General features: G+C 40.3%; 1 protein-coding gene and 2 pseudogenes across 3 annotated transcripts; 2 read left to right on the top strand and 1 right to left on the bottom strand.

Annotated features, from left to right (window-relative positions):
- Window positions 1–65,922: 65,922 nt before the first annotated feature.
- Window positions 65,923–113,327, top strand: LOC309977264 (small nuclear ribonucleoprotein-associated protein B-like; annotated as a pseudogene). The gene is made up of 2 exons (XR_014327213.1): window positions 65,923–65,973; window positions 112,570–113,327. The product of XR_014327213.1 is annotated as a small nuclear ribonucleoprotein-associated protein B-like (transcript).
- Window positions 112,201–112,422, top strand: LOC309976495 (SNRPN upstream reading frame protein-like; annotated as a pseudogene). The gene has a single exon. The product of its transcript is annotated as an SNRPN upstream reading frame protein-like (transcript).
- A 4,114-nt stretch (window positions 113,328–117,441) lies between the features above and the next one.
- On the bottom strand, window positions 117,442–117,953 carry LOC309977188 (programmed cell death protein 5-like; the record flags this gene model as incomplete). Its single annotated transcript, XM_082863132.1, has 1 exon — window positions 117,442–117,953. The coding sequence occupies one exon, from the start codon at window positions 117,951–117,953 to the stop codon at window positions 117,606–117,608; it is 348 nt and encodes a 115-aa protein (XP_082719258.1). The 3' UTR covers window positions 117,442–117,605.
- Window positions 117,954–144,179: the final 26,226 nt, after the last annotated feature.

Below are 144,179 nucleotides of genomic sequence, written 5' to 3'. Positions count from 1 at the left end.
CTTAACCACTGTGCCACCAAGGAAGTCCCTTGAGTTAATTTTGTATATGGTGTAAGGTAAGGGTCAAATTCATTCTTTTGCATATGGTATCTAGTTTTCCCAACACCATTTGTTGAAAAGACTGTCCTTTACACATTGAATGGTCTCGGCATCCTTGTCAAAAATCATTTGGTCATATATGCAAGGGCTTAATCTGCGTTTATCAGATCTTTTGATGTTTCAGAATAAAACAGAAATTCAGAATTTCATGTGTAATAATATTTTAAGAATAAGAATGTAAATGGAAAAAAAAATTAAAGTACTGCAGAGTAAAGGAAACACATATGTGGGCCATTTTCCAGCCCATTGGGTACTAGCTTGTTGCTTTTGTTTTGAAGAGAATAGAAATGGATGGACACATGGAGACACACACATTTTAGCAAGTTTGTGCTCTGAAAAAAATGTTCTTTTTGCTGGGTTTATAATTAAGCAAATTTTTGTGGAGAAGTATTAGCATGGAAAATGGGGCATTTGGGTTCTTTAAAAGAGGGTCAGGATATAAAAGGGATTCTGAAGTCATTTCTCCTTTGCAAGAGTGGAGAACTTTTCTCATGGAACATTTCCATGTTCTCTCCATGGAAGTTGTTTCTCTGAGGCCACAAAGATGGAAAAGGGAGAAGAAGAAGGAAGCTAGCAAGTGTATGTGTATGCCAAGTGCTTTACAAATCTATTTCATTGTCTTACAAAAGTTCCCTTACAGATTGGCTTTTCTTTTTCCAGGTTGGGTTTTATTATTTCCATTAAAAAAAAAAAAGAAAACCCTTAACGTTAAGAGAAAGTGGGAAGCTTATTTTAGGACACAAATAAATGAATGGCCGAACCAGAATTTAGACACAGGTCAGCCATCCTCCACAATTTCACGATTAAGATAAGTTAGCTCCAAATGAGTCTTCCAGTGGCTGAGATGGGCAGCCAGGAGGCTGAGCAAAGGAGAAAAGATTGTGCTATCAAAAAAATTAACTATATTAAAAGTAAATAAAAAATAGGTGCAAATCAAGAGAAAACCTTCCTGGCTTTATAATGCATTGCTACCTTAATATATACCTGAAACCCATCAATTTATGCAGATATCCTCACCCTGTAATTACAGTTTTTTTCCCCTTTTAACTAAGTTCCTAAAATGTGGGCACTTAGTAAGTGATGACAATTATTATTCTGTATAATAATAAAGAAAAGTCTGAATAACCATAATTAGTAAAAGCAGCAGTTTTTCAAGTACCACCTTTTGAGAATCCAAAGTGAATTTCTTAATGCTTATATACAAAGCTTTTAAACCTGCAAATCTGTTCTTATGTCAATAAGCCACATGTGCTTCTTTGAGGATTCCAAAAGCAGTGGGTAGCACCCAGAATCACACAGCCCGAGCCGGAAAGGATCCTAGAAAGTCCCAATTCTCTGGTTTTACTTATGGTGAAACTAAGGTTAAATGTGTTTTTCAAGTCCAGAGCCAAGACTAGAAATGAGGTCTCGTCAATCTTAGTGCAACGCTTTCTCTGATACATCTTTCTTTTTATTAGATTTAGAGCTAATACTAGAGGCCCCAGAATTCATTAATGACAGAGAAAAGTGTCTGCAGACTGAATGAATCTTCTACATGTCTGTTTCTTCTTCCCAAAATATACGTAGATGTTACTGTGACTCTATAATGTTCCTTGAACCATTCAGCAACTTACTGAGCACTTATTTGAACAAAGACCATATGACAAAGCCCAAGCCCTCATGAAGTTTATATTCTGATGGAGTGAGAATGACAATAAATTGTTTAATAAGTACAGTTTTAGCATGATAGTTGGTGAAACATTCTGCAGAGAAAAATAAAACAGAGTGAGGACAGGAAGTGATGGCAAGTGGGGTTTGCTCTTTTGTACTGAAAGGTACAGGGGTAGGGCTCACTCCTCTGAGAGGGTAACTTTTGAGCAGAGACCTGCAGGAAGGGAGGGAATCAGCCATGGGGCAATTGGGGAGAGACCTCACAAGGATGTCACTGTGCCTGGAATGAAGTGAAAAGGGTGGGGGAGTTACAGAAGATGACATCAGAAAAGTAAATTGAGGCCAGATCACGCAGAGTCATGAAGCTCACTTTAATGTTTGACTTTTACTCTGAGTAGGGTAGAAAACCATTGGAAGGTTTTGAATAGAAGAGTAACATGAGCTGACTTGTATTCTGCTCCGATCTCTTTGGCTTCTGTGTGGAAATTCTGGGTGGAGTGTGGAAGCAGGGAGAATATTTCCGGAGTTACTGCGGAAATCCCTGAAGAGAGAAAGGTACTTGTGGTGGAGGAGCTAGTCATACGGGGACAGTTTCTGGTTATATTTTGAAGGTAGAAATGCAGAATGTGAACACAAAAGCGGATTAAGTATTACTTCAACTACTGAACGACAGGGAGGATGGAGGTCCCATTTTCTAAGAAGGGGAAGACTAGGGGAGAATGTTTGGGGAGGGAAGAACGTCAGTAAGAGGAGGAGCTTGGTTTTGAGCATGTTGAGTTTGAGGTTAATGAGATGTTCAAGCTGAGTGTTGGGTGGGCAATTGAAAATATGAGTCTGGATATCAGGGAAGCAGTGTAGGCTGGAAATATAAATTGATATCAATTTAAAGTGTTATTGAACTCATTGCAAATAGGTTGCAGGCAAGATACCCCTTTAATAAGTCAGTATGTATTTTCTAAGCACAAGGACATTTTCTTATATAACCACAGTACGACGATAAATCTTATTTTCTAATTTATACTATTAACTAATTTACAAATCTTATTCAAAACTTCACCAGTAGTCTCAATAATGCCCTTTATAGTGTGTACACACACACAGTCCAGGATCATCTTATCAGTATCAAGCATTGCACACACACACACACTGCATTGCATTATATATTGCAATATATAATTTATATATATATATATATATATATACATATATAAAATATACCTTTTCACAGTTCCACTTGGGGATTTTATATTAACCACTGGTGAATCTTGGTGAAAGTACACAGAACTTCTTTTTACTATACTTACATCTTTTCCATACCTTTGAAATTACCTCAAAATAAAAAGTTATAAAAATGTGTTACTGGATACATCTTTTTAATTGTTTTTTAAATTAATTCTGCATTTCCCTGACTGTCTTAGTCAGCTTGAGCTGCTATAACAAATACTATATACCATAATGGTATACTACCAAAATATCATAGTACTGGGTGGCTTAAAGAACAAAGGTTTCAGGTTGGAAAGTCCAAGATCAAGATGCCAGCAGATTTGATTCTTGGCGAGGGCTGTCTTCCAGGTTTGCAGATGGCTGCCTTCTTGCTATGTCCTCACATGGTGGAGACAGAGGAAAGGAGATCTTTGTCCCTTTTCCTCCTCTTATAAGGACATTAATCCCATAATGGGAGCCCCATCCTCATGACTTCATCTAAACCTAATTACCTCCCAAAGGTCCCACCTTCAAATACCATCACATTAGGAGTTAGGGCTTCAAAAGATGAATTTTGGTGGGGGACACAAATAAATATTCAGTCCATAATATTGACAAAAAGTTATCAAAGCGCTCTCTCTCTCTCTCTCTGTATAAATATATATATATAATATATATATATATATATACACACAGTATATATGTAATATATATGTACACATTATGTACACATACATATGTAGAGAGAACTATATATGTGTATATATATTACACACTATATTTAAATGGTCTATATTATATAGAGAGGATATATTCCAGGATATTATAATTGATATGGAAATATTAATTCTATAGAAAAAAACCCTCTTGCTCATTGTTGAAAATCTTGGTCTATTTTCAGCTTCCACCCCCAACCCTATCACCAAACAAGGGATTTTATCTTCCTTTTATAATATAGGCTTCATAATATCAGGGGTCTTGTCTATTTTGTTCCTTGTTTTATTCCTTTTACCTACAACAGTGTTCAGGTGTACAGTGTACAGTGTTCAGTAACTGGTAACATCTCAAAAATATGTTGAATGACTAACACAAAATGCAGATCCCTCATACATACATTTATTGCGTATGCTTTTTCCCCTAAATGTATCCATACACTTTAAAATACTGAAAAGCACTGTTCTAATGGGAAGAGATGGCTTATAGAATCACAAGACTCAGGGAAATTTTAACAGGTGTTTCCTAGAGTTTTTGTGAGATGCGTATGTGTTAATAACATAAGCTGAACACCAAGAATAGGGTTGGTAGATGGAAGGTGCCCAGCAGTGATCCCCAGTAGCTATATTTCTCCTGTCCACTACCTCTTTCTCCTTACAGAGTCTGCTTTTGGAATGTGTCTCTAAGATTAGAAAGTAAATGTTGAGCAGACAAATTTGGGAAATTGTTCAGTCTTTTAAAATCCCAACCACTTCCATGATCTATTGAAAACACAGTTGTATAAAATTGGTTACAGTCACCTTATTCTAGGGCCCTGGCATGGACTCAGGCCCTGTCCTTCACTTTGTCAAAATATGTCAGAAATCCTGTGGAGACTTTCCCTCCACAGGTCTTTCAATAACCAACAGTTGAAAGATGAGTCAAATAATTAAGACAGCTCTATTTGACATAACCAAGAAACATTGCTCTGGGAGCTAGGGAAAAGATAGTATAGCTGGCCTCTTATATAGCAAATCTACTGAATTATAAATGAATGAAAGAATGGTGCATGGAGAATTCAGAACTTAATACTAATGTCTACTCTATGCTAGACACTGTATGTCTAGAGGCTGTGTGCTGTGAGAAATGCAGTCGTGAAACGGGATGTTACAATCAAGCGGACAGAAAAGACAATGACTAAAAGTGAAAGTATGTGTAGGGGTAGAATGAATGATAGGAGGTTGAGAATGGATGGGAACAGCTGAGAGAAGGGGGAGGTTTCAGCAAGGAGCTGGCATATTAAGTGTGTCTAAAAGAATGAAGAGAATTTTGCAAGGAGAATTCCAGAAAAGCACAGCAATGAAGTCTGTGCGTAAAGCATTAAGGCTGTAGAGTCAGCAACCCTTAGTTCTAAATGGACTCTATCACTTTCTTAGCTCTCTGACCTGTAAGTCTCAGTTTCCATGTCTGTACAATGCAGAAGGGGGTGGTTGAGACCAGGCTTGTTGTAAAGTTTAAATGAGGTGACACACATAAGGGACTTCGCACAGGCTCAGACCCAGTGAGTGCTCCATAAGTATTAGCCACTGTTGTTATTGTAGTTATTATGATTATTTTCCCACTTTAACTAGATGTAAAGTTTTTTGTAATGGCACAAGTCCAGAGAATCCAGGCAGAACTTGCCATGGAGTGACAAGGAGCCCGGTGTGGATTTCAGTGTGAAGAGGTTAAATTCTACCTGTAGGGAAGTTATGGAGAAGGGAATGCCTTCTTATTGGGCACTCACTGTTCTAGATGCTAGGAGTTTTGGAGGGCACAGATGCAGTCCTGCCTTCTAGGCATTTGGCTTGATGAGGGTTAGGCAAAACCCACATCATTCTGAATGCAAGAAAGACTGTGATTAGATTCTATAAAAGGAGTGCAAATATGTCACAGAGAACAGAAGTAGGAATGATCAGTTTCACTTTAAAATACTAAAAGAAGGTGACATTAATATGCATCTTTAAAAAAGAGTGATTAAAAAAGTGAATCTAAAGCTGTTTCTGATTCTAGATTCTGGACGTGCTGTCACTTTCCTTGTTCCAACATCAGGGTGAATTGCTTAACCTCTGTAAGCCTTAGCTTTCTTATCTATTAAATAGAGATAATGTGGTACCTATTGCTTAGAACAATTGTGGGGTTTATGGAAGATAATCCATGTAAAGGAGCTTACCTGGCACAATGCCAAAGAACTGATTCAATGAATCACTTGTATGTGTTCTTACTATTTCAAGACTATTTTATAGGATACAGAGCACTTTGTTATAGATGATCTCATTTCATCCTCGTAACCTCCTTGTAACATTGGCAAGATAAACAACTATCATTCCCTTTTGATTGATGAAGAAACTGAAGATTGAAGAGATGGATATATCAAATCATATGCAACTGGTATGGGTCAGACTCAGGACTTAATCCCAGATCTAATGCCCTGAGTACATTTCCTTTTATTTCTGTCTTGAAATGAAAGGAAATCACCGTCAAGAAGATGTAATTGTTATATTGGCTTTAAAATTGTTGTTTCTTGGGCTTCCCTGGTGGCGCAGTGGTTGAAAGTTCGCCTACCGATGCAGAGGACACGGGTTCGTGCCCCAGTCCGGGAAGATCCCACATGCCGCAGAGCGGCTGGGCCCATGAGCCATGGCCGCTGAGCCTGCGCGTCCGGAGCCTGTGCTCCGCAACGGGAGAGGCCACAGCAGTGAGAGGCCCGCATACCGCAAAAACAAAAACCAAAAAACAAAAAATTGTTGTTTCTTGATAATTTCAGAGCTTCTTCTATTCAAATGAAATCTCATAAAACCCCTAACGTATACAACAGTAAACAGAGATGCTCTTTAAAAACTCAAGACTGTATGATTCTCTCCTTTCCTCTTCACTCAATGGCTCCGTGCAGCCCAACTTGGGAAAAAAATAAACAGGTCTGAAGGAAAGATCTGTATTTGGAGAACAGCTTAAGCAAGGTTGTTGGTCTGAGAGTCCATAGCCTTTCACAAGCTCTTGAGGAGTTTGATGCTTTACCTGCGGCTGGACCAGCTTTGGTGTCAGTGCCTGTGAAGCTCACTAACTGTGGGACCTGGGGCATGTTTCTTAAATTCCCTTTGCCTCAATTCCCTGATCCACAACATGCAGGTAATAATAGCTACCTTATGGGTTATTGTGAGAGGTAAATTTGATAGCAAGAAAAACATTAAAAATGTTCTTGACATATAGTAAGTGCTCAAAAATCATTTACTGCAAATGATTTCATCTTTCTGGGCTTCACTTTTCTCTTCTGCAGAATAAGAACAATAATTTACCAAGGGAGTTTTTGTCAGACTTACATGGTGTAACGTAAATAATGCAGATAAAATGCCTGGCACGTAACAGTAACTGGGGACTTCCCTGGTGGTCCAGTGGTTAAGACTCTGAGCTTCCACTGCAGGGGGTGCGGGTTCGATCCCTGGTCAGGGAACTAAGATCCCATATGCCGAAGCGTGGCCAAAACAAAACAAAAAACAACCCCCCCCCCCAAATAACAGTAACTAAATAGAAGTAATAATAAAATTCTCCTTGTGATTTCACTCTCTTTTCTGAATCCTAACATTCTGTGTAAAAGCAAGTCCTCTTTTGTGTTTCCAGTTTCTTCTTCTTTCCCCCGCCCTTGCTCACATATGAAGGACCTTGCCTCTTTCTGATGTCAGTCCCTGGACCCTTTTCATAGGAAAGACTCATGTCCTCCAATTAGACCAATACCGATTGACCTGGGCCCTTCGGCAATCCTGATGCCTTCCACATTAATTTGACATCTGCACTTCACCTTGAAAATATGCTAATTGCAGCAGGGATCTGAAGACTGCACGAAACACGGGTTTGCAAAAGTCTGTGGTGTGCTAGGAATAATTGCAAATTTAATTCCCTTTGAGAAGATGTACAAAAACCTGACCACTCCCATTAGCCCAGAGGAAATTAGAATCTCTGAAATCAAGTGAAATGAACCAAATTAAAGGACAAAATATTTCATTTTGAAGGAAAAAAAGCTCTACACGTCATTATTTAAAATCTCCCAGAAAAAACTTTGGTTCAGAAACAGTGTTTTTCAGCATTTCCATTAGGCAATTAATTTTCTTAGAATTAATATTCTGAAAAAATCTTGCTCAATTTTATTTTTCAGAGACAAGTTTAACTTTAAAAATATGTAAAAAAATGTAGGTAATAATTAATTGTGTTTTATTATCAAAGGAGCACTAATTTAAGCTAAACATGCAGTGCTATTGCATCAAATATAATCTTAAAATTTAAAAACAACTTTATTGAGGCATATTTTATGTATCATAAAATTCACCCACTTCAAGAGTGCAATTCAGTGATTTTTCAGTAACTTTAACTAGATGTAATTGCTATCACCTTAGATTGCTATCACCTTAGATCAGTTTTAGAACATTTTTACTCCCCCAACAAGATTCTTCATACCCATTTATTATTCAATAAATTTTTAAATTTTATTTATTTAATTTTGGCTGCATTGGGTCTTTGTTGCTGTGCTCGGGCTTTCTCTAGTTGCAGCGAGAGGGGCTGCTCTGTCGCAGTTTGCGGGCTTCTCATTGCGGTGGCTTCCCTTGTTGCGGAGCACGGGCTCTATGCCCGTGGGCTTCAGTAGTTGTGGCACGAGGGCTCAGTAGTTGTGGCTCACGGGCTCTAGAGCGCAGGCTCAGTAGCTCCGTGGCCTGTGGGATCTTCCTGGACCAGGGATTGAACCCACGTCCCCTGCATTGGCAGGCGGATTCTTAACCACTGCGCCACCAGGGAAGCCCCTTCATACCCATTTATAATTAATCCCCATTCATACTTCCAGCCCCTGACAACCACTAATTTACTTTCTGTCTCTGTAAATTTGCCATTTCTGGAGATTTTATATAAATGGAATTATGCAGTGTTTGGTCTCCAGTGTATGGCTTCTTTGACTTTGCATAACTTTTTTTTTTTTTTTTTTTTTTTGTGGTACCGGGCCTCTCACTGTTGTGGCCTCTCCCGTTGCGGAGCACAGGCTCCGGACGCGCAGGCTCAGCGGCCATGGCTCACGGGTCTAGTCGCTGCGCGGCATGTGGGATCTTCCCGGATCGGGGCACGAACCCGTGTCCCCCTGCATCGGCAGGCGGACTCTCAACCACTGCGCCAGCAGGGGAGCCCTCACATAGCGTTTTTGAGGTTCATTCATGCTGAAGCATGTGTCGGTAGTTTGTTCCTTTTTATTACTGAGTATTATTCCACTGTATAAACAGACCACGTTTTGCCTATTGTATGCCAGGTGGTGGACATGTAGGTGGCTTTCAGTTTTTGCCTTTTGTGATGTAATCTTATTTTTTTTCTCTTTTTCCCATTGGATAAAACTGACATATAACATTGTGCAAATTTAAGGTATACAGTGTGTTACTTTGATACATTTGTATATTGTAATACACAATATTTTGCTGTTGGAAAAGTATTTATCACATTACATACTTATAGCACAATATTATTGTCTATATTAAATATACTGTATGTTAGATCTCTATAGATATCATTTATTTCTATGAGAGAAATGTGTTAACAATTAGGTGCTCTGTTGGTCTTCTCTCCTGAGCTCAAACAACATGGGGAGTTTTGGAATGGAGCAGGAAGGCATTGCCCATTACTACCAATGGCTCCTGAGGCTTCTATCATCCTCTTTGTTTAGTTCTGTTTAATATTCTGTCTCAGAAGATGAGCAACACTTTCTGCATTTTTGGAGCCTAGTTTAGGTCCATTACTCAAGAACCACAGTTTATTTTAATGGGTAATGAAGAAGGGGGACTGCTAAATGTTCCATGATGTACATTGGAGAATTAAGCTTTCAGGGCAAATTCTCCACTCACACTTTGCTAAATTCTTTCTGTCAAAATTTCCTTCTCAGCCCAATTGAAGCAATATATCAAAAGTAAGCGGGTGGGGGCTTCCCTGGTGGCGCAGTGGTTAAGAATCCGCCTGCCAGTGCAGGGGACACAGGTTTGAGCCCTGGTCTGGGAAGATCCCACATGCCACGGAGCAACTAAGCCCGTGCGCCACAACTACTGAGCCTGCACTCTAGAGCCCATGTGCTACAACTGCTGAAGCGCGGGCGCCTGGATCCCGTGCTCCGCAAGAGGAGAAGCCACCGTAATGAGAAGCCTGTGCACGGCAACGAAGAGTAGCCCCCACTCGCCGCAACTAGAGAAAGCCCGCGCGCAGCAGCGAAGACCCAATGCAACCAAAAATAAATAAATGGAATAAAAAATTAAAAAAAGTAAGTGGTCGAGTGACTTCCAGCTTAAAATTATACATTTTGTCCATTCTCACCCACATTTTTAATGTAAATGTGAAGCCATCATGAAAAGTGTTAAGAGCTCAGCTGGTTGTGTTTTCATGGTTTATGCTCTGCTGAGACAGCATTATCCATCTTGCCCAGGATGGCTTCAGGATAGCATTTAGAACCTCCGATGGCTTCAGAGAATTCAGGCAACAAAGTTAGAGAGAGAGACACAGAGATAGAGCTAGAGAGAGAGAGACAGAGAGAGAGACGGGGGAGACAGAGATGTTACTGTCAAAGAAAATGGAAAATAGAAATGGACTCATCTCCAGATATTTTCAATTCACAGTCTGTATTTAGTAGAATCCATTCATTTCTGAGCAGCCAGCATTTACTAAGCACCTATTACATGCAGAATCTTGAATTATTAGCTGGAGATGCAAAGATAAAAATGTTCATCCTTTGATCACTAACAATATTTACTAACAATTTTGTGCAATGTACTGTAGGTTCTAGGCATTCAAAAGTGAAAGCCACCTCGGTGCCTGCTTTTGTGGAGCTAGCAGCCAAGTGGGAATAAAGATAAAAAAAGCAAAGACATACAAAAAATAATTGCATATAATGATAAGTACTGTGAAGAAATAAAGAAATCGGGGTATTGAGAGGGAGTATAATGAGAGGGTATTTTAGACTTCTGAGGAGGTGGCATTTAAGCTGAGACCTAAAGGAAAGGAGGAGATAGATCAGAGGAATGAGGGAAGGAGTGTTCCAGGCAGAGGCAAGAGCAAGGGCTCAGGGAGGGAAGGGAAAGAGCTTGGAAGACAGGCACGGCACTATGTCTAAACTATCTGTTTCTGAAAGCACTGTGAATAAAGTATACACAGGTACTATGTGGGCAAGAAGAAGCAGCTCAGAATGGTCCTTTGCATAGAGAAGTAGAAAAATGAGAGTTTAATGGCTGAATGGATGAATGAATAAATGACAGCATGGACAGATGAACAGATGCCTGTCTGACTGACAGACTGACAGAATGCATGAATGTGTAAATGGAAAGTAGCCCTTTTTGATAGGTGGGTAGAGGAGACGTTATTATACGAAATTTATGATCTAAGGACTGTGAGAGAAAGTGGGCATATAAGCAAATGGGAAGGAAGGGAGACAGGAGGCTGAGAGTACTTTCCAACCTCTCGGTTTTTTCCCCTTAGGGGCTAGCTCTGAGGGACTTCTTGCATTCTAATTTGAAGAACCCTTCCCTACACTATTTTAGGCATAAAACGAGACAACTCCACCTCTGTGACAGCTGCCTGGTGAGCAAAGGAAAATTAATTAACTGGCACGGATGGCCTACAGCTCAGATTTTCCACATAAATGGCGCATAAAACAGTTGTATCTTTTAAGATTGGATTCATCTTGAGAAAGCAGGGGAGGCAGGATATGTGAGCCCAGAGTAATTCAATGAAAACTATCTTTATCAACTAAATCATTTAAACCTGAATAGACATACACACACACACACACACACACACACACACACACACACACAGAAATTTATTGGTTAACTTCGAGAGACAGTAGACGCTTATCTCCAGTGCTGTCAGATTGCATAGCTCCGGGTTGCAGCATCCTCCTGTGTTACAGGCATTCCTGACAACTGTGTGCATTATGTGATAACGGTCGGGGGCCAAGACCGCTTAAACTATCAGTATTTAAATCACCTGTACCTCTCACAGCTGGCCAATTTCCAACTGGATAGATTCTCTGTACATCTAGGGAATAAACAAGGGCGGTCCTGGAAGCCTGAACTTCTTGGTTTCCCTCCAGAGTTATTTACTTTTGTTCCAGGAGGAAATGAATACATTCCATCAATGCAGGAAGCCCAGGGTGCAAATGTAATTTCCCACAGCAGTAGCAGTACCTCCAGAAAAAGACACTTAAGCTCCCCACTCATGGCCAGTGAAATCTTTTTTTCCTGATAGCATTAATAAAAATGACACATGGAACATTTGCTCAAGTGGCAAAGTGGGACTTTCCTGGCTCTAACTTTTGTTTAAGTCATTCTCCTATTATATTATATTCTTTCAGGTCAAAAGGGAATCAACCCACCTGGAGGCCACAGGGAGGCAGTTGCCATAACAGGCCACAGCCCCAAATGGCTTCAGTAAGTTCTCTGTAAGCAGAGAGCAATTGCTCATCACCAGGTACAGGCTTATGGGTGGACTGTGCTGATGCCCGGTCCTGACTGCAGACAAGCAATAGGGGTGGGAAGTAGGGTCAGAACGTGGAAATCAGCTTCTACTTCTTTGCATGTCTATTGACATCTAAACTTTTTTAGCTCCTGTCTTTCTCCCCAGTTTTATTGCCTCACCTCAGTGACTTCTGTTGGGTTTTCAAAACGTAGTAAGGCATCTCTTCCTGTGCAAAGCCATCTTGGGTCCTCTCCTCTCTGTCCTCAGAGCTGGGGTCCCTCTTCGTTCCATTTGGAGCACCTTGCATGTACCACAATCATGTCGTGTAAAAACTTCTATCAGTTGAAATTATTTTGTTAATCTCCCACCTAGGCTCCGTGATGCACAAAAATGGGGTCTGGTTTTGCTGGTTATTTCCCCCTTTATACCTATCCACATTGTAGGGACTCAGCGAATTAATGAACGTATAGAGACACCCAGAAATTCCTCCTCATCCTAGGAATTTTCACTACACGTAAACCGTTTTTCTCCACCCTCATTTCTAACTACTCCACACTGACTTTTCTTTTTGTGTGTGTGGCTGTGTTGGGTCTTCATTGCTGTGCACGGGCTTTCTCTAGTTGCAGCGAGTGGGGTCTACTCTTCGTTGCGGTGCGTGGGCTACTCATTGCGGTGGCTTCTTTTGTTGAGGAGCACAGGCTATAGGCACTTGGGCTTCAGTAGTTGTGGCGCGTGGGCTCAATAGTTGTGGCTCGTGGGCTCTAGAGCGTAGGCTCAGTAGTTGTGACACTTGGGCTTAGTTGCTCCGCGGCATGTGGGATCTTCCCGGACCAGGGATCGAACCTGTGTCCCCTGCATTGGCAGGCGGATTCTCAACCACTGCACTACCAGGGAAGTCCTACTCTACACTAATTGTAACTATGCATTTGGTATTTCTTCAACTGGGAAAATTTTTATTGTTTTTGCTATCAAGACTCCATGCTCCTTGCCTGGATTCCTGTAGCAGCCAGTGTGGTCTCTCAGGGATGTATGTTGTTGTTTCTCAATCTATCCTCTGAAAGCCTGCAGATTGATATCCCTAAAAGCCAATTCTTCCCTTGCTGTAAACAAAATCAAATCCAGACAAATAAAACTTTAGGTTTCTTTCTATTGTCTTAAAGAGACAATGGGTATTAGGTCAAGAATTTCAGTGCTACTTTAACTAGTTCCATAGCCTATTAAGCTTTGTGAGCCTTGGATGAGCAATTTAATTTGTCTGAGTCTGAGTTTGCCCATGTTAAAAAATGGGGATAATAATAGTAGCAGTTTTTCAGATCAAATGTGATAATGCATTAAATGGGTTAAGTAGAGTGCTTGGCTTTTAATAACAACTAATGTGTATCTCTGCATTTCATTGTTTATTCTTTCCTTCCTTTCCCTCTCCTTCTCATCTTACTCCTTTCCTACTTTTCCTTCTACTTTAGATTCATTCATTCATTTATTCTTTCTTTCAACAACAGCAGGTTAGAGGATGGGCGTATCAGAAAATTTTCTGTAATTTTCCAAAATTTTAAAACTTTTCCCCTTAGAAAATCAAACCTCAGGCAGGATCTAGTTTTGTGCTCTTAACTATTTTGGTACCTGTACTTATAAACACTGGTAGGATTACAGAATCAAAAAGGACAGCAGATCGTCCTCAGACATCAGAAACAGGACTCCTGGAAAGAAATCTATGGTCATGATCATCAGAGAAGATGCTCTGCTTTCAAAGGACCAAAGCCTTGGCATGATGATTTAGGAATATCAGCCTTGCCATTTCTGTCTTCATATTGTGAGTTCATTACCAAACTCAGTATGTGCCATTCCATGCAAATGATCTTGCTGCCAGGTTTTGGGGCTGCATAAGTTTCCATTGTTTTATGTAAAACTGTACATTTTACTCATTCCTTCTGTCATTTACTCATCAGACATATACCATGTACCTACTGCGTGCCTGGCACTAGGGGTTAAAGGCAAATGAGACACATTTGTCTCAAGGGGGACAAATGAGAGGGATGGGTGTAGTGTGGTGCGGAAGGTCGATGCTTTATACTTTTTCTTTGAGAGTGATATTTATGCACTTGTTCCTAGAAGTAGCTGTCTCCATACCAGCTGATTCCCTTGGCAAAAATAACACATTCAAATGCCAATGCAATGACCTATTCACAACTTAAAAATTAATAGGTATTAATTATCCTTTTGGTCTAACATGAATGAAAAGGTATTAAGGATTTTCTTTTCCTGATGTTCATGGCAATGTCCACTGACCTCACCCTGATTCTCTCTGCGTATGAACACGTTGCCAATTATGGTACTAACAGACCAGTTAGATAAATGGAGATGGAGCTCAGTCTCAAGGGGCAGAGAGATCTGAGTTCAAAACCAGCCCCAAACTGTGTGCAGTTGGACAAGCTGCTCAATCTATTATATAGAATATGTAGAATGGGTCCATATGAGGGAACTTTCAAGGCTGTGAAGAGTAAATGAGATAACGTAGCTAGGACACTCAGTCCAGGGTTACTGCATGGTCGTTACTCATTCATTGGACTCCCTCCTACTCTTCCTTTCTTACAACAAACTGCCCTGACAGCCATGGCAGGAGATTCACTTTAAATTGTTGTGACTTTTATCCTGGGGTACTGCTTCTGTCACTATTGGGGAAATAATTGAATGCTTTCACCTCTTACTAGGCCTTACTTCATGTTAGGGGTCTGAGCCCTGTAGACTCAGAAAAGTTATAAAGATAGAGCCAAGGCAAGACACAAGATAGCTTTCTCACTGTTACTGTCACACCAGCTCCACATGCGGAGGCCCTGCCTTTGAAGAGCTCAATGGAGGCTGCTTCATCAGACTGTTTCTATTTTCATCCCTGAGTGTACAGTGAATTAAATGTGTTGAACATCTCCTGGGGCACCTTTAGCCTGGTTGTGCAAAAACTGTTGAATCTTGACAGCCTGGACCTTCTTGATGATTTTTGAATTAAAACTATTTCCTCTTTCTATCTCTCTCTGTTGTTTTTCATCATTAAAAATGAAGCTCTGCATCTCTTGAAAAAAATGCAGTCTATTAAATTTGGAGTGTATTTCTGTGTGTGTGTGTGTGTGTGTGTGTGTGTGTGTTTGTATGATGCATATTTTGGATGAATGTTTGGGGTGTGGGGCTGATAGGTACAATTGGCCTGCCTTATCTGGTCTGGCACATGTGGCCATGTTTTGGATGTGTGAGTATAGGAGAGGGGTATGCAAGCGGCACGTGCGTTTGGTATGAATGTGTGGAGGGTGTGTGTGTATGAATGTAATATTGCGAGTGTCAGTATTCCTGAGGTATGCATTGTGTGCATTGGGTGGGTAAGTCTGCCATATGTATTTAGTTGTGATAGACATGTGGGGCTATGTGTGTGAATATATATGTGTGCCTGCACCCATCTTTTTATCTGTTAGTTTTGTATCTTTCAGCTGCATTGCTCAAAAGCTATAGAGTTATGGCTCAGAACAGTTCTCATAAATAAAAGCATTTGGCCTCCGTGGTTTAGCCGTATAGAAACTGGCAACACCCTCCCTGTCAGGGTGTCTATTGCCAGAGGCGAGGCTTTGGGGAGATACCCTACAACTACTTGGAGGCAAGTTAGGTGACTCACCTTCTTGGATTGCAACATCTCCGAGATCTTATTGTTCCATGCAAATCACAGCCCTAACTCTGCCTTTTGAGTTGATATTTTCACACCCTAAGAATAGAACCACCAGGATCCCACTTTAGCCTTTGTACTGACTCATAAACCCCAACTTTCATAATTCTCAAGGAGAATTAGAGAGTTGGCAGCAATCAGAGATCTTTTTTTTAAAGTCCAACCCAGTGTAAATATTTTATCAGGAATCATATGTCCTGTTAATTTGATCATCTGTTCTGCTCACACTACTTACCCATTTGTACTTGGCCCACACTGAATGCTTCATGCCTTAGGAGGGAATCAATGTGGGATGTTCCTATAAATCTCTCTAAGGAGGCCTTTCCCCACAGCATCCCCACTGTGCCCTTCAGTGACTGCAGTGTGTACCCCTGGAGACCCCTTTCCATAAACCTTCCCTGACCATCCCAGTGATGGGGGAGGAATCCCTTCTCTGTGAGTTCTTTGTTCTTTTACCCTAATCTTTGCACGTGTGGCACATAAACCCAAACTCATGATGGGCACAAGGTCTTCCTCACCAGACTGAGGTGCGTCCATCTTGCTTCCTAAACACTGTGCAGTCTCTGACTTAGAAGAGGAAATAATGGACTCAGAAAAGGAGGAAGAAAAGAAGGAAGGGAGGGAGGAAGAGAGGGAGGGAGGAAGGAAGGAAGGAAAGAAGGAAGGAAGGAAAGATTAAAAAAAAATAGCCATCAAAAATATGTTTTTTCAGTGCCAGTCACTCTTTTAAGTGCTTCATGTTATTACCTCACGTAATTCATTTATCAACCCTATTTAAGTAGGTTCTGTCATTTCACTTCAAGTTATAGATGAGGAAACAGTGACAAGCAAGGTCAAATGACTTGCCCAGCATCACTCACCTGACTAATGAGCTGGGCTACAAACCAGGCAGTCTGGCTCTAGATGCCAACCTTTAATCAGCCCACATGTTGCCTATTTGGGTTTTGTGCTCTGCCCAACAGTGTGTGTGTGTTGTTGCCTCTGTGACACCGGGAAGGGGCAGCTTCAGACTCAATCCATGTCTCTTGTCCAGATAGCCTTTTTCCCTTTTTATCTCCTTATGTTAGTAAAGGTATTTTTTTTTAAAAGGCAATTGTCATACATCAAATTCTATCTTGCTTAAGCTAAAAGGGAACTTGTTGGCTCATAAACAGCGATGTTCAAGTCTAGGATGGCTTTCATTCATGACAGAAGTAAGCAGAACTGCATAATGTCATCAGCAATCTGTTTTGTTTTTTTTTTTCTTCCATCATTAAGTTCTGCTTTCTTCTGTGGTAATTCATTTTCAGGTGGGCTCTGGGCACAGTAGAGCAAAGATGGTCAGTAGCAGCTAAGCTCTATGGATACATGATTGGAGTTTAGAAATTCCAGTGTAAAGTAGGAATACTTTTTTCCCTTGATGAATTTGACAAAAGTCCTACACGTGGTTCACATTGGTTAGGTTTGGTGCGTGCCCACCCTGAACCTATCACTGGTGGGGTTGATGCCGTGCTATGTTTGGCAGGGCCAACCTCATCTGTCCTCCACTAGAATGACAGGTAGGGGGAGTGCCTCGTAGACCACAGGGCATGAGGATGGGAAAGGATGGTCCCCACAGACACACGGGGCAAGCGTGAGTAGAAACAGATCCGTGACCGTGTCTCTTCTGACCTCTTTCCCTCTCTCATCTCTTTCCCTTAATCGGTAGAAGTGGGCATGAATCTGCAGTTATTCTGAAATAAGTAGGTCTGCAGTATTTCTAATAGTCTGGGGTCTGGGACACCATAGAGAAAAAAACCATGCTCTTCAGACCCAGAGTCCTCATCTAACTAGTCAATGGCTTTCTCATAATTAGAGTGGATCGTGCTGGTCCAAAGACCAACAGATTCAGTGACTTCTTTGCACTAGAAAAATGGCCTATTTGAATTTCAAATGAGGATCAACATTGTAACCCTGGATATAGTCAGAGGGACAAAAAAGTCTTTAGGACCATAGGAAAGGAGACTGCATTCATAATACAAGAGGATATGGTTTAGATTGTTTAAAAAAGGAATACGTTTTTGGTAACAGAAGCATGAAGGAGCATTTATATACCATCCTGTATTTCCAAGCAACTGGAGATCAGACAAAACTACATGAAATTATCATGTGGAAGCACCATTCTTTCCACTCAGACATTCTATACACGTACCTGAGGGACGGTTAGGGTTATTCAGATTTAACCATGCCGTTCTCTTGCTCAATGATCCCCCATTCCCTGCAAGATAAAGTTCAAAGTCTTAGACAAAAGAGCGAGGCTAAAACCTTTAGAGACTGTAAGTACTGAAAATATTATAGCATATATTTCATATGTAACAAAAGATGAAAACAATATTATGATTTTTCCCATGATCATTACTTGTGGATTTTGTTTGCGTTTGTAATAACAATTTTTCTTTCTCTCTTTCCTCTCCTGAGTGCTAAAGCATTTGCCAAGTCTCTCAGATTGTCATGTCTGTGCTTCTCACATTATAATGTGCATGTTAATTACATGAAATCTTGTTAAAATGCATATTATGATTCAGTAAATCTGGGGTGGGGCCTGGGATTTTTTTAATCTCCTTTACCTCCAGTCCCACAGCCTGGAAGATGCCTTTTTGATTTTAGATCTCCTGGTGGTTACTCCATAACTTTAAGTTATACACTTATAACTCCTTTCCTTTATTTATCAACTTAAGGCATTATCTTGTTACTCCCTTTTATGAAATATGAAACTTTTGTTCATCAATACCACCTCTTTACCCCACCCTTTTTTCCTTCCAGTGTTTGATAGTTTGATATTATTTTTAGTTTTACTATCATCAATATTTCCCTGTTTCATATTCCATCATCTCTAGTCAGTATTCGGCTCTCCTTTGTGTGTGATAAGAGTAACGGCACCCATTCCATTCCCTTTGTCTTTGCGTCTGCATTCCACCTTTCACCTTCTACCTTCTGTCACTTCTAATTTTACTCTTACTTTTTATTTCTAACATTTCCCAGATGATCGTGATGCTGCTCTTGCAGCAAAGAAATTGACCTTATCTTTCCAACTTCTTTTCTCATCATCCTCTACTACATGTCTACTCAATTTCTGGTGATCTTGAACAGATCAGACTCTTTCCTAGATTTTGCTCAGTTTCCTCCTCTGGCACCCACTTCCCACCTCGCCTGTCTAACTCTTGCTTTTACTGCAAAACTAAATCTCAACGTTTCCTGTAAACCTTTTAAAATTTTCCCTTGGCTCCCTGTTTTTGTTTCTCTATAATCTTAACTCTATCAGCCTCGTGGAATAGAAAAATCGGGTAGTATAACATGATAGCTGTCCTACAGGATTAAAAGGCTATCATATGGGTGGGAATTTTATAGACATGTAGATTTTTTAGGTGGGGAGGGGCAAAAGGAACAAACCTAAAGCCTTGAAATAACAGGTTTAGGTCCTAGCTCATTGTGAAGAAGGGCTCTTAAATATTCAGAGATATTCAATAATGGAAAGGGCTGCTTGTCCTGAGTAGTAATGAGCTTCCCATCTCTGGAGGTATTCAAGCAGAATCTGGTCAACTGATTATTGGGGGAACCTCCAAAGAGATTAGTCCACAGAAATACTCGTAAGGTTCTCAAATGTAGCACTGGAGTATATGACACTACCAGGCATGTCTACTAAAGCATCAATTTAACTTCACTGTTTTTGGAGAGTGAGAAAGGGAAGGGAGTCAAGAAACCTAACTGGTAAATAATCTGAAACATTTTTATAATATCCAAACAAACAGATTTATTATGAAACAAAATATAGAATTTTAATATATTTTTAAGATGAAACATGAGAATTCCTTGGCGATCCAGTGGTTAGGATTTGGCACATTCACTGCCAGTAGCAGTGCCAGGTTCACTGCCAGGTTCAACCCCTGGTCGGGGAACTATGATCCCGCAAACTGTGTGGTGTGCCACCCCCCCCCCAAAAAAACGATGAAAGAGAAAACTTCGATCAAATTTGAAATAAGCCTATTTCAAATTTGAAATAATTCCAATTATGACCCTATATATCTTAGATAATGCTTTCCTTCTGCAAAACTGTAGGCATGCTTTAGTTTACTAAAGCAACTGGGGAGAAATGGGAGGAACTGGATCAGTGGTTCCCAAACCTGGCTAATCATGAGGAAGACTTTCCCTAAATGTCTTGGACCTTACACCTGATCATCTCTAAGGGCTTAGGAATCTGTATTTTATAAAACATTTTCAGGTGAGTTTGGCGATTCACCAAACATGGGAATCAATGAACGACAGACTTCATTTGTTTTTCTAATGGCGTCTTAGTCAGGATAGTCAATAACCAGCTGCTGCGACACATAACCCCACAATCAAGGAGTTTAATAACACCCTAAGGGTTTATTTCTTACTCTCAATCCAGTGTGCGTCAGCAAGATCAGGAGAGACAAGAATCTCTGCTCCATTCAGTCAGGGACTCAAGCTCCCTCTAGTGGTTCTGTTAACTGAATCCTAGGCATTTGGCTAGGGAGCAAGGAAATGAGAGTCTGGATATCACATGGCAGATTTTAGCAGTGGTGTGCTGGAGTTGGCTTATACTGGGCTGTGAGAAGCAATTGCTAAAGTTGTAGGAATTTAGTGAGTTGTCTTTAAAATATGACCCTTATGAACAATTAAATTATATACACTTCAATTAACTAAATTATATTAAAAATAAAACACCATTTCCTAATTATACTACCACATTTATAAAATTCTCTTGAGGTTATTTACATCTACTGTATCTGTATGGTAGAAATACAACATAATACATTTTTTCCCCCAACTTCACATTATGTTAGTACCTTGAAATTAGACATGGTGGGAGTATTTATACCATGGAAATTGGCAAATGCTGCAAACCAAGACTCCCCTCTCACCCTCCTCAGTAGCTGGTTGTTAAATCTTTACTAGGACGTACTTATTTTAGGGGTCTATGCCTGGAAGTGGCATATATCACTTTAACACGTATTCCATTCACCAGAACTCAGACATATGGCTTCACCTAGACGTATGGGTCTAGTTTAGTTGACCCATCAAAGACCACAGATATTGGTAGGTATTTAGAGCCTTATCATGAAAGATAATTTAGCCATTGAAATGACTACTTTCTAGGACATTTCCATGAATAAATTATATAATATGTATATGTAATGTGTTTATGTATATAGTCACTTACAAAAATTCATGAATCCCCAGTTCAAAACTAGAATTGGGGGTATCTTGTGAAGAAAGGCCTATTTTGGTAATGCTAATAAGCTTTAATATGTGAATATTGTATTTCAGTTTATCATGTACGTTGCCACTCTAAAATTCTCCCATATCTCGAGACCTGCAATTTTATATTGACCTTGTAATTGTGCATCAGGGTATAGTATGTCAGTGAGAACACCTGCCTCAGATAAACATATTTAAACATCAGCCTTTTACTCTGATTGGTTTTGAAAGTTCAACTGATTAGATATAGATATTTAAAGCCATAATTCCTAAAAAAGAAGATATCAAAAATGAGTATACAGTTAATTCTCAAATAACGCATGCATCAAAATGCTAGGAATTCCCACGTTACACTAGAACTTCTGACCTGGGTCTCAGATAAATAGATATTTAATATTAAATATGGGATGCTTATGTTGTATTAATAATTTCCATTTTGAATTTGTATGTTATTATTATTTTTCCTAAGGAAACTATACATTTATTAAAAATTTTGTGTGCAGATTCTTGAATACATTGTCTTTTTTTTTTTTTTTAAACAAGATGTTGGGGGTAGGAGTTTATTAATTTATTAATTTATTTTTGCTGTGTTGGGTCTTTGTTTCTGTGCGAGGGCCTTCCCTAGTTGTGGCAAGCGGGGGGCCACTCTTCATCGCAGTGCGCGGGCCTCTCACTATCGCGGCCTCTCTTGTTGCGGAGCACAGGCTCCAGACATGCAGGCTCAGTAGTTGTGGCTCACGGGCCTAGTTGCTCCGCGGCATGTGGGATCCTCCCAGACTAGGGCTCGAAACCGTGTCCCCTGCATTAGCAGGCAGATTCTCAACCACTGTGCCACCAGGGAAGTCCCACATTGTCTTTTAAGGAAGCCAATTAAGTCATAGTGGGGTTCTTATTCTCTATAATTTCTTTATTTTTTATTTTGTTAATTTCTGCTCTTATTTCCCTCTATTCATTTCTTCTATGTTTATTCTGCTGTTTTTTTAAAATTCACATCTTTATTCAAATGCTTAGTTTATTAATTTTTCATCTTTTTTTTCTATTATGTCCATTTAAGGCTTTAATCTCCCTATAATTATTTACCCTAGAAATAACTCTTCACTCTTATTAATTAGTTAATTTTTAATAAAAATTATATATATTTAAAGTGTACAATGTGGTGTTTTGATATATATATACATTGTGAAACAGATCGCCTCACATAGTTATTTATTTTGAGATGAGAGTACTTAAAATCTACCCTCAGCAAATTTCAAGTATATTATGCAGTATTATTAACTATAGTCACCATACTCTACATTCATCTCTAGACTTATTCATTCTATATAACTGGTATTTTATACTCTTTGACCAACCTTTCCCCATTACCCTGATCCCTTAGCCTCTAGCAACCACCATTCTACTCTCTGCTTTGTATGAATTTGATTTTTTTAGATTTCACATATAAGTGAAATCATGCAGTAGTTTTCTTTCTATCTTTGGCTTATTTCACTTAGCATAATATCTTCCAGGTTCATCCATGTTGCTGAAAATGGCAGAATTTTCTTCTTTTTAAAAGCTGAATAATATTACATTGTATATATATACATATACATGTTTACATATACATGGGTAAAGTTAAATATATAGTCAAATACAGATAATGTAATACTGTAATGGTAGTATGTAAATTACTTTTAACTTTAATATAAAAGTTAAAAGGCAAAAATATTAAGAATAATTATAATCACAAAAGTTTTTAATGGATATAGAACATAAAAAAAGTAAACTCTGACTAAGAAGACCCACAGTGTAAAGGGGAAGTGGTTAAAGTGCAGAGTTTTTGAATGCAATTAAAGTCAAGTTGTTATCAACTTAAAATAGATGATTATACCTATAAGATATTTTGTGTAAGCCTTGCGGTAACCACAAAGAAAAAACCTACCAGAGATACTCAAAAGATAAAAAGAAAGGAATCCAAGAAATCATTACAAAAAATCATCAAATAACAAAGGAAGACAGCAAGAGAGGAAGAGGGGAACAAAACAACAGCAAAACAGACAGAAAACTGTTAACGAAATGGCAATAGTAAGTCATCATCTATCTACAATTTCTTTGAATGTGAATGCATTAAGGTCCCCAATCCAACGGCTTAGAGTGTCTGAATGGATTTTAAAATCCATAATTTCCAATGACCTACCTTAGAGTTCTCTCTTTGTTTTGGTTAAGTCTGCTTTGAAGCTCTCTGCTTGTTTTTTCATTTCAGACGTGTGTTTCTTAGCTCCACAATTTCTGTTTAATACTTTTTTATGATACCTATCTCTTTGTTGAACTTGTTTTGTTCAAGTATTATTTTCCTGATGTCATTGAGTTGTTTACCTGTGCTTTCTTGTAGCTCACTGATCTTTGAAAAAATTATGTTGAATTCTTTGGCAATATGCAGATCTCTATTTCTTTGGGGTTGGTTATGACGAGTTATTGTGTTTCTTTGGTGGTGTCATGTTTCCTTGGATTTTCACGTTCCTTGTAGTCTTGCGCTGTTGTCTTCACATGTGAAGAAGTAGTCATCTCTTCTAAACATTAAGGACTAGCCCAGGCAGGGAAAGACCTCCTCTCATTGGTGGGTGCAAGGATGTCAGCTGGGTGCGGTGAGTGATGACTCCATGTCTGGATCCATGTTGAGGGACGCACGAGGATGCCAGTTCTGGGGGTATGCAATGGTGCAGTCTCAGGGGAGCATGCGGGTTGGGGCTGGTGGGTGTGTGGATGCACACACAGCTGCAGCAGGCACTTGGTCCCATGGGTGCACCTTTGCAGCTGGGATAGGTGCCTGGTCCATCAGGCATATGGGTGCATGTGTGGTGGCACTAGTGGGTGCGAGGACCAGTGCATGGGCACATGCTTCATGGTGGGTGTCAGTTCCCAGGCATGAGGGCTGTGGCCTCATTGAGACTGGAATGGGGGGTGTAGCACTTCTGACTCCAAGTGGGGAAGGGTGCCTCTTGGCAGCTCCAGTTCCAGGGGGCACAGTGCCTCTGGCTCCAGGCAGGTCCAGCAGCTAGGGTCTGTGTGAAGACTGGGAGTGCTCTGTGGTAGTAGCTAGGGCTGCTGCGATCAACAGTGGCAAAGGCTACTGAGATACCCTGCTGTTCTTCCCCATGGGAGGAGCTGGTGGCCGACAGGATTCCTCATGGTGACATGCCAGCAAAGGTGATGGGCAACGCAGGCAGAATGTTTCTTGCTCCCTTGTATACTGCCATTCCCAGTCCTATGCTCCTCTGGGTCACTGCAGCTCCCTAATGACACTCCAGAGTTCTCCCAGAGCTGTCCTCATCCATGCATAGTTGACTTTATCACTGTTTTTGTGTGGGGATGAGGGCTGGGATCTCTTAGTCTGCTATCTTGCTGATGTCACTCTTAGTATATTATTTAGAAATGAAACTTTGCGTAATATTAAGTCGTATTTTGGTTGTACTAAATTGGAATTACATTATAAGACCCAAGAATCTCTCTCATTTTTTTTTTTTTTTGAGATTCCTGCAGAAGAAGTGAACATAATGAGTAATATAAAATGGAAACAAAGTGCACTGTTAGTTGGACCAGAGTTCAGTACTCCTCAGAGCAGCATTTGGGAAAGCAGGTTTGGAGCATATGTCTTTAGGCTTAAGGTTTAAATGAGACTGCCAGTTTCCCTGAATCCCAAATCTAGACTACAGGACCTTAATTACTCTGTGGATTGCTGCAATAATAAATTAATGATGAGGGAACCCTCAGGTTTCAGGCTCTTAGTCAATTTACCAACCCAGCCACACTGAGCAAGGAAATGAAAAATGAGAGTGGGCCTCACCCATACGAGTTAATACTTAAAAAAAAAGTTATTTATTTTGGCTGCACTGGGTCTTAGACGCGGCATGCGGGGTTCTCTAGTCACGGCTCATGGGCTTCTCTCTAGTTGTGGTGCGTGGGCTCTAGAGCTCATGGGCTCAGTTGTGGAGCGTGGGCTTAGTTGCTCCGTGGCATGTGGGATCTTATTTCCCTGACCAGGGATCGAACCGCATCCCTTGCATTGGAAGGCAGATTCTTAACCACTGGACCACCAGGGAAGTCCCCCCATGTGAGCTAATACTTAATGCAATAGTTATTCTGCCTATTGATAAACACAGACCAGTTTGTGTCCCAGATGTTGACAAAATACTTTAGCAGCCCTTTGTCCTTATGAAGCTGGGGGAGAGATGGGGAGAGTTTCACTAAACTACCAAACCATTATTTCAAAGAACAGGTCTCATCAAATACAGTAGCTGAAAATATGGAGCAAATGAAGATATCCCCTTCCCCCCCACTGTATTTATTAACTACAATGGAATTGTTTTCCACGTTAGTCATCATATCAATAAAAAAAATAAAAAGGATATATATGCCATATATAAATATTTTTCAATTGGAAACATGTATTTCATCCCTTGTGACAGCCATGAGATTGTCTTGCAAATTCCTAAGTGTAATTGACTTTTGAAATTCATAGCAGCTTTTGTGTTCAGAGGATGTTTCCCACCAGCTGCTGCCAGCTAATGAATGAGTGTGGCAGGGATAGTAAGGTGGGCTCATTCCAAGGAGACATGGGACTCTTCTAATGGTGACTTTGGCTTGAAGACTCCCTATTGGTCTTGTGAAAACTTCCTATGACTGCATCACAGTCCAGGATGGCTTGACCCAACCTCCGCTGCCTCACTCTTTTATTTGAGATCAGATTGCTTCCTGGTCTGATGGTTTTCCCAGCCTTTACAGCTCTCACATAGGTGTCTTTCCTGAGAGCATCCTTGAATGTTTACTCTTAGATTAACACAGCTGTCTAAAATGATGATCTATATGCAGAGTACCTTTAACCTAAGAGTTCAAGAAGGACTTGCAAAAAAGTGATTTTAATAACTTTATTAAAAAATACAGAATTTATGATGCCTTTAAGAAAGACTAATGAAAAATATCTAAATTTTCCTCATGCTTTTGCCCACATGCAGCAATGAAGACCCAACACAGCCAAAAATAAATAAATAAAATAAAAAATAATAAAAAGCCAATTCTTTTAAAAAATAAGTTCTATCAGGTATGATTGGTCTGTTGATTGATAGATCAATATCTATCTATCATCAATCATTAGTTTATTATTTTAAAGTTTTGGCTGATACAGTCTGGCAAATATGGTATCTTCAGTTGATTATCTTAATTTGTGATAAGATTTTCAAGACCAATGCAATAGAAAATCTGAATTACTCCAAGCAAGATGTCCATAGGATAATGGGGCTGTGCCTTGCTGTGGTAAACACACAGAGCGTGGTTCACGGTGAATGAGTGCTTGGCTAGGTGTATCTTTTTTACAGGTGGTCTCCATAAGCAGCTTGCCCAAGTTCTAATGAAGCTTGAGATTAACATGGCTCTGTTGGTTTAATTCCTGGTTTCTGCTGGAGTTCTAGTAACACTGGCTTATCAGTCTTAAACAGGGGACCAGTACATTTTTGGCAGCATTGCTTGTTGCTGGGAGTTCTGTCAGGAGAAAAATCAATAGCCATATAGTTATGCTTGTATTTTTCTTCTGCCTGGTATATTTATAGTGGTTAAGTAAAATTGATGTGTGTGTCTGTGTCTGTGTGGGTGTGTGCATACAGTGGTTCTTAGAGCAGATATTAAGTTGATGATGATAATGATAAATAGTCTCTGAATAGTATGTAAGAGCTCACAAATCATGTCCACATATACTGTGTATTTAAATCCTAATTGTAACTCTGAGAGGGAGATGTAATTATCCCTGTTTTACAAATGAAGGAACTGAGGATCAAAGAGGTTAAGAAACTCCTACAGTTAATAAGAGAACATAAACCAGGAGGTGTGACTATGTTTCCATACTCTTATCAATACACATTACTTCTCTTTTTTGATATAGCTTTGATTCTACTTACAAAATATATTAAACTAGACATTCTGTGGTTTTGGATGGCTGATAATTTTCATAAAGTTTGAAACTGGATTATTCTTTTTCTCTTGAGAGGAAAGAAGAAAAATATTTTTGAATGTTTATAATATGCTAGGCGATGTTTAGTTATTTTTACATATATAATCTCACTTGATCTTCAAAATAAGTTTATTTTTTTAAATTAATGTTTATTGGAGGATAGTTGCTTTACAATGTTATGTTAGTTTCTGCTGTATGGCAAAGTGAATCAGCTATATGTACACATTTATGCACATTTTTTGATTTCCTTCCCATTTAAGTCACCACAGAACATCAAGTAGAGTTCCCTGTGCTATACAGTAGGTTCTCATTAGTTTTCTATTTTATACATAGTAGTGTATGTATGTCAATCCCAATCTCCCAATTCATCCCACCCCCTCTTCCCCCCTTGGTATCCATACACTTGTTCTCTATGTCTGTGGCTCTATTTCTGCTTTGCAAATAAGTTCATCTGTATCATTTTTCTAGATTCTACATATAAGTGATATTATACAATATTTGTTTTTCTCTTTCTGACTTACTTCACTCTGTATGACAGTCTCTGGGTCCATCCACATCTCTGTGAATGGCACAATTTCATTCCTTTTTATGGCTGAGTAATATTCCATTGTATATATGTACCACAACTTCTTTATCCTTTCCTCTGTCGATGGACATTTAGGTTGCTTCCATGTCTTGGCTATTGTCAGTAGTGCTGCATTGAACATTGGGGTGCGTGTATCTTTTTGAATTATGGTTTCCTCTGGGTACGTGCCCAGGAGTGGGATTGCTGGGTCATATGGTATGACCTTTAGTTTTTTAAGGAACCTACATACTGTTCTCCATAGTGGCTGTATCAATTTACATTCCCACCAACAGTGTAAGAGGGTTCCCTTTTCTCCACATTCCCTCCAGCATTTATTATTTGTAGATTTTTTAATGATGGCCATTCTGACTGGTGTGAGGTGGTACGTCATTGTAGTTTTGATTTGCATTTCTCTAATAATTAGTGATGTTGAGCATCTGTTCATGTGTTTGTTGGCCATCTGTATGTCTTCTTTGGAGAAATGTCTATTTAGGTCTCTTGCCCATTTTTGGATTGCGTTGTTTGTTTTTTTGATATTGAGCTGCATGAGCTGTTTGTATAGTTTGGAGGGTAATCCCTTGTCAGTTGCTTCATTTGCAAATATTTTCTCCCATTCTGTGGGTTGTCGTTTCATATTGTTTATGGTTTCCTTTGCTGTGCAAAAGCTTTTAAGTTTAATTAGGTCATATATGACAAATCTACAGCAAACATCATTCTCAATGGTGAAAAACTGAAAGCATTTCCTCTAAGATCAGGAACAAGACAAGGATGTCCACTCTCACCACTACTATTCAACATAGTTTTGGAAGTCCTAGCCATGGCTATCAGAGAAGAAAAAGAAATAAAAGGAATCCAAATTGGAAAAGAAGGAGTAAACCTGTCACTGTTTGCAGATGACATGATACTATGCATAGAAAATCCTAAAGATGCCACCAGAAAACTATTAGAGCTAATCAATGAATTTGGTAAAGTTGCAGGATGAAAAATTAATACACAGAAATCTCTTGCATACTATACACTAACAATGAAAGATCAGAAAGAGAAATTAAGGAAACAATCCCATTTACCATTGCAACAAAAAGAATAAAATACCTGGGAATAAACCTACCTAAGGAGGCAAAAGACCTGTACACAGAAAACTATAAGATATACCATGATATATACCAGAGATATACCATGGAGATGGAGAGACATACCATGTTCTTGGATTGGAAGAATCAATCTTGTGAAAATGACTCTACTCCCCAAAGCAATCTACAGATTCAATGCAATCCTTATCAAATTACCAATGGAATTTTTCACAGAATTAGACAAAATTTTTTACAATTTGTGTGGAAACACAAAAGACCCCGAATAGCCAAAGCATTCTTGATAAAGCAGAATGGAGCTGGAGGAATCAGGCTCCCTGACTTCAGACTATATTACAAAGCTACAGTAATCAAGACAATATGGTACTGGCACAAAAACAGAAATATAGATCAATGGAACAGGATAGAAAGCCCAGAGATAAACCCACGCACTTATGGTGACCTAATCTATAACAAAGGAGGCAAGAATATACAATGGTGGAAAGACAGTCTCTTCAATAAGTGGTGCTGAGAAAACTGGACAGCTACATGTAAAAGCATGAAATTAGAACACTCCCTAACACCATACACAAAAATAAACTCTAAATGGATTAAAGACCAAAATGTAAGGCTGGACACTATAAAACTTATAGAGGAAAACATAGGCAGAACCCTCTTTGACATAAATTGCAGCAAGATCTTTTTTAACCCACTTCCTAGAGTAATGAAAATAAAACCAAAAATAAACCAATGGGACCTAATTAAACACAATATAGTTTAAGAACAAATTATTTCCACTTTTACAAAAACTAGGAGATTTTCTGGAATGGACTTCTCAATGTTTTCAGAGAATATTACAAGGAAAGAATAGACTATTGTGGAAACCACCTGTAAATTCTAATACAGACATTATTTCAATTATGTAATTTTATCCCCTCAGTCCCATGAGGTAGGCAGCACAGGTCATAATATTCCCAACATATTTTTATTCATTTATTTTTTAATGTTTATATTTATTTTATTCTTTTTAAATTGAGGTATAGTTGATTTACAATATTATATTAGTTTCAGGTGTACAATATAGTGATTCAATATTTTCATAGATTATGTTTCATTTAAAATTATTACAAAATAATGGCTATATTTCCCTGTGCTATGCAATATATCCTTGTTGCTTATCTATTTATACATAGTAGTTTGTACCTCTTAATCCCATACCCCTAGCTTGCCGCTCCCCTCTACCTTCTCCATGCTGGTATCCACTAGTTTGTTTTCTATATTTGTGAGTCTTTTTCTGCTTTTTTATATACATTTGTTTGTATTATTTTTTAGATTCCACATACAAGTGATAATATACAGTATTTGTCTTTCTCTGTCTGACTTATTTCACTAAGCATAATACTCTCTAGTTCCATCCATGTCATTGCAAATGGCAAAATTTTGTTCTTTTTATGGCTAATATTTCATTTTATAAACACACACACACACACAAACACACATACACACACACACCACATCTTCTTTATCCATTCATCTGTTGATGGACAGTTGGGTTGCTTCCATATCTTGGCTATTGTAAATTATACTGCTATGAACACTGGGGTGCATGTATCTTTTCAAATTAGTGTTTTCCTTTTCTTTGGATATATACCCAGTGGTGGAATTACTGGATCATATGGTAGTTCTATTTTAGTTTTTTGAGCAATCTTCATACTGTTTTCCATAGTGGCTGTACCAATTTACAATCTGACCAACAGTGTACCAGGTTTCCCTTTTCTCCACATCCTTGCCAACATTTGTTATTTGTAGACTTTTTGATGATAACCACTGAGGTGGTTAACTCATTGTGGTTTTGAGGTGATAACTCATTGTGGTTTTGATTTGCATATCTCTGATGATTAGCAGTGTTGAACATCTTTTCATATGCCTGTTGGCCATCTGTATGTTGTCTTCAGAAAAATGTCTATTCAGGTCTTCTGCCCATTTTAAAATTGGGTCTTTCTTTCTTTCTATTTCTCTCTTTTTTTCTTTCCTTCCTCCCTTCCTTCCTTCCTTCCTCCCTCCCTCCCTTCCTTCCTCCCTCCCTCCCTCCCTCCCTCCCTTCCTTCCTTCCTTCCTTCCTTCCTTCCTTCCTTCCTTCCTTCCTTCCTTCCTTCCATTCTTTCTGATACTGAGTTATATGAGCTGTTCATATATTTTGGATACTAACCACTTATAGGTCATATAGTTTGCAAGTAAATATTTTCTACCTAAATATTTAGGTATGTGGTCTTTTCTTTTTTTTTTCTTTTAAGGAAACTACAGACTTTATTTGGATTTCAGCAGTTTTTCCACTAAAGTTCTTTCTTTGTTCTAAGATCCAATCCATAATCCCACAATGCATTCAGTTTTCCTGTCTCCTTAGTCTTCCCAAACTTGTGACAGTTATTCATTCTGTTTTGTTTTTCATGTCTCTTTTTAAAATATTTTATTTTATTTTTCAACATCTTTATTGGAGTATAATTGCTTTACAATGTGTGTTAGTTGCTGCTATATAACAAAGTGAATCAGCTATATGTATACATATATCCCCATATCTCCTGTCTTGCGTCTCCCTCCCACCCTTCCTATCCCACCCCTTTAGGTGGAAACAAAGCACTGAGCTGATCTCCCTGTGTTATGTGGCTGCTTCCCACTAGCTATCTGTTTTACATTTGGTAGTGTATACATGTCCATGCCACTCTCTCACTTTGTCCCAGCTTACCTTGCCCGCTCTCTGTGTCCTCAAGTCCATTCTCTACAACTGCGTCTTTTTTCCTGTCCTGCCCCTAGTTTCTTCAGAACCATTTATTTTAGGTTCCATATATATGTGTTAGCATACAATACCTGTTTTTCTCTTTCTGACTTACTTCACTCTGTATGACAGACTCTACGTCCATCCACCTCACTGCGAATAACTCAGTTTTGTTTGTTTTTATGGCTGAGTTAATATTCCATTGTATATATGTACCACATCTTTATCCATTCATCTGTCGATGGACACTTAGGTTGCTTCCATGTCCTGGCTATTGTAAATGGAGCTGCAGTGAACATTGTGGTACATGACTCTTTTTGAATTATGGTTTTCTCAGGGTATATGCCCAGTAGTGAGATTGCTGGGTCATATGGTAGTTCTATTTTTAGCTTTTAACGGAACCTCCATACGGTTCTCCATAGTGGCTGTGTCAATTTACATTCCCACCAGCAGTGCAAGAGGGTTCCCTTTTCTCCGCACCCTCTCCAGCATTTATTGTTTGTAGATTTTTTGATGAAGGCCATTCTGACCGATGTGAGGTGATACCTCATTGTAGTTTTGATTTGCATTTCTCTAATGATTAGTGATGTTGAGCATCCTTTCATGTGTTTGTTGGCAATCTATATATCTTCTTTGGAGAAATGTTTATTTAGGTCTTCTGCCCAGTTTTGGATTGGGTTGTTTGTTTTTTTGATATTGAGCTGCATGAGCTGCTTGTATATTTTGGAGATTCATCCTTTGTCAGTTGCTTCATTTGCAAATATTTTCTCCCATTCTGAGGGTTTTCTTTTCATTTTGTTGATGGTTTCCTTTGCTGTGCAAAAGCTTTGAAGTTTCATTAGGTCCCATTTGCTTATTTTTGCTTTTGTTTCTTTTGCCTTGGGAGACAGATCCAAAAAAATATTGTCATGATTTAAGTCAAAGCCTGTCCCACCTATGTTCTCCTCTAGGAGTCTTATGGTTGCAGGTCTTACATTTAGGTCTTTAATCCATTTTGAGTCTATTTTTGTATATGGTGTGAGGGGACATCCCCAATTTTAGAGATGGGTAATTGGAATATTAAAGACGTAATATGCTACTCAGAGTTCTTGGTTGCAGGTGATGGAAAACAACTCTAACTTATGAAAAAATGATAACTTATTGGAAGGATATTGGGAAGCCCTGAATTCCACTAAGACTTGAAAAAAGAAGGGCTTCTCCAAAATATGAAGGGGGTTCAGTTCTCAAATTAGGAAATATTTACAATAGTGATAACTTGCCCGGGTCTCCCATTTAGAAAGGTAATTGATGCTCAAGTCTTCCTTTTATTTAATTTTTTTAAAACTCCAAATTCACATTTATCCATTTTCAAACTGGAAAGTTTTGTACCTTCCTTTCTCTTTTTAGGAGAACTCAAAATGTTAAGGTACTCATCGTCAATTGCCTATGAATACTCACAATATGTGAAAGTAGCTTTAAGTTTTGTGGTGAGTACAAAGAAAGAAAGCATACCTTTGCTGAGCCTCCTTCAAGCTTCCCCTGAGGACTGCTGTGCTGGGCTGGGAGGGGCAGCACTTGGACTGGTCTAAGCCTCTGAGTTGGTGGGAGCAGGTCTTAAGTGTCCATATGGTCTTGGCAGCCAGTTATGCACTAGATGGGGGGGGGGGTGTGACTAAATGCAGAGATGGGGTTAAACTGTTAAATCCCAAGTGATATGAATGTCTACAAATGAATGAACCAGAAAACTCTCTCCCTCACCCCATACTCTGTATTTAGGAGACTGAGCATATAGACTTTGAATAGCAGCCCAAGGATGAATAGATTTATATTGTAAACCATGCTTGTTTGGTTAAAAAAAATTCTGCAACAATTTACTCTCTTACACCACAAAATCCTTCTTCATTAATAATAGACTTCATTATTTAAATTTACTGCTGTAGATTTCAAATATCAGGCCGCTGGTAAATTATTAGCCAGTCTCTAAGTAATAAGAACTAATATTTATTAATGAGAGTTTAAAATATGTAAACCATATAATTTCTTAATCTAATCCCAATGCAATGAAATAATTAATACACATGAGTCCACACCACTGTGATCATATTCGCACATTCCGCTTCCTTGGTTCCCTCTTTATTATTACAAAATAATTGATGTTTGTCATATGGCATATAATGAAATTGATGGTGACCCTGCCTGCCAGTGAAAAACATATATTTCACTTTTTTTACCTGTTGTCCTTCCCCCCCCCCGCATATCTTCCAACATTGATTAATGAAATGCCATGTAGAATGGCATTATAGATTTGTCATTTAGCCAAATATTATGTAAGGTAATAAGTACAACACTGTTGCTCATTCTTTCTTTTTTCTTTACCCTTTATTCAACTATGGTTTAAAGTGCAAAATGGGCTTACTGCACATGGAACCTAAAGTTGGGATATAAAAACTTCTGATAGAATTATGATTCATTTTTTTATATGGGGAAATATTTTAAATGTGTAAAAATAAATATATGCTCTTTGATTTCAACATTGAACTGTATCTGCTTATAGCATAAAATTCGTGTGTACATTCCACTGCTTTGGCTTGTGTAACTCTATGAAAGAATTTTGCTTTCATGTAACAGGGACATCTATCCACATACTGGGTGAATTATAAACTACTTCAAACACCCTTGGAGGGAGGGGGCGTGGGCTATATTATGCTCACATTCCTGCCAGTGATATAAATGTTCTCTTTTTTGATGGAGGCTGGCCATGAGAAAATTTGTTTCACATGACAACATTATATACCATATTTAGATTTGTAGCCATAATCTTGTCGAGAGCTGATTATCACATGATTGGAGCAGTAAAAAAAATGAATTGGGGTTTAAACTTTTATGAGAAAGCACTTACATTGTGGAATAAGACTTCTTAATGGAGTGCAGGCATTAAACAGACCTTGTATTAGGCTCTGAAATTAATGGATCACTGTATAACTTTCTAGTTTTCATAGCCTGATAAGATTAATGCTTGCTTATATAGCAAATTCAATGGCTCATTTAATTTCATATGAATGTTTAAAGTTAAATTGCTATTGGATTAAGTCTTAATTCATTATTCATTTTAACATCTGAAAGAACTTTCATTTTTCTTTCATTTTATTTAATCAGGTGCATCATCATTAAGTAAAGCCTAAGGACGTAGATAGCTAAAAATAATGTGAAAAGGAAATTTATTAATTTACATTGAAAAGAGACTTAATTGTTATAAAATTTATTCAGTACTATACCATGCTTACGTATGGTACTATTTCAGAGACAAGATATTTATAGGCTTTTTGTCATATTTTAAAACACCAAATTGAAAAGCTGCCTATTTGGCCACCTAAATGTTCCATGTGTACTCCTTGAGCAAAGATTACCATTGACCTTTATTTATACATTTTTCATTTATTCTCATAGTCAACGAACATTTATTCAGAACCTACACTCTATAGGCACTGACCAAGCACTGTGGAGTATTCACTGTTGAAAACCACTCCATGACTGACCTGTAAGAATCAACAAGTCTTATAGAAGGGAACTTCACTTCAGAGGGCTATAGTGTTCTCATCTGTACCGTGAGGGGGTTCTATTCAAGGTCTCTAAGGTCCTCCTCAGTTCTTGTATTCTGTGATCCCATGGCTATATCATCCTTTGGGGTATGGGCAGAAAAGGAAAAATGAAATTAATGAATCTTCAAATTTATACTATTGGTCATTAATATAATACCAATCATAACTATAACTACAACTATAATTATTAGTTTGAATATTCCTTTGAAATATATCCATTCTGTCATTTCATGTTGGCCAGGTAACCATTATTATCTCCAGTTTGGAAAACAGTTGTGATAAGCATTTATTGAACATGTACTGTATTTCTAGGACTTTGCCAAGTCCTATGAGGCATGGATATGTTGGGCTGTCTTTGTCACTGCTCTGTCTATATGGCCTGTAACAGCGCTTGGCATGTGGTAGCTGATCAATAAATATTGTGCATTCTTCCTCAGGCACTGCCAGGTAATTCTTAAGAACAGGCCAGGGCTTCCCTGGTGGTGCAGTGGTTAAGAAATCTGCCTGCCAATGCAGGGAACATGGGTTCGAGCCCTGGTCCGGGAAGATCCCACATGCTGCGGAGCAGCTAAGCCCGTGCACCACAACTACTGAGCCTGCGCTCTAGAGCCCACGAGCCAAAACTACTTAAGCCCGCGTGCTGTAGAGCCCGTGCTCAGCAACAAGAGAAGCCACCGCAATGAGAAGCCCGTGAACCACAACGAAGAGTAGCCCCCCCCCCCCACCGCAACTAGAGAAAGCCCGCGTGCAGCAACGAAGACCCAACACAGCCAAAAATAAGTAAATAAAATAAATAGGGCTTCCCTGGTGGTGCAGTGGTTGAGAGTCCGCCTGCCGATGCAGAGGACACGGGTTCGTGCCCCGGTCCGGGAAGATTCCACATGCCACGGAGCGGCTGGGCCCGTGAGCCATGGCTGCTGAGCCTGTGCGTCCGGAGCCTATGCTCCGCAGCGGGAGAGGCCACAACAGTGAGAGGCCCGCGTACCGCAAAATAAATAAATAAATAAATAAATTTATTAAAAAAAAAAAACAAAACAGGCCAGTGTGGGAAACATTAATGTAACTCGGAAGTTCTTAAAAACGTGATCCCCTGTAGCATGAGCATCACTTGGGAACTCGCTTTAAAATGTATATTTTCTGATCCTCTCCAGATCTGCTAAATCAGAAACCCTTCGGTGGGGCCCTGTAATCTGTATTTCAACAAGGTCTCCAGGTGTGCATTAACATTTGAGAATCACTGATAAAAGGAGTCAGCTTAGTGTTGGGTCCTAAGGAGATGGGAGCATGTCCCATGCCCACCTGGTCTGAGATCTGAAGGGTCTAAAGGAAAGCAAACCAGCTTCTAGTCTTGACAGTGCGAAGTGAGGGTGTGGGTGGGAACAAAGAGGCTGAACCAGAAAAAGAGCTGTGAGCCTGCCTGGACTCTCCTCCCGACTGGGCAGGGGAAGTACCTGCGGCACCATCCACAGGCGCTGCAAAGCAAATGTGTTCACGTCTGTGGTGAAATTGAGTGTAGAGAGAGGATGCTGATTTAGCAATGGGTTTAACCAGTGGAAAGGATTATTTGGAAGCTGGGTAGAGCCAAGGTATGGATGTGGAAATCAGCTAGGAAGTCGGTAATGGAGTAGCAAGGCCCGCATTTTCCTGATACCATTTTATTTTATTATCATTTTTTTTTGCGGTACGCGGGCCTCTCACTGTTGTGGCCTCTCCCGTTGCAGAGCACAGGTTCCGGACGCGCAGGCTCAGCGGCCATGGCTCACGGGCCCAGCCGCTCCGCGGCATGTGGGATCCTCTCGGACCGGGGCACGAACCCGTGTCCCCTGTATCGGCAGGCGGACTCTCAACCACTGTGCCATCAGGGAAGCCCCCTTTTTTTTTAACATAAAAAAAAGGGTTTTGTGATGTTTCCTATGAGAATTTAAGAATTCTAAAGCCCTTGCTTTTTCCACATAAGGAGTGCCACATGTGAGATTTTTTCACCCTCAGGTATGTTGGCTTAGAGTAACATATTAGATAATGAATTATTCAGGGTGTTTCCTAGGTTGGAGGAGAGACGCACCTGTCTGAGACGCTTACAGACTTGATTAGATAACATTTGTCAGCTGCATCAGCCGGAGGTAACTCCTGACACAAATTGTATTTCCCTGTAGGTAGTGGAACCAAGCAATGTTCCAGATTTCATGGGATTGCTGAAGAGGCTTGCAGGAGTGTCATGCCTAAGAGGCTGCATTGCATTTGTCAAGATAATCAGACTATTTGCAATCACTATTTTCTGCCCTCTTTTTTCAGAGCTCCTAGATGGGAATATAAAATAACCAAGAAGAGGTGACACATTTATGTGCTATAAATAGATCGTTTCCAGTCAAAATGGAACAGATCCATATTTTTCTTGATAAATTCCTATCAGTGATTTCTTTTCTGTTTTTTTAAATTCCTGTATGTCGTTGAGTGAAATAAATTAACTTGTGAATACATAATGAGCCGTGTTTATGCTGCCAAAATTTTGTGTTTATACACCAAACTACTTATACTATACACAGGAGATTTTCTATTTTGCTGAAAATACCTTTTCTTTTCTTTCTTTTTTTTTTAAAAATTATTTATTTATTTTTATTTTTGGCTGGTTGGGTCTTCCTTGTTGCACGCGAGCTTTCTCTAGTTGGAGTGAGTGGGGGCTACTCTTCGTTGCGGTGCGCGGGCTTCTCATTGTGGTGGCTTCTCTTGTTGCAGAGCACGGGCTCTAGGCATGCGGGCTTCAGTAGTTGTGGCACACAGGCTCAGTAGTTGTGGCTCACGGGCTCTAGAGTGCAGGCTCGGTAGTTGTGGTGCACGGGCTTAGTTGCTCCGTGGCATGTGGGATCTTCCCAGACCAGGGCTTGAACCAGTGTCCCCTGCGTTGGCAGGCGGATTCTTAACCACTGCGCCACCAGGGAAGTCCCAAAATACCTTTTCTTTTAGCTTCTGGAAAGCTCTCTTTGGGCTTGTTTTTAAAATATATCTCCCAGAAAAGCACAATATTATTTCTCATGTTGGAGTAGGCATATCTGTGGTTCTGCTCTCAGCACAGTCAAGAGAAGGTTGAGCTTAAATCACCGTGTGTGAGGAAGTATTTGAGAAACAGTGTGATTGCATTCAGATCCAGCTCCCTCACCAGCCAGTTCTGGGAGACTTTAGGGACGGTACATGGCCTTCCTCAGATGGTGCTGGTGGCTGCCTAAAACAGATGTTTAGTATTAAATAGAATAATGTATGCAGTGTTTTTGCTCAGTATTAATAAGCTCTCTATAAATGTTAGTTTAAATTTTTGATCAAAGATAGCAAGACAGAGTGAAAAGAGCACGACGGGAAACTGGGTCTAAAATTCATGTACAGGCAGACCTCGGAGAGACTGTGGGTTTGGTTCCAGACCACTGCAATAAAGCAAACATCACAGTAAAATGAGTCCCACGAATTTTTTGGTTTCCCAGTGCATATAAAAGCTGTGTTTACACTATACTGTAGTCCATGAAGTGTGCAATAGCATTATATCTTAAAAAAACACAATGTACATACCTTAGTTAAAAAATACTTTATGGTTAAAAAATGCTAACCATCATCTGAGCCTTCAGTGAATAGTGATATCTTTTTGTAATAGCGACATCAAAGATCACTGATCACAGATCACTGTAACAAATATGATAATAATGAAAGTTTGAAGTATTGTGAGAACTACCAAAATGTGACACAGACATGAAGTGAGCAAATGATGTTGGAAAAATGGCGCCAATAGAATTGCTAGAAGCAGGGTTGCCACAAACCTTCAATTTGTAAAAAACATAATCTCTGCAAAGCACGGTAAAACAAGGTATGCCTGTAATTTCTTGTTAGTCCACAGTTTTCTTATCAATGCCAAGAAGAGTTTGAATTCAGTGGTTTCTAAGAGCTGTTGCAATCATGGAACCTTAGGAGTCTATTAAAAGGACCTCAGACCTATTTTGAGGAGAGAGAGATGTGGAACTAGCTAGCTACCCTTCTCTCCCTTACCTTCATTTTTTTTTTACCCCCACTCCCCCTCTTTATCCTCATGTTAAATGTCTCTGCTTGTCTCCTTAACATATCACCCCAGCATTTGCCGTGTTAGAGAGAAGGGTCAATTGAGAAAATGGACTTTCTTCCTAAGAGAACTTATTCAGCAGCCCCTTGTTACCAAGGCACATATCTCCATATTGTGCCTGGAACCCCTTCACTGACAGCCTTTAGGAAGGTGGCAGCCACATGGTTCTGTGAAGTCAGGTCAGGACATCCGGGTTTGCATGAGGGCTGAATGATAAGGGAACGGTTGATTCGGTTTGGAACTTCAAGTGGGGTTCCAAGTCAGTTTTGGCTGCCTTGCAAAGGATAAACATTAGATCTCCACCATCATGAGAACATGGACAAAACTTCTCTGTCGTTCAGTCGTATCTCAATATTAAGCTATTGACTGGAGTATCATGTCTGAGTGAGTGATTTGTAAACAAAATACATGAACAACCACAGTTGGTTCGCTAAATCAACTACCAGATTTGTGAAACTATTAAAAAATAGACAGTAGAAAGAAAATTAACTGGCTTTGAAAGATGATTATGTTGTATCACTTGATGGTAGCAAGTTAAATAGTATGTGCCGCTTTGTCAATAAGAATGTGTCTGAATGTGAGACTGCAAGCCGAAAAGTTATTAGGTGTTATCTCTAACTGTTGAGACTTTGAACAGATTCGTTGCTATTCTTTTAGTATATAAGCTTCTAACTTTAAAAAGATGTTAACAGTTTTGACAAAGACAAAATCAGAGGCTGTTAGTTTGCAACCTTGGGAGTTATTTGGGTGTCCCTAGACGAAGGGCAGGGAGAGACCAAAGAAAGAGGCAGGCCAATCCAGGTTGGTAGGTGGCAGGTTTATTAAGAAAGGGAACCTACATACGGCTTGTCTTAGGCAGCTGCAGACAAGCAGATCTTTGTGCCTGCCTGCTAAAATGTTAAAGTTTACATAGAGGCCTTAATGGGGATCCGTGACATATACCATACAGGGGGTCTCAATCCCACCTTACTATCTCGAGGCTGTGTCCTTGGGCAGCTTCCAGTGTGGGGAAGGCAAGCAGAGTTCTCAATCCAAGGACAGGGAGGGGGTAAGAGCCTCTGATTGCCTGGGTCCAGCTTGAGGGTCAGCTGGCAGTCACGTCCTCTCAATGACCCCCTCCAACACTTTACCCCTCATTTTGGGCTCTTACAATCTCATGTGTCCCCCTCGTCTTCAATGTGCCCTGACCAGCAAGAGGTTTCGTTAGCGTGGAGGTGGCTTGTTTGGCAGCTGTCCGGCTGCATTGGAGGCAGATGTAGCAACAATATAGGCACATGTAAGAGAAAACACTGATGAAGACAAGGATTCCCAAAATCAGTGACGATTTTTTTTTTAATCAAGAGCCCCGTAATCCAAGTCACTGATTTATTAAGTCCCCTAGGCTGGGCGTTAGGTCACTCAGGGCATTTATTTGTGTTTTTATGTGATTTAATAAAGGTGGTATATACATTAGCAGACTCATCAGGTATGAGCACACAATATTCTGTTTGGATAATTGCATAGGTGCCCCCTTGTGAGGCAGTAATAATGTCTAAGGCCATGCTCTTTTGGAGGACAGCATTTCTCGTTAGAGACATTTCAGTGTTCAGTAAGGACAGGCTTTGTTGGCTGTCGTTTAACGCTTCCTGAGTGAATTTAGTAAGGGCTTCTGTGTGTGCTCTAACATCCTCCAGGTCAATGGAGGAAATAAAGAGGGAAGCCAAATGATCATACCAGTGAAAAACAAAATGTGCCCCTCTGGCCTTGAGGAGAGGGAAGTTGGCAGTTTTTGCTGTGGGTAGATTTTCTCCCGTGCCCGGGGAAAACCCTGGGTGCAGCAACCCAACCACCCAGGTGGAAGCCACGGCCAAAGATGTGTGCTGCGTGACATTGAGTCCCATTCAGGGTTACCTGGTATACCTGGGAGGTGTGACCAGTCACTGTCAGTCACTATCCTTTAATATGACGGAATGACTACACAGCCCCAGTGATACCCATCTCATATTCTTGGTACAGTTGAGTTGGTTCTCTTTAAAGTGATTTCTCTGTTTCTAACATAGGGCTGCCTGGGTGTTCAAATGTCCATATCCTGTGGTAAACCCATAAATCCATTCCAAATCGGAGCATAGCCACCCATAGCTCTAATAGTGGTATTTCTGGGACCTTTCTGGTCAGTAGTCTGATGGACTGCCTGTTGTAGTTTGATTGGCAGAAAAAGAATACCATGCCCCATGTTACTGATGATGTGTGCCACAGGCCAGGTTTTTGAATCAGTTGAATTAAGCGTCCTAGTTGTAGCTTGTTCTTCCTTAATGTACTGCTTTAGGGCTTTCCAGTCCCCTTCCTGGAGTGGTGATCCCTACCATGGCAATCCTGATGAGCTAGAGAGGGGAGGCTGCCCACATACCCAACAATTGGATTGATTTCTTTGCTAGGCATTCTTTGCAGGCCCACCGTAGAAAGGAAAGGTCCATCCTGTGACCGGACACCATAGGAAAAGCAGAAGTCTAAGGTCAAAAAAGACATTATTTAGTAGGAACTTGTATGGGGAGGTCTTCCTTTCTATAAGAATTACACTTGTGGCCTAATCCTTAGATGTTAATGTGGCTGCAGCTTTAGGAACCTGACCTGGTTGTGCAAACCATACATGTTGGCCGGCCTGGGAGGGAGGGGGGAGGCAGCACTGTCAGGTATGAAGAGGTGGAGTGGGGGCAGGGTATTCCAGACCAGGTCCTTTACTTTCTCTCCTCTTTAAATGGCACACATTCCATTCCAGGTAGAGCGTATTTCAGCAGGCTTATCTTGCAGCAGGACAATGGGATCCCACTGGGTGTGAAGTAACTCATTGGTTTTGTGGGATGTCCCATGGCAAATTCCAGTAGGTAACTCCTTTCCCAGATGTCAAAGGGCTTGGTGTTCTCAGCAGCATAGCTCATTGATCCATGGTGAAAGTTGGGGCAATGGCTGTTTCCTGTGATTTCTGTAATTTTATGATATTGGGCGCCTTGGTAGGGGTCCCCAGTCTGGCCTATGGGGCACTAGGCCCTACTGGTTGGTCATTCAAATGTATTAAAGCCTGGGACAGTACTTTAGCTCACCCGGCCAAGGTGGTTTTGCCTGTTAGTAATTTAATGTGGTTTTAATATTCCATTTTTCCTTTCTACCAAGCTTGCTGCTTGTGGGTTAGAGGGGCGATGGAACCTACATTCAATATTGTGTTCTTTGCCCAGTCTTGGACCTTTGAAATGTGACCCCAATCACTGTCTATTCAATGAGGGTGTCCATACATGGTACTCAGTTTCCCTCATTCCCTAATGGTGGCAGCCTGGTTTGCATGGGGAAAGGTTGGGTTAGGCCAGAGGCAGTGACCACATAAACCAAGGCATATTTAGAACACTCACTTGCAGGGAGGGGGCCAATATAATCAATTTGCCCATCCCTCACCTGTTGGGAACTCCAGTGGATGGCCCCAGATTCCTTTGGCAATTATTGAGAATGCACAGAACATGCTGTTACTGCATTAATCAAGTCACTGTATTCAAGGGCAAGCTGGCATCCTTGGTAATACATCATTCCATCGAGGCACTGTGGTGGCCTCCTTTCTATGCACTTCTTCTGCTGTATCTACTGAAGGGTCAGTTGCTAGGGCTTATATCTGGGCTAAGGCATCAGCTTCCTGATTTCCAGGAGGTGTCAGTGCCTTATGAGCTGGGATGTGGAAGACAGTGAGGACTACCTCAGGCTCTTGCAGGTGAGCCCAAATGTCTTTCCATGAATCCTAACCCATAAGGGCTTATTCATGACCATCCAACCCCCAACCTCCCACTGTCCAAGCCACAGGGTTCATCCTTTAGAACAGCCCAACTGTCAGTGCAAAGGATTGACAGCCAGGGCTTGTATGTGGTCATCAGCCAAACCACTATGAGCTCAGCACATTGGCTGCTGCTCTTTGCTGCTCTTTCCATCTAGATGGTGTCATTATTGGGCTGAATAGTGACTGAAGTCCATGTGGACAGAGGCCTCGGCTAGATCCATCTATATACCAGGCATCAATGGGAATTCCCCCCATCTTCTCTTTGCAGGCTGCAGGGGCTGTCATAGGAGCAGAAGTGGAAACATCTGGAGGACGATGTATTCTACACGCCTAACAGCACCAGCATTTTTAGAGGCAGTAGGCTGGTGGACAGGGTGCTCCTCTGCTGCAGATAGCACGTCACTTAATCACAGTGGGGTTCTGAGCCATGGCAGAGGTGGGTCGATGGATAGGAAGGGAGTTCTTACTGTGACATGCTGCTCCTTCATGAGAGGCTCTCCCTGGAGGAGTGCTGTGTACCCTGTAGGAGCTGTTGTTCTATGGGGGTGTATCAGGTTCCTGCCCCCTTCCAGAGCTGGGACCAAAACCCTAGGGGCACTCTCTCCTCTTTATTTTCTCTGCCATAGTGCCCAATGCATACCTTCCAGAGTCACAGACACATCTAACTCAAATGGTATCCCTGCTTCGGAGATGTCCACAACTTTAATCTGCTTTACTAGTATTTTTGCCTCTCAAAGGTGGCTTGCTGCTCTGATCTCCAGGCCGTTATGTGCTCTTTCTTTACCAGGTAGTATAAGGGATGGAGGCACTGTGCCAGGTGGGGAATAAAAGTCCTCCAAGACCTCAAAATCCCTACAAAGACTTGTATATCTTTCATGTTCCTAGGGATTGGGTAGGCTTTCATCTTATCAGTCACAGGTTCTGGGACAACACATGTCTTAATCTGACCAAACGATTCCCCAAAACTTCACTGCAGTGCTTGGGCCTTGAAATTTCTGTGGGTTCACTGCCCATCCTCTCCCTCACAGTTGTTCCAGAAAAGCCTGCAGTGTCCTACAGTAGAGGCAAGTGTTCATGTTTTAACCTTGTATCATCAGTGTAACGTGTTCATTTTATTAAGTTAAGGAAGGAGAACAGGAGCCCTTCTCAAGGTACAATCCCATGACATAAAAGGGGGCTGTGCAGGTAACCTTGGGGAAGAACTCGAAAGGTCCGTTCTTGTACTTCTCACATGAAGACAAATTGGTCTGTGACTCAGCAGCCAGGGGTTTGCTGAAAAAATCATTTGCTAAGCCCAGCACAGCATGGTACACTCCTAGGACCAAGGCCAAGGTGTCTAAGATGGTGACAGTGATGGGCACAGCCACATGGATGGGGGACAGTACCTTGTTGAACTCTCAGTGGCCCACTCTCATGATGGGCTGAGCCATCTGGCTTTTTTATTGGCCATACTGGGCCAATAGTTAACTTGGGATTTCCCCCACATATGCCTTTGTCTCAAAGCCTGTTGCTTCAGTTTTCTGGCCAACTTGCCAATTACTAGTTTGCAGACTTAGGAGCTTCCTGGCTGTAATCTGAAACTGGCCCCCATACTTGGAGGGCAGGGAGAGATGGAAGAAAGAGGCAAACCACTTTAGATTGGTGGCAGGTTTAATAAGCAAGGGAACTTACATACTAGGCTTGTTTTGGGCGGTGCAAGGTGAGTAGATCTCTGTACCTGCCCGACAGAATCTTAAACTTTATAAAGAGGCCTTAACGGGGCTCAGTCATGTATACGGTCCAGCTGGTCTCAACAATACATTCCTATCTCAAGCTGTGTCCTAGCGCAGCTTCCAGCGTGCGGAAGGCAAGTGGAGGACACATTCCAAGGGCAGGGGAGGGGTGAGGAGCCCAGGTCCAGCTTGCGGGTCCACTTGCCGTCACATCCTCTCAATAACCTCTGCTAACAGAGGCCCTGAACCTATACTAGTCAAGGAAATGATTCTGTGGACAAATCTGCACCAGGTAAAAGGATGGAGAGGGTGGTTGTGTTTTTCAGCCAGAAGTTGCCCTGTGATTGAGCTGACTCTCTTTCCCAGTTCCTTTACCCTGGGCGCCTTGCTCAGCCGCCTGACCCCACTTTTATTCCACGTGGTTGTAACTGAGTTACCGAGTGGTCGACTCGGCTTTAAACTTTGAAAGTGAGTCAAGGAGAGAATTAAGTAGCAATTCTAAGAGATAAAAACATTAAGAAATATTGCCTCAGACTAAAAAATTGCCCCCAGATTTTTCTCAAGTGCAGCGGAAATGAAAGCAGAAAATTGCTCTGTGCCATTTCTGGGGCCTACTGCTATTAGAGACAGATGATAAACCTCACCAAATTGGCCCACCACGCAACGAGCTGGAGCAGATAGATGTAGCTTGCCCTTTTTAAACAGAGCTAACATGGCAACAAGCTGATTGCAGCTAAATCAAACCCTGTCACCGAGCTCTCTTTCTGGAGGCCACCAGTTGAAAGGAGTAAATATAAATATGTATGTGCATGCTGCTCATGAATGCCGCCTTTACTTAGATCCCTCCAAAAAGGGGCAAAAAGGAACTAAGCAGCTTAAACTTCCTCCCTCTTGCTTCATCGATTGGCATGTGGTCTCAAATTAACCCTGATTTTGAGGCAGATTTGGGGTTTCAGAATTTCCCTGTAAGGTCCATTGTGCCCTCGGAATCAAACCTGAGTTTTAACCTTAGCTCCAGTGTTTATTAGCTGAGTAATCTTTTACCTTTCCCTGCTTCTTAGCTTGAGGGATAAGATTTATTATATTTTTTGTGTGTTACTTCCCCTCCCATTCCTGCAAACGGAATGAGCTTTTTGCTTGTTTTATTTTGTTTTTGGCAGTTGGATCGCCATTGCTAAATGTGAGAAATAGACTGAGAGAGGGAGAACGAAGGAGACTTGAGAGAGAAAATGAGAGAGCATAATAAAAAGCCTAAGTAAAGTGGAATAATAAAGAGATGAAAGAAAAGGAGAAAGAGGAGAATTACAGGGATTGGTGAGTTTAGGAAAGTCCCATGAAGAGGGGCTGGAGTGGGCACAAAATCCCTGAGAATAGAAGATTGGTGGTGGGAATTTTGAGAGGTGACTGTAAATTAGGAATTTGATCCCTTTAAATATATTATTTAGGAGATGCATGTAAAGAATGGATTCCCTTTGTAATTCCCGAGTTTAGTTTTATGGCTAGATGGCACAGACGCTGGACCACAGAGACCATAGTTTATATTCAGCTTATACAAACACTAATTTATTTTGATTTCATAGTGTTAAAAAATAGGTGTAGGTATTTCAATTTTATATTTGATAACTCTGAGCGTTATATATAAATTATTAGATGAGATTATTAGGTAAGGGAATCAGGTTTCAAATCCAGGTCTGTCTAAATACCAGTCCCTACTCTTTTCCATATCATGCTTCCAAGCCACCTGAATTCCAAACGAAGGTATATGGCAGAAATAAATGACTGTTTTTGTTTTTTGTGTGGTGTGCGGGCCTCTCACTGTTGTGGCCTCTCCCGTTGCAGAGCACAGGCCCTGGACGCGCAGGCTCAGCGGCCATGGCTCAGGGGCCCAGCCGCCCCGTGGCATGTGGGATCTTCCCAGACCGGGGCATGAACCCGCATCCCCTGCATCGGCAGGCGGACTCTCAACCACTGCGCCACCAGGGAAGCCCCGTAAACGACTGTTTTAAGTAATAGGAATTGTTTCATGAGGAAGCTTTTTGCCTTGTTAGATAGTGGAGGGCAAATGTTCAGCTATTGGCCATAACTGGGTCAGCTATTGATCACTACACACGTTCGTTCAATCAGCAGATATTTGTTGTATGTGACACACACTGTAAGGAGCTGGGAAACAAATATAAATAAAAAAGAGATGTGATCTCTGTTCTCATGGAGCTTACAGCCCTAGTGGGGAGACAGGCATTCATCTACTAATAAATTCATAAGTACATATAGACCAAGTTATTTGAAAGAAAGGAATATGGTTTTCTGAGAGCCTGTACTGAAGTAACCTGAGATTGGGGGTCAGAGAAAGACATGAGGATGTGCATGCAAACTTTTTCAATCTGTAATGCTGCTGTGTCTCTTTTGTTCAAAATACCTATTGACTCTCTACTTTGTTTACTGTATTCAGTGCCTAAAATAATGCCTGGTAAAGTCTCTGCATTGTATAACTCGCATTCTGATAGAGGAGATGGACAATAAACAGAGAAAACCAATATATGATGTATTTTCAGCTGGTGATAAGGGAGATGAAGGAAAATAAGGCGGAGTGAGGAGGAAGAGTAACCAACGGTGTTATTTTCAATAGGATGTGGGATAACACATCTGAAGGAGAGACATGAATGAAGGCTGGGACTGAACCATGCAACACAGGGGAGAACAACATTTCACATCAAAGGAACATAAAGGAAAGCACCCAAGACAGGTATATTCTTAGTGTACACAAGTAACAAAGGAAGCAAGGAAGAAGGGGCAGTTTGAAAGAAAGCTATAGAAAACACAGCAGGAGAGATGATCAAGGGCCCTTTTGCAGACCTTGGTAAAGGTTTTGGATCTTAATATGATGGGAAATATTTGGGTGCTTTTGAGCAAGGGAGTTACTTGGTCTAATACACATACATATATGTGTATGTGTCTATATATGTCTATACACACACATCTGTATGCGTGTCTATATATATCAGTACATGCACATATCTTAGATGTATCTCCTAGGAATAAAGGTGACTGTTTCCATCACTGGGCACACTCCATCAATAGGCATAAATCAAAATGTCTTAGATCAAATTAGTACCCCTACGGCATAATGTAAATGATAAAGAGAAGGGATCTCATTTTGTCACTTTCCTTTCAAATATCAAGTTGTGTATCAAGTTGTGTTAAAAAAAAACATTTTTGTCAATCACAGGTGCAGATGGGAAGAGTGAGTGACTATATACCAATAAATATGTGAAAAAGATACTCAACATTACCAATCAGGGAAATGCAAATCAAAACCACAGCGAGGCATCACCTCACACCTGTCAGGATGACCACCATAAAAAGACCATAAATAACAAGTGTTGGTGAGGATATGGAGAAATTAGAACCCTGTGCACTGTTGGTGGGAATGCAAAATGGTGCATCCACCATGTAAAACAGTATAGAGACCGCCCCCCAAAAATGAGTTTTTTAAGGAACCTCCACACTGTTCTCCACAGTGGCTGCATCAATCCACGTTCCCACCAACAGTGTAAGAGTGTTCCCCCTCCTCCACACCCTCTCCAGCATTTATTGTTTCTAGATTTTTTGATGATGGCCATTCTGATGATGGCGTGAGATGACATCTCATCGTAGCCCTGATCTGCATTTCCCTAACGATCAATGATCCTGAGCATTCCTTCATGTGTTTGTTGGCAATCTGTATATCTTCTTTGGAGAAATGTCTGTTTAGGTCGTCTGCCCATTTTTGGATTGGGTTGTTTGTTTTTTTGTTATTGAGCTTCATGAGCTGCTTGTAAATTTTGGAGATTAATCCTTTGTCAGTTGCTTCATTTGCAAATATTTTCTCCCATTCTGAGGGTTGTCTTTTGGTCTTGTTTATGGTTTTCTTTGCTGTGCAAAAGCTTTTAAGTTTCATTAGGTCCCATTTGTTTATTTTTGTTTTTATTTCCATTTCTCTAGGAGGCGGGTCAAAAAGGATCTTGCTGTGATTTATGTCATAGAGCATTCTGCCTATGTTTTCCTCTAAGAGTTTGATAGTTTCTGGCCTTACATTTAGGTCTTTAATCCATTTTGATCTTATTTTTGTGTATGGTGTTAGGGAGTGATCTAATCTCATACTTTCATAGGTACTTGTCCATTTTTCCCAGCACCACTTATTGAAGAGGCTGTCTTTTCTCCACTGTATATTCTTGCCTCCTTTATCAAAGATAAGGTGACCATATGTGCTTGGATTTATCTCTGGGCTTTCTATCCTGTTCCATTGATCTCTATTTCTGTTTTTGTGCCAGTACCCTACTGTCTTGATTACTGTAGCTTTGTAGTATAGTCTGAAGTCAGGGAGCCTGATTCCTCCAGCTCCATTTTTCGTTCTCAAGATTGCTTTGAATATTACTCAGCCATAAAAAGAAACGAAACTGAGTTATTTGTAGTGAGGTGGATGGACCTAGAGTCTGTCATACAGAGTGAAATAAGTCAGAAAGAGAAAGACAAATACCATATGCTAATACATATATATGGAATCTAAGAAAAAAAAATGTCACGAAGAACCTAGGGGTAAGACAGCAATAAAGACACAGACATACTAGAGAATGGACTTGAGGATATGGGGAGGGGGAAGGGTAAGCTGTGACAAAGTGAGAGAGTGGCATGGATATATATACACTACCAAACATAAAATAGATAGCTAGTGGGAAGCAGCCGCATAGCACAGGGAGATCAACTCGGTGCTTTGTGACCACCTAGAGGGGTGGGATAGGGAGGGTGGGAGGGAGGGAGATGCAAGAGGGAAGAGATATGGGAACATATGTATATGTATAACTGATTCACTTTGTTATAAAGCAGAAACTAACACACCATTGTAAAGCAATTATACTCCAATAAAGATGTTAAAAAAAAAAAAAAGTCTCTTGCCTTTTCGGCAGGTCCAGACTTTTTCCCGGACTCCCTCCCGGCTAGCCGTGGTGCACTAACCCCTTCAGGCTGTGTTCACGCTGCCAACCCCAGTCCTCTCCCTGGGATCCAACAAAGCCCAAGCCCGAGCCTCAGCTCCCAGCCCCCGCCCGCCCAGTGAGTGAGCAGACAAGCCTCTCGGGCTGGTGAGTGCCGGTTGGCACCGATCCTCTGTGCGGGAATCTCTCCGCTTTGCCCTCCGCACCCCTGTGACTGTGCTCTCCTCCATGGCTCTGAGGCTTCCTCACTCCGCCACCCGCAGTCTCCGCCCGCGAAGGGGCTTCCTAGTGTGTGGAAACCTTTCCTCCTTCACAGCTCCCTCCCACTGGTGCAGGTGCCGTCCCTATCCTTTTGTCTGTTTTTTCTTTTGCCCTACCCAGGTACGAGGGGAGTTTCTTGCCTTTTGAGAGGTCTGAGGTCTTCTGCCAGCGTTCAGTGGGTGTTCTGTAGGAGCAGTTCCACGTGTAGATGTATTTCTGATGTATCTGTGGGGAGGAAGGTGATCTCCGCGTCTTACTCTTCCACCATCTTCCTCAGCTCCGAGCAGGTTGTATTAAGTTATCCCTCAAGATTCCTTCCACAGATTCTCTAGTTATCCCTATAGCTGTTCATCGTCTAGAATATACAATTGCCTAGAATCATAAAATCCTTATGGGCCAACCTACCTCTGGAAGTTCTCCAGCACCAATATTTCAGATGTCTCTCCTTTATTTCTAACAACATTTTCCAGACTTTTCTGGTTGCATCTAGACCTTGTTTGAATTATTCTGCAATGCCTTGTCCTCCCCTTCCTCCCTCAGCCATGTGCATTTACATAGCGATGGGCTCAGAATCCAGACTGCAGCTCAGAGAATTGGGCTGTACTTGCTTTGGCATCACTTGGCATCACCTCACCTTGGAATCTGCTCTTGTGCCTGCTCAGGGCATTTTGTGAAAATTGCCAATAATATGGCTTCTGCGTCTGCTGGTGTCACTTACCCTTTAACATGATGGAATAAAAATGTTGGAAGTACTGGAGATGCTTGTTACTCTACATTTGGAGCTGTCTGTGGATGTGGCCCTTGACCTGCAGCTTCTCCATAGAGATGCTTTCTGCTTTTGCTAAAAGTACCGGCTTTCTAAAGCAGTCTCACATCATTGCTAACTCCCCCCCTCTTTCTTCAGGGTCAGACTTCCTTTGTCCACTGACAATGGGGACAGGGAAAGGAACTCACAATTATTGGACACTGTTTTGGTGTTTTATATCGGTTATCAAATTCTGAGCTCACACCCACTCTATCTGGGAATCTCTGTGATTCCCATTTTATAGAAGAGAACGCTGAGTGTCCAAGGAGTTGAGTAAGTTGCCAAAGACACAGACATAGTCAGCAGTGGAGATGGGTGCATGAATTTTATGATTACACTTAAAAGAGTCAGGTTTGCTTGCCACTAAGAACCCCGATACAGGAGTCAAGTCCTCTTTAAACCAAAGTTTATATCCAATCGTCAGCTCAAATTCATCCCCTCTCTTTGAGATGAACTGTAGTAGAGGAGTCGGCCTGCTTAAAAAGATCTGAAGAGAGATACCCTTGTTCCTTAGGGCTCTGGTGAGTTGTCATTTGCAGGGGAGGTAGAAGTGTGTGTGTGTATGTGTGTGCGTGTGTGTGTGCGCGTGTGTGTATGATTTCAAATCCAGGTTTCATTCTTCATTCACTGTCTGAGGCTCGGGGAAGTTAAGCAGCATGACCCAGGTCAGTTTTCTCATGTGAATGATGGATATAATATGCATCTCATCCAGATTATGAAATGAGCCATTTGTTTAAAGCACTTCTCACATAGTAGATGTTTAAAAATACGCATTAACATTCCTTTTTGTAACAGCCTTTAAGAACCTATGTTTTCCGGGAGCTCCCTGGAGGTCCAGTGGTTAGGACTTGGCACGTTCACTGCCGGCACCCAGGTCGGGGAGCTGAGATCCTGCAAGCCGCTTGGCACAGCCAAAAAAAGAAAAAAAAAAAAACAAAACACCTATGTTTTTCTGATGTAACATTACAAAGTCAACCCAACTAGGGAATCAAAGCCAACTAAAGTAGATACCTTTAGTTTCATATATCGAAAGTAGGTGGAAATCTTCAGCCAGTGGAAATCTGGCCACCCATTTGCAGAGTAGGGGCAGGACTGACAGAAAGTTAAATCCCTCAGACATGTTGGAGAGAGAGTTAAGCCCTGGCGACAGTTATGTCCCAAATCAGTGATTTTCAAAGCGCTCTGGAGAGCCTTAGTGTTCTCTGGAGAGCCTCACGGGGTGTCAGTGAGAGGAGGCGACGGGGGTGCAAGCCTGACTCTTGCTCCATGTGAACTCTTCATTATCTTTTAAACTTTTGCTTGAGTCATGGCATCCAAACAACATGGTGGGAATTACGATCAATGGACTCACTGATCACAGTTGATTTCTCTTCCTCCTCATTTGTAGAAAACCAGGGCTTCTACTTTCCTAGGTACTCATGTCTGTTGCGTGTCCCTTGCAAGGGACTGCGACTAGCCATCGGTGCCCCTCATGATGAGGCTCAGGCCTGTGTGGATTTACTAAATCATAGACAGACTGGCACCCTGTCCTTAGCTCTGGCCTTGGGTTCATTCACAAGGGCATCTGCTCCATTTCCCTGCTTTGATGTTGACTCCCCCTCTCCACAGACTTGGATGCTGGTGTCTCACTGGAGCTCAGCATGTGATTTTAAATTCAGATGGTCAGATAGCTAAGAAAGTGCTGATAGCTTATGCTGTGGTGAAATATGCTTTTTTTTGTTTTGTTTTCTGTACATAATTGCTTTTGTATTTTGCTCCCCTTATCCCCAGCTGACAATATTTTAATTAAAAGTTGAGGTGAGAGAACATGGGGAAGTTTGTGGAGAAACGTGCTTGCCTTTTGTTTAATCCTACCACTCCAAAAAATGCTTTAAGCCCTTTGGTAAGCAAATAGAGAATTGAAAAGTGAGAAAAAGCCAGACAATGTGTTTTTCAAAAATATCTTATTTTGTTTATTCTTGTTTTTTAAGAAAAGACTCAGAATTCAAATGCCTTTGCTCTCCCAACTCTATATTATTGCTTCAAGAAATGATCAAGATCACTGAATCCTTTCATTCCTAAAGCACATAAAAATAGACAAATCATATATCTATATATATATGTCTATTTATGATTTTTAAATGGCAAATTCAGCCCAGGACCTAATCTAAATCAAATATGAATTCCAAACCTGAATGTAATTGACTAAATTAAAATCAAGAATTGTTTCTAGGGCTTCCCTGGTGGCGCAGTGGTTGAGAGTTCGCCTGCCGATGCAGGGGACACGGGTTTGTGCCCCGGTCCGGGAAGATCCCACGTGCCGCAGAGCGGCTGGGCCCGTGAGCCATGGCCGCTGAGCCTGCGCGTCTGGAGCCTGTGCTCTGCAACGGGAGAGGCCACAACAGTGAGAGGCCCGCGTACCGCAAAAAAAAAAAAAAAAAAAAGAATTGTTTCTAAAAGGGATGCTCCTATATATTACTACTCATAAGGTTACAGTGGGAAGAGTGCATTATTTTATTTCTTCCATCAGATGGTTTTCTCTCTTCACTTCTGCAGAAAAATAGAAGTTGCAGGTAACAAGAAAATAAATTTATTTCTGTTCTCACTGTTATAGCCTTACTCAATTTTAGCTGCTCCCTCCCAGTTACATGTAGTCTCTCTCTAGTGTGATCTTTTTCCTGACATTTTTCCTGAGCCTTGTTTCCAAGGGAAGAAGCAAACATACTTGTAAGCTTCTCCTAGAAGCATAGTTGGTTGACTTTTGCCACCTTTTCTTTTTCATGATATAGTATCAGTAAAGCCGCCTTTAGCCTGGTTTATCTTCCCAGAGTTGGGCCAGTCCACAAATGATCTTTGTAAACAAGCTGATAAGAGGTGCCAGGAAAAAAAAAAAAAGTTATTTTAAGGATTTCTCCTTTCTTTAGATACAGATATTGCTGAAGGCTTCACTGGGTTTTGCCGTCTTCTATTTTGGAGACCCTGTAATTTACACAGGAATAGTTCTTTTAGCATCAACCCTGCCAAAGACTGAATGTTTTTGTCTCCCCCAAATTCATATATTGAAACCTAATTCCCAGTGAAATGGAATTTGGAGGTGGGGCCTTTGGGAGGTGATTAGATCATGAGAGCAGAACCCTCATAAATGGGATTAGTGTCCTTATACATCTCAGAGAACTCCCTTGCCCCTTCTACCATGTGAGGACACAGTGAGATGACAGCTGTCTATGAATCAGGAAGCAGGTCCTCACCACACACCAAATCTGATGGTGCCTTGATCTTGGATTTCCCAGCCTCTAGAATCTGGGGTGGGGAGTGGGTAGGTGGGGGAAATAGGTGAAGGTGGTCAAAGGGTGCAAACATCCAGCTATAAGAGGGTTAAGTTCTAGAGATCTAGTGTACAGCATGGTGACTATAGTTAACAATATTGTTTTATATACTTGAAAATTGCTAAGAGAGTAGATCTTAAATGTTCTTACCAAAAAAAAAAAAAGGAACTGTGTAAGGTGATGGATGTGTTAACTAACTGTATTGTGTTAATCAGTTCACAATATATACATATATCAAATCATCACAGTGTACACCGTAAACTTACATAATGTTATATGTCAATTATATCTCAATAAAGCCGAAGAAGTTTTTTTAAAAAGGGACCAAAAATATACATTTGTAAAAAATTTTACAGTTATGATTTCTGGACTTAGATGTAGGGGCTAATGTGACTTTTATAATAGTGCTTCTCATATTATATTGACATACTTGGTATAATAATAAATATTTGTTTTATTCATTTATCCATCCATCAATGCATTTGTCACAGGTCTGCATCAAAACAGAGCCCAAGGCAAGGATTAATTCTGATGCAATCAGCCCGCATTCACTTGGTAGTTAAAAGGATAGGGAGAAAGAAAATGAGTTGAGGAGAGATGAGAGGCATTCAAAGAAAAGTGGCTACTGCTTTATAATAAGTCACAACAGACATAGCTGATTGCTCAGTAGATCCAATACTTAAGATCACAGGATGCTTTGGGACAGAGAAGCTGTTCCTTGGAATGGCACCTTGGAGGGATAAAGGATAAGAGAATTTGTCTTCTGGTTCCTTCTTCTCTTCCATCTTCTGTCTCTCATTGGTTAATGTTTGTCTTATTGGGAGTTAATGCCTCCAAACTTCTGGGTTGCTTTTTAAATCTCTGTTGGCAAGCATTATAGAAGCCATTTGATGTGGCACTTTGGGTCCAAACTGATATGATAGGCAGAAACTACTTTTACGATTAGCAATTTTGCATCCCATTTGCAATATTTTTACTTACTCCAAGGTCATGAAGATATTTTCTTATTTTTTTTTCTAGGAGCATACTGTTTTATTATTCACTTTTAGATCTACAGTTCATATAAAATTGATTTTTATGTATGGTGTGAGATAGGAGGCCAATTTTTCAATTTGCATTTTCAATTGGCCCAGCATCAATTATTATAAAGGCTATCTTTTTCTCATTTTATTGCAATTTTACTTCTGGACTTAAAAAAATTTATTTTTCATTGGTGTTTTAGTCTTTCCTTGTACCAATATCCAACAGTCTAAATTGTTATAATTTCATAATTAACTTTTAATGTCTAGTAGTGTAAGTGCACAGCTTTGATCTTCAAAACAAAGTTTAGACTATTCTTTGCATTCCTGTAAAATGTTAGTATTGACATCAGTTTGCACGCACAAACATCCTTGAAATTTTTATTGGAATTGCATAAGATCTACAGATCAATTTAGGGAAAATTGATAACTTTAAATCATTGAGTTTTGCATCTTTAAACATGACTTTTCTTTCCATCTTTTTATCCATTTTTTCTTTTGTTCCATCTTTTTGTTCTTAAAATTTTTTTTTCTCAATAATAGTTTTTAATTTTCAGTACAAAAGTCTTGCACATTGTTCTTAGATATATTTCTGGGTAATAGATTTTTTTGGATGATATTTTGATAAATTTTTTTTTGAAAATGATTTTGTTTTTGTTTCTGGTGTTTATTAATACAATTGGTTTTTGTATATCAACCTTGTCATTAGGAATTCTTGCTAAATGCACTTATTATATCTAATATATTGTCCATAGAGTATTGAATTTTCTATGTACACAGCCATGTATTAAATAGTTTGTAAATAATCACTCTTTTAGTTTTTCTTTTCAAAATTTATATATATATATTTTTAATCCTAAAGCCTTGACTAGGCACTTTTTCATTATTAAATGTTGAATCAAATTGGTAAGCAATGACATTGTTTTATCATTCCTGATCTTGGGGAAATCTTTTAATATTTCACCTTGAAGTTTTTTACATGAAAATGTATGAAGTACGATTTTTTTTTTTTTTTTTTTTTGCGGTACACGGGCCTCTCACTGCCACAGCCTCTCCCGCCGCGGAGCACAGGCTCCGGACGCACAGGCCCAGCGGCCATGGCCCACGGAACCAGCCGCTCCGCGGCACGTGGGATCCTCCCGGACCGGGGCACGAACCCACATCCCCTGCATCGGCAGGCGGACCCCCAACCACTGCGCCACCAGGGAAGCCGAAGTATGATTTTTTAAAAGATGTGATTTATCAGATTAAGTTCCCTGCTATTTCTAATTTGCTGAGAGTTTCGTTTTGAAGTTTATTAAATGCCTTTCTTGCATCTGTAAATATGATGGTAGATTTTCCCAGTCATTTTATTTTCTTAATTGGTGCATTACATTGAATTTTCAATGCTAAACCAATCTTGTTTAGAAGAAGCACCGGGGGAGCACAGTAATCTGATTTGAAATTTTATTTGTGGGAAAATTTAATAATGGATTTAATTTCTTTAAATTTGAGTATAAAACTATTCAGAATCCTTATTTTTTCCTGTATTCCTTTTAGTTTAAGTTGTATTTATCTAGAAAAATGTTCATTTCATGTAATTTTTAAATTTATTAGCACAAAGGTGTTGATAATCACATCTTATTATCTTGTTAACATCTGTAGAATCTGTAGAGATGTCCCTTTGTTCTTAACTGAGATTGATGGCTTGTGCATTCTTTTTCTGTTTTTATGAATCATTTTGTTAGGAAGCTGTTAATTTTATTATATTTTCAAAGAAACAGTTTTTGTATTTGTGGACTTATTATTTGATGTTTGTCTTCTATATTATTTTCTGCTCTTGTTTTTGTTACATCTTTCCCCCTGTTTTCCTGTGGTTTTATTTTCTATTCTTTATTTTTAAAGACTTTCTCTTTGAAATGGATTCTTATTCATTTTTCTTTTCTAACACATGTATTTAAGAGTAGCTTTAGCTGCATTCAAGTTTTGATAGGTACACTGCTCTGTTGTTGGATGTGCGTTGTGTGCATGTGCAGAGTTTCTAATCCATTTACGTTTACTCATATTAACTGGCTTAACAATTTGTTCTCTATTTATCGCACTGGTCATATTCTTTTTTCTCTCACATTTCTTGTCTTTTATTGATTAATCTTTAAAATGTTATTATTCCATTTACATCACTTATTAAATTGTTATTTTACTATTCCTTTTGTGGTTCCTCTAAGTATTAAGACATTCATCCTTAATTTATTCCAGCGCAATATAATTTAGTACTTTTACTACTTCAATAAAAATTCCAGGGCTGTAGAACACTTTATTTCTATTGATTTACTTCATGCCTGTGCTGTTATTATCCTACACTTTTCTACGTATATTAAATACCATAATGTATTACTATTGTTTTATGTAATAAATATTTATGTAGATTCATCCACTTTTTTTTTTAACACCTTTCTTTGCTCTTTATTTCATCTTTTATTCTCATGTTTCCATCTGGGATCATTTTCTTTTTGGCCAACCAACACACTTTAAAAGGATGCCTACTATATCTTTTGCTAGTATTTCTGATTGTTTTTAGCAGATTTTTTTAGGATAACTAACCAAGTTCCAGAAATATAGAAATCAGTTGGTTCTTTTCAGTGGACTCACTTTCTCTGCTGTAGAATTCTCAAATTAAACTGAATGAGCCCGCGGATCTTTTTTTATTTTGTATCCTGATATTACTTTCAATAAAAATTTAGTAATTTAGTAAAATTAATTATTTTGAACTAATACGCTCAATTAGACTTCATTTATTTTCTTTAGCTAGATTGGCATATGGTGTTAATGCTTAAATATGCAGGGAATTAATTTCTTTTAAAATTGTTGAAAACACATTGTTGATTGAGGCTTGCTAAAACAGAAATATTCTGTATATATCTGTAATACTATTTTTATGTCTTTATCAAATATCACATCTACATTTTTCTATAGTTATGTAGTCCTTTCCTCCTTGTATCCTTATAACTGCTTTGGATTTTAACATACTGTGCTACTTCCTTTCATTATATTTACTTTTGTATTTGATTAATTTTGTCCCCTGAGACATCATATGCTTTTCTGTCTGGCAACTTGGTAATAATAGTAGTAGTTGTTGTTATTATCATTTTTCTCTGTTCTTTGAGGGGACAAAGGAGAGCCTGGTATATATTGCCTGATAAAACCCTGTTTTGAGTCTATGATAACATCTACCTTGTTTTTTTCCTGAGATAATACACATAACGTCATGGTATCAGAAATATCCTTGATGTTAAACATCTCTATTAGCAAAAATCTCTTCCGCAACCATAATATACTAACTTGGAAAATTGTTATGATGTTTCTCCCCCTCAGGCTTTTGGGATGTGAAATTTATAAACATTACCTTTGTCTCAGATGTAAATGTTAGAAAACTAAATGTCTTCAAAGAATCTGACAGACACACACCAAAGCCAAATTTTATTTCCGTTACAAAGCAAGTATTGCCTCTTTGGATTTATTATATATATAATTAGGAGCTTACTAGAGTCTAATGAAGGCTATCTGTATATCACCACTATTGCAAAAGTGTACCTTTAACAATTGATATTTTGCGTGTAGAATAGAATTTAACTTTGTGTGCAACACATATTTTGATATTCAGGGATTGTCAGACTTTTGGTTTAAGGAAGTTTGATGGGGTTACTGTGGACTTCATTGTTCAAATGAAAAGTTCAGAAAAGAGAGTATAATGGAATTTGGAATCTATTCTATCTGCTTTTGAATACAGTCCAGCTATTATATTAATACCAAGATGGATAGAACAGAGCTGGCCCTATGTGCAATTTTTCTTACTTTGAAGCAGGCTACATGAAGAATTTTTATGTTTTGTTTTTGAAAAGTAGGTAGATTATATTCTTGGTTCATCTTTGTTTTGCAGAGGTAAAATTAGAGGCCTCAGCCTCCTGCTGGCAGAACAAGCTCTCAATTTCTCACTGTCGAAATTCAATCTGATTTCTATCTTTTTCACTAAAAAGCTGTCAACAGCAAATAAGCATTCCCCATCAAAGAGCCACATTCATTTCTGAGGTATACAAATTCCTCTCATGGGTGGGAGAGGATTCAAGTAATTTAAATTGTTTCTGACTTTTAATTTCTTTTCTGGGAAACAGGAAGTGATATTAGCATGGACTTTTAACTGCAGTCCAGAATGAAAGAAGAAAAGACATGCACGGATACTCTTCAGGGTGACATTCCCAGTGCCTTTATGTCTCAGAGTACAGCATGTTTACAGCGCATAAAACAGTGTTTCCATCTGCATTCTTGTTTGCAGCTAGTCATCTAATCTGAGCTGTAGCTTCATGCTTTTAAGATGCATTAATACAAACTCATTTGTTTTAGAAGCAGACTTGCTGTTGGAATGTATATTGCCAGCATAAAAATAGGAAATGCCTCTGAAATAAAAATATTTTTCTTTCTTAGAATTTAGTTTGGGAAGTGGCCTTTTCTTTAGAAAGAGATGAAATTCTAGGTATTATCTTGTCCCCTTATTTTTACTTTTTTTGGGCTTATTTTATTTATTGAAGATGAGGGTTTGATAGAGTACATTGGTTTGTAGCTAAACATTTATGCTGAGCATATGCATTACTTTCTTTGCAGAACTTCGTTAAAGAGACTTGTAAAAATGCGAGCTTTTGGTTTTAAACCATAAATTTCATTATCTCTCATTCTCCCCGGCCAGTTCATGCAGACATTCACAATCTCAAAATCTTATGATTGGGATAAAAGTGGTAGGCATGGTATACACATATAAATAAGTAAGCTACCTATCACAGTTAAAAGCAAAACTCCCTTTATGTGCAAATGCATTTGACAGTATTTAGAAAAGAAGAGGAATTTAATAAGTAGATTTAGAGTGAGCTAGAAATCTACCACAAAGGTTATCAGATGACTTCCAGGACTTTAAAAGTCCTCCCACTTTTCGTAGGAGTATTCTGATTAGTGAAGGTCCCCTTAAAATGAAGACACCTAGAATCAAACTCAATTGCAAATGGTGTCTCATTGGCACAGGATGAAAATGTAATCTAACTATATTTTCTGATCTAGCATCCATACATATGTGTCTGTGTATCTATATCATCTATCTATCTAAATCCTGGGCTCATTTTTTTCTTTATTCAGTATAATTTTTTTAAATTTAATTTAATTTATTTTTTTATACAGCAGGTTCTTATTAGTTATTCAGTATAATTTTTGAAGATCTACCTTGGAGGTTCCCAACAGTGAGCTAAGAACTATACAGTCTTGACGGAGGATGAATAAGGCTGAATCTTACAATATGGGGCTAGGGAAGATGCATGCTAATTACATTATTACATGTGTGACATATTTTAACGATGGAGAAGTAAAGGACATTAAAGCAGCACATAACAAGTATCCCTGGTCCCCAGCTGGGTTTAGAAGTTTGAACAGCCTGTTAATGTAGAGCACCCCCTGCCCCCAGATGGATAATTGTGAGAGCATTTGTTCAACAGGTACTTGCAGGAGAGGCTGAATAGAGAAACAGTGGTGGCAGTGCTGAGACTCTCCTTTCGCGTCTTGAGTGATTCAGCACTGGCCCTAAGTTCAGCCTAATAGAATCCCTGCTGTTAACCAAGCCCACCCTCTTACAAGGAAGTTCAGCTACTGCGGGTTTTAGTTGATCAGCCCCTCTGGATTTCACCCTCACCAACAGTTCCACATTATGCACTAGAGAGGACTTTGGTAGATTCAGTTTGACTTCATCTCATTTCATTTCGAGTGATGTTTCTGCACCCTTTATAGATTAGGACTCTGAAATGTTGGGTCTCCTGAAGTCTCCCTGAGAAATGGTGTTTAAGGGGCCTCCAAGGAGGAGGAAAAGCTATGCATATGAAGAGGGACTGGGAGAAGGAGTCTGAGAAAGAAGGAGCAGTATGTGCAGAAGCTCTGAGGAGAAGAGAGCAGCTGCTGAGAAGGCCAGTAGGTCAGTGGAGGGGAGAGAGAGAGGGGCCAGTAGGTCAGGGGAGGGATACAGAAATAAGGAAGAGGTTGGCTTGAGACGAGGCTAGAAGGATGGGTAAACTTTACCCCTTTTATTCATTTGTAACCCCAATTCTATTCTTTTCCCTTTTCTGCTCTGTTCTGTGCTCTGCAAAGTTGACCCTTGCAGATTGCATCACCCAGACTCCCTGGCTTGCTAATTGTTGGATTTGACCAATGAGATGGCAATGGCAGTATACGGAAATGTGGAGGAGAGATAGGTCGAAGTATATCTCTTCCAACTTTCTTCCTGCTTTGGTTCCCTGTCTCAGGCAAGAACTGCATCCCTCCAGTTCCTCTGAAGACCTCTCCTCCATGGCTCCAGCTCTCATTGGATTCCTGGAGCATCCTAGCATTGACCTTAGGGATATTAATGTCTTCACATTATTTCTTACTGCCCTATCATCTTTGCCCCATCATAATTCCCTAAATTATGCCTGTACTCCTGTAAACAGTCCCTAAGTTAAAATATCTTCATCTGAATGATGTAGGATCAATTCTGTTTCCTGCAGGGAGCCTGACTCATTTAGGTGGGTTCTAAGGCTGTGCAGCTGAGGAAATATCTTGTAAATCCAATAAAAATAGCACTTTTCTTACCTCACCCAAGATGTTTGATTCCCACATCCTGGAGACAATAAAAAGATGGAGACTTGGTGAATCTTAGTAACTGCTATCATGCCCCTTTCTGGTATGAACCATATATGAGGCTGGTTGAAGTCATATCGGTAAGGTTGGAAGAGGTTTTCCATGCCTCCTGATTCCCTCTTCTCCCTGCCTATTTGAAAGGCCATTTCTGGCCTCTCACCTGATTGGTATTGTGTGCTAAGCTGAGGAATTAAAAAAAAAATAGTCCTGAAAGCTACATGCATTTTCATACCCACAGCTAACACGTAAGCTGTATAGACCCATGATAAAATACATATGGTTTATGATGATTTAATAAGTTACTGCTTTCTCCAGGACAGGAATCTTGGTGATAACTTGGCCCAGAATATAGTATGTCAATATCTACCTCGCTTGTGAGGTGGGTCATAAGTAATTTGTTACCATTCATAATTAAGTACTGAAGTTTGCAAATAATTACCTATGGATTCATAGTTACCCTACAATAACAGACTACTTTCTTGCATTCTTCTGTACTTCCTTGAGAAAAGAAAAAACGATTAAGATACAGCTAACATGCAGGGAATTGTATAGAAAACCCCACCTCTTTGTCTATGTCATAGTCGTGAATGGAGTGGTGATGCTGGTATTTAACTAGCACCTTGGAATAAAAAGACCAAGAACCACTGCCTTCACATTTAACTATGACTAGAGGTATAATTTCTCATTTTGTGACCTGTGTATAAGGAGATCTTATTTTCTTTTTGTGGGGAGAGTACATGGCAAGGAATAATAATCGTTCGTAAGCCAAGAGTGTTTGCATATAGGATGTCAGCTTCAGGAGGGTGGAGCCTTTGTTTTTTCACTGCTTTGGCCCCAGTGAGTAGACTAATATCTTGCCTATAACAGATGCTCAACACATATTTGTGGAAAAAATGGAGAATTGGATAGTCTCCTTTCTGGACACAAACAGGTACTTCCTTCTCAACCTCTCTGCCTGAGAAGCATTATATGTGGGTGGTAAGAGAACAGGTTTTAGATGCCAGTTAAACTGCTTGCACTCAGAGCTGTCCTTTATTTGGTGTGCCATCTCGTGGGATTTAACTAATTTTGTGTTCTTCAATTTCTTCATCTATTCTTTTGTAAAGTAAGCTACCAGTATTTACTTCGCTGTGTTGTAAGAGTTCGTAACATAAAGTGTGTGGAAATACAGGGTAAGAAACCTTAAATACATAATTTATCATTATTATTCTTTTCACCATATGATATTATTTATGAGCAAACTGTTTTTGTAATTTCTGTATCAGGAGAAACAGATAGATGTTCCCCAATGTTGATATAATCTTTGGGATGGAATATAACAAACTGTTGGGACTAACCACGATTTATGCCAAGACCAGGGCCTTACTCCACCTAAATTTTACTAAATGTGGGTTAAAGTTGGCTCTGATGAAAGGAAACAGTCATTTTGCTCAGTTTGGTTCAAATTACTCTTCATGTCAGGGGAAGAACAGACAACTGGTTTTTGTGAGAAGAAGCACAATAGGCTGGCTAGAGCCCACAAAACTAGGAAACTGAATCAGTTTTCTCATCTGTAAAATGGGCATGAAAATCCCTGCCTTTTCTCTATCACAGGGCTTCTGGGAGGAGCATATCAGAGAATGGACTGGAAATGTCCTATGTTAACTTTGGGACCTGTACATATCTTGGAGGTTACAATCCCCCCCTGAATTTTATCTGTTAAATTAGTGAATCAGAATGGCCAATCTTGCTAAAGACTAAGGCATGATGGCAGGTGAGAGTGTGAAAGCTTGGTAAACACGTGACATACTGCTTTTTTGTAGTATGGTCTTTTAGCTCATGAAGGGTGCTTCCTGTTGCGGATCTAAGAAACCAGGGAGACAAAGATCCCCAGTCCAAGGAAAAGAGGGACGCTGCTTTCTTCCAGGAAAAATACCTGAAGCTTCCCGGGCCCCCTAGACTGAAAGCACAAGAGTTAAATACTGTTGCTGAGAGAGAAATCAATACCGATTTCAAGAACAAGATAGCTCTGTTCCAACTGGAGTGGGATGTGTGAAGCATACGATAGCCTATTTCGGGTCTAGCCTGGCCAGCAATTTTTAAGGAAGGAACTTGATAACCTCAGCTGACTGTGACAATGAAACCCACTGGGGACTTGAAAATGAGAATGTCAGTGCATTGCTTCTATTTATCTATTTCTTAAAGACAGAAGTGGAAAAGGTTGAAAGCAAATATTGTCTTGAAATGATGGAATATATTGAAACTCTTTTGCTGTTAAACTAGCCCAAGATCTGCGTCTGCCCTATACACAGTGGCTTCAAACACTTTTTGACTATGGGATCATGTGTTGATCAGAGAAGCCCAGTAAGTGATACAGGTAAAAATGGACCTGTTCCAGTTGAAGGGAAATGGGGCCTCTGGATGGGTCTCTGACTACATTATTTGCCCAGTGATCGTCATCCCTAAGATGGAATTCTCCTGGCTCTGACCACTCTGCTCAGGTTATCCAGCCCATCTGTCAGGTCACTCAAATGATGCCCCTTCCTGCTGGGCCTCTCGGGTAGAGTCATCAGGGACCACATGGATGCTTCAGACTAGGAGTATATCATCTCGTATCTCTACAGGGTATAGCATAGTACCTGGCACCTAGGGAGGTCAGTGTGTGCTTGCTAAGTTTACCTGGATTTTCCATTTTGTCCCCCTTTCTATTACCACCTGTACCTGGGTTCTTCCCGCTTCTTCAGTTCATCTCTGCAATGTGTCTGTTCTCTGAATTCTTGGCTTCTTCAGGTCTGGGCTATCCTACTAATATTGAGCCTTTCATTAAAACACTAAGATGTAATATTTGGGTGGAGACTTTGAATTCTTTGTAGATAGATGGGGGCCTTGAATGACAAGAGGAATGACTATGTATTAAGCAAGACCTCTTTCTACAACTTATCATTTACACATGAGTATATCTACTTAATGAACACTTAGTATGAGCACTTACTCTGTGTCTGACACTTAATGAGCACTTACTATGTGTCTGACACTGTTTCCGATGACAGAAATACAGCAAAGAATAACAAACAGAATCCCGGCCCTTAAGGAGCCTACTTTCTAGTGGAAGGAAACAAATATAAACAACATGAAAAAATAAACAAAAAAATAATAGATACCACAATGATAATTGATATAGGGTGATGTAACCGGGTGGCTGGGTGCTTTTGAATGTGTAGTCAGGAAAAGCCTCCCTGAGAAGGTAACAGGTTGGGAACTAATCCTGCAGAGATTAGAGGTAGAACATTTCAATAAAAGGAGACAATTAATGCCAAGGCCTTGTGGATCCTTTCAGAAGCCAGGTGGGAACATGGCATTAGAGGAGATGGTAGAGAGCAGAAGGGGCCAGGTTGGATAGGGCTCTGTAAGCCAGGACAGGTAATACAATGTTATTATTATTATTTTTTTTAACTTAACTTTAAAAAACTTTTAAAAGCTTACCTTTGGCACTTCCCTGGTGGTCCAGTGGGTAAGACTCCATGCTCCCAATGCAGGGGGCCTGGGTTCGATCCCTGGTCGGGGAACTAGATCCCATGTGCATGCTGCAACTAAAGATCCTGCATGCCGCAATGAAGATCCCGCCTACCGCAACTAAGACCTGGCGTAGCCAAAATAAATAAATATTAAAAAAAAAATTAAAAGAAAAACCTTAAGACCTCTGTTAACATGTGTTTGCTGTTTGTTGACTTTCTTTGAAAAAATCAAGTTGTAAACTTTCATTGAAAATTAAAAATGAGGTTCTTAAAAATCTCAACTTGACCAGATGTGAAACAATTTAAAAACCTTTAAAGGTGTATCGAGAATAACCAAGATTTAAAAAAAAAACACATTTGTCATGACCAAAAAGAGATACCTTTAGGTAAAAATGATAAAAACCCGGGCTTCCCTGGTGGCGCAATGGTTGGGAGTCCGCCTGCCAATGCAGGGGACACGGGTTCATGCCCCGGTCCGGGAGGATCCCACATGCCGCGGAGCGGCTGGGCCCGTGGGCCATGACCACTGGGCCTGTGCGTCCAGAGCCTGTACTCCGCAACGGGAGAGGCCACAACAGTGAGAGGCCTGCGTACTGCAAAAAAAATAAAAAATTATAAAAACCCCATGCAACATAAACAGTGCAGATAGTTCTAGTCATCTGGTCAACAGGCAAAAAACAAGCAATTAAGGTCTTCAGCTCCAATCTTTTGTTCATTTCTTATTGCAGGAATTTCATGTTCATTTCTTCTTGTTGGATGGCTAAACCGATGACTGCAGAGATGGTAAGCCAGGCATTTACTCGGCACCACCCTTCTCAGTCGTGGGAGTGGATGAATTCTCAGCAGGTGGATGGACTGCATCTGTCTCTTTGCCACCTTGTGGTTGAGGGTTTTCTGGGTGTCTGCGTCAGTAGTTGAAGTTGCGGGGGTACCCATGTTGAGGTGGCTATTGACCTCCAGGTCTCCTCACCTAGATTTTCCTTATCTTCTTCGTTGCCTTCCTCTCTAGGCTGTCTGGCTAGGAGGGCCCCTGCGGAATCGTGGTCTCTAACCTGATACATATTCTGTCTCATGGGTCTGCCTTGCTCTGCACCCTGGTTGTCAGCACTCTCCATCCCCGCTCTGTGCACAGGAGGGTTGGAATACCGTGGTTCACTCCCGAAGGGTCTCCGCATGTGCCATGGTGGGCCCCGGTAGCGCTCTCCCATCCCACATTCTTCTCCTGCCCTCACTGTTTTGGTAATTATGCTGCTAACGGCATGGAGGACCCTGCGACGTGGAGCGTATCTATCACACTTACAATCTGCAGCAATATTGACCATCACCAGGGCCTGTAACACATGCTGCCTCCGCCTTCTCTTCTCTTTTCAACAATGTCAAACTCCACCCTTTCTCCCCCTCCTACACTGCAAAGGTACTTCTGGGGTTATTCTTAGGGCAGTCTGGTGTGCAAATACCTATTCCTTGGTGTCATTCCTGTTGATGAAACCACATATGTTTCTTTCTTTCATTTTTTAAAATTTTTTGGCTGTGCCACACGGCATGTGGGATCTTAGTTCCTCGACCAGGGGTCGAACCCCTGCCCCCTGCAGTGCAAGTGCGGAGTCTTAACCACTGGACTGCCAGGGAAGTCCCAACACATCTGTTTCTTACGTTGACTCATTTGGCTATTCGCAAGCCCTTGGGTGCAATGATCTTCTCATCCCTGAGGGCAGGCGGGGGCTGCTCACTGTTGCAGTGATGGTGACTGGGACCCACTGTGGCAGCTGAGGCTCCTCCCAAGGTGTGATGGTAACTAGGCCAGGATGGTGATGGGGCTGCTCAGGGCTCTCTGGGGTCAGGTCTCCATTCCCACTACTGATCTGCAATGTTATTCTTAATAGGATGGGAAAGCATCGAGTGGTTTTTAAAAAAATCGAAGCTTTTACTTTGAGATAGTTGTAAATTCACATGTAGTGGTAAGAAATGGTGCCAGAGATCCTGAGTGCACTATACTCAGTTTCCCCCAAGGTTAACATCTTGCAACATTGTAATGCAATATCACAACCAGCATATTGACATTGATATAATCCACTGATTTTATTGAGATCGCCACAGTTTTATTTGTACTCCTTTGTGTGTTTTATCATGCACTGCATAGTTCCATTCAGTTTTATCACTTGTGTAGAGTCATGTATCCATCTCCCCAGTCAAGATACAGAACAGTTCCATCACCACAAGGAGGCTTTGTGTTGCCCTTTTATGGTCACATCCATGTCACTCCTACCTCCATCCCCAGCCCTAATCCCTGGTACTCACTAATCTGTTCTCCATTTCTATAATTCTGTCATTTCAAAAATGTTATACGTATGAAATTTACAGTATATCACCTTTCGGGATTGACTTTTTTGCAACATCAATCTGTGTCAATATGCATGTATCAGTAGGTTGTTTCTTCTCATTGCTGAGTAATATGACATGTTTTGGATATACCACAGTTTATTTAACTATCACCCACTGAGTTGGTTCTGGTTTTGGGCTGTTATGAATAAAGCTGCTATGAGGACTTGCATACAGGTGTGAACATTAGTTCTCATTTCTCTTGGATAAATGCCTAAGAGCGTGACTGCTGGGTCATATAGTAGTTGCATATTTAGTTTTTTAAGAAACTGCCAACATATATTCCAGAGCCACTGGGTCATTTTAAGTAGGGGATGATCTGATTTATTATTATTTTTTTGTTTTTGTTAAGACCATCCTAGATGCTATTTGGGACATAGATTTTTCAGGTTGCCAGATACCAGCTCCAAGGTCAAGAGGACAAAGATGATGGCTTGGTCTAGGAAGGCACTGATGGAGAAGGAGAGCAGTGGATTTGACCTCAGGCAAAGGACAGAAATTAGGAGTTATCATTTTTGAGTTTGGCTTCTATTTTAATATGCATAGGTTCCTCACTGCCCTCCCTCCCTTCCTTCCTTCCTTCCCACTTTATGCTTCCTGAATTGTTTGGGATTTCCTTGTTTGTTTGTTTTCGGACTAAATTCTAAAAAACAGACCAAATCTATGCCTTCATTAACAGATGTGTGCCTTTATAAAGCTCTCCAGAGAATGAGACTAGACACAGGATTTCTTTTTTTCCATCTTACTGTGCTTCCAACTGCCTGAGATACTGTCTCTGCTGCAGCAACCCACCCTCACCCCATTTAAAAAACACGCTGATGAAAGGATTCTGGGTTGTATGGAGAACTAAACAATAACTGCAGTGGGTTGGAAATAGTGATCTGGTTAGTCACACTGCAGTGCAACTCAAGTGAATGAAAAACTGAACCTGGAACTTGGTATGTGAGCTGATAGCCTCAAGGGCACAATCAGTGAGAACTTGTCCAGTTCCCTCTCATCTCTGGATTTCTAGGAGATAATCAGGAATGTAGGAAGAAGTGTATAGAGTGCATACAATGTGCTACACTCTTAACATATTTCATTTTATCTAATTCTCTATGTCACTCCACATGGTAGTTAGCTGTCTCTCCATTTTACCTATGCAAAGACAAGGCTCGGAAAGATCAAGTAATTTGCTTAACACTAGTTAGAACACTAGTAGTAGAGTCAAGATTTAAATGAATTCTGTGTGTAACTTTTGTTCTTTCTTTTTCCATGCACAGGCTGAAAGACATGCAGTGGCAGAGCTGACGTATTGGAACTTCTTTCCTGCTTTCTGTAATCATGTTAATCAGGATTCTTTTAGTCTCAGTGATAGAAACCCAGCTCTAAACTGGCTTTGAATAAAAAGGGAAATTTGTAGGCTGACAATTTTAAATATAGCTTCAGGTATAGCTAGATCCAGGTGCTCAAACAATATCATTAGGAGTGAGTTCTCTACATCTCTAGATTCTGCAGTTCCACTTTGTTTTCCATTTTCAGGCAGGCTCTCAAGTCAGGATGGTTCCAAGACAGTGCTGACTCACTTTTTCACTTTCCAAGTCTGTGGAGAAAGACCCTTGTCCAGTTGCTTTGGAAAAGTCCTGAAATTGGCTTTGGATTGATGTGGGCCTATTTCAATTCTGAAATAATCACTGTGTCCAAAAAATGGAACTAAATGAACTGGTGAGAACTGTGATATGGTTCCACCTCTAGACCTAGGGGATGTGTCAAGCCACATAAACACAAAGTGGAAAAAAGATAGCTCCTTGAGATAAATATTGGGCTGCTATTATAAAAAAAAAATGGCAGAAAGACATTAGGTAAGACTAAATAATGAAAGGCCACTGTGATCCTCTATTAATACCATCTTACCAAAGCTTTTCCTTTTTCCCTCCCTCCCTCTCTTTCTCCCTTCCTCCTTCTTTCCTTCCCCTTTCCTTTATTTCTATAATGCTTATTAAGTACATTTATATGCATTATTTTCTTAGATACTTTGGACATTACAAGATACGTAATAAGGATCTATTATTATTATTATTCTCATTTTATTGAGTAGAACATTGAGACCCAGAGGTTGAAATGACCCTCTTTTCTCTATAAGAATTTGTCCGTGAAGAAAAAATAGTCCAAGCTGGCAAGGTTCAGTGATATTTATATGTCTAAACATGAGAGGGATAATCATCTGTGCCCATGAAGAATCAAACCTGGGACCTTGACCTCATTAGCACTGAGCTACTAGCTCTTTGGAAATATAAGGCAGTGAATGGTATGAGAGAATTAATGCACATCACAAATGTCTAATGTGTTACTAGCCTGAGAAGGCCCAGGGGCAAATACAGCTCATTCTATGACTACAGTATGAGCTATATGTCATTAGGAGCCCTTGGAGAGGATTTATAAAGAAACACATTTTATGTACTTAGAAGCAAACCCACTTTTTTTTTCATTGTTGACTGTTTTTTCAACATTGAGGGAACTGATGCTTAGTCTAAAGAAGCTATAAATGTGTTCAAGGCACAGTAGAATAGGATCTGTGGTTCTTCTGGAAGGGTGATAAATCATAGTCACCATTAGCCTGTCTCTCCTTGATTAAAAGGTGTGTCAAGGTGAGCTTAGGAAATGAACCACCATTGCCTACTGTGATTATGAATCTGAGGTTTAACAGGCTTTCCTGAATCATCTACAGCTTTAAGAGATATCTCTGTCTGAGGCCTGTGCTATCAAAAAATGTCAAAAAGTGAATTGCATAAAAATATCAGGAATATTAACTAATCTTTCTCCGCTTTCTACTGGAGTTAATCTAGCAAAAGGAGGCAGCACACTCCTGTGAACAATTATTCATTTAAGACATATTTCATAAATATTTATTGTGTACCTTGTGTCAGTCAAGCACTTGGGTTAAATGGACACATGTGGTCCTTTTCCTCAAAAATCTTACAATCTGTATTGGAGTGGGTAAAATAATAAATAGTACAAGAAGACAGGCAGACATTAGATTGAATCCTCTCATCTGCAAATGTTAAAGTTTACGCTCTTAGTTTCCTTATCTTTAAATAGGTAAATATTACCTCCTATAGAAATAAAGTTAAAGAGACCATGTCTCTAGAGTGCCTATCATGTGGCAAAAATTAAGACGTCAGGAATTTTAGCACTTTTCCTGTTTTCTACCATTTTTTCTTGACAAATTACCCTTCTCTTCTTTCTCCCTCCTAACTGATCAAGAACTGAAGGCAAAACTTACTTTATTAGGGGAGAATCCACCCTGCCTAGATCCTCCTGTATTCTCCCCATACTAGGACTCATTGACTGAGGCGGGATACTGGGATGGAGCATAGACTCGTCCACCTTGGAGGAAATAAACATTTTTCCCTCAAAGGAAAAGAATCACCTTAAATCTAGGGAACATTAATGCATATGCTTTTTATTTATTTATTTCCCATTATGGTTTATTGGGAAATAAACCATATTTGGTTTATTTCCCAATAATAAATGGATGTTGAATACAGTTCCCTGTGCTATACAATAGGACCTTGCTGTTTATGCATTCTATATATATTACTCTCCATCTGCTAGTCCCAAACTCCCAATCCAACCCTCCCCCGGCCCCCTCCCCCTTGGCAACCACAAATCTATTCTCTCTATGTCTGTGAGTCTGTTTCTCTTTCATAGATAAGTTCATTTGTGTCATATTTTAGATTCCACATATAAGTGATATCATATGGAATTTGTCTCTTTCTGGCTTAACTTCACTTGGTATGATAATCTTTAGGTCCATCCATGCAGCTGCATTATTTCATTCTTCTTTATGGCAGAGTAATATTCCATTGTGTGTGTGTGTGTGTGTGTGTGTGTGTGTGTGTGTGTGTGTGCGTGTTATCTTCTTTATCCATTCATCTGTTGATGTACATTTAGATCGTCTCTGTGTCTTGGCTATTGTAAATAGTGCTGCTATGAACATAGGGGTGCATGTATCTTTTCGAATTATAGTTTTGTCTGGATATAATGCATATGCTTTTTAAATCCAGGAGAAAATATTTACCATTATCTAGCCCAGGTGTGCATCAGAATCACCTTGAGGACCTGGTTAAAATATGTGTAAAAACTCTGATGCAGTAAATCTCAGTTGGGCTTTTCTGTTTAAAAAGTGTTCACCATTGTGAACAGTGGATTCAGTGCTAAAAACAAATAGGATATCAAGCCATGAAAAGAAATGGAGGAACCTTAAGTGCATATTACTAAGTGAACGAAGCCAATCTGAAAAGGCTACAAACTATGTGGTTCAACTATATGACATTATGGAAAAGGCAAAACAATGGAGACAGTAAAAAGATCACATGTTGACAGGATTGAGTGAGGGGAGAGGGATGAACAGGCAGAGCACAGAGGATTTTTAGGGCCCTGAAACTATTCTATATGATACTCTAATGGTGGACGCATGTCATTATATTATGTGTGATATATACATACTAAGATTGCATATATTATATTATAAGGTTGCAGATAGAGTAGGTGCCAGAGCTCAGACTTGAACCCAGATCTTTCTGACTCCAAAGCCCATGGTCTTTTCTCTGAACCAGGGTTTTTGCAAAAGGGGTTATAAACACAGAAGATCTCACTACTGCTGTTTGCTGTTGGGCTCTGGGAGATACATCCTCCGGAAGAGGAAAGCTGACCTTTTCTCAGTAGACCTAAAAGGACTACACTGTGGTCCACAGGAGGTTCTTTATACTTCTCAAAATTCCTAATGAGAACAAGAAGTTTGCCTGGAGTCCATTTGGTAATTTATTTCAGGATGTCTGGCCCTGGCAGCTCGTGGGATGCATATCAAACAGGAAGTGAGGCCCTTGGACTGAGTAAACAGCTGAAGATAAAGTGGTGGATCAGTGTCAGACAGGGCAGAGGTGACTTGGCATCAAACCAGCCACACAGCTCCTTTCATTCCTGTTCATTTGGATGATTATTAAATGTATTGCATTTTCATTTTTTTCCTTTTGGCACACAAGAAGGATATTTATCTCATGATAAGATTTTGAAGCAGAGCGTCAGCTTTTGGGTCTCTAAATGCCACTCCAGTATTAACATCACAAAACGCATTATCTTTCAATGTATGCGCAAGAAAAGCAAAGCATACCAGAGACCCAGAGTTGTGAATAAAGTGGTTGGGGGCTTCCCTGGTGGCGCAGTGGTTGAGAGTCTGCCTGCCGATGCGGGGGACACGGGTTTATGCCCTGGTCTGGGAGGATCCCACATGCCGTGGAGCGGCTGGGCCCGTGAGCCATGGCCGCTGGGCCTGCACGTCCGGAGCCTGTGCTCCGCAATGGGAGAGGCCACAACAGTGAGAGGCCCGCGTACCGCAAAAAAGAAAAAAAATAAAAATAATAAATAAATAAATAAATAAATAAAGTGGTTGGGAGCTATTTGCTTTCTAGTGTGATTCCCTAGTGCACTTCATGCCTATGGTGGACCAGAATGACATTGAGCAAGGGCAGAAATATCTAGGTGATGGAGGACATTGTGGAGAGATGATTCATATTGCACCATCAAAGCACAATTGGTAAATTAGGATCTGTGAAAAATGGAGTTTGGAGTCAGAATGACCAATGTCTAAATCCCAGCTCTTCCATCTACCAGCTTTGTTACTTTAAGGAACTTCAGTTTCCCCAGCTGTAAAATTGGAACATAGTGAGGATTCAGCGGGATAAGTCCTGTCAAGTATTTAAGTGCCAGGCACTTAGATGGTGCTCAGAAAATGCAGGTTCCCTTTCTTTCCAGTTCCACTGTTCAGAGCTGATGTACATGGTGGAGGAGGACGAGGAGGAGGCTGTTCTGTGTTTATATTTCCTTTTAGGTCTCTTGATCGGCAGAGAGATGTATGGGATACATAACCGAGGAGAGGAATAGATGAAATTTGTAGTCAGGTAGAGTGATCAAGGCAGAGAAAGGAGAAACTGAATGGTTTAGGTACCTATTATGGGGGATGTGGAAACATAAATGGAGAGTTGAGGAGATGAGAGGGTGAAGGGAAGTGTGAGGCAGGTAAGGATAAAATGCAGGCTATCTATTGGGGCAATCTTTTATAGGCTTTTGTATAACTTTCTTGGACAGGAATCATAAAAAATTAATAAACAGAAACCTCAATTAGAGTTGGGAGACGAGTAGGGGGAGCGCTCACCCTGAGAAGTGAGCCAAGCCCAGTAGGAAGGAGAACAACTCCTTTTCTTTCCTGTCAAGGACTCAGCTAATGAAAAGCCATGGACTCTGTTTACTACAGGCCCCCCAACTTCCTTTTCCCCTCTATAAAAATGTTATCCTCTTGCTGTGGGGGGACTTGCATGAGGCTCCCTTGATTGCAGACCCCGAATTGCAATCCTCTGCTGACACAAATAAACTCATCCTTGGAGAGGTATCAGGCAGTCTGTTTATTTCAGGTCAACAAAATCAAAAAGTCACACTCAGGATGAGAAGAAAAGGAGCTGCCCTTATCTACCACAGTTTGTGTTGTAATATTATTTTCAGATATTTTACCATCATCCCTGAAGAGGATACTTTATATATTTATTTATTTTAAATTTAATTTTTATTTTATATTGGGATGTAGTTGATTTACATGTTGTCTTAGTTTCAGGTGTACAGCAAAGTAGTTCAGTTACACGTGTACATATATCTATTCTTTTTCAGATTCTTTGCCCAATATAAGCTATTACAGAATATTGAGTAGAGTTCTCTGTGCTATACAGTAGGTCCTTGCTGATTATCTATTTTATATGTAGTGGTGTGTATATGTTAATCCCAACCTCTTAATTTAACCCTCCCCCCAACGTTTCCCCTTTGGTAACCATAAGTTTCTTTTTTTAATACCTTTTCTTTTTTCTTTGTACAGGTCAACAAACTTTATTTTTAGTATTTCTGCCTCTCCTTTCAGATTCCTTCTCAAATCCTTGCTCCTCAACAATTACCCCAAGTCTTCTTTTTTTTTTTTTAACATCTTTATTGGAGTGTAATTGCTTTACAGTGTTGTGTTAGTTCCTACTGTACAAAGAAGTGAATCAGCTATATGCATACATATACCCCCATATCCCCTCCCTCTTGAGCCTCCCTCCCACCCTCCCTATCCCACCTCTCTACGATGTCACAAAGCACCGAGCTGATCTCTCTGTACTATGCAGCAGCTTCCCACTAGCCATCTGTTTTACATTTGGTTGTGTATATATGTCAGTGCTATTCTCTCACTGTGTCCCAGCCTCCCCTTCCCACCCTGTGTCCTCAACTCCGTTCTCAACATCTGCATCTTTATTACTGCCCTACCACTAGGTTCATCAGTATTATTTTTCTAGATCCCATATATATGCGTTAGCAGACGATATTTGTTTTTCTCTTTCTGACTTACTTCACTCTGTATGACAGACTCTGGGTCCATCCACCTCACTACAAATAACTGAATTTCGTTTCTTTTTATGGCTGAATAATATTCCATTGTATATACGTGCCACATCTTCTTTATCCAGTCATCTGTCGATGGACACTTAGGTTGCTTCCATGTCCTGGCTATTGCAAATAGTGCTGCAATGAACATTGTGGTCCATGACTCTTTGAATTATGGTTTTCTAAGGGTATATGCCCAGTAGTGGGATTGCTGGGTCATACAGTAGTTCTGTTTTTAGTTTTTTAAGGAAGCTCCATACTGTTCTCCATAGTGGCTGTATCAATTTACATTCCCACCAACAGTGCAGGAGGGTTCCCTTTTCTCCACACCCTCTCCAGCATTTATTTTTTGTAGATTTTTTGATGATGGCCATTCTGACCGGTGTGAGGTGATACCTCATTGTGGTTTTGATTTGCATTTTTTTAATGATTAGTGATGTTAAGCAACTTTTCATGTGTTTTTTGGCCATCTGTATGTCTTCTTTGGAGAAATGTCTATTTAGGTCTTTTGCCCATTTTTGGATTGGGTTGTTTGTTTTCTTGATATTGAGCTGCATGAGCGTTTTTTTTTTTTTTTTTTTTTTTTTTTTTGTGGTACGCAGGCCTCTCACTGTTGTGGCCTCTCCCATTGCGGAGCACAGGCTCTGGATGCACAGGTCCAGTGGCCATGGCTCACAGGCCCAGCCGCTCCGTGGCTTGTGGGATCTTCCCGGACCGGGGCACGAACCCGTGTCCCCTGCATCGGCAGGCGGACTCTCAACCACTGCGCCACCAGGGAAGCCCTGCATGAGCTTTCTGTATATTTTGGAGATTAATCCTTTGTCAGTTGCTTTGTTTGTGGATATTTTCTACCATTCTGAAGGTTGTCTTTTCGTCTTGCTTATGGTTTCCATTGCTGTGCAAAAGCGTTTAAGTTTCATTAGGTCCCATTTGTTTATTTTTGTTTTTATTTCCATTTCTGTAGGAGGTGGGTCAAAAAGGATCTTGCTGTGATTTATGTCATAGAGTGTTCTGCCTATGTTTTCCTCTAAGAGTTTGATAGTGTCTGGCTTTATATTTAGGTCTTTAATCCATTTTGAGTTTATTTTTGTGTATGGTGTTAGGGAGTATTCTAATTTCATTCTTTTACATGTAGTTGTCCAGTTTTCCCAGCACCACTTATTGAAGAGGCTGTCTTTTCTCCACTGTATATTCTTGTCTCCTTATCAAAGATAAGGTGACCAGGGCTTCCCTGGTGGCGCAGTGGTTGAGAGTCCGCTTGCCGATGCAGGGGACATGGGTTCGTGTCCCGGTCCGGGAAGATCCCACATGCCGCGGGGCGGCTAGGCCCGTGAGCCATGGCTGCTAAGCCTGTGCGTCTGGAGCCTGTCCTCCGTAACGGGAGAGACCACAACAGTGAGAGGCCCGCGTACTGCAAAAAAAAAAAAAAGATAAGGTGACCATATATGCGTGGGTTTATGTCTGGGCTTTCTATAGTGTTCCGTTGATCTATATTTCTGTTTTTGTGCCATTATCATACTGTCTTGATTACTGTAGCTTTGTAGTATAGTCTGAAGTCTGGGAGCCTGATTCCTCCGGCTCTGTTTTTCTTTCTCAGAATTGCTTTGGCTATTTGGGGTCTTTTGTATTTCTGTACAAATTGTAAAATTCTTTGTTCTAGTTCTGTGAAAAATGCCATTGGTAGTTTGATAGGGCTTGCATTGAATCTGTAGATTGCTTTGGGGAGTAGAGTCATTTTCACAATGCTGATTCTTCCAATCCAAGAACATGGTATATGTCACCACCTGTTGGTATTGTCTTTGATTTCTTTCATCAGTGTCTTATAGTTTTTTGAGTACAGGTCTTTTGCCTCCTTAGGTAGGTTTATTCTTAGGTGTTTTATTCTTTTTGTTGCAGTGGTAAATGGGAGTGTTTCCTTAATTTCTCTTTCTGATTTTTTGTTGTTAGTGTATAGGAATGCCAGAGATTTCTGTGCATTAATTTTGTATCCTGCAACTTTACCAAATTCATTGATTAGCTTTAGTAGTTTTCTGGTAGCATCTTTAGGATTTTCTATGTATAGTGTCATGTCATCTTGCAAACAGTGACAGTTTTACTTCTTCTTTTCCAATTTGGATTCCTTTTATTTCTTTTTCCTCTGTTTGCCATGGCTAAAACTTCCAAACCTATGTTGAATAATAGTGGTGAGAGTGAGCAACCTTGTCTTGTTTTTGATCTTAGACGAAATACTTTTCAGTTTTTCACCATTGAGAATGAGGTTGGCTGTGGGTTTGTCATTTATGGCCTTTATTACGTTGAGGTACGTTCCTTCTCTGCCCAGTTTCTGGAGAGTTTTTAATTATAAATGGGTGCTGAATTTTGTTGAAAGTTTTTTCTGCATCTATTGAGATTATCATATGATTTTTATCCTTAAATTTGTTAATATGGTGTATCACATTGATTGATTTGCGTATGTTGAAGAATCCTTGCATTCCTGGGATAAACCTCACTTGATCATGGTATATGATCCTTTTAATGTGCTGTTGGATTCTTTTTGCTAGTATTTTGTTGAGGATTTTTGCATCTATGTTCATCCATAAGTTTGTTTTTGAAGTGTGTGAGTCTGTTTCTGTTTCATAGATAAGTTCATTTGTGTCATGTTTTAGATTCCACATATAAGTGATATCATATGATTTTTGTCTTTCTCTGTCTGACTTCACTTAGTATAGTAATCTCTAGGTCCATCCATGTTGCTGCAAATGACATTATTTCATCCTTTTTTATGGCTGAGTAATATTCCATTGTATATATGTACCACATCGTCTTTAGCCATTCATCTGTCAGTGGACACTTAGGTTGCTTCCATGTCTTGTTATTGTAAATAGTGTTGCTATGAATATAGGGGTGCATGTATCTTTTTGAATTATGTTTTTCTCCAGATATATGCCCAGAAGTGGGATCAGATATTTGACCATCATCCCTGAAGAGGGTACTTTAAATACTCCTGCCCCTTGCTCATAGTTTATGGCCTAAACCCTCTCCATTTGTTTACCAAATTCCAGAGTATTGGTTCCCTTTCTTTTCTCATTCTAATGCATTTCCATGAATAAGGCAACTGCTTTCTCTCCTCTGGCCATTGTTCTCTTTCCTGGATTTGGCCTGACACCTACCCTTTGATCCCACATGCTGTGGCTGCTGCCCTAGGTAACCCCTCAATTGAAGGAGCCCTGGGTTCTGGAACCAACCAAGCCTTGGTTCACTTGACTGAGATCCCTTGCTGAAATTAACTCAGCTCCTTGTAAGGGGGAATCTGAAAGTCTTTGTCTTCACCAGCCAAAGAATTTTGATATGGTCATTGAACTTTACAATCAAAACAAATTTTAAGGGCCTGAGCTTGTTTCCAGCGGTAATATATTTGAAAAGGCGTATTGAATTACAAATTTGGGGGCTTCCCTGGTGGCGCAGTGTTTGAGGGTCCGCCTGCTGATGCAGGGGACACGGGTTTGTGCCCCGGTTCGGGAAGATCCCACATGCTGCGGAGCGGCTGGGCCCGTGAGCCATGGCTGCTGAGCCTGCACGTCCAGAGCCTGTGCTCCGCGGCGGGAGAGGCCACAGCAGTGAGAGGCCCGCGTACCGCAAAAAAAAAAAAAATTACAAATTTGTTTTCATCTCTTTATCCAAGTATCAATGCAGAAGAGAAACAACCTAATGTAGAGAAATAAAATGAAATAATTAAAAAGTTGCAGAATGTGATCTGCCTAAGATAAAACAAAGCAGGCCTATTGGAGACAATGGTTATCTATTTGCAGTAAACATGAAGTGAGAACAATTCATGACTTGTGATAACATTCAACTGAAAGGAAGTAAATTAGATGTAGACAAGGCCAGGAGAGGATTACAAACACATGCAGGGCCAAGGCATACAAAAGGAAGATGGGGGCATGGGGCAGAAGTTTTATCTTTGTCAGGTAATTGAAATAATGCTTTATATTAACAGTATGAGTTTAAAGCGGTATGAGTCAGGAGGTACTGGAAAAAAAAGAAAAAAGAAGGAGAAGGAGAGAGAGAATGCAAAGACCACTAGAAACTATTTGAGTTGAGAAACTAAAGAATAACTGAAGGCCTACTGTGTGCCAAATGCTTGTACATATATAATTTCATTTAAGCCTTGTGACAGCCCTGTAAAGTGTGATCAGCAGTCCCATTTTTGATGGTGATGGGGAGTGAGGCTCAAATATAATAACTTGCCCAAGTCTTTCTAGCAAGTAAGTAGTAGAGTTGAGATAAAAGCTGAGGTGCGCCTGACTTGAAAGCTTTGTTCCCCCCTATACGCCACACTATCTCATAACTGCTTAGTGATGTACCATTGAGACCCGAAAGACTGTTACAAGTACTAGATATGGCTGGGCCAGTAAGGGAGGTGAGCTACTCTGTTTCTGTGTTACTCATGTGCGCACAGACACACACACACACACACACACACACAACCTGAGCCCCACGTTGAGCTCCTAGCTTTATATAGCCCTTTGACTATCCCACAAACAGGTCAGATTCAACTTATCTAGAAATCACTATCTAGAAATATCTAGAAATCACAGAGCCTCCTGCTCTGATTGTCATATTTTGCCTCCTCTGCCCATTTGCTCAAGTCAGGAATTTGAGGTTTCCGTTGATCCCTTCCTTTCTGTTAACCTCATGTTCAACGAATCTCCAAGTCTTATCAATTCTGCCTCCAAAATGTCTCTGTTTTGTTTTTTTTTCATTCATTCTATTCCAACTTTGGTTCAGGCTAACATCCTCTCCTGCCAAGAATACTAGAGCAGCCTCTTTACTGGTCCTCCTAGCTTTTGTTCCCCTCCCCCGAGTCCACTTTCCTTGTTTCAGGCACAGAGATATTTATAAAATACAAATGTGCACAGATCTTCCATGCCTCTCCATTTCTTTAACATAAATTTCAATGTCTGTATATAATAAGTCATTTTAATAGTCTTTGCATGGGATATCGCCTCTCCCTTACCTCCGATTCCGTAAGTAGGTGAAAAAAACTGCATTCTCTACAGTGTCATCATGCTTTCATTATCATTCATCTTGTTGAACATGCTATTCTTTCTACATGGTTCTACATGGTCTACCTTTCTGCCTTTCTTTTGTTTTTTCCTGGACTAATTAGTTCCTACTTGTCCTCCAGAAGCCAGTACAGATATCTCTTCCTCCATAAATCCCTTCTTAACTGTTCAAAGATTCAGTTTGGAATAACTCATGGCCCTCCTGAATGTTTACCCATGATAGCTCTTATTATACTGCATTTTAATGGAGGCATTTCTGCCCCCTAAACTGTAAGCTTCCTGTGAGCAAAGACCATATTGTATTTACCAGTGCTGATTCTAGTACCCAAAACATGATAGATGCCTTGTAACTACGTTTAATCAGCTGTTGTCACAGACAGAAATTAATGTGCAGGAGATTTATCAGGGAGCCCTCTTGGGATGGGGATTGGGCAGAAAGAGAAGTTTAGCCTTGAAACAGCCGCATGGAAGCTTCAACTGTCCTATGGGAAGCTCTGAAGCTGGGACAATCCTTCAGAGTGGTCTCAAATTGAGGTGAGATGCCCAGATCTTTATACATCTGTGTTGTTCAGTAATTGGGTGAAGGGGCTGTATACCACTATGGCAGTCAGTTTGCAAGGGGGGTTGATAGCTGAGGGCTGCCTGTCAACAGCATGTCCAGTGTTGGGAAATTTATCCTTCACTTCTGAAGGAGAATTTGAGTGGCATTGTCCACCATGAGTGTCAATCAACAAACACACACTCAGCATACTAGAAATACATACAAGAAATAAAAAATATTCTTGTGGAAGCTACAGTAATACCGCCTCAGGGAGCTCCTGCTTATGTTTCTTCTGGACATGAAATTACTGAGAAAATGGTCTCAACTTATAAAATTGGTTGTCTTCTTCATACTCTCTGTAACTCCTAGTAGGGGATGTTCTTAACTAGACACTCAAACTCACAAGACCTGAGCATGTAACACCTGGCACCAGTTTAATCATATGGATATTGGTCCAGAAACATAGACAGCATCCCACGTGGGCTGTGTTAGGCATTTCTTTCAGAGGGAATAACCCTCATAGCAATCCAGTCTTTGACTGTTCCTCTCCTGCATCTCCCCTTCTGTCCCTCCACCATGAGAGTTTAGGTGTGAGAGAACAAGATTCACATTCAACAGGTACAATAGCTGCCTTGGCATAGAAGCCTCATGCCCCATAGAGACCAGTATCTCCTGTAATAGGCTTAGGTATAGCTTTCAGGTCCCCAGAAAGGATATGCCCACTTGTGAGTCTCTGTATTCAAGGAATCATAAAGCTGTGCTTCCACCAGGTATTTTTGGTGTATTCATGCTTTTCCAGGCCACGTTTATCTATCATGGGCCATCTTTACCATAAATAATGTTGCCTGGTAATACAAATGAGAGTCCACCTGTATCAGGCTTTCAGGAGAAAGAGCAAGAAAGTTAACTCAGATCAGATTTGTCTTCAGAGAGTGAGAAAAAGGTTTGATCACCCTTCTTCTCAAGATCCCTATCCGAATGAAGGCCCCTATCTCATTTTCATCACACCACAGCATATAGTCATAACACCAGTTAACATGCACGTCAGGGTAGATAATCCTTCTAGCAAGTTGTTCTCTACCTAGTTCACCGCTTCCCTTCATGGCTCTGAATATGAGAGCGATTTTGTTAATCTTTCTGATTTGGGAGATAGTACGGTGCCTTGAACATAATAGATACTTGCTGTGATCTGAATATTTGTGTTTCTCAGGTGATTTTTCCTAATCCCTGATGTGATGGCGTTACCAGGTGGGGCCTTAGGTCATGAGGATGGAGCCCTCTTGAATGGGATTAATGTTTTTATAAAAGAGACCCCACAGAGATCCGTCGCCCCTTCCACCACGTGAGGGCAAAATGAGAAGGTGCCAGCTATGAACCATGAAGAAAGCCTTCACCTTGAGAAATAAACGTTTGTTGTTTATAAACTACCTAGTTTATAGTATCTTGTTATTACCCTCTCAAAGGACCAAGATAATACTCAAAAGAAAAATGCATTTAGTTAACAAAAAAGAAAAAAATAAATTGAGAAAAATCAGAAGAAATGCTTCCATATTTCCATCTACTAAACATAACAATTTTAAATATTTTAGTATATTTCATTCTAGTCTTTCTATAGGCACAGGCTTAACGATTGGTGTACTAACCCTCTACTGTGTTTCTTACCTTTTTCATAGACAGACATTTTTAAAAATAAGCGGATTATTATATTACTAGGAAGTTGGTTCTGCCTCAACCGATCAACCTAAACATAAATACTCTGTTTGGAGAAGTTTGGATGATGACATTTGTTTTATGTACACCACCTGCCAGACCATGTGTTAGGCACATGAAGAGGGAAAGAAAAATAAAACTTAGTTTTGTCCTCAAAGCACTTACATGCCCTTCATGGGGAAGGAAGCTTCACATTCATATTTTATTTCCTGTGAGGTGACTGTCTAATGTTGGCTTAAGCTTGTTCTGTTTAGTTGAGATTATGCTTTTAAAGGACAAGAAATAGAAGTTAGGCCCATTGAAGAAGTTTCACCAAGGAGCCAGTTTCTCAAAAATAAACAAATAATCCCTGCAGATTAGCCACCCTCTGTAAAATAATTTTAACACCATATCCAGCTGATCATTTGGAAGGCAAGCAAGTCAGCTGGTGGGGAGTGAATGTTAGTGACTTGGTTGTCATGGAAACTTTTCTTCCAGACCAGGAAAAAGGCAGTCATGGGGAAACACGGGATGTGGAAAAATAGCCTATTTCTCCATCATCTTTTCTCTCTGTTGATCACAAGTCAACATCCTACTGGGGCTGGGAGTGGAGAGAAAGGCAGGCATCCTAGGCATGCAGAGGAGAGAAGCAGTCCCCTTTGTGCAGAGAAACCCAAAGGACATGGTTCAAACAAGAAGTGTGCGGATAAAAGTTGGAAAGCCAAGGTCATACATTTATTTTACTTTTATTCTCTAATTGCTTTTACTGATTTTCTTTTAATAAATGATTCCGCGCTAGTTGTTAAAAGGCTTTTTATCCTCAGTCGTTCTCAGCTGCTGGGGGAGAAGGACTGTTGACATGAGTTTGACTAGCATTTGCAGTGCTGACCAAGACACATCACGGTCTTGCTCTGAAATGAAGTCTGGGTCGCCTGTTTAGCCCCATTAGGAAAAGCCAGAGTTAAGCTGTGATGGGTAAGACTGTCAGTCTTTAAACAGTCTTTAAACTGTACATAGGTGTAAAAATTACTTTTAAAACTTGGTCTAACCTTGGTTATGATATTGTTTATAAATTCTTATGATTCTTGCCAGTATCTCTCCACCTTTGCCCCGGTTAATCTGAATTTACATAATCATAATAAATAAAATAATTTTTAAAAAGGTAGAGTTACATACCCCTAGCTACATGTCCAGCTTTAAAATGCATTATAGCTATTTGTTCACGTCTACAACTCTTTCTTCTAAATTGTGAGCTCTTCAATGCTTTGGATGGTGCCTTGTTCATCTTTGTAAACTTACTATTAGCACAATACTCAGTTCTTAAGTGTTTGATTCATGGAGCAACTTCTACGTACTAGTCTCTGGGATATGTTGGTAAACAATGCTTGTCTAATGAATAATTAGAGGATGGATTTAATAATTTAATAATTCTGGATTTTCTTGGTTTTCTATGTTTTGAAGAGCTAAACAATTATTTCATAGGGACAAAACCCATCACACAATTATTTTCCTGGTGGCAGCTGCAGAAAATAATTAAGATAGAACCTCTGTGGGAATAACTTGATAAATCATCATAGACTGGTAAAGTCTTACTTTTGTTTCCTATTATTATTTAGAAGTCTTTTCTTAATAGGTTAAATAAGATCTACTCATTACATACCAAGAGTCTGTAGGAGGTTTTTTCAGTATACATTTCTATTTGTATACAAAGGCTAATCTACTCATTACACAAAGAGTTTATTTCTCTTGCTCACAGTTATGTGACAATAATTCGAAATATCTTCATTGTCCGAGTTTGTTTTCTCTGACCACAATATTGCCCAGTTTTTCCCATGTTCTTCCTTGTATACTGAACATGCTTATAGTCTCAGACCATCATTTTTGCCTTTACATCATTTATCTACCTTTTCACATAACCTAAACAGTTTCATCTCAATACTTTCTCATCCCTTTGTTTATCCATAATTCCTGCTCTGCCAAAACCTTGGGCCTTATATGATTTATTCAGCTCTTTTCCCAAGTTGAAAAAATTTCTTCATTAATTCTCTTAATACTTTAAAATAGATCCTATGTACCAGGAATTGTGCATTGGAGATAGAGTTTAACGTTATTTGAGCACTTCTTTCAAGATGCTCAGAGTCAAATGCAGAGATCCTTAATCTAAGTTAAATGGACTTCCTAAAGGATATGCAAGATATTGCCCCGCCCTTTTTTTACTGGGCACAAGGTCCCTACATTTTGTAGAGTTCTCTAATGAATGGTATAGACAAGGAAATATATAAATTTTAGTGTAATAAGTGCCATTTATGATCAGGATAAGAATAGGAAGCAGTGAAGGATGCTTTGGTAGGATCAGAGAAGGCACGTTCTTAGACTTTAGCTGATTGAATTCACCAGAATTCACCTGCAAACTAGTCTCAGCTGGGACCTCAGTGACTCTCCGCAATCCTTCTATTTTCCTGCTGACCCTTGGTCATGGTCCTACATTCCTGCTATCCTCTCAAATCATTGTTTCTTTTCACTTCTTACTTTACTCATCTTCTTGAAAGGGTTATGGCCAAGTCCAGATATTTCGTTGAAAAATTAAAGGGACCTGCACTGCAGAATCTGAAATGTTCTTATAATGGTAACTGCTTAGAACTAACATTGCCTGCAAGGCATATTAGGTAAGGATATCTAATTCTAAAGGTGAAAAAGCCTCCAAAGCAAACAAGTAAACTTCTGGGAAAAAGGAGGAAACATCATTTACAGAAAAATATTTGTATGCTTCAATTTCTACTTCATTGAATTTCTACTTTATTATCTCTAGGGAGTCTACAACCTGCTAAAAATGGCTGTGCGTTGGAAAGGGGAGTCTGGGAATCTGGAGGCTAACCACAATAAAACCTTATTTACTCTTCACACTTTTTCAAAGGTGCCTCGATTATGAACCTTGTCTGAAGTCATGCAGATAACCAATTATAAGCTAAAGTTGAAATCCACTTCTGCATGGTGTGGCTTATGTTCTTCTGTCTGCCTCAAGCTGCCTTCTTTTTATCCCCCCCAGCTTTACTGAGGTATAATTGACAATTAAAATTTGTATATATTTACAGTGTAAAATTTGAAAATTTGATATATGTGTACACTGTGAAGGAACCATCAAAATCAAGCTAATTAACATATCCATCCCCTCACATAGTTACCACCTTCTTTTTTTGTGTGTGTGTGGTAAGAACACTGAAGATCTACCCTTGTAGTAAGCTTCAAGTATACATTACATGTCCAGAACTTACTCATCTTGTAACTGAAAGTTTGTGCCCTTTGGCCAACATTTCCCGATTTTTCCACCCAGAGTCCCTGGAAACCATCATTCCATTCTCTGCTGCTGTGAGTTTGACTTTTTTAGATTCCACATATAAGTGAAATTATATAATATTGTCATTCTGAATCTGGTTTATTTCACTTAGCATAATGTCCTCCAGGTTGAGCCATGTTGTCACAAATGACAGATTTCCCTCTCTTTTAAGGTTGACTAATATTCCGTTGTATGTATATACCACATTTTCTTTATCCATTCATCCATTAATAGACATTTAGGTTGTTGCCATTTCTTGGTTATCGTGAAAAATGCTGCAATGAACATGAGGGTGCAGTTATCTTTTCAATATCCTGATTTCAATACCTTTGGATAAATACCCAGAAGTAGAATTGCTAGACCTCATGTTAGTTCTGTTTTTAATTTTTTGAGGAACTTCCATACTGTTTGCCGTAATGGCTCTACTAATTTACATTTTCATCCGCCATGTACACGGGTTCCCTTGTCTACATATCCTTACCGGCACTTACTTTTTTTTTTAGTAATAGCCATTCCAACAGGTGTGAGGTTATACCTCATTGTGGTTTTGATTTCATTCCCATGATGATTAGTGATGTTGAATACCTTTTCATGTGTGTGTTGGCCATTTGTATGTCTTCTTTGGAAAAATGTCTGTTCAGTTCCTATGACCATTTTTAAATTGGATTGTTTATTCTTTTGCTATTGAGTGGCATGAATGGATAAAGATGTGGTGTGTGTGTATGTGTGTGTGTATATGTGTGTGTGTGTATATATACCCATATATATATAATAATACCCATATATATATAGGTATTATTCAGCCATGAGAAATATATATATATATATATATATATATATATATATATATATACACACACACCTGTACCCATATATATATATATATATATTTATGGGTATCATTCAACCATGAGAAAGAAGGACATCCTGCCATTAGCAATAACATGGATGGAACTTGAGAACTTAGTGCTAAGTCAGACAGGGAAAGGCAAATACTGAATGATATAACTTACATGTGGAATCTAAAAAAGCTGAACTTGTAGAAACAGAGATTAGAATGGTGGTTATTTAAACAATTATTTTGAATCCTTTCCAGCAATTCATAGATCTCCATGTCTTTGGGTCGGATACTGGAAAACTATTATGTTCCTTTGATAGCATCATGTTTCCTTGATTTTTTTATGTTCCTTGTAGCCTTGTGTTGATGTCTGTGTATCTGAAGGCACAATGACCTCTTCTTAACTTAATGGACTGGCTTTGGTGGGGAAAGCCCTTCACCTATTGGTGGGTACAAGGATACCAGCTAGGTGGAGTGTTGCAGCTCTGGGGAAGTGTAGTGGTGGCTCTGGCTCTGGCAGGTGGTGGGGGGAGAATGCAGCAGGGTAGACTCCAGACAGCTCTCAGCTGATGTCAGCATCAGCAAAGACTGGGTTCCTCAGTGGCAAGGCTGCAAGTGACCACCGAAGTGGTCAGGGCTGCTTGGATCCTCAGTGGTGAAGGCTGCTGGGATCTCTTGCCCTCTTTTTCTTCCATAGGAGGAAGAGTTATGCTGGGCTAGGGAATGGGGTGACATAGGTAAAATGCTCTCTATACTTTTTCCTATGCAGTCCTCAGTTTTTGTCCTCCACTTGTTGCAGCTTCTTCATAGCACTCTGGAGCTCTCCTAGAGCTATTTTCATTGGTACATAGTTGTTTCATAATTGTTCTTGTGGGGGGACAAACATTAAGACCTTCTAGTCTGCCATCTTGCTGACATTACTCCTTATAAGCTGCCTTCTAAGACAACAGAGAAGCTATCCTTCCCCTAAATCAGAGCCAAAATCCAAGGCTTATTTGCAGGCTGTTAGTTTGGGGGTATGATTCTAGGGAGCAAGTGTGAAGGATTGGGGTGGTGGATCAGGGAAAGAAAGACCATTAATAGAAGGATGTGAAACCAACTTGGCCAAGGATACAGGATGACTGGTTCTTTGGGACCTTTTGAAAAATCTTGATGAGTGTCTCAAAAATCAGAACTGTCTGAGGTAGCAGGGAGTGGAAAGATGCGTTTCAGGTATCTCCTACAGAAGTGTCAAGCACAGAATCAGAGTTTTCTGAGTACACGTCTTTTACTTCTTTGGTTAGATTTATTCCTATATATTTTATTCTTTTTGATGCAATTGTATATGGGATTGTTTTCTTAATTTCTCTTTTTGATAGTTCATTATTAGTGTCTAGATACACAACAGATTTCTGTGTGTTAATTTTGTATTCTGCAACTTTACTGAATTCATTTTTAGTTCTAATAGGTTTTTTTCTTTTTTTTTGGTGGTATCTTTAGGATTTTCTATGTCTACTATCATGTCATCTGCAACAATGGCAGTTTTTTTTCTTCCTTTCCAATTTGCATCACCTTTATCTATTTTTCTTGTTTCATTGCTATGACTAGGACTTCCAATACTATGTTGAATAAAAGTGGTGAGAGTGGGCATTGTTCATTTTTACTCCCCTCTACCCCATTTAATGTTTTTGACTTCATATTTTACAACTTTTCGTTTTGTGTATCCCTTAGCTACTTGTTGTGGATATAGATGATTTTACTACTTTTGTTTTTTAACCTTCCTACTAGCTTTATAAGTGGTTGATCTACTACCTATACCATATATTTGTCTTTACCAATGAGATTTTTTGTTTCATAATTTTCATATTTCTATTTGTGGTCTTTTACACTTAGAGAAATCCCTTTAACATTTCTTGTAAAACCAGTTTAATGGTACTGAACTCTCTCAGCTTTTGCTTGTCTTTAAAACTGTTTATTTCTCCTTCAAATCTGAATGATAGCCTTGCCCAGTATTCTTGGTTGTAGGTTTTTTTCATCACTTTGAATATATCATGCCACTCTCTCTGGTTTGCAAAGTTTCTGCTGAAAAGCCAGCTGATGGTCTTATGGGAGTTCCCTTATACATAACCAGTTGCTTTTCCCTTGTTGCTTTTAAGATTCTCTTTTTATCTTTAATTTTTTGCCATTTTAATTACAGTGTGTCTTGGTGTGGATCTCTTTGGGTTCATCTTGTTTGGGACTCTCTGTGCTTCATGGCCCTGGATGTCTGTTTCCTTTCCCAGGTTAGGGGAGTTTTCAACTTTTATCTCTTCAAATAAGTTCTCTGCTATTTTCTCTCTCTCATCTCCTTCTGGGATGCCTATAATGTCAATTTTAGTATGCTTGATGTTGTTTCAGACATCTCTTAAGCTATCATTATTAAGAAAATTTTTTTCTGTTCAGCTTGGATGATTTCCACAACTGTCTTTCAGTTCACTGATCATCTAATCTACTGTTCTCTGTTTCATTTAATTTACTGTTAATTCCTTCTTGTGTATTTTTTATTTCAGTTATTGTATTCTTCAGCTCTGTTTGGTTCTTCTTTATAGCCTCTAACTCTTTGTTAAACTTCTCACTGTGTTCATCCATTCTTCTCCCGAGTTTGTTGAGCTTCTTTATGATCATTACTTTGAACTCTTTAAAAATTTTCTTTAATTAAAAAACTTTTAATTGAACTATAGTTGCTTTACAATATTATATATGTTACAGGTGTACAACATAGTGATTCACAATTTTTAAAGATTATACTCTATTTATAGTTATTATAAAATATTGGCTATATTCCCCATGCTGTACAGTATATGCTTGTAGCTTATTTTATACCTAATAGTTTGTACCTCTTAATCCCATACCCTTGTATTGCCCCTCCCCGCTTCCCTCTCCCCACTGGTGACCTTCCCTCTCTCCATTGGTTCTCTATATCTGTGAGTCTGCTTTTTTGTTATATTCAGTAGTTCTTTAAAAATATTTTTTAGATTCCACATATAAATGATATCATGCAGTATTTGTCTTTCTCTGTCTGACTTATTTCACTTAGCATAATGCTCTCTGAGTCCACCCGTGTTGCTGCAAATGGCATAATTTCATTCTTTTTTATGGCCAAGTAGTATTCCAGTGTGTGTGTGTGTGTGTGTGTGTGTGTGTGTGTGTGTGTATACCACATTTAAAAAAATAAATTTATTTATTTTATTTTTATTTATTTTTGGTTGCTTTGGATCTTTGTTGCTGCACATGGGCTTTCTCTAGTTGTGGCAAGCTGGAGCTACTCTTCGTTGCGGTGCATGGGCTTCTCATTGCAGTGGCTTCTCTTGTTGCAGAGCATGGCTCTAGGCGTGTGTGCTTCAGTAGTTGTGACGCGCAGACTTAGTTGCTTCGCGGCATGTGGGATCTTCGTGGACCAGGGCTAGAACCTGTGTCCGCTGCATTGGCAGGTGGATTCCCAACCACTGTGCCACCAGGGAAGCCCTATACCGCATCTTCTTTATCCAGTCATCTGTTGATGCACACTTAGGTTGCTTCCATACCTTGGCAATTGTAAATAGTGAACACTGGGGTGCATGTAACTTTTCAAATTAGCACTTTTGTATTTTTCAGCTATATACCCAGGAATGGAATTGCTGGGTCATGTGGTAGTTCTGTTTTTAGTTTTTTGAGAAACCTCCATACTGTTTTCCACAGTAGCTGCACCAGTGGTGTAAGAGGGTTCCCTTTTCTCTACATCCTTGCCAACATTTGTTATTTGAGTTCTTTTTGATGATAGCCATTCTGACAGGTGTGAGGTGATATCTCATCATGGTTTTGGTTTGCATTTCCCTGATGATTAGTGATGTTGTGCATCTTTTCATATACCTTGAACTCTTCATTGGATAGATTGCTTATCTCCACTTCACTTGGTTTTTCTGGGGTCTTCTTCCTTTGGTTGGAACATGTTTGGAACATGTTTTTCTGTTGCCTCATTTTGCCTTATTCTCTGATTTTATTTCCAGGTATTAGATAGGTCAGTCCTGTTTCATGATCTTGGAGAAGTGGCCTTTGTAGGAGGTGTCCTATGGGGCCCAGCAGCACACTTCCCTCTGATCACTAGAGCTATATGGTCTAGGGGTACCCCCTGTGTGGGCCGTGTGAACCCTTCTGTTGTGGTGGGGCTGACTACTGTGGATGTGTTGGTAGGGGGGACTGGCCTCTGGCCTGGTTGGCTGCCGGTTCCTGCCTCATGCAGCCTCTGCTGGCTGGTTGGTGGCAAGGTCGAGTCCCAGGGGATCCCAGGGGGTCCTGATGCTGGTGTTGGCCTGCTGGTGAGTGGGGCTATGTCCCCACATGGTTGGCTGCTTGGCCTGGGGGGTTCCAGAACTGGTGCCAACAGGCTGGTGGGCAGGTAAGCCCCTGGCGCTAATAGGCTAGGGAGAGGACTCCAAAATTGCACTTGCCAGCACTTGTGTCCTCGCGGTAGATCAAGCTCCCCATAATGGCTGCCGCCAGTGTCTCTGTCATTAGGGGAAGTCCCAGTTGCCTCCTGCCTCTCTGGGTGGCTCTCCAAGATCCGCAAGTGAGTCTATCTCAGGCTACATTCAAATTACTGTCTCTGTGCGGGATCTTGGAGCATGTGAGATTTTGCACTCACCTTTTGAGAGCAGAGTCTATGTTTCCTGCAGCCCTCTGGCTCTCCCATATGCAAGCCCCACTGGCCTTCAAAGCCAGCATTCTGGGGGCTTATCTTCCCAGTGCAGGACCGCTGGACTCGGGAGCCTGATATGGGGCCCAGAACTCTCGCTTCTTGGGGAGAACCTCTGTAGTTGTGATTATCCTCTTGTTTGTGGGATGCCTCCCAGGGGGTGTGGGTCTCGACTATACTGTGTCACCATCCCTCCTACCTGTCTCATTATGGTTCCTTCCTTATATCTTTAGATGCAGAAAATCTTTTCCGCTAGTCTTCAGGTCACTCTCATCTATAGTAGTCTGTAAATAGTTGTAATTCTGGTGTGCCCATGGGAGGAGGTGAGCTCAGGGTCTTCCTGCTCCATCTTGGCCACACCTCTGTCTAGAAGTTCTTAGAGTCTGTGCAGGCACAGGGCTATATCCTCTAAGAAGCCCTGCAATTCAGAAAGCAGTGGTACTCTGTGGTCTTTGTGACAGCTGCTTCTTTGGAGGTTCATTACTAAATCTTTGTCATTGGGATCTTTTCTTTTCCCCTGTGTATGTCCTGTGCTTCTTCCCTCTTATGGAACCTAACTGGCAAATGAAATCTTATGCAGAACCATAATATGTTGGATGCCAAATAAAGTCCCCCTGCTTGAATTAGATAGTTTCTTAGAGAACTGAATGCTAGAAAATGGAGAAGAAAGGGTATGTGGACCCTCACCTGATCTCTTTTGGATGTCCCTGAGGTATTTAAAAAATCCACTAAGAATCAAACGAGCAGTTAGAAAATGATTGCCTTGGGGCATGAATGAAAGATTCTGAACATTGGCGCTTTTACCACGTTTAAAGCCAATCTCAAAATGTGAGCGACGTGAAGGCAATGACATTGTCGTATTCAATTGTGTATTTCCAGAACTTCTAAGCATGCTTGGCACATGCTAGGTCTCAGTGTTTGTTGAATAAGTGAGTGACTGCTGTGTTCAAGGTGCTGTGCTACTATTTGTTTTTCAGTAAGTTGGGAAAAGCTAGTTTTGGTTCAATACTGACTTTTTTAGTCCTTTGTCACTATCACCATTTGTGAGATGGATGGCCATGATTAGAACATAAGTCTGTTGATCTCAAAATACAGCAGTACTAACTGACTTTGAAGAGTCAAATCCATGACATCAGTCTACTGAGAAATATGGTCTCATTGAGAGTTGGTCAAACATAGAGGTCAAAATGGCCTGGGGAGGAATGGGGTCCATTAAACATGGAATCTGGAAAAGAACAGACATGCAGGAGGACACATTCATGAGATTTTATAGAGAAAAATTAAATGTATTTAGCATAGACATAATGCTGGGATTATTCTGACTCCTGTATAAAGAAAAATAAATAAGTAAAACCCTATGGTAAGGGACTGGCAGTTCTAGAAAGTATATCTATCAGAAATCCTTGATTGGTCCTGTGACACTGAAAGTATTCCTGTAGCCATCCAAAACAAACATTATTCTTGCTTAAATGTTTAACTTTCACATTACATATTGCCATATAGAAAATATGTTCTCTGTTGATGATGTTAGCAACAATAGAATTAGATATATTGACAATATTTGAGTTACTACCAAACTTTTGGCTACAGAGAATGATTTATTCAATGAGAGTGGCAAATGGCAATTCCTGGCGTCAATCCTAGCAATGGTGGATTTACCGTAAATACCTTGAAATTTGCTTTTTATATCTGAAGAGGAAGATTACCTTTGTGTATTACAGAGGTTGTAAAGATCAGTTTGTCATTGGAAATCCTTGCCACTGAACAACTTATATTGTACTATATTTTTTGGAAAAATTGTTTCTACAGTGGTGTGTTTTAACAACAGAATTGTTCATGTAGGATCTATCAATAGGGTATCACAATCCTGATAAAGTCTTGTGTGGAATCAAACATTCTCTCATTTTACATTATACCTTTGTTGTTTTTAAATTATAATTTATTTTTCAATAATGGAGTAATACTTGCTCGTTGTAAAGCAGTAAGAGAAAAGCATAATCCTAAACACCTAGGGACAATCACTGCTTTCATATTTCTAAATTTTAATTTGTCTTGAGTATACAAGTTAAACATGTTTAGAGAAGAAATTTAGAAAATTCAGACATGCAAATATGAGAAAATGAAACCACTCACAATTTCACCACTAAGAAATGACACTTTCAACATGTTGGCCAAAGTCCTTATCTAGATTATATATTTGTATACAAATATTTAAGATATGCATTTTATTTTGAACAAAAGAAACCACACTCTTGGATGACAATTTTTTATTGTGATTTATTACTTCATTTTCATATTTCTAGGCTAATAAGATTCTTTTATAATACCACTCTTACTGAATCTATACAGTTTTATCACACTACAATTTATTTTAACAATCTCTTATTATTGGCATTTTATATACAAACCTCTGAAATATTTCTTCATTAAAACTTTACACCTACTCTTCACTATAATTTTTGGATAAATTCCTACAAGTAAAATTTTTGTGCAGGAAAGTGGAATAACTTTCATTCTCACTGAGAGTGTATGAATTGTTATGTATACTGTATATCATCATGCTTGGGGATTATGTATAATTATGTAAATATATATTAATGTCCTGGACAAAAAGGGGAATCTGACTGTATCAATGTCATTTGGTTGGAAGGAGCAGATTTCACTTACGTTGCTTCATGTAATGAGGATTTTGTGAGGAAGCTTGTGTTAATCGGGCCTCATAGGATCATAGAAAAGCCAAGCACCAAGGAGTCTGATGCTGAATGTGATAGAGGAAGGCTTTTCAAGATGAAGTACAACTCTAGCTATCAGATCTGGTCACCTTCTGCCCTTGGTAAGAGATTTAAAAAATATATTTTAGGGGCTTCCCTGGTGACGCAGTGCTTGAGAGTCTGTCTGCTGATGCAGGGGACACAGGTTTGAGCCCTGGTCTGGGAGGATCCCACATGCCGCGGAGCAACTGGGCACGTGAGCCACAACTACTGAGCCTACGCGTCTAGAGCCTGTGCTCCGCAACGAGAGGCCACAATAGTGAGAGGCCCATGCACCACGATGAAGAGTGGACCCCGCTTGCCGCAACTGGAGAAAGCCCTCGCACAAAAACAAAGACCCAACACAGCCAAAAATAAATAAAATAGATTAAAAAAATATATTTATTTTAACTTTTTATTTTATCTAAATTTTTAAAAAACTCAGCTTTTATATATAGTAATGACATAGATAGTAGAAAAGACTAAGAGAGAGGAACTCAAACAGCTTAACAGCAGAAAAACAAATAACTCAATTGAAAAATGGGCTAAGGACCTGGATAGATGTATATTAAAAAGAAGACATACAAATGGCAAATAGGTATATGAAAAGATGCGCACCATCACTAATCATCAGGGAAATTCAAATCAAAACCACAATAAGATATCACCTCACACTTGTGAGATACCTATTATTAAGAAGACAAGATAATGAGTGTTGGTGAGATGTGGAGAAAAGGAAACCCTTGTATACTGTTGGTGAGAATGTAAATTGATACAGCTATTATGAAAAATAGTATAGAGGTTCTTCAAAAAATTAAAAATAAAACTACCATATGATCCAGCAATCCCACTTCTGGGTTTTTATCCAAAGAAATAGAATCATTATCTTGAAGAGATATCTACACCCTCATGTTTACTGAAGCATTATTTATAGCATTTGAGACGTGGAAACAACCTGTGTACTTCAACAGAAGTGTGAATAAAAAGGACTACACACACACATACATAAATATACACATACACACTGGAATATTATTAAGCCACAAACAAAGATGAAATCCTGCCGTTTGTGAGAACATGGGTGAACGTGGAGGACATTATGCTAAGTGAAATAAGCCAGATACAGAAAGAAAAATAGTATATGATCTCACTTACATGTAGAATCTAAAAACAAACTCTTAGAAGCAGAGAGTAGAATGGTGGATACCAGGGGCTGAGCGTGGGGGAAATGGGTAGACATTGGTCAAAGGGTATATGTTATAAGATGAATAAGTTCTGGAGATCTAATGTACAGCATTGTGACTGTAGTTAATAATGCTGTATTGTATACTCTAAATTTGCCAAGAGAGTTGATCTTAAGTAAAAGAATTTTTACTAAACTTCAGCACTCTTCCGTTTTGGTTTCTTACATAATATTTCTTACTGCTTTCTGCTCTTATTATTAACTTTATATACTCTCTATTTCTCATATTTAAACTTCTAGATAAATAATATATTTGGGTCAGAGCATCATGAATGTACCTCCTGGGTCATGCTTTTGCTCCACACTGCTTCATAGGTCAACTGGATTTCCAAGCCCAATGGCCTATGACCTGAGAAGCAGGGCAGAGACACAGAGAATGGTAAACTGTGTAAGAACCCCATCCACAGAGGGGTATATTTCTGGCAGAAATTCAGAGCAAAATAGGCTTCCCTCCTCCTTTTTATTTTGAATTACATTTTACTGTATATAAACAGCAGTGGAGCTTCCCTGGTGGTACTGTATATAAACAGCAGTGGAACTTCCCTGGTGGTGCAGTGGTTGAGAGTCCACCTGCCGATGCAGGGGACACGGGTTTGTGCCCCGGTCCGGGAAGATCCCACATGCCGCGGAGTGGCTGGGCCCGTGAGCCATGGCCGCTGAGCCTGCGCGTCCGGAGCCTGTGCTCCGCAACGGGAAAGGCCACAACAGTGAGAGGCCCGCGTACCACAAAAAACAAACAAAAAACAAACAAAAAAACCCAGCAGTGAATAAATGTTATATAACCACTGGTCATTTGTATTTCTTGTTTTGAAAATTTAGTGTTAATATATTGTATTCTAAGTTTAAACTAAATGGAAATGCAAACATTATTATTTAACAGGAAAATGTTTAGTTAATGAAGTTTTTATTTCCTGTTTGTTTGAATCAAGTACCTTTGAAGTTGGGAAAGTATTTTGGAAATCCTTAAATCACTTAAAATAATTTAGACCTGCTATTAATTTTACATCACGAGTGAGTAGTTAATGCACAGTTAGCAAGTTCATCACTGCTTTTTAATTAAACATGAGTTGATTGTGAAGAGAGAATATTGAGCATTTGAGAGATATATCTAATGGTTCTATAATTAGATGAAAATTACATAAGCAAGGAATGCCCAATTTAGTTCTTACTATATATTAGCTGTATAAAAAAAATGTCGATACTTCATTTACGTTTATCAAAATAGCCTACAGCAAGATAATTAGGGATCACTTTTGCAAATGGTGGTGCTTAATAGACATATTAATTGATATCAATCTTCCTTCAAATAGCCTATTAAGTGGAAAACTATTACATAGAAAATAGTTTATCAATAAAAATAAAAAATGCATTCCTTTTTTATGCAAAGCTAATTGACTGCACTCATATATTTTCATTTATTAAAGTTAAATAATGCTTTGTTGATGACTAGCCATAACTGTCAATGAATCTCAAATATTGATGGTAGTTAAAAATCACTTAATAAAAATAATAATGATATACCGCATAATCAGAAACAATAAAATGTAAAATTATTATATTGAAATAAGAAAACAATGAGACTGGGACTTCGCTGGTGGCACAGTGGTTAAGAATTCGCCTGCCAGTGCAGGGGAGCCCTGGTCTGGGAAGATCCCACATGCCTCAGAGCAACTAAGCCCCTGAGCCACAACTACTGAGCCTGTGCTCTAGAGCCCACAAGCCACAACTACTGAGTCCGTGTGCCACAACTACTGAAGCTTGCGCACCTAGAGCCTATGCTCTGCAACAAGAGAAGCCACCGCAATGAGAAGACCGCGCACCTCAACGAAGAGTAGCCCCCGCTTGCCGCAATGAGAGAAAGCCCGCACACAGCAACGAAGACCCAACGCAGCCAAAAATAAATAAATTTATTTAAAAAAAATTATATATATATAACTGCATCTCTAACTTCTGATCAATGGAGCAGTTCTCAGAGCTTCTTAGAATCTGTTTCCTGTGTTATTGTCCTCAGTTTGGCTCGAATAAAAAATTCTCTTTTAAAAAAAAGAAAAGAATATGACTTAGTTTATTTATTTGTGCTTAAGATTAGGTAAACTTCTAATAATAATTTTCAAAATAATCTCTTTTTGAGGAGATTTCAGTAAATTGGTGGAATATCATACCAGAACTTTTGTCTTCTGAAAGTGCTGGGTGATTGAGGTCTGTCCTTAAAAAAGTGAACATTTCCAATCAATCCACATTATATATCAGATACCAGTTTGTGATAAAATTCACAAAGCTGAAAAATTAAGTAAATAATAATAGCAAATACTACAATAATAAATAAAATTTCAAGGTTTGGGAAAAATATAACTAACTTATAATTAGTCTTTGGATCTACCTGATTACTGTAAAATTTCAATCAAGTAAAATCACAACAAAAGCCGGGGAAAAGACTGCAATCTCAGAAGGAGGTCTTAGAATAAATGGATTCAATTAACATTACATAATTTTGTTTTTCTAATTGAAAGTCAAATCTGTTAATTAATCATAAAATTAATTTCAGTTACATAAACATTAATAATAAAATACAAAAAAATCAGCACCTATAATAACAGTAAATATATTGCCATTAGATTTTTTTTTTTTTTTTAGATTCCATATATATGTATTAGCATACGGCATTTGTTTTTCTCTTTCTGACTTACTTCACTCTGTATGACAGACTCTAGGTCCATCCACCTCACCACAAATAACTCGCCATTAGATTTTGGTTTTAGTTATGTACTTGATGCGTATGCGTGTGTGTGTGTTGTGCTGCATGGTGATGGTGATATAAACTATATTTCTATTGTAGGTCACAGCCTGTATTAGTAAGGATTCTTCAGAGAAACAGAACCAATAAGATCTATCTATCTATCTATCATCTATCTATCTATCTATAGATATACATATATCTATTAATATATAAATCAGCTCATGTGGTTCTGGAGGCTGAACAGGTCCATGATCTGCAAGCTTGAGAACAAGAAAAGCTGGTGTAATTCAGTCTGAGTTCAAGGGCCTGATCGCTGGTTTGGAGTTAAGGGCTGATGGTATAAGTTCTGATCTGAGTCTGAAAGCCCAAGAGCCAGGATTGTAGATGCCTAAGCCAGCAGGTAGATGTCTTAGTTCAAGGAGAGAGAGAGAGAGAGAGAGAGAGAGCAATTTCACCTTTCCTCCACCCTTTTGTTCTATTTAGCTATTCAGCAGATTGGATTATTTCCATTGGTAAGGTTCATCTTTCTTTACTCAGTTCACCAATTCAAATGCTAGTGTCTTCCAGAAACACCGTCACAGGCACACCCAGAACTAATGTTTTGTTAGCTATCTGGGCATCCATTAGCCTATTCAAGTTGACATGTAAAATTAATCATCACACAGCCAAAGTTTGAAAAATATATAAATGTATTATCTCTTGTATAATGATTAAAATGTTTATAGTTTGTGGTTATTCTTATAATATGTTGTGATATACAGGTGTGGATATAAATTTGAATCAAACCATCCAGGTTTGAAATATGGCTTCAGCATTTAAAAGCTGGATGTTAAAGAGCAATTTTCCTGAACTCTTTGTTTCCCCATTTATAACATACATGTAGTAATAGTATTCAACTGACTGGGTTGTATGTGTGTGTGTGTGTGTGTGTGTGTGTGTGTGTGTGTGTGTTGGTGGCATCAAGACTTATTATAAAGCTATAATAATCAAGACAGTGAGTTATTGGCATAAAGATAGACAAACAGAACATTGGAACAGAATAGAGAGTCTGAAAACAGACCTGTACACGTACAGGTATACATGATCATAAAACAATGATTGAAAACGACTAGATTTTATGGTATGTGTGTGCTATCTGAGCCTAGAAATGTAGGCAGGGGTCTTGCATATCTTTTTGGAAAGTTTGAGTGTATTATCCTGAATGTAATATATAGTCATTGAAGAATAAAAAGGGAGAGTGACAGGATAAGATTGACTTTAGAAACATCAGAAAGAAGTGATATGGAAGATGGATTATAGAAGGGTAATGTTTGATTCTGGCAAAGAAGAGGGGGTAGATTTGAGATGTATTTAAGAGGATAGAACCAATGGTCGTGTCTGGCTGACGTAATGGGTGAAGGATAATGGAGTAAGAGGTATAAAGGACAGCTCATAGATTTCTGTCTTGGGATTCTGAGCACAGACCCATGCCATTCACTGGGATAGGGGACAGGAGAAGGAGTAAGTTTTGGAGGGTACTTGATGATGCAATTTTGAATTTGTTGAGTTTGGGGTTCTTTGAGGACTGCTAAAGGGAGTTTCTCAGTACTCAGAAGGATATTTGGGACTAGAGGTGAGTGGAGAAGACTGGTATTATGCTAAGAATTTCGAAGTGTTCAGCATATGTGTGGAAATTGAAGCCATAGACTTGAAGCTTCACAGAAAGAGTCTATATAATAAAAAGAGAAAAGCATGGAAAAGGTCAAAGGTAAATCTAGAAAGTAACAGTATTTAAGGGATAAACAGAGGAAGAGAAGTCAGAGTGAATCAGAATTTATTTTTTGTAAGTGCCTAGGGGCATAAAACTGTCGACGAAAAAAATCAATAACATTAGAGCCAAATATGAGGATTGTAACCTGGGGAAAAGCATCTCAGAAAGCTCTGAGAACTGTTCCGTTGGTTAGAAATCAAGGCACAGTTATATGCTTTTTTTTTGAGACAGAGGGCTGTACATCAAATAACGTATTATTGACAGTTTACATAATCCAGATCTATGCGTCATCGTGGTGGGTCGTGTGACCCCTCACAAGATGAAGAAGGAATGTTATCTTTTAAAGAGTCATCTTGTTGATGCTAGGCGGATGTTGCTCTTTATGGTTGAGCAGGTATTCCTGCTGATGGAGGAGGTCTGGTCGATGCGTAATGTGGATTCACAGTACACAGTGGGAAGAGAGGGGAGGCCAAAGGGCAGAGAATTTTTATGCTTAAATTTTTCGTGTCTTGCCATAAACATGAATTTTATTTCACAGAACTAATTTGGATTGTGTGTGTGTGTGTGTGTGTGTCTCAGTGACAGTAAGGGAACTTGTCTTGAAGCTGTGTTTCCATCAAAGCACATTGTTTTTACTCAGAGTGTATGTTAATGGCGGAAGGCTGTTGAAGATTAATGTTGTCACTTTTTCTTGACCACACTAAGACAGACTCTTTAAGGAGACTAAGCAGGTAGAGTCAGAGATAGGAAGAGAGTGGACATTGGCATCCAATGTTGGAGAGCAGGAAAGTAAGATAAGGACTGTAGTTTGTCAGATTGCCAGCAGGAAACAGATTGCACTCTCAACTTGGGTAATTTAGGAGAGCTTAATAAGAGATCGTTTACCAAGGTGTGAGAAAGATGCAGGGAAACTCCAAGCGACAGTGCCTTTCGGCAGGGCTGGTAAAGGGTGATGCCGTGGTTGCTTCTCAGCCTAACAGGGCAGGAGGAGGGAGCAACTGTCGGAACCTGGCATGAGAGAGCTTTGTGGGAGACTGCCGCTGAAGGAGCTCTAAGCTGTGATGGAGGGGCTTTGCAGGGAGGTGCTGGAGGGTAGTTACCCTGACCCTCTCTTGACTCCTCCCCTTGCTGCTCTTGCCTGTGCTTTCTATCGGCCAACCCCAATCAGAAGCAAGGCAGTCAATGAACATTGTCCATATAGGTCAGCCTCTGGGGTAGAGCAGGTTGGAGGAGAGATGGGAGTGGATCTAAGAGGGACAAACAAAATACACACAGCACAGACTGAGAAATATCTATTGGAATTCATCACGAGAGGTTTTGACCCTTTATTGAGGTCAGGGCAGTATTGGGGCAGAAGGTAGATTGTGGAGAGTAAATCACGGATGGAACAGAAGTGAAGAGGAGGAGTTACCGTTAAGGGAGAGCATTTAGGGAACGACTGGAAATAAATTTTGGGTAGTGGTTGGCAGATGTGAGTTAAGATGGCAGACCCTTATTCATATATAGAGTCACAGACTCAAAACAGTACCTTGCAAGATCTCCCTGTAATTTTCCAAAACTGTGAGAACAATAAAGGCCAGATCAATAAAAGAGACATCTTAGGACCAATCTGTAAGGAGATGTATGTATGTCCTGCTTACTGCATGTTCATTGAAACTTGTATATGCACATGAGCTCTGTAACATGCTGTCTCCCCCACTGGAGATTCTGCTTTAAATGTCATTACAGATCTTCCTTGACTTACAGTGGGGTCATGTCCCGATAAACCCATCGTTAAGCCAAAAATGCATTTTATACACCTAACCTACCAAACATCAATAGCTTAGCCTAACCTACCTTAAACGTGCTCAGAACACTTACATTAGCCCAAAATTGGGCAAAATTGTCTAACACAAATCCTATCTTACGATAAAGTGTTGGATAGCTTGTATAATTTATTGAATACTGTTCTGCAAGTGAAAAACAGAATGGTTGTCTGGGTACATGATGGTTGTAAGTGTTACCGGTTGTTTACCCCCGTGATCACGTGGCTGACAAAGTAGGGAGCTGTGGCTCTCTGCCACTGCCCAGCATCAGGAGAGTATTGTACTGCATATTGCTAGCCTGGGAAAAGGTCAAAATTCAAAATTCCAAGTATGGTTTCTACTGTATGTGTATTCCTTTCTCACCATTGTAAAGTTGCAAAATTTTAGCCATCATCTGTATAACCTCAGTGCCTAGTGAAGTGTTTGAAACATAGCAGGTGCTCAGTGAAAATTATTGAATACAAAAATGTTCAAACGTCCAAAACCCTAAAAACATCCCAAAGGCATAATCTGATGCATGAACACAATCAGTTACATTTAGAATAGCTACAAAAGCTATTTATCTCTTCAGTAGAGCCCCATCCCTCTTCAGTATATGCTATACATCTCACTTTCATCACTCCTTTTGTTCCTCCCATAAGTAGTTTTCCTTAAAAGAGTTTTGACTCCTCCTACCCAGAGAAAGTTTGATTCTTATTTGACAAGTCATATCAGCTTTGCACAAATGCTGGAACATCTCTCATGTGAATTTAAGTGTATTGCTAAACTCTTTCTCTCCATGAAGCTTCTTTGGAAGGCTTTTCTAGAAAGTAGTTTTTCTCCCATCTTAACTGGTTCCATTTCCAACGTGCTGTTACAGTGTCTGAGTTCTAAGACTGACTGAGAAATATTTCCTGTCTAATTGGCTGAAGGGGGTAGAAAGTTGCTTTAAGTACTCTATGACTATTTTAGATATGGTTCTCTTGTTTAAGAGGTATTTTGACATATTTAAAAATTCTTGGTAATATTTTTGGAAAGAAAAGTATAGAAAGAATCTTGCTTCTTCTAACCCTTTAATTTTTTGACAATTTCCATTTCTCTGTTCTAAGTTACACAATTTGAAACCAAATTCTACTTTTTATTTCGTTTACAAACCATAATATCACAAAGTATGATAAAAGCAAACTAGCCTGAACAACAAAATGTTAAAACATAACGAAACTTGGAAATTCTAAGTTCTAGAACAAAAGGTGAAATTAAAATCTCTATTATGAAAAGGAATCTGGCACATTTCAGTCTGGCCCCTGGGGCCTTTATATGACAGGCAGAAGCGTAATATATAAAAGATAGTAAATCAAGTTGAACTTGGTGTTTCTCAGATTTTAGTGGTTTGTTTTTAACCCTTAAGATTAAACTCTCCAAGTAGTTGTTTAAATTACCATAGTAGGATTAGTAGGCATAGTTGTATAGGAAAAGCAGAATTTTCTGCTTCTGAAATGTACATATTTCACAGGTCATGTACTTTCACATGCCAAGATACATTAAAATTTTACTTGTTTAGGAATAGCTCCATTTTTAAGCTTCCAAAAGAGATCAGCTGAAATGATACACATTTTGCACATAAATATTGGAAGGGTTGAGAGAGTCAACGTGATTCTTGCCTTGTGGAGACTAGACACAGTGGATTTCCATGTTGTACATAGTCCTGAGTCTTTGTGGTTCCAAAACACACCCACTTTACAGGATGTGTTATAAATACATTGCTCCTCAAAATAATCACTTAACATTTGATTGTTATTAAAATACTGAAAAATATCTACTTTACTATTTGGATTATTTCATTCTGAACATATTATTTTTTTGGTGTATATAATGCTACTTAAGTAATTGAGTGTTTTTTTCCCCAATTGTTTGAGTGCTGCAAATTCAATCTTCTGTAATTAAAAATAAATCTTCGAAATGAACACAGCTGTTATTTTCCCATATACTTTATTGAAAGTGATAAAAATGGATCAAATATAACCATGAATTGTGCCTCACTCCTGTGAAATATCAAGCTCCCATTTCCTTAAGCTTGGGGAGGTGTTTTTTGTTTTTTTTTTTTTTGAAATAATATGATACTGAAAGAAGGGAAATAAAATTCTTAGAAAGATTTAAAAAGATTATTAATAGATGGGATTTGAATAAGACTGATCAAATGCTGGAATGGATGCTTTCTTTTCTTTCTTTCCTTTTTTTTTTTTTGATTGCCCACATTGTCTGAAAACTGTTCAGCAGAACAAAGGGTTTTATGGATGAAAGACTAGTATGAAGAAACATGAATGTCATCTCAGGCTCTGAAAGACAGTCTGCTAATGAAATATTCTAAAAGTCATTTTCAAGGTGGTTGAAAGTTCTCACTGATGTGCACCAATGCTTTTGATAAAAAAATTATATATATCAAATAATTACACAAATGTTGGCTCTGGGGATAGAGAAAAAAGGTTAGCTTATATGCACCCAAATATTAATGAAAGATTTGTGTATCATTCTTTCCATGGGTAAAAATAATGAGACACCTGATAACATTACTTTGGTAGTAAATTTTTTACTTTTTACATATGAATAATGCCTTTTTCTGCTATCTAGGTAACGTTAACTAACTGTGATCTATGATTTACTACCTTAATGGTTAGCTCTTTATGTGCAAAGTGTAGATCATCTTTAAAAATTGAACTTTCCCAAAACATCCTTGAGTGAACTTTCCTGATAGATGCAAGAAGTAGTGACTTTTCCCCAAAGATCCACTGACCCACTCTATTAATATACATACCTGCCAATGACACCTACTTATCCTCTGTTCTACAGTATGCATTCTTTCTTTAGGATATATGTACCCTAAGTAGTTTTATATATATATAAAATTTCAGTAATATTTTAGTGTATATATGTGTATATATATATCCCCATATATATATATATAAGTATACCTGTCATATATATATATATTTATATATATATATATAAATATATATATATATATATATGACATATACATTTGTGTAGGTTTATAATTTGATGGTGGTCCAGTGGTAAAGAATCCGCCTTGCAATGCAGGGGATGTGGGGTTGATCCCTGGTTAGGGAACTAAGATCCCACATGCTGCGGGACAGCTGAGCCCTGTGCCACAACTACTGAGCTCATGCACTTCAACTAGAGCCCACGTGCCATAAACTACAGAGCCCATGCACCCTGGAGGCTGCGCGCCACAACTAGAGAAGAGAAAACCCGCACACCACAACTAGGGAGAAGCCGGTGCACCACGATGAAAATCCTGCATGCCTCAACAAAGATCTCGCGTGCCACAACTGAGACCTGACTCAGCCAAAAATAAGTAAAATAAATAAATGTAATTAGATGAAACTTTATATTCAGATGTTCTTGGAATCTGTCTGCATCAGTTTTCTGTGACTTTGATTTTAGTCATGCAAGGATGATGAGGACTCTCTTAAAGGAATGTCTATCATGGTGCCCCATACAGAGAGACCCTTACTTACGGTTACAGTGGTTCTATGACATGATCAAATTAATGGAGACATGGTTCATGGGTTTCTTTAAACACTCCATATCAGATTGACCGTGGGGCATCTACCTTCTGCCCCTGTCACAATCCCAGATGACTGGCTAAATCACGGTGGTCTAATAACAAAGTTATGCTTGGGTGTGTGTTGGGCTTGATTACAAAAGGCAACTAATCTGGGGGATGGACTCTATCTCCATTCCATTTTATACTTTCATGAATGAAATTTTAATTATATGCATTGATACAAACATAAACAAGAATTTTGCATGACATTTAATACGTTTGGGGACCAAACTGGTCCCAGTCTCTCAAACCCATCTGTCTTTGTACATATGTTATTGCCAGTTTATAATGCACTTTTCCCTTACACTTTCTTTTCAACTTGAAACTCCTTCTCAGCAGTCTAGATCAAAATGTCTATTTAGGTCTTCTGCCCATTTTTGGATTGGGTTGTTTGTTTTTTTGATATTGAGCTGCATGAGCTGCTTGTATATTTTGAAGATTAATCCTCTGTCGGTTGCTTCGTTTGCAAACATCTTCTCCCATTCTGAGGGTTGTCTTTTCATCTTGTTTATGGTTTCCTTTGCTGTGCAAAGGCTTTTAAGTTTCATTAGGTCCCATTTGTTTATTTTTGTTTTTATTTCCATTTTTCTAGAAGGTGGGTGAAAAAGGATCTTGCTGTGATTTATGTCATAGAGTGTTCTGCCTATGTTTTCCTCTAAGAGTTTGATAGTGTCTGGCCTTACATTTAGGTCTTTAATCCATTTTGAGTTTATTTTTGTGTATGGTGTTAGGGAGTGTTCTAATTTCATTCTTTTACATGTAGCTGTCCAAAGAAAATATGCAGATTGCCAACAAACACATGAAAGAATTCTCAGCATCACTAATCATTAGAGAAATGCAAATCAAAACTACAATGAGGTATTACTTCACACCAGTCAGAGTGGCCATCATCAAAAAATCTACAAACAATAAATGCTGGAGAGGGTGTGGAGAAAAGGGAACCCTCCTGCACTGTTGGTGGGAATGTAAATTGATACAGCCACTATGGAGAACAGTATGGAGGTTCCTTAAAAAACTGCAAATAGAACTACGGTATGACGCAGCAATCCCACTACCGGGCATATACCCTGAGAAAACCATAATTCAAAAAGAGTCATGTACCAAAATGTTTTTGCAGCTCTATTTACAATAGCCAGGACATGGAAGCAACCTAAGTGTCCATCATTGGATGAATGGATATAGAAGATGTGGCACATATATACAATGGAATATTACTCAGACATAAAAAGAAATGAAATTAAGCTATTTGTAATGAGGTGGATAGACCTAGAGTCTGTCATACAGAGTGAAGTAAGTCAGAAAGAGAGACAAATACCTTATGCTAACACATATATATGGAATTTAAGAAAAAAAAATGTCATGAAGAACCTAGGGGCAGGACAGGAATAAAGACCCAGATGTAGAGAATGGACTAGAGGACATGGGGAGGGGGAAGGGTAAGCTGGGACGAAGTGAGAGAGTAGCACTGACATATATACACAACCAAATGTAAAATCGATAGCTAGTGGGAAGCAGCTGCATAGCACAGGGAGATCAGCTCCGTGCTTTGTGACCACCTAGAGGGGTGGGGTAGGGAGGGTGGGAGGGAGATGCAAGAGGGAAGAGATATGGGAACATATGTATATGTATAGCTGATTCACTTCGTTATACAGCAGGAACTAACACACCATTGTAAAGCAATTATACTCCAATAAAGATGTTAGGAAAAAAACAACCCACAATGCTGTATTCTCTTTGAAACGTCAACTGACATTGTTACAGTATTTTTTTACATATGTATATGAGACAATTTCATATCGTATTGTAATTTTCACGTATTTTTATACATATTATACTAGTCAGAGAGGTTCTAGAGCTTAGGGGCTAGTGCTTACTCAATGAAAAAAAAAATCCCCAAGACCAAGGTAGGCACTCAGTGAATATTAGTTTTAAAAAATTGTTCACAGGTAAATACGAGTATGTAAATAGGATATTTATAAGAAAGGCTAAAAGGAAATGGAGACCAAGATGTGGTAACATTTAGAGATAGTTGAAAAAATGGAGTCACCTTGTAGAGAAATTGTGGTCCTTGTGCACTCTTTGTGGAAATATAAAATGGTGCAGCTGCCATGGAAAACAGTATAACAGTTCCCCCCAAATTAAGAATGTAATTACTATATGATTCAGCAATCCCACTTCTGTGTATATACCTAAAAGGATTGAAAGCAGGGTCTCAAAGAGGTGTTTGCACAACCATGTTCATAGCAGCATTATACATAATTGCCCCAAAGTTGGTACAATTCAGGTGTCCATCGATGGATGAATGGATAAACAAAATGTGGTGTGTACATACAATGGAGTATTATTCAGCCTTAAAAAGGAGGGGAATTCTAATGCATGCTACAACATGGATGAACCTTGAGGACATTCTGCTAAGTGAAATAAGACAGATGCAAAAAGGCAAATGCTGTGTGATTCCATTTATATGAAGTACCTAGAGTAAAAAAAAACATAGAGAGAGAAAGGAGTTTAGTTGCCAGTGACTCAGGGTAAGGGGAAATGAATTGTTTAATGGGTGTAGCATTTCAGTTTTGCAAGATGAAAAGAAATTTTGAGATTGCTTGTACCAAAATGTGAGTGTACTTAACACTGCTGAACTGTATTAACCTCAAAATGGTTAAATGGTAAATTTTATCTTATGTATATTTCACCACAATTTAAAATAAAGTCAAGACATCCTCATTATATATATCACAATTATGTCAGACTAATTCATCACAAAGGTATTTTAATATCTATAACTTTGGTTATAAATTTTGGGGCATCGGGTTTATTTTTTATTTTATCTTTTATTTTTTTAACATCTTTATTGGAGTATAATTGCTTTACAATGGTGTGTTAGTTTCTGCTTTATAACAAAGTGAATCAGTTATACATATATTCCCATATCTCCTCCCTCTTTCATCTCCCTCCCACCCTCCCTATCCCACCCCTCTAGGTGGACACAAAGCACTGAGCTGATCTCCCTGTGCTATGTGGCTGCTTCCCACTAGCTATCTGTTTTACATTTGGTAGTGTATATATGTCAGTGCTACTCTCTCACTTCGTCCCAGCTTACCCTTCCCCCTCTCTGTGTCCTCAAGTCCATTCTCTACGTCTGTGTCTTTATTCCTGTCCTGCCCCTAGGTTCATCAGAACCTGTTTTTCCTTTTAGATTCCATATATATGTGTTAGCAGATGGTATTGGTTTTTCTCTTTCTGACTTACTTCACTCTGTATGACAGACTCTAGGTCCATCCACCTCACTACAAATAACTCAATTTTGTTTCTTTTTATGGCTGAGTAATATTCCATTGTATATATGTGCCACATCTTCTATATCCATTCATCCAATGATGGACACTTAGGTTGTTTCCATCTCCTGGCTATTGTAAATAGAACTGCATGAACATTTTGGTACATGCCTCTTTTTGAATTATGGTTTTCTCAGGGTATATGCCCAGTAGTGGGATGGCTGGGTCATATGGTAGCTCTATTTTTAGTTTTTTAAGGAACCTCCATACTGTTCTCCATAGTGGCTGTATCAATTTACATTCCCACCAACAGTGCAGGAGGGTTCCCTTTTCTCCACACCCTCTCCAGCATTTATTGTTTGTAGATTTTTTGATGATGGCCACTCTGACTGGTGTGAGGTGATACCTCATTGTAGTTTTGATTTGCATTTCTCTAATGATTAGTGATGTTAAGCATCCTTTCATGTGTTTGTTGGCAATCTGTATATCTTCTTTGGAGAAATGTCTACTTAGGTCTTCTGGCCATTTTTGGAGTGGATTGTTTGTTTTTTTGATATTGAGCTGCATGAGCAGCTTGTAAATTTTAGAGATTAATCCTTTGTCAGTTGCTTCATTTGCAAATATTTTCTCCCATTCTGAGGGTTGTCTTTTCTTTTTTATTGTTTCCTTTGCTGTGCAAAAGCGTTTAAGTTTCACTAGGTCCCATTTGTTTATTTTTGTTTTTATTTCCATTTCTCTAGGAGATGGGTCAAAAGGGATCTTGCTGTGATTTATGTCATAGAGTGTTCTCCCTATGTTTTCCTCTAAGAGTTTTATAGTGTCTGGCATTACATTTAGGTTTTTAATCCATTTTGAGTTTATTTTTGTGTTTGGTGTTAGGGAGTGTTGTAATTTCATTCTTGTACATGTAGCTGTCCAGTTTTCCTAGCACCACTTATTTGAAGAGGCTGTCTTTTCTCCATTGTGTATTCTTGCCTCCTTTATCAAAAATAAGGTGACCATATGTGTCTGGGTTTATCTGTGAACTTTCTATCCTGTTCCATTGATCTATATGTCTGTTTTTGTGCCCGTACCATATTATCTTGATTACTGTAGCTTTGTAGTATAGTCTGAAGTCAGGGAGCCTGATTCCTCCAGCTCTGTTTTTCTTTCTTAAGATTGCTTTGGCTATTCGTGGTCTTTTGTGTTTCCATACAAATTGTGACATTTTTTGTTCTAGTTCTGTGAAAAATGCCATTGGTAGTTTGATAGGGATTGCATTGAATCTGTAGATTGCTTTGGGTAGTATAGTCATTTTCACAATATTGATTCTTCCAATCCAAGAACATGGTATATCTCTCCATCTATTTGTATCATCTTTAAGTTCTTTCATCAGTGTCTTATAGTTTTCTGCATACAGGTCTTTTGCCTCCTTAGGAGGTTTATTCTTAGGTATTTTATTCTTTTTGTTGCCATGGTAAATGGGAGTGTTTCCTTATTTTCTCTTTCCAATTTTTCATCATTACTGTATAAGAATGCAAGAGATTTCTGTGCATTAATTTTGTATCCTGCTACTTTACTGAATTCATTGATTAGCTCTAGTAGTTTTCTGGTAGCATCTTTAGGATTACCTATGTATAGTATCATCTGCCAACAGTGACAGTTTTACTTCTTCTTTTCCAATTTGGATTCCTTTTATTTATTTTTCTTCTCTGATTGCAGTGGCTAGGACTTCCAAAACTCTTTTGAATAATAGTGGTGAGAGTGGGCAACCTTTTGTTGTTCCGGATCTGAGAGGAAATGTTTTCAGTTTTTCACCATTGAGAACGATGTTGGCTGTGGGTTTGTCATATATGGCCTTTATTATGTTGACATAAGTTCCCTCTATGCCTACTTTCTGGAGGGTTTTTAATCATAAATGGGTGTATCCTTACATTCCTGGGATAAACCCCACTTGATCATGATGTATGATCCTTTTAATGTGCTGTTGGATTCTGTTTGCTAGGCTTTTGTTGAAGATTTTTGCATCTATGTTCATCAGTGATATTGACCTGTAGTTTTCTTTTTTTGTGACATCTTTGTCTGGTTTTGGTATCAAGGTGATGGTGGCCTCGTAGAATGAGTTTGGGAGTGTTCCTCCTTCTGCTATATTTTGGAAGTTTGATAAGGATAGGTGTTAGCTCTTCTCTAAATGTTTGATAGAATATTTTTAATTTTTTAAGTATAGTTGATATACCATGTTGTGCTAATTTCTGCTGTACAGTGAAGTGACTCAGTTATATACATATATACATTCTTTTTTTATATTATTTTCCATTGTCCTTTATCCCAGGAGATTAGATACAGTTCCCTGTGCTATACAGTAGGACCTTATTGTTTATGCATTCTGAATGTAATAGTTTGCATCTACTAACCCCAAACTTCCAGTCCATCCCTCGCTCTCTCCCCCCACCCCCTTGGCAACCACAAGTGTGTTCTCTTTTACTGTGAGTCTGTTTATGTTTTGTAGATAGGTTCATTTTTGCCATATTTTACATTCCACATATAAGTGATATCACATGTTATTTGTCTTTCTCTTTCTGACTTGCTTCACTTAGCATGATAATTTTTAGTTGCATCCATGTTGCTGCAAATGGCATTATTTCCTTATTTTTTTATGGCTGAGTCTTATTCCATTGTATATATATGTACCACATCTTCTTTATCCATTCATCTGTAGATGGACACGTAAGTTGTTTCCAAGTTTGGCTATTGGGAATAGTGCTGCTATAAACATAGGGGTGCATGCATGTTTTTTGTTTGTTTTTTTTTTTTTTTTGCAGTACGCAGGCCTCTCACTGTTGTGGCCTCTCCCGTTGCGGAGCACAGGCTCCGGACGCGCAGGCCCAGCGGCCATGACTCACGGGCCCAGCCGCTCCACGGCATGTGAGATCCTCCCAAACCAGGGCATAAACCCGTGTCCCCCGCATTGGCAGGCGGACTCTCAACCACTGCGCCACCAGGGAAGCCCACATGTATCTTTTTGAATTATAGTTTTGTCCAGGTGTATGCCCAGGAGTGGGATTGCTGGATCATATGGTAGTTCTACTTTTAGTTTTCTGAGGACCCTCCATACTGTTTTCTGTAGTAGCTACACCAACATACATTCCCACCAACAGTGTAGGAGGGTTCTTGGGGCAGCTAGTTTAAATAGAGATTATCTGGTTGTTACAGAGATATCCACATGCAAAAGAGAATTTACTGTTTTATAATTTTAATACCAATCCATTAAGATGTATTTATTGCATATTCACAGTGTTTCATAGCCTTTAGTCATTGGGAGAAAGGATAAAAATGAATATCAAAAAGGTGACTGCCTGACTGTATTCTAAGGATTTTTATATAGCGAAGTCATAGCTCATAACACATTAAGGGAATTGACACATCTGCTTTGTAAAGTCAGACATTCTGGAATTGTTCTAGAATAAATCTTAGCTGAAAATTAACTCAAGAAATTCAGAGCACTGACACCAGTAAGAAAGGACAATGAGCTTTCCAGCAACACTCGGTCAGTTGGATCTACTATAATTGTTCTTAAATGCTCACCTAGCAGGTGCTTTAGCAATATATCTCTCCAGGGGGAAAATGGCCAAGCAGGAAAACCTGAGTGTCCTCAGCTATTTCTCAGCAGTGATGTAAGTCTTTTAAATCAGATCTGTCGAGTTTCACTTTCTTACCTCTGAAGCTGTTGGGGATGACCTAGAGAAAGGCAAGTTGAAAGGCAGCTATCAAAAGTGGGTTCAGGGGTGTGGCCAGCCATGTGGCCTGAGCCAGAGTGATTGGATGGTGCTGCCGTGGCAGGAGCAGTGCAGAGTGGGGCGGCTGCTGGAGATGCCTGACCTGTTCTGTTCTGTTCTGAGGCCAGCGGTGTGATGGAGTGGGCCAGGGACCATTTACACCTGAGGTGGACTGTTGAACAGCACGTACCAGAGGTAGAAGTCCAAGTTAAACATAGAAGGATAGCCTCACTGAGCAACCAGGAGTGTCACCTGTACCCGAGGCCATCTCAGTAGCAGCAGCAGCAAGTCCCTGTGGTGGATTTCCATGCAGAACTGAGCCAGGCATTCTTAGCTGAGATACCGAGAGGTTGTTAAAGCAGTATTGGAACATCCAGGTAGCTGATTTCAGGAGAACACAAACAATATAAAAACAGGCTCTATCTATTGTTTGAAGCTTCTGCCCCAACTTGCATTGTTTGGTGGAGAACCGTCGACGTACCTTAATCTGTAGCCTTCCCTTAGGTCTTAAGGATCCCGAAACGTTCCTGTGGCATTGGATTTGGTGGAGCAGCAGTCATGACTGTGGGGAAGAGCAGCAAGATGCTGCAGCACATTGACTACAGGGTGAGATGTGTCCTGCACGATGATTGGATCTTCACTGGCACCTTTAAAGCTTTTGACAAGCATATGAACTTGATGCTCTGTGATTGTGATGAGTTCAGGAAGATCAAGCCAAAGAATTCGAAGCAGCCAGAGCGTGAAGAAAAGCGGGCTTTGGATCTGGTGTTGCTGTGCCAGGAGAACTTGGTTTCCATGACTGTGGAGGGACCACCCCCCAAAGATACTGGCATTGCTTGGATATCACTTGCTGGAGCTGGAGGAGGCCCTGCGGTTGGCAGACCAGCTGGCAGAGGTGTTCCACCCGGTGTTCCAATTCCCCAGGCTCCTGCTAGATTAGCAGGCCCTGTCTGAGGGGTTGCCGGGGAGGCATCCCAACAAGTAATGACCCTACAGGGAAGAGGCATTGTAGCAGCTGCTGCAGGTGCTGCTACTGCCAGCACTGCTGGAGCCCCAACTCAATATCCACCAGGACAGGGGACTGCCCCCACACCTGTTGGTTGAGAAACCCTACCTCCAGGAATTATGGCTCCTGCACCTGGTATGGGACCACCCATGGGCCCACCAATTAGGCTTCCCCTACTTGAGGGACTCCAATAGGCATGCCCCCTCCAGGAATGAGACCCCCTCCCCCAGGAGTAAGAGGTCCAGCTCCACCGTGAATGTGGCCACCAAGACCCTAGGATACTATTGATCCTTCTTAGTCACTGTTTTCCTGCAGTGCGTCTTGTGCAATGTGTGTAGTGTTTGTGAGCTTTTGTCCCCTCTGCTGCATTAATATTAGCTAATAATGCATAGAGCAATAAAGAAAAATGGGTTCAAAAGGAGGTAGATGAACTTCATCTAGAAATTTCAGAGATTGATTGGGGATTGAGACAACTATCAAGAGGAAAGGTGTGGACCCAAATAGAGAACCAATACTGGCAAAATTAAGGGGAAGTAGGTCAGAGGAGACAAATAATACTAGATAACAACTCACAAATAACATTTATGAACCATAGACTACATCCCAGGCACTCTTCTAATCACTTTACTTGTATTAACTCAGTGAATCCTTTCAACAACTGTATGTGATAGATACTTACATAATTCTCCAATGTCTTACCTCGTATCATCCCAAAAGGAGACCTGGGGACAAGGATTTGGATTCAATCCCAGGGCAATGATATCAGGTGCTCTGTCTTCTATGAGAGAGTGGAGAAGTCAGTCAAGGAAGGGAGGAAAACCAAATAAGTTCTGTTAATTGGTGGTGTCTGCCATGGGCAACCAGGGCTCCAAATGCCACTGGAAATGCTGTATAGAATATGCCTCAGCATTGTTTCACTGAAGGACAGGGAAGCGTTAGATTTTATCCGTCAGCTCCTACCCTTCATTAATTGAGGATTGCTTCTGAGGCATTAATTCCTAGGCACTGTCATGTTATCATATTCCAAGACATCATCAGGAAGAGAAGCAGTCCTTGGTATATAAGGAGCTGCAGATGGTGTCAGAGCAATGACAGCATCTGCTTCACTGAGTTTGCGTATGAGGAACATGGGACACAAAATTAACATCATTCAGTTTGGATTTATTCTAGAAATAATGACCATTGACTGAAGCTAGGTTTCTATATTCTGCCTGTGTTTACATGGGTAACTCAGTACAGCTAAAGCTGATGAAACAGACAAGAATAGAAAGACATCTTACACATGAAATCCATAGCTAACAATGAGACACAGTTCATTGGTTCATTCATTTATTCAATCATTTGTACTTTCATCCAAAAATTTATTAAGTGCCAGTGTTGAGTTTAGTAGTGTTTTATGCACTGGGGATGGGGTGGGGAGAGGGATATAAGGAGAACAATTATGACAAGATTTCTGTTGTCATGCAGCTGACATGTTATTGGAGAGACAATAAATAATTTCAAATGATAATGAATACGTTGAATAAAATAGACATCTACGTGACTAATTACAATGCTAATAGTTACTCAGAGCACCAGCAACTTGGCCATAATTGCCAAAGAAAAAGGGAACATCCACTTCTTACCAGAATTAAACTCCTAAATATGATACTGAGGACTGTGTAGTTAGCAAGTGGATGGCGGTACAGCAAAGGAGAGGTGGATAAAGAAATTGGAAACACACTGCCAGCAGGGCTTGGTGCATACCTGCCCTGATTAGAATGATGAATTGTGATGTTTCGAAAGGAAGAAAATGGTTGTGTATATTATCCTATATTTAACTTTGCATAAAAGATTAAAAGCATATCATCACATATTCTGTATCATTCATTTTAGTAGGTTGAGTGTGTGCTCAAATATGTGATAACTCTAGATCAGGGATTAAGAACTTCAGGGCATGCTTTTTTTTTTTTTTTTTTGGCCACTGCTCGACTTGCGGGATCTTAGTTGACCGGCCCTCGGTAGTGGAAGTGTGGGGTCCTAACCACTGGACCGGCAGGGAATTCCCAGGGCCTGCTTCTTTCTATGGAATGTAGTTCGAGTTACATGCTGTAGGTCACCCTTGGAGACTAGTCTGTCGTGGGATGTCTGTAATCAAAGTCTGCTCATGCATTCTCTCATTCTTTTAGTATTATCTTTATTCTCACATTTACTGAGTGCCCCTATCGGGCAGGTGCGGTTTGGGGCACTGAATTGAGCAGGAGAGACGTGGTAACTGGAGCTCACATTCTAGTGGGGGAACCTGACAACAAGTAAACAAGAAACTGATCAACAAAAATGTTAACAACCCTTTCAATTCGGTCCCAGCAGGGTCCTCCAGCCCAGTGTCGTTGGAGCCAAATAGAATGATATACTGTTTGGTTCAGAAGCAAAGGAAAGTTTTATTCTTTGATCAAAAAATGGAGAGGTGCGAGCTCGCGCTCTCCCCATGGGCCGTGGGCAGGGCTGCTAGGGTTCTCCTAGCGGGGAGCGGGGACGAGTTCTCGCGGGTCTGGCGCAGGCGTGTTGCTCACGCTCCAGGTCACGGTGTCACGCATAGCGTCTCCGCCCGCGGGCTCGCCGCCTCCATCTTGAATCGCAGTGCTGTGCGTCGCCCCTGTGCACGGGGCCGTGGAGCTGAGGTGTCGGGCGCAGCTGTGTGGCTCGAGGAACTCTGGTCCAAAGGGCTGGGTACAGGGCCTCTGCGTGTAGCAGCCTATGGGCAGGTGAAACTGAATAAGCACAAAGGAAAAGAAAAAAAAAGGTAAGACACTATTACCCAGCTTTTATTTTTATTTCCTGGGAATTGTTAATGGGCTTTACCGGTGGCAAATCCCTCCTCTGGCTTTTGTCCTGCTCTTCATTCTCGAGGGGCGCTGAAGGGCGCAGGTTCATTTTCTGTAACTACTGCCTCCTGATTTCGGGCGTCGTCATAACCCGGGGTAGAGGAGCAGAACTCCCCAGCTCCCTTTAGCTATGTATGTCACCAGGCTTCGGCCATAACTGTTCGTATCCCTGAGTGAGACAGTTTAACCTTTTGGAGACAGAGGATGTCTGTCTCCAAATTAGAATTAGACGTGAGGCCCCCCTCTTGGGGTCCTAGCTGAACCGAAGTCCCCCCGGCTCGGTCAGGGTGTTCCTTCCCCCTCAGGTTCGTGCTGCCAATAATGAAATTGAGTTTAGCGCAAGCAAACAAGACCGGCTTTTATTCAATGGCCAGGGAATGGAGAAGGGTAGCTCATGCTCTAAAGGCACCTTCTTCCTGAAAGGAGGAAAGTGGGGGACTTTTAAGGGGTGAGAGGTAAGTGCGTCATCAGAAACTGGGGAAAAGGACAGAGATTCCCAGGAACAGCCCGGGTATGCGCAGTCCCTCAGGCCCTCTTGCACACGCAAGGCCCTCTTGCACATGCACAAACTGTGTCTAGCAGAGTACAAATGCTCCTATGGGTGGAGATCTTAGTGTGGTAATGAAGTAAAGGTAACTTGCAGACACCTCCAGGTTTCATCTGCGCAGGTGCGTTCCTGCCGTCAATTCAGAGCCGGTTTGGGGCGGTTGACCACTGTATATCTCTCAAAACATATACCTCTCAAAGTACAGCTGCAAAACATCTCTGCCAAACACGAGGTACTTTTGAAACAAACACAGAAATGAATCTGGGCAGGTGTTGTTCAGCTCTCAGGAGTTGGTATGGAAACATAAATGAGGGGAAGAAAAGCGGTGACCTTTAGTTTACTTTGCCTGCTACCTTGGATCTAGCCAGTTTGGTCTGGTTTTGTTGTGGGCCTTTGTGGCATCCTGTTGATAGAACACAACTAGCTTCTATATAAAAGCAGTTTCTGCACCCAGGGCCTGGGCCGCATGGCATGGGTGACAAGGACACCAGTTAAGTCAAGGTACATGGCCGACGTATTAGCAAGAGCAGCATGTCTCAACTATCTGACTGATTATACTTTTCATGCCAAGAGTTACGGTGACCTCAACTAACCAATTATATAGGGCTTCCCTCCCATAGTGAGTTTCTTGATGAGCCTCCCTGATGGCTTGACAAGCTGCAGCTGGGGAAAGAAGTATGGCTCGTGTTCATTAACTAGCCACCCATGGCCTCCTAGATCTCTGGTGAAGCCCTGTTTTTGCACTTCGTCTGATTCTTCCTTTATGCAGATTGGGGAATAATTGGATGGATCTGGCCTTCGAGGTATGAGGGGTAGTTGCCAAGTTACTAGTTCTCTGGCCACCCTTTTGGCAATCGCATCTGCCTTGTTGTTTCCCTCTGCATCCCCCTTTTGGCGACCCCCTACGATGAGTTACCACCACCTTTTTTGGAAGCTGTACTACTTTTTTTTCTTTAATTTTGCATAACAAGTTTATTTTTAGAAGGCATATAGACAATAAACAAAGTAAACATCCCATCAAGATCTTAACTTCTGCCAAGTGTTATCTGTCCTAGAATTGCTTCATTAAGTCCCAGTGTCTAGACGTCTTAAATTCAATAATCGTCATCTTCATCAGAGTCCATTACTTTTTTCTGTTGAATTTAACTGTTGTTTTCTTTTCTGTTTGTTGGCTTACCTTTTCGAGGATTTCTATTAAACCTTGTTCTGATACCTTCCCACTTAGTTGTCCATACCGTGCCATCTGTATAAGGCAATTCTCTACTGCTTTAGTTTTCTCAGGCTTTACAAGTGCTAAGTTACTTAATTGGGCCCGGGCTGACTGATCCAGAACTTGGGCTAAGGCACTGTTTCTCATTTCTGCTTCCCTTTGCTTTGCTTCCTGTTGTGCTACATGGCCAGGGTCCCTGTGCTTCGCCTGCAGCTCGGCCTGCCTGTGCTTCCTCAGCGCCTCAAGCTCCTCCTCTGCCATGGTGTGGCCGTCTGGAGCGAGCAGCCGCGGCCACGCTCCAGCCCACCCAGAGAGACCTCTGGGAAGCTGTACTACTTCTGAGAGCTTCAGTAAGCTTAAGCCACGTTCCAGCTGTTTTTTCTCCGCAGTAAGCATACCTCTTTCCTTCCAAATAGCCCTGTGTGCATGGAGGATGGTATATGCATACTGGGAATCTGTGTAAACATTGAAGATCCTCCCAGTCCTGAGCTCCAAGGCTTTTGGACAGAAGTCCCTGGAGGGTAGCCCTCTTGCTTCTGTGACTTGGGTCCAGGGGGTTACAGTGTATCCTGCCAGACTTCTCCCCCTCGCATAAAACTGCTCCTGTTCGTGAACCATTCCTTTTTGGCATTTGGAAGAGGCTCACTTCCTAGCTTGGGGCAACTGGAATAGATGGCGTCTGTGGTTTCTATACAGTCATGCTCCAGGGACCCCATTTCTGTGGGTATCAGGGTGGCAGGATTTAGTGCGTGACAGGTTATTATGATAGCCACTGGATTGTCTAAAAGCATAGTCTGAACTTGAATCGACCTTCCAGGGGATAGCCATTCTGTTCCCTTAGAACTTACTAAAACGTGAATCTGCTGTGGAGTCCATATAGTGAGCGGCTGACCAAACATTAACTTTTCAGCCTCCTTTATCAGGGCTGCAGTAGCTTCCTCAGCCCGAAGGCAAGGAGGCCATCCCTTTGTGGCTTGACCTAATTGTTTAGAGAAATAAGCAACCACCCGGGTAAGGGTCCCAGGTTTTGACCTAATACCCCGAGGAGATCCTCCTTCTCTCATGAATGTAAAGGTCAAAGGGTTTAACTAAATCTGGGGGGGGGAGGCTAGGTCAGGGGCCTGAAGTAATTGCTTTTTCAATTCTTGAAAGGCCCCTTCGCATTCTGAATTCCATTCAAAACGATCATCATCCTTTCCTTTGAACTTTTTATATAGAGGCCTAGCTAATGGACCATAGTTAGGGATCCAGATGTGGCAAAACCTGGCCATCCCCGGGAAACCCTTAAGTTGTCTTCTAGTTTTAGGAGGGGGTGAGGCTGCAAATGGCTTCTTTCCTTTCCTGGGGTAGGCTTCTCTGACCTTTTGTGAGAATGAAGCCTGAGTGGGTCACCCTACTTTGTGCTATTTGAGCCTTTTTCTTGGACACCTCGTATCCTTTATTGGCTAGGTGGTTCAGGATGGTTCAGAGCCTTCCTTAATAAGCCTGGTGATCAGAATGTTGTCTACATAGTGGAGGAAGGTTCCCTCCTCCAGATGTCGATCTTTCAGGTCTTTAGCTAAAGTTTCTCCAAAGATGGTGGGGGAATTTTTGAACCTTTGGGGCAGGACTGTCCAGCAGTATTGTTTTTTTACGTGTTTGGGTCCTGCCACTGAAAAGCAAAACTTTCTTGTGAGTCTGGGGCTGGTGGATTACAGAAGAAGTCATCTTTTAAATCGAATACAGAATATCAGGACTTGGGGAAAATACAGTGGCCAGCAGGGTGTAGGGGTTCGGGAGGATTGGATGTATATCCTTGGGGGCTTCATTGACTGCTCTGAGGTCCTGCACCATCTGATATTCCCCATTGGGTTTCTTTACAGGGAGAATGGGTGGTATGACAGGCTTATTAGCTAATTAGTCTAATTAGGTCCTGGTCAGTTAGGCCCTGTATAACAGGAGCAATGCCCAGAAGGCCTCCTGATGGAGAGGGTACTGTTTTCTGTTGGGCCATGTGTGTCCTGGTTTTTGATGAACTATCATGGGACTGGCTCCTACAGCTTGTCCTACCCATCCCTAGGCTCATACCTTGGGATTTACTCCATGGAGGTCGACTTACTCTGTGTGGGGAGGTTTGTCCTCAGCTGTTAACATTATCGTCTTGTACTCCCTTTCTAGGGGATGCCAATCTCTAGTTTGTCTCCCATTAGGTGGATAGTATCCCCCAATTTATGTAAGATATCTCTTTTTAGCAGGGGTATAGCACATTCAAGAACATATAGGAAGGGATAGGTGAGTGTGTATTCATCCAATTTACATCTCATGGCTCTGTGAATGCCTTTTCTTGGGCCTTCCCTGATACCCCCATAATCTTACAACTCTTAATGACTGAGTTTGCTTGATCTGGTGTTCAGAACTGAGTAAGTGGCACCAGTGTTGATTAAGAATTCGACAGGCTTTTCCCCTATGTCCACTGTCAGCTGGGACTCCTCGGGGGGCTCAATTGAAGTGCCAGCTTAGGAGCCCCCGACCCCATTATTCTTCATTGGCTTGGACCATCTGCCTTTGAGGGTGGTGGCTGGGATCTGCCATTTCCTCCCCCCTTCCGGGGCAGCGAGGTCATTCTTCCTTCCAGTGTCCCTCTTGTTTACATATGGCACACTGATTGGGTCCTTGTTTCCTCGGTTTGCTCTCCCTCTGTGGGGGTTGGGGGTCACTCACTGGAGTTAAGAGTCTCCGTGGGCAGTTAGTCCAAATTCCCGTGCCCCCCCCGTTGACATTGGAGGGCAAAGGCCAGTGGGTGGGCTTGCCTCCGTGCCTTTTTATCCTCTTTTTCTCCTCTGTATCACTGTTATTAAACACCCAATAGGCAACCTTGACCAGGTGAGAGGTAGGAATATCTGGTTCTATTTCTAATTTCTGAAGTTTAAGCCTAAGGTCAGGAACACTTTGGGAAATGAAATATGACCTCAGGATTGCATTCCCTTCCAATGACTCAGTCAGTGGTCATATAGATTCAGACATTCCCTGAGGCGCTCTAGGAATGCTGAAGGGTTTTCCATTGGCTCCTGGTTGATTTCCCTTATTCCAATTTGTTTCTTTCCTGCTGCCTGGATTCCCTTTAGGATCATATTTTTATAACGGGTCAGTCTCTGTCTTCCACCCGCTTCTCCATGGTCTCAGTGGTCCTAGTTGGGTTCATTATCTGGGACCACTTGCTTCCCTGGTCTGAAAATAGCATGACCTGCATGATTTCTGTTCTCTATATCTGCTCCTCTCGGGCTTTGAAAAGACTGTGGCCTTTTCTTCCCCCATTAAGAGTACGTTGAGGAGGCTCTGAATGTCAGCCTAGGTGGCGTCATGGGTCTGAAACGTTCCCCTAATCAGATTCAGGAACCCCTCTGGATCTTCTTTCAGCCCCTTACTATGACTTTTCCAGCTACACAGATCCAAAGTGGTAAATGGGATGTGTACCTGGATTGGATGAGAGCCCTCCTTCTCCAGCGAGGACCTGCCTCAAAGGGAGTACGTTTCCTGGTGGGGTGTTGGCCCCTGGCTGGTAATTAGTCCTGCATTGTGTAGTTCTGGACTGGGTTCTGGAGGGAGGGGGCTGGCATGGAGGGGGCCCTTCAGGCCTGTGGCCCCAATGGGGACATATGAAGGAAGAGGGCAGGGAGGGAGCAGTAGGAGGAGGGTTAGGGAAGAGATCAAGGAGGTCCTCAGGGGAGGGTCAAGGACGTATCAGCGGAGGAAAGCCCACATGCCTTTTGAAGGCCTTTGTTCTGATATAAGGCCGTAAAAAAATAACCGGACATAGGGAGTTTCACCCCATTTCTTTTGTCTCTGGCATAGCAGGTCCAATTGTAAAATAGTGTGATTTAGAGATCTATGGACGGGACAGCTTCCCCCATCTCCCAGCTGGTGTTGGGGCCAGGCTGTATTATGTAGGAAGCTTAAATGTTTTGGGGTCAGGAGGTCATACCTGAAAAACTGCCAGTTCTGCAGGAGGCACCCTACTGGGCTGTCCTTCGGTATGGTAGATATTTGGTTCCCCGAACCTTAGATGTTCTGACTTGAATTTGTTTCCAGCTACTGAGAAGGCAGTTAGAGTGAGTTGTTGGCACAGAATTGTCACAAAGTTTGACCCAAACAAGATTTCTGAAATTTGGAACCAGCACCAAACTGTTAATGGAGTCCTAAAAAGGCCCAAATAAGGGGCATCCAAATGGCATGGACTCTGATATAACTGGGGGTCCCCCTTGAATTTGTAATGGCCCATGCTTGAGATAGTCCTTCCTCAGTCAGGATATCCCACAGGGGGTTAGACAGGACATCCTCCGGGCCAGAGTAGCTTAGCCACATTAGTTCCTGACCAACTTGGTTCCTTAGGGGGTGGCATAGCTCTCTGAGGTGGGGGTCTTCTCTTTCCTCCTTTTGGCTGAAAAGGAGGAGTTTTCAGACTTCCCACTGGGTGAGAGTTAAAGGCCTGAGGGATCCCTGTAGGTTATTCACCAGATTGCTGGGGCAGCTGGGATTCTGTGCTGATACCGGGAGGAGAGACTGTGGGAACCTTGGTTAATAAAGAATCACTCAAGTGTCGCCTTGTCAGCTGAGGAGAAGAGGTCGAGTGGTGGGTGTTTCTTGTTCTTGTCAGCAGCTCAAGAGCTTCCCAGTAATGGGGTTCCTGGTCTTGCGGGTGGCTCGCAGTGCTCCCTAGTCCACTTAGAGGAGCTAGCACTGACTGGAAGAGAGATCAAGTCACCGGTTGCGTACCTACCTTGGGACCCTTTCTCACTTGGGCGTCTGCAGTGCCTTTTCCTGAACTCAGATTGCGCGACCTTGTTCCTTTTTGTCAGACTGTCCTCAATACCTGGACATCTTCCTGGTCTCGCCTCTTGGCCACTTTCCTTTACCAAACTGAAAGTGGCTAGGGAGGATGGTACTGTTGACCCCTGAGGTTGGCAAGGATGGCAAAAAGTCCTGGTGCGGCCCCTACTGCCTTGTACTGGGATTAAGGGGACAGCACTACTGCTGAGGCCACAGGCAAGACTGCCTGGGCTTCCTCTCATCCCCACCATCCCCAGGCATCTGATACCGCAGGAAGGCCAGCCAGAGGCAGCAGGCAGACATACGTGAATTTCAGTCTCTGATCACCACCGATGCCCCAGTGTGATCGCCTCAAGGGGGCGCCGTCCAGATTACTCTAGGGGCTACCCTGTGTGTACACCACAACTGGGTATCAGGCTGCTGGGCAGAGTTGCTCTGAATTCGGCCATAGGCTTCCTGCTGTTCTATCAAAGACCAAAGACCAGAGTCAGTCATCCTCACAGGAACCTCCCAAAGCTTCAGCTGTCCTCCCACTGGAGCTAGGGTGAGCCCAGAGCCTAGTGGATAGGTGCAGGGGAAAAGGCCACAGTGCATCCCACCTGGGTTGCCTAAATTTGTTACTGACCCTTTCTCCTGCCTGGTGTTATTGGAGCCAATACTAAGACTAAGTTTGGTTCAGAAGCAAAGGAAAGCCTTAATTTTTGATCAAAGAAGGGAGAGGTACAAGCTTGCGTTTTTTGAGTACACACTCTTCTGGGCGGGGCATTGGTGGCAGGACTGCTTTACAGGGTTCTCCTCAGCGGGGAGGGGGTGGAGTTCTTATGGGTGGACTGCAGCTGTGCTGCTCGTGGCTCCAGATTGCAGTGCATCTCTGCACATGGCCCACTGTTGCCATGTTGAATTGAGGTGTCGTCACAGCACTTCTGCTGAGCTGAGGTGATGGGCATAGCCATTTTGCACAGGGAACTCTGGTCTGAAGTGCCGGATGCTAGGCCTCTGCATGGGGCACCCTATGAGTACAAAGGAAAAAAAATGGTTTGACTTTATTTTATTACCCAGCTTCTATTTTTATCTCCCGGGAATTGTTAATGGGCTTTGCCGGTGACAAAATCATCACACTAGTTATAAGAATTATGAAGGAAATGAAGTAGGTTATGTGAAGGATAAATAACCGAGTACTGGGGAGGGGTGACATTTGATGTAAGGTGGTCAGTGTCTCTCAGAAGGGGACTTTGATGGTGGGGCCTTAAGGACCAGGGACCAGTCACATTGAAAAGCCAGGAGTGGATTGCTCAGAGCATGAACACAGAAGATAACCATTCCAAGGTCCTGAGACTGGAAAGGGCTTGGCTTATCTTAGTTTTAATAAGTCAGTGAGTGAAGGGTGAGGAGTGTCCGAGAAAATGGAAAAGGTTGGCAGGAGTTAGACCAGGCCCTCCTGTTCACTTGGCCAGTTTAGTGTTTATGTGAGACAGTAAATTTAACTTTGGTTTTTTACCCACCAACCAGATGCAAAACAGACAACAACAGCAAAACCATCTCTCTCTAAAACTAGAGGGAGAAGTATCACATTCCTGGAACTGTGTGCTCTGGTGTCTCCTCCCATCCACATGAACCATGTCAGTGTATCATCTCTAGCTCCTAATTCAATTCCTGGCCTGTATTAGCATTCAACAATATGTACGCAAATGATTTGTAATTGCTACGAGGTATTTTATGTTTCCTGTTCTATCAGACATGCTTAGAACTGTGGGATTAGCACATAGGATTAAAATGATTTTAAGATAAGAGACTTTTAAGACACTATACAGTTGATCCTTGAACAGCCTGAGTTTGAACTGCGTGGATCTGCTTATCCATGGATTTTTTTTAATAGTAAATACTACAGTACTAAACAATCCCCGGCTGGTTGAATCTGCAGATGCAGAACCTGAGATACAGAGGTACCACGTATACTGATGGCCAACTATAAATTATAAGGGATTTTTGACTGTGTGAAGAGGGTTGGTGCCCTAAGCCCCTGCTGTTCAAGGGTCAAATGTGCAGTCTTTAAGGGACCAGTGAGCCACTAGAAATCACAGAGAGCCTCCTGGGGCAGACAGTTGTTGATACGTTTTGACAACTTACTGATTATTTAAAATTAATTATTATTTGGCTTATCTCACTTATCTCACTTATAATATCACTTATAATATCACAGAAGTGTTTTTTTTATCGGAGTATATCACTTATAATATCACTTATAATATCACTTATAATATCACAGAAGTGTTTTTTTTTATCGGAGTATAGTTGATTTACAATGTTGTGTTAGTATACAGCAAAGTGAATCAGTTATACATGTACATATATCCACTCTTTTAGATTCTTTTCCCATATAGGCCATTACAGAGGAGGATGTTTTTGTTGATTCATTCATCTAAGGTACCTATAGAGCATCTCCCTCATGGTAGGCATTTATGCTGGATGCTGGGGAGACAAAGGCAAGTGCTACATGGTCATCATTCTCACCACTTAAGGAGTGAGTTGAATATAAAAAAAGGAAATGTTATACAACATCAGTCATGCAGTTACAGAATCTCTAGAATGTGCAGTGCTGTCATATACAGTGGTGCAGTGAGGGTCTAGTCTGGTAGGGAACATATGCAAAATAGCTGTCATGCAAATCATGGCATGCTGACATTTATCACCAACAACTGTTAAATGATGTCAAATGATAGGCTTGTTTGTATGTATAAATGACAGAAACATACATAGCAGATTCTTGGGAGTGTACTAATTCTTAGAGATTCTTAATACTTCACTAAGTAATGAGATATAACATAGAGGGTTTTTAAAAGAACTATTTCAATAAAAAAAATTCCTTTCATAAGATATTGAGAAAATTCTGATTAAAAGATGAACATAGGGCTTCCCTGGTGGCGCAGTAGTTGAGAGTCCGCCTGCCGATGCAGGGGACACGGGTTCGTGCCCCGGTCTGGGAAGATCCCACATGCCGCGGAGTGGCTGGGCCTGTGAGCCATGGCCATTGAGCCTGCGCATCCGGAGCCTGTGCTCCGCAACGGGAGAGGCCACAGCAGTGAGAGGCCCGCGTACCGGGAAAAAAAAAAAAAAAAAAAAGAAGATGAACATATTTTTGACCTTACAAATATACTCCTGGGAATATTTTCTGAAGATATATGTGTAAAGATTCAGACACAGAAGTTTTTTGGGTTTTTTTTTATGCTTTTCTCCTTTTTATTATATCAACATGCCAAGCATACTCCCTTTTCTACCTCTTGTTTTACTGTATCTAGAAGGCTTGTCGCCCAGATTTCCACTGGGCCGATGCCATACCATCGTTCAGATCCCTGTTCGAAGGTCTTCCTATCATAGAGACCATCTACTACTTCTTGTCACTCTTTGTCTTCTTAACCTGCTTTATTATGATTATTACAGTTTTATTGTAGGACTTAATCACCAGCTGTTATATTTATTTGTGTGCATTGTTTTTCTTGTCTGTCTTTATCCCTCAGTCCCAGAAATGTAAGCTCGGTGAGAACAGAGACTTTGTATTCCCAATCTGGGACAAGGTAGATATGAGCAATGAACACATATTCCATAAATAATCCTTTAACAGATAAATAGCATAAACAAAACAAGCTAAATGTCCATCAGTAGGTTATTCACCAGTGCATTAGGTAGCCATATAATGAAACTCTATGCAGCCTTTAAAATGGCATTTTTAGAAATAAGTATATGTATATATATTTTTTAATGTGGTAAAATGTTCATAATAGAGTGTAAGAAAAGGTATAGTTTGCAAAGCAGGCTTTTCACTGTCCAGTATTATTCTCTCTTCCTCCTGCTCTCTCTGCATATACGTAGCATCTTTGTGTGTTTTTATGTGCATGTGAAAAAAGAAACAAAATGTTAATGTTAATTATTTCTGAGTGGAGAGAAATCAGTTTAATTTGTTCTTCTTTGAATTTTCTATGCATTTTTAAACTTTGTTCTTTCTGTTTCTATTTTTTAACAAGTTTTTGGGTGTGTGTGTGTGTGTACAAAAACTCTAAAGTAATAAAGGCATTTTTAATCCTCAAATAGATGAAGCACTTGTGTTGAGCATTGCAGATTTTGGGGGTTTTGCTAGTTTGTCTCTCCGGAGTGACCCATATTGACTAAATTTCAAACTTTTCATTGGATTGTTACCTGTTGCCTCTAATATCTTTATATAGGCAGCCAGTGACGTAATGCTTAATTCCAGAATTTGGTAGAGTTTCTATGTGCAAAGGTATACAGTAATATTACTGCAATATATGATATTTTAGCATCCTAAATACACACTTTTAAAATCGACCCCTAGTATATGTTTTTAAACAAATGATAGTTTAATGTAAATAGCAAACTTTGTCTTCTGTATTTAATGTGGCTTTTGAGTTTTGGTTGCTTACTTTCCTCTTTTCTCTGTCAAATTTAATGTTACTACTGTTACTAAAAGAACCTATTTATCCCTTCAGTCTTTTGATAAGCCTGAGGTCTTTAGATATAGTATTTACAAGAAAGTTATGGTGCTACTGCTATGAGAGTCTAAAAGGGTAATTTTATGATAATAATGCGCCACATAAATGACAGTCCTTAGGCAATCTCTTAGTATTTCCCCCAATATGGATCAGCCCGTGAATTTCTGAGGAAGATTAAAAATACATTTTAAACTTCTTTAAACTTTTAAAATCTTAAATTAAATGCTTAACTCTTTTAAATGTGTGACACCATCCATCACAATTTTATATTTAGACATATAATAATGTATAATCTCAGCTCGCTGTCCACTTGTAAAAATGGGAATAGACTTGGAGAAATAAGCAACTTCCCAACAGAAAATTGGAAATTCTGCCAACCAGTTCCAGGTGACCTGCCATCAATCAGTGTTAAATTCTCTGGGGTTATTGTTGAAGGGTATTGCTATTAGTGAAGGGCTTCACTGGTGACAAATGATATATAACAAATACATTGAGGAACTATAGAAACCCCCCGAATGTGTAATTGTCTGGCAGCTTTCAGCGGAGACCTTTACTAGCAATTGAGAAAGTGAGATTTTTATAACCTCCTTGTAGTTCTCTTATTAAAATATGTTTTTAGAGAAATAGGTGAAACTATTATGCCATGCAATTAAATTAACTGACAAAATATTTCTTTATGACTAAACTGTTTAATGTAGGCATTTGGAATGTGTGGTATCATTTAGAATAGGTGCGAATGTGACAATTATTCTGATTCTGAAGTTAAATAAGAAGTCTCAGTTTGCAATAAAATCTCCTTGTTTGGTATTATTAAGCAATTATGATTAATGTCTGAAATGTAATGTTCCATGGTTATAATTTCCTCATTTGCTTGAGTGAGTACATTAGGAATTCATTAAAAATATAAGCCTTTTAGATACCTGCAAACTACAAATTCAGTGAGGACTTTCTGGAGGTTAGGAAACATTTTTGAATAAGAAACCATGACTGGGGTGAACCAACAGCTGGCAGATAATTATGATGGATTTCTAGTCCTGCAGTGCAGAGATAGACAAATGAATTTGTTCATTGATGTCAAAAATCAAATCCATTCTGATGTAAAAATTTAATTACAAGACATACCTTCCATTCCTCCAACTCTTAACTATAAAGGCTGAAGCACGTAAGGCCTCAAACTTACAAAAGTGGCTAATGCTGATGGATAAGCCATAGATATATGAAGGCAGCTAAGAATCTGATGTTCTCAAAAAGCAGTTTGTCTTAAAGTAGTGAAAATAGTAAAATCAATTGATTACTTGATCAATCAATCCAGCATTCCTGGAGTACCTGCCTCACCAGATCGTTGTGAAAAGTAGATGAAATGAAGTATAGAAAAAAACACAATCTTGTGTTTGTTCTGTCTGGAAAGTGTCATTTAAGGTGTTGACCCAGAGTTAGTTGTGTGGTGGTCAGTCGATTGACCTTTGTCTGCTAAGGATAAAGGTAAGCAGTGAAGAACCTCTCCATCCTCTGGGGAGATTGTTGCCAATCAAAGAAGGCTGAGCTCTGGTGTCACTTTCTCTTTTTATAAGGACACAAATCCCATCATGAGGGCCCCATCCTCATAACTTCATCTAAATCTAATTATCTCTCAAAGGCCCTACCTTTTAAAATCATCATAATGGGAGTTAGGTCTTCAGCCTGTGAACAGTCAGTCTATAACAAGGGCTATGAGGGCATATCCTTAAAGCCTATAAATCATGACAGGTATACAGAGAGGAGCCAAGATGTCTCTTATTACCATTTTGTAGCTTGAGAGAGTTACATGGCAATAAAAAGAAGTATCAGTACAAAAATTGATGGAAATGGGACCTGTTATCACAGACAGCCGCTACACTGAAGAGAAAGGACAAGGAATCACATTTGCCTTATAGCCTTAACTCATCATTTGTTCTTGGACACATCTATTCAGTGCTCTACAGCTCAGTTTCCTTATCTGAAAAATGGAAATCATAAAAGTAAATTGTGTAATATATATGAAAGTGGTGTCAACCAATGGGCAAATGGAAGGAATTATTGTCTGTATTAGTTTCCTATTGCTGCCTCAACAAATTACTACAAACTTATTATCTTAAAACAATACAAATTTATTATCTTATGTTCTGGAGGTCAGAAGTCCAAAATGAGTCTTCAAGGCTAAAATTAAGATGTAGGCAAGGCTATGTTTCTTTTGGAGGCTCTAGGAGAGAATCCATTCCTTGCCCTTTGTAACTTAGAGAGGCTGCCCGTATTCCCTGGCTTCTAACCCCACATCACTCCAACCTCTGCCTCTGTTGTCACATTGCCTTCTCTTAACACCCTGTCTCCCCACTCCCTCCTTTTTTTTTTTTTTTCATTTTAACATCTTTATTGGAGTATAATTGCTTTACAATGGTATGTTAGTTTCAGCTTCACAACAAAATGTATCAGTTATATATATACATATGTTCCCATATCTCTTCCCGCTTGCGTCTCCCTCCCTCCCACCCTCCCTATCCCACCCCTCCAGGCGGTCACAAAGCACTGAGCTGATCTCCCTGTGCTATGCGGCTGCTTCCCACTAGCTATCTACCTTACGTTTGGTAGTGTATATATGTCCATGCCTCTCTCTCGCTTTGTCACCGCCTTTTTTTTTATTATGTAAAAATCACACAACATAAAATTTACCATCTTAACTATTTTTAAGTGTACAGAAGTGTCAACTGTATGTACATTTGTTTTGCAACAGAACTCTAGAACTTTTTCATCTTGGAACACTGAAACTCTATACCCATTGAATAACAACTCCTCTTTTCCCCCTCCCTCCTGCCTCAGTCTTATAATGATCCTGATGCTGCAAGTTTGGCCTCTGTGCAGTAGTGCCACTGAAATCTTGGAGACATTGGGTGAAGTAGAAAAGAATAGCTTTATTGCTTTGCCAGGCAAACGGGGACACAGTGGGCTCCAGCCCCAAAAAACTATGTGTCCCAATCCAGGAGGATTTGATGAGGGGTTTTATAGCAACTGTTCAAGGGTGGGGTTGCTGATAAGATTAGGGTGTGTGAAGGGCCTCCAATCCTCTAATCTGGTCTCCCCGTAATCTTCTTGATGAGCTTCTCTGGTTCCTTTAATGTAGCCTCAGGTGATCTTTCTCTGGTATGAAGAATTCTAATATGGTAAAGAACTTAAAGGCGTTGTTACCTGTATGCCTTGAGGTGGAGCCAGGACTGTGCCCCAGGCTGCACTATTGTTTCCTGGCTGCCTATCCCTTGTCTTTGCATCCCTTCCCTTCCTGGATTAGCAATTGTTTGAATCTGCCCTTTGGAACTCAGGGAAGGTCATGGAGGCTGGAGTCAAGTAATGGGGGACAGAAAGGCTTCCGTGCCCAGGAGCCCCACAGGGTCCTGCTTGGTTTAAGTCCTTGTGATTATATTGGGCCCACCTAGATAATCTAGGATGATATTCTCACCTCAAGATCCTTAATTGTGTCTACAAAGTTCTTTTACTTTCGCAGGTTTCGGAGATTAGGATGTGGACATCTTTGAGGAGCCATTATTCTCCACCACATTATCTGATGAGCTAGTTCAGGTAGTTAATATAAATAACTTAGGAAAAGAATCAGAAATACTGTAATCAGAAATGCTCAGCAGAGTGAGACATCAACTAATTTTGTATAACTTTATTTTCTTTTCTACAATTAACCTGCATCCTGGGAAAATTCAATTAGGTACATTAACGGATGATAGAATCATGTGGGTTAATTAAGAATATGATTTAGGGTTTCCTTTGAAAGAAACCCATTTGAAACAGATGGCTTGTCTTGTTTTTTTAAAAGTTCTCTAATAAAAGTACTGCCTGAAGATGAACTATTGTATGTATGTTCTGTAGGCTAGGACACATCATGTTGATGTGAGATGCGGGTATAACCCAAGAAATAACAAGGCTAGTCTTCTTTCCAATGCTAGTTATAACTTAATTTTCCCCCTCTTTTTAATATTAACAAGCCATATGCTCAGGTTTATGACTAAGAGACCAGCCTTATACAAGTCTTCAGGAGAGAGGGCTTCTGTGAATTTGTTTGTAAAGATTAGGGAAATGAGGTCCATCTTGCTTCCTTGAATTTTAAAGCTAGAAGGGGCAACTGTGCAATTTGAGGTGCTTCTTGTTCTGTTTTCCTGAATGCCTGAGGGACAAGACAGCCTACCAGACACACAATACAATCTGAGAATCTAAGAGAAATGTTGCAGGATCCCCCTCAATGAGAGCAGAGACTCTGAAGCAGTTGCCTCTTTCAGGGTGTAGTCATAACCACACGGAGTACATGTTCCTTGAGGGCATAGACCTCTTGGCTGAACTTGATACTCCTGAGTTTATCAGGAGGCACACTGAGACTTCGCAGTGTCCCTCAAAGGGAACCCAGCATGAAAAGGAGAAAGAAAACCAGAGAATGGGGCTTCCCAGTATTTTGGTTCTGCTTCATATTTGGACTGAGTGGAGAGGAGACAGCCTTATATTCTGGACCCTCCAAAATAAAAGAGAGAATTAAGCATGGTGGGAGCTAGAATGATCCCGCATTGCTGGATTCTCCAGAAGTTTGCTGATTGATTGGTCTTCATATGGGTAGCACATGAAGCTCTTCAGTTGCTGGACCCACATCTGAGCCCAGCAGACGAGAAGACTACCACCACCATGGGAAACCTTAGTTCTCTGTTCTGAACTGCCCCTCGCATGCCGCCTGTGAGTGCTATACTCAGGCTAAGCCTTCTGAGTACAACCCTAAGAACCCCTTTGATCACCACCCATCCGCTAAATAGGTCTCCAACCAGGGCCACCTAGAATACACTTTCTCCTTTCATTATCTTATAAATTCATAATTACCCTTAAAAGATTGGTGCATGTGTGATTTTCTTCAGGAAGGTTTTCCCAAAGCCTACTGTGATGTAAGTCATGACCTCCATCTTCACTTCTAAAATGCTTCTTTTGGCATTTTGTGCTTTTTTGTATCATAACCAATTTAATAGAAATGTTTGTTTACTGTTTTTTAAACCTGTAAGACTGTGAGGATAAGAAGTGTGACTTATTCCTTTCCGTATTATGCCCAGTACATGACATAGGGTCCTGCACATGATAATGAATATGTAAATGAAGGAATGAGTAAATGAACACACAAGAGCTATTCCAGCCCAAGGCTGTTCTGCTGAAAGATAACTGCATGACTTTTTTTTTTTTTTTTTTAGCATCTTTATTGGAGTATAATTTCTTTACAGTGGTGTGTTAGTTTCTGCTGTATAACAAAGTGAATCAGCTATACATATACATACATCCCCATATCTCCTCCCTCTTGCGTGTCCCTACCACCCTCCCTATCCCACCCTTCTAGGTGGACACAAAGCACAGAACTGATCTCCCTGTGCTATGTGGCTGCTTCCCACTAGCTATCTGTTTTACATTTGGTAGTGTATATATGTCCATGCCACTCTCTCATTTTGTCCAAGCTTACCTTCCCCCTCCCCGTGTCCTCAAGTCCATTCTCTATGTCTGTGTCTTTATTCCTGTCCTGCCCCTAGGTTCATCAGTACCTTTTTTTTTTTTTTTTTTAGATTCCATATATATGTGTTAGCATATGGTATTTGTTTTTCTCGTTCTGACTTACTTCACTCTGTGTGACAGACTCTAGGTCCATCCACTTCGCTACAAATAACTCAAATTTCGTTTCTTTTTATGGCTGAGTAATATTCCATTGTATATATGTGCCACATCTTCTTCATCCATCTGTCAATGGACACTTAGGTTGCTTCCATGTCCTGGCTGTTGTAAATAGAGCTGCAGTCAACATTGTGGTACATGCCTCTTTTTGAATTATGGTTTTCTCAGGGTATATGCCCAGTAGTGGGATTGCTGGGTCATATGGTAATTCTATTTTTAGTTTTTTAAGGAACTTCCATACTGTTCTCCATAGTGGCTGTATCAATTTACATTCCTACCAACAGCGTAAGAGGGTTCCTTTTTCTGCACCCTCTCCAGCATTTGTTGTTTATAGATTTTCTGATGATGCCCATTCTAACTGGTGTGAGGTGATACCTCACTGTAGTTTTGATTTGCATTTCTCTAATGATTAGTGATGTTGAGCAGCTTTTCATATGCTTCTTGGCCATCTGTATGTCTTCTTTAGAGAAATGTCTGTTTAGGTCTTTTGCCCATTTTTTGATTGGGTTGTTTGTTGTTAGCACCTCTCTAAACGTTTGATAGAATTCTCCTGTGAATCCATCTGGTCCTGGGCTTTTGTTTGTTGGAAGATTTTTTTTTTTTTTTTTGTGGTACACGGGCGTCTCACTGTTGTGGCCTCTCCCATTGCGGAGCACAGGCTCCGGACGTGCAGGCTCAGCAGCCATGGCTCATGGGCCTAGCCGCTCCGCGGCATGTGGGATCCTCCTGGACCGGGGCACAAACCCACGTCCCCTGCATCGGCAGGCGGACTCTCAACCACTGTGCCACCACGGAAGCCCTGTTGGAAGACTTTTAATCACAGTTTCAATTTCAGTGCTTGTGATTGGTCTGTTCATATTTTCTATTTTTTCCTGGTTCAGTCTTGGAAGGTTGTGCTTTTCTAAGAATTTGTCCATCTATTCCAAGTTGTCCATTTTATTGGCATATAGTTGCTTGTAGTAATCTCTCATGATCCTTTCTATTTCTGCAGTGTCAGTTGTTACTTCTCCTTTTTCATTTCTAATTCTGTTGATTTGAGTCTTCTCCCCTTTTTTTTCTTGATGAGTCTGGCTAATGGTTTATCAATTTTGTTTATCTTCTCAAAGAACCAGCTTTTAGTTTTATTGGTCTTTGCTGTTGTTTCCTTCATTTCTTTTTCATTTATTTCTGATCTGATCGTTACGATTTCTTTCCTTCTGCTAACTTTGGGGTTTTTTTGTTCTTCTTTCTCTGAATGCTTTAGGTGTAAGGTTAGGTTGTTTATTTGAGATGTTTCTTATTTCTTGAGGTAGGATTGTATTGCTATAAACTTCCCTCTTAGAACTGCTTTTGCTGCATCCCATAGGTTTGGGTCATTGTGTTTTCATTGTCATTTGTTTCTAGGTATTTTTTGATTTCTTCTTTGATTTCTTCAGTGATCTCTTGGTTATTTAGTAGTGTATTGTTTAGCCTCCATGTGTTTATTTTTTTTACAGTATTTTTTCCTGTAATTGATATCTAGTCTCATAGCAACTCCAAAGCCAGAGCCTCAGCTCCCAGCCCCCAGCCTCCACCTGCCCCAGCAGGTGAGCAGACAGGCCTCTCTGGCTGGTGAGTGCTGGTCGGCACCAATCCTCTGTGTGGGAATCTCTCTTTGCCCTCTCTTTGCCCTCTGCACCCCTGTTGCTGCGCTCTCCTCCTTGGCTCCAAAGCTCCCCCCGCCCCGCCCACACACTGTCTCCACCAGTGAAGGGGCTTCTTAGTGTTTGGAAACTTTTCCTCCTTCACAGCTCCCTCCCCGAGGTGCAGGTCGCATCCCTATTCTTTTCTCTGTTTTTTCTTTTTTCTTTGCCCTACCCAGGTACGTGAGGAGTTTCTTGACTTTTGGGAGGTCTGAGGTCTTCTGCCAGTGTTCAGTAAGTGTTCTGTAGGAGTTGTTCCACATGTAGATGTATTTTTGACGTATTTGTGGGGAGGAAGGTGATCTCCACGTCTTACTCCTCCGCCATCTTCTGCATGACTTTCTTTAGAATCATGCCTGTTACTGTAAGATGAGTCTTTATGAAAACAGAAACTCTTCATTTAGTTTGGTTAAGTCATTATTTTACCTAATTTAGAGAAGGCACAGGTAAACATGTTGGCAGTTACAAACTAAACTTAATAAGATAGACTATTCTTTACCGTCTGGTTTTGGAGAGAAAGAGTCAAGTGATATGTTTATTTTGAAATGTGATACTACATATTAATAATATCAGTGTCTTGTGCTAGGCCCTTATGTGTTAGGTGCTGTGCTAGGTGCACTGGAGCAGAATTCAATTCTTAGAACCATCTGTTTCCATTATAGAAGGGGAGACAGGGTTAGAGAATTGAAGAGGCTTGCTGTCTGCCCCAGAGCCAGTACATGCCTCAGCTGGGGATCTAAACTTGGCTGCTGCTATTCTGAAAGCTATGCTTTTAACCATTCTGCAATCCTGCCAGATTTGGTCATCTGAAAAGTCTAAAATGCTTTAGTCATACATTTTGTTTATGATATGCACTTAAGTCAGAATCTCTGTAGCAACAGTAGGAGAAAAAAAAGCAAAAAACCTCTGTAACAAGTAGCCAGTAGAGGCAGGATCATCTGGAAGTAAAGCAAGATTCATATCATGTAGTTCCGTAAAAAGTAAAGTCATGTTAATTTAAGAAAATGACCAGTTGAGTGTGAGAGAAAGGACTGTAGTAGATTTCCCATAGCCTAGGATTTCCTGGTTTCAATGCCATTTCTTGCCACTCCCCAGGTTCACCATATTGCAATTGTGTTAATTTGCTTCCTGATCTTTGCATTTATCAGATATTTCTCTCCCTGGGCCCTCGTACCTATCTCTGCCCCCACTTTCTGGAACTCTCTTCTTTAAATGTTTGGATTACTGTCATCCTTTGTGCCTGGAGTATAGTAGACAACCAGTAAATACTTTCTGAATAAAGGAAAGAAACAGAGGCACATGAGTTACTGGCCTATTTAGCATAATTTTTATACTGATTTGCATCAAGGTCTCCCTCCCCTACTGTTCTTTGAGATATTAAGCATGTGCCTTTTTTCCATTACATCTCCAGAAGATGGAGAGGGAAAATGAACACATCATAATTATTTGGTTTATAACATTATATAACATTATATAAGCTTCGTGTGTACAACATTATATTTTATATTTTGCTCACCACCAAAAGTTTAGCTTCCATTTCTGATGTACCAGGTTCTTACATATAATTGCCCCTTAAATCCTCAAAATATCTCTTCATAGCAGTTTACAGACATGAAATTTGAGGTCAGAGAAGTTAATGGTGTAGTCAAAAGTATTAAAACATAGAACCAGCATTGTAACCCAGGTCTATCTGATTCCAGAGGCTGTCTTCTTTTCATTGTACCAGAGTGACCTGTATTGATGAAATAATCAGAAACATTTCTTATGGAAGGGAAGAGGTGAAGGAATAGGGACTAACTTTAGGAGTGGTTAAGAAGGATGTTTGCATAAGGTGGAGGTCATGAGTTTCTTTCCTTTAGTGCATCTCATTCCTAGTCCTGGGATAATTGTATTAGCTCTGGGTATTGTGGACAAAATCTATTTTGATAGACTCTTGAGAGAACAAGAGGTTGAATGGTATTTTAGTAGTAAATAAGTTACCCTAGACAAAACAAAAGTATACTTTTCTCTTCCAGTAAAATAAGAGAAACAGGAATTAGGCTATAGAAGTAGGAACATACTACTTCTAGTAAATGAAAAAGGAAAACAAGAAACTGATTGTAGAGGACACTGAATGCAAAATTGTTCTGCTCTCAAATGCCATTTTGGGCTAGCACATGTAGAGAAACACCTCTGTCATTGTATTGAGCGCTGAACCCTATTATATCAAGTGTGTTATCTTTGACCTTCATAGCTGGTGGTAGTGTGGGAGGGACCATAATCATGGGCTTTGGAGACAGGCAGACACAAACTGATTTCCTAGGCAGGTCTTCTAGTTACCAGCTGATTGACGCTTAGGCCTTTAAACTCTCTTAGCCTCAGTTTTGATGCCGAAAACTCAGCCTCTGTGTATCAGTGCCAAATCAAATCTCAGTTTTGGGTGAAGTAGAAAAGAATAGCTTTATTGCTTTGCCAGGCAAAGGGGGACACAGTGGGCTCGTGCCTCTCAAAACTGTGTGTCCCAACCCAGGGGGATTTGATGAAGAGTTTTATAACAATAGTTCAAGGGTGGGGTTGCTGATAAGGATCAAGGTGTGTGTAGGGCCTGCACTCCTTTAATCTGGCCTCAGGTGGCCTGATGAGTTTCTGTGGTTCCTTTAATTTGGCCTCAGGTTGTCTCTTGAAGAGCTTCTCTGGATCCTTTAATCTGGAATGAAGAATGCTAACATCCTCCATTTTTGGGGGGTTTTAGTTTTGTAAAGAGCTCAAAGATATTGTTATGTGTATCCCTTGAGGCAGAACCAGAACCTGCCCCACAGCTGCACTATTGTTTCTTGACTGCTCCTCCCTTGTCTCTGCATCCCCTCCCTTCCCTGATTAGCAACTGTTCGAATTTGCCCTTTGGGACTCAGGGAAGGTTCATGGAGGCTGGAGTCTATTCTCTACAAACAAGAAATGGTGGACAGAAAGGCTTCCATGCCCAGGAGCCCCACAGGGTCCTGCTTGGTTTCAGTTTCTTCAATAAGAAATGAAGAATATCTAACTCTAGTGTTTTGTGGACTAACTTCAGTAATGCTGCAGAACGCTTTGCCCAGAAAAAGGTGCTTTATAAAATGAGCTATAGTTATAGTTAATAATAATATTATTTTAAGGTCGGATCTTAACAAACGGCACCAGGAAACAGCGGAAAGCTTCAAGTGAGCTTTATTAGGGAGCGCTCCCGGGCGAGGGTTGGGCAAGATTTTATAGGGGAAGAAGGGAAAGTGGTGTGGTGAATCTGGGAGGGCGCAGGGTATTCCTTATTTGGTGGTCTTTTCGGGTATCCTGGGGGACCGTTGGTCCCGCCCCTCGAAAGGCGGGAAGGCTGGGCTGGGTTCAAAGTCCCCAGGTCAGTTCCTGGAACTGGGTGGTCCGGAATGTCTCCAGGGCAGTTTCTGGAACTGGGTGGTCCAGAGAATTTCTGTCTGATGCAACCTGTGAATCTGATTGTGTTCCCCTGCCTCGGGCCAGTTGGCCTTACAATTATTAATGTTAACAATAGTAATTTGTAATGATTAAAGATATTTCTAATATCTCTGTAATGATAAAGATGTTAGAAATAGTAATGGTGCATTATTTTGTACATAACATATAATCATTAAATAGAATTACTTGTAATTTGCTTTTTATGAAGTGGTAAAGTGCATAATAAAGATGCTTCACTTGAATTGTGTATCACTTATGTACTTTATCTTAAAATGAGACATTATTCCTTTAATAGATATTTAGTACAGTTATGGATTATGCTGTCTTCCTTCATTTGTTTGAGTAATTACTTTCTGACTGGGTCTTATAGAAACCTGATTAAAAATCACCAACAATACTGTTTCTTTACTGCTCTTCATGTTCTTTAGTAAGGTGTGAAAAATAATTATATCTATTAACAAAAACTGACTACTTAAGCAGCCGAGCATCAGTATCTTTACCTTTACTTGGCCTGGATTTGCAAGATAATCAATGGCCATTTTTTTTTTTTTGCGGTACACAGGCCTCTCACTGTTGTGGCCTCTCCTGTTGTGGAGCACAGGCTCCGGACGCACAGGCTCAGCGGCCATGGCTCACGGGCCCAGCTGCTCCGTGGCATGTGGGATCTTCCCAGACCGGGGCACGAACCCGTGTCCCCTGCATCGGCAGGTGGACTCTCAACCACTGCGCCACCAGGGAAGCCCCCATTTTTTAACAGTGAATAATTGAGCTCCCCTTTTGGAACCTGAAAATGGAAAAGTAGTGAAAAAAAAAGGCTTAAAAAATTCACAGAGTCATGCCTACAGGTTCTGCATACTAATCTAAAACTCTGCCTGAGGGCACGGCAATCCCCTCCTATTCTGAATTCAGTTCCCACCCCATGGCTCTCAGGAGAGCAGGAGTTCAGAATCAAACAAGCATCTATGCTAATAATACTTTTAAGGCATTTAAGGAAGGCATTTATCAGAATCAGGACGTTTCTAACGTGGTGTTGTCAGCTGAGACGTTTCGATTTGTTCTAATGACAAAGAAGAATGAGGTTAAGTTAATCAAGCAATTGCCAACTTTTGCTTTGGTAAAGAAATTAAATATTCAATCTGGAAATCAGATTAAGGGTCCATGTAGAGCTGGGTCTATGTAGCCAATGAAGAAGCATTTCAGAAAGGAATATTGATGTATGGTCCCATAGAACGCTGAATCCCCTTAGAGGTTTCCCTCCTTTGTGGTAAAAGTATAAAAATTAGAGCGGGGTAGTGACTTTCTCTGAAAATGATTTTTGCTTTATTTAAAAGGCACATATTCTGAGATTATATCATTCTATATGTATCTATCCATCTGTCATCTATCATCTGTCTACTGTCAGTGAAAAAAATTAATCAGTGGTTGATCTAAGAAAGATACGGAAAATTTTATTTGAGCCAACCTGAGGATTATAACCTGGGAAACAGTCTTTCAGAAAGCTCTGAGGCTTTTGGAGGCTCTGGGAGATGAAACATACCCACTTGGTGAGAAGGCACTCATTGTTTTGCCTCAAAGAATCAGTAGTTTTTTTGTTTTGTTTTTAATTAAAGTATAGTTGATTTACAATGTTATATTAGTTTCAGGAGTATAATACAGTGATTCAATATTTTTATAAATTGTACTCCATTTAAAGTTATTATAAAAATATTGGTTATATTCCCTGCTCTGTACATTACATCCTTCTATCTTATTTATTTTATACCTAGTAGTTTGTACCTCTTAATCCCTTTTCCCTATCTTGCCCCTTCCCCACCCTTCTCCCCATTGGTAACCACTGATTTGTTCTCTGTATCTATGAGTCTGTTTTTCTTTTGTTTTATTCATTTGTTTTATTTTTTAGATTCCACATAGAAGTGATAATATATAGTATCCGTATTTCTCTGACTGACTTACTTCACTAAGCATAATATCCTCTAGGTCCATCTATGTTACTGCAAATGGAAAAATTTCATTTTTTTATGGCTGAGTAATATTCCATTATATTCCAACATTCCATTATATATATACCACACCTTCTTTTTTAAAAAAATTTTATTGGAGTATAGTTGATTTACAGTGTTGTGTTAGTTTCAGGTATACACCATAGTGATTTAGTTATACATATACATATATTCATTCTTTTTCAGATTCATTTCCCATACAGGTTATTAGAGAATATTGAGTAGAGTTCCCTGTGCTCTATAGTAGGTCCTTGTTGGTTTTCTATTTTATATATGGTAGTGTGTGTATGTTAATCCCGAGCTCCTAGTTTATCCCTCCCCCCCATGTTTCCCCTTTTATACCACATCTTCTTTATCCATTCATCTGTTGATGGACACTTAGATTGTTTCCGTATCTGGGCTATTGTAAATAATGCTACTATGAACATTGGGGTGCATATATCTTTTCAAATTAGTATTTTTGTTTTCTTTGGATATCTGCCCAGTTGTGGAATCCTGGATAATATGTAGTTCTGTTTTTAATATTTTGAGGAACCTTCATACTGTTTTCCGTAGTGGTTGTACCAATTTACATCCCACCAACAGTGAACTAGTGTCCCTATGTAGTCTGCGTGTACCCAGTGGCTTTGGTGGGAGAGCTGGATCTGAAGTGAGCAGGGACTGTGTCTTCCCCCAGGGAGTGCTGCATCCACTGTCTTGGTGGGAGATAGGGCTGGAGATGGAGGGGCCACAGGTAGAGCCAGGTGCAAGCTGGGGCTTCTCCTATGTTCAGTGGCTGCCACCACCCTGTTGGGGTGGGGTGGGGTTGGGGGCTGAGGGGCTGGAGCAGGAGCCTTGAGGGAGTTGGGTTTCTTCTGGGTATGTGGCAGAGCCTGAGGGCTTGGGGCTGCACTTCTGTGCTGGTTTCACTTTTTGCCCAGTGTGTGTGCCTTGGTTAGAGGCTGGGTCAGGGCTGGAGGGGTTGGTGCCACATCACTGAGCTGGCCATACGCCTTCCCAAGTGTGTATAGGGACAGGTTCTCCAGCAAAGGTGGTCACTGCCCTGGAGCTAGCTTCAGGTTGTGTGCAGGGACATGTGAGCTGGCAATGCTTGTCTCTGTCCTGGTCAGAGTCAGGGCTGGGGTTCGGGCTGTCTTTGTTTCCTCCAATTTTGTGCACTCTTGTTGGCAACGGAAATCTCCACCTTAGTGGGGAGCAGTGCTGGAACAAGAGGGGCTGGGGCAGGAGCCTGGGATGTGTCCTGGGGTGGTTCTGGCAAGCTGACCAGAGACCCAGGCAGTTTTCAATCTGCTGCCACCACACTGTGACTGTAAGTCAGTGCGTGTGCTCTTCAGGAGCACAGTCTTGGTATCTTACAGCCCTTTGGTAAGCCCCACTGGTTTTCAAACCAGATAAGGGGTCTCATCTTCCTGGTGTCAGACTCCAAGGCTGGGGTGCCTAATATGTGGCTCAAACCCCTCGCTTCCCAGGGAAGAGCTCCGATCCTGTGATATCCTCCTGCGCTTCTCTGTCTCCCAACCAGTTTCTTTCTCCTTGCTTCCTAGCAGAATCTGTGTGTATCTTTCTTTACAGCCTTGGTTGTAGAAGAGCTGTTTTGCCAGTTCCCAGGTCCATTTCAGTGAGAATCTCTCTGTGGGTAGTTTTAGTTTTGGTGTGTTCACGAGGGGAGGTGAGCCCAGTATCCTCCTACTCCACCATCTTGATCTCCAAAACCCTCCATAGTTCTTGCTGAGAAGAAAATACTTTGTGAAAGAAAGGAGGTGGTAATATAGTAAAATGGGAGAGAATGCTGGTCCTGGATTTATTTTCTGTTGGCTCCCAACTCTTACATAAGATCAACAGCCTTATTAACAGCCTTATTAACCTCCTAGGGCCTTGTAAATGATGATCATTAAAGGGTTTTGTTAAGATTAAATGGGGTAATGCATGCAGAAAGCTTATCCCTGGTCCTAGCACATAGTGAGCAGTAAATACGTATTACTTATTTTTGGAGATTAATATGAACTTTCTTGTAATGGGATGGAGGCCAGAAGAAGGAACAATGTTTTGTGAACTTCATTCTCAGGAATAAAAGAACAAAAGTGCATTGGGACATATATCCACCCTATGACCCAGAAATTTTAGTTCTGGTCATTCACCAATGAGAAATACAAAATATGTCCAAAATGGGCAAGAATTTTCCTCACAGCTTTATTCATAAAAGCCTAAAACTTGAAACAACTCAAATGTCTACCAGCAGGTGAATGGACATACAAATTGTGATATTTTCATACAATAAGATATTAATCAGTAATAAAAAGGAATGAACTCCTGATGTGTACAACAACATGGATATATGTCGAAACATTATGTTGAGCAAAAGAAACCAGACACAAAAGTTGCTTATTGTATAGTCTGTATAGTCTGTAAATGAATTTCTGGAACTGACAAAACTAAGCTAATGTAATAGAAATTGGAGCAGTAGTTGCCTTAGGGGGAGGGTTGACTGGAGAGGTGCACTGGGAACTTTGGGGTGATGGGAAATATTCTATATCTTGATTGGAATGGTAGTTATGAAAGTGTATATACATTGTCAAAACACATCAAAATATACACTTAAAAAATGAGCATTTAATTTTACGTAAGTTAAAATTCAGTAAAAAATAACTCCCAAGAAAATGCACCAGGTCTCCTCCTTACTATCTCAGAAGTTCATGTGAGATCACAATCTATAAGAACTTTGTATAAGATTTCATAACCTTTAGGAATTCTTCATCGTTTCTTCTGATGTGTAGTTCTCTGTGGTGAATAGCAATTCACCTCTGCAGTGAGAAATGATCAATGACATCATTGGGAGCAAAAAGAAGCTGGAGATACAGGGCTGTATCCAAACTCAGTTTATGAGAAAATTGCGCATTAGCTACAATTTATTATCTTCTAAATCCCACAGCGAAATTTTGTTTTGTTTTCAAATTCTCTTAGAAATATTTGGTTAAAATTAAGAGTGATTTGCCTTGGATCTATTCCTATTACTACCCACTATCTGTTGCCACTAAGCCTAACATATTGAGTACTTTCATTCTGCAACAGTCAGCAAGCATTCATTGAATGCCCACCGCCTGCTCAGGAGGGTCTTTAAAGAGGTAAAAAAAATAGGTGTTAACATGACATTTTAGAGCTGGGCAATCCATGTGGTTAAATAGCCTTTTATATCTGCGGAAATTGCAACACAGAGAGGGCAATTGGCTTAATCAAGGTCGCTTTTGCACTCCTGGGCTTAAATCTCCTGAATGCCAATCAACGAATCTCTTCATGGAATCCCATTGGTGTAGTTCTTGCTTTTAGAGGATTTATGATCTATTTGCAGTACTCCTGCAAGCACAAGCCAGAGATTAATTAGAGCATAAACAAGGAGACAGGAGAACAGGGAAGAGAGATTTAACATTTGAGCATCAACTAGGTACCAGATAATTTCCTGTGTTTTAATTCTCTGAACTATCCAAGAAATGCATGTTTTTATTCCCATATCATCGTTGAGAAATCTGAGGCTCAGAAGGTTCCCATGACTTACATAAGGTCATAATGGTAGAAAGTGGCAGAACCCAGGTATGTCAGGCTCAGAGTCTTTACATTAATGAAGCTGGAGCATTATAAAACAATCTTTTAAGGAAGGGATTTCAGCAAGAAAAATACTTAACAGACCAATTGAATGAATTGCCTTGTTTTCAGTAAGGAAAACAAAGTTTCAAAGCCAGTTTGGGGTATCCAATGTAGAATGGGAATTTGCACGTTCCACAATGACAGAGAAGAGAAAGTCAGGTTGGGAAGACGGGATGTAAGAGAGGAGCATTAATCTGGCTTTTTTTTTTTTTTTTTTTGCATTCACTATTAGCGACATAGAGCTTCTAATCAAGCATTTAATACTTTCTTTTTGCCACTCAGTAAAAGGCTTTTTATTTCAGTTCGCCTACTAGGTGTTCTGTGTCAGGCAGTTACTGTACCTGAAGGTTTTCAAAGTCTTAAGAAATTAAATGGGCGGTTCTTAAAGCAACACTCTCTTGAAAGCATAATTGCAGTTAAGTAATAACAACCTGAGCGCACAATATCGGGTTTTCTTCTCTCAGCACCTGGGTGGTGAGTTCCTGATGTATCAGAAAGAAAAGCAGAACCCTAGGCCCAGAGCAGAACCCTAGGCCCTTGTGATCCAGGAATGAGAGCATGCTGCCTAACTATATCATATTAGGTTTGCAGAAAATTACTCCTGCCCTTTTTTGTTTGGTTATTTTCTTAGTTTCTTGCATTTTTATAGCTGGTAGTTAGATGATGTGAAGCTTCAGTGTGTCAGAAGGACTGAGATAGGGCCCTGGAGTGTTTAACAGGGAATTCTGGGGC

The sequence above is a fragment of the Leucopleurus acutus genome (genome assembly GCF_964270905.1).
Source record: "Leucopleurus acutus genome assembly, chromosome: 20".
Taxonomy (NCBI): domain Eukaryota; kingdom Metazoa; phylum Chordata; class Mammalia; order Artiodactyla; family Delphinidae; genus Leucopleurus; species Leucopleurus acutus.
Note: the sequence above shows the minus strand (reverse complement) of the source record. Positions and strands in the feature narration are given on the sequence as shown.